This window comes from Lathyrus oleraceus, chromosome 7, assembly GCF_024323335.1.
Source record: "Lathyrus oleraceus cultivar Zhongwan6 chromosome 7, CAAS_Psat_ZW6_1.0, whole genome shotgun sequence".
Classification (NCBI taxonomy): domain Eukaryota; kingdom Viridiplantae; phylum Streptophyta; class Magnoliopsida; order Fabales; family Fabaceae; genus Lathyrus; species Lathyrus oleraceus.
In genome coordinates this window covers 111,642,573-111,786,751 of record NC_066585.1, presented here as the reverse complement: position 1 = coordinate 111,786,751, position 144,179 = coordinate 111,642,573, and the positions used below count along the sequence as shown (strand labels likewise).

The window sequence follows — 144,179 nt, the reverse complement described above, 5'->3', positions numbered from 1 at the left end:
TGCATTGTGAAAGGAGAAAAGGAGTATCTTTGAATCTAGTATTTCTCTTGGATCAATGATTTCCATTTGATAGCCGTAGTAACCAACTGGAGTATCATGCATTGTCATACCTTTTATTGCAGGTTCTTTGGTGACGTCCGTCCATATCTTCTGGTCCAAACTGTATCATGCCTTTTCGTACCTCTTATGGCCATTTTGTTGCCTCCAATGTACATACATTCAACGCATATGGACTGCAGGTTTGGATATTATGATATCATTTGAATTAGTGTTCCTATCAACACAAGTATGATGTAGCTTGCTATTATGTAACATTAACTAAACTAAGAGGGGGATTGTATACTTCACATTTATTTTTTGCTTCATGCAAAGATTGCCTGCAGCTTCAAAGATTTTAGTGTAAGTCTTCCTTAAGAGAGCTCACGGAACAAAGAAATCAGTTAGTGATTAAACATCAAGACATTGCTAGTTCTGTTCAAGTGAAAACCATTTTTTATATAAAAATGATAGCTGCTTGTTATGGCAGAACAATCAAAATTATTGCAGCTTTAATTAACCAAAGTGTGAATTCTTTATTCAACGCGCAGAATAACAACTTCATTGGTAAACTATGTTATTGTGCAGGTTTGTATCTCAGTTTTGAAGGGGAGTGTTAGAGTTCTAAGTATGAGATCCATAAGACTTGTATCCCTTGTACTTACATGACTTTTTAACTATAGTCATTGCTAATGGTTAATAGTCCCATTAGTCATTGTTACTGACATTCTCTGTAATTAACCTAACCAATTTTCGTATGATCAAGTTGTTGTTACATTACATCACAACATCCACAGTGTCATCATATGGCCACAGAAAAACATACAGTCTAGATGACTAGGGAATCTGGTTGTGAAAAACTTGAATTGCTCCACTTATATGTTTATAGACCTAGGAATATAACATTCTTGGAATCATACCCTTGTAGCCAATTTTATCCTATAGATCTGCAGAAGTAAACATAACTTATTTATTGATCTATTTAAAGAAAATAAATTTGAACTAGGTTTGGTGGGGTGTGCCCGGCTATTGCAACGGTGCAACGCAAAAGCGACACTTGAGAGACCCAATAGCAAGCTATCGAAGTGGACTCTCCCCCTCAAGAAATAAATTTAATATCATGTGAACCATTAGCCCACATATCAGATATTAAACTGATAAGAACAGATACTACACTTGATCTTAGCCAAAAGGCCGAGAAAGGTATGAGTTAAAATGCATGTTAGTTGTGCATTTTATATCAGACATTTGTTACGTTTCTTACTTCATTAACCGAGGTGGGACTCTTATGCAGCATCTTCTATTTGAAACATATAAACTGTTTTGATAAGATATCTTGAAACTATCACTTGTTAAACTCGTGGAATCAGATTCAAATGTAACTCTCCTGCCTCTTTCATGCTGTTCTGTCATAAATAAATTAAAAATAACAATTTCAACATTTATCTTGATCAATTATTTTACAAGAGTTTAAGAAAATGATAACTTGGTATCGCTTTGTGATCAATACTAACATAAAGTTAATTTTTTAAGGTCACACATATTGAGGTGGCTGCCATGTCCTTGATTTTTTTGGCCTACCATGTATATTTAGTAGTGCATCATTAGTTGGAAGCCAAATTCATTTTAGCCAGCAAATTGTTTACATCTAATAGTTCCAATATAAGCTCCCACAATGCCATCTGTTTCAATTATAGTGAACTGCATGCTGACTATTTAAAAGAATGTCTTCATTCTGTTTCATAAGTTTTTCAATAAAGAACTATTGTTTTAACATTCTTGCTGATAACAAATATTAACTATCTTAAGAAAACCGGCTTGTTTATAGAATAAGGATTAGAAGAAAAAAAACATAAAGATAGTATAAGAATATATATGTACTCCAAAGTAAATATACCTTATTGAAAATACTCCAAAGTCCATAGTATCTTTACATTTAATGAGGAATTGAAGCATATGGTTCTTAACTTTGATATTAACTAGAATCATAGATGGATCTGACTATTAAGAAAAGTGATCAAGAAATTCTTCCTCAAAACTTATTTTCAGTTGATTTTGACACGCTCTCCATCATAGCTTTAAAAATAGCTAATAGTTTAGATAATAACTGTTTCATTTTTGTTTTTTTTTTGTTTCAGTTATAAACTCAATCAAAATATATGTGATGTTTGATTTTCTCCAATAAGATTCAAATGGATCATAGTCAAGGTGGTGGTTAAATTGTTCCACACAAGTCTCAAAACACTTTTCTTACATGGTGACTTAGATTCATTAATCATACAAGCAAAATATCTTCCAAATCTAGATTTATTAACTGATGTAGCGGGGTATTCGTTACCATTGGAGATATTGACTAAATCCAAGGTAAATCATACAAAGTCGAGTCGCCACCGCACTTCTATTTATCCAGAGGAATGGTTAGAAAGCGAACAAAAACCTAAAAGTTTTAACAAAAACTAGTAAAAGAAACAGAGATCTGGGTAAGGGGGTTGATTATGCAATGGGAAGGCGTTAGACACCCAAAACATCCTAGGTACTCCTAGGGAGCCTTTTTCACACTTGTTGCAAAGGTTATTGTTTTGTGAAAATTTTATTTGTGCAAACATGATTGAAGAGATGAGAAGAGAATATACAAGTTATTTACATTTTGTGTTTGGATGGATAAACCCATTGCCTACGTACCCTCTTATAAAAAGATTAGGATCAAAACCTCGTAGTTCGGGGTAAAAATCTCAAAACAAATGAGTGGATTGATTGATCCAAAAGCCTTAAGGTCTTTTGTTATCAAAGGGAGAAAACTCAACCTAAAACCACAAATCCACCATGTGAGGATAGCTTCAACATGCTAGTGAGGGGTTAACCCTATAATAAGCATGGAAGGCTCATTGTCCATCACTAAGGACAAAGGTGAGTATTACATCTACCACAAAGATAACTCAAACCTAATAGCTAAAGATTATGAAAAATTTGATTAAGAAAGTGGACATTGGAACCACAAAAAGACATTTGAATGGGTTATATTTACCAATTAGAAGTATATACAAAAGTGGTCAAGGTTGACTTAAAGATTCAATTCAAAATGAGTGTTATGAAAAGAAAGTATGAAAATCAAAAGCATAAGGCTTAGGTTTCTAATGTTGAAAACAAAGTCAAATGTTTGCACAAAAAGGGTTTTGGCTTGAGTTAGGGTGGAGAGATGAAGAAGAAGGGGTAAGTCCTAAGGGAAACAAAAAGGTGAGGGATAAGAAATGAAACCACACTAGGAGTTCCTCTCTTGAGATCATATTGATGATCCAAGTAGCTCCCATCCTTTGGAATAAGCAAGCACAAAGTATAAGCAACCAAACAAGTCTCATAAGAGATCCTCAATGTATCTTGTATCTTCCATTGGGATGAACATGGTAATGATCCTTCAATTAAGCTCAAATGGAAACTCCTAGTTAAAGAGCACACACATGGAATCCACATCACACACTATATCCATACAAGAGGCTCAAACAATGAGTCGGCTTTAGTCAAGAGGGGTCATGTCAACCTCGACAAACAAGCCAAACTGTAAAGGATAATCTGTAACTCTTAACCACTAACATTGAACGTTAGGGTGAAGCTGATCAAAATGGTAATGAGGATGAGACCTCCTGCTCTTAACCCTGACCAGGGTGAGCTCATGACAAAGAAAGCGTGGGGATCCAGAAAGTGGGATCCTTTTCCACTTGACAGACTCTGGACAAAGATCTGGGGCACATGTTCAGAAGCATCAGCATGTAGTGCGAGCATAAAGAACGACACACTGAATAACAGGGGATTGGCTACTAATCCCTTTTATCCGTCAATTGCCTCTATTCTTGGAGGTCTTATCAGATATCACATGCCTCTTCTTGGAGGTCTTTGAGCACAATTTTAAACAAACACAAACAGAGCCTCTGAAGGAGGACTTGCCAGCAAAATGCCTGCCAAAAAGGTGACAGGACTTCAGACTACATGAAGTAAGAAGCTAACTACCTGAGTGGTGTATTAACCACAATCCAATGCTCAAGCAAGAGCTAAAGCAAGCAAGCAACTAAGGTACCTGTACAAAGACTAAACAATTAGTACTTCAGCCATACAACCAGAAAACAAACAGGGAATCCCTCTAACAATTACACAATTCAGTGCATAAATGCCCTTGCACTCAAATGAGCTCATAGGTTCACCACATCAATTAAAACCCTACAAAACAATAACAAGTCAGAACTCAATTCCTTTTGTATCTCACAAAGTGAAAACAAATCCAACCATCAATGATAAGTGTCCAAACCTGAAACATAAAACCAAGTTAGTTCATGTACAAAACCCTAGTACAAAGACAAGATTCAAAACCTAACCAAATAACCAAAACAGAACCCAATCTTCTACACATTACACATTCAAACATTTCACAAAATGTCCTCAAAAGGACCAGCATCAAATCAATAAGCAAGTGTCTCAAATTGCCTATGCCATGCAATGACCAAAAGATATGCACAAAATGAACTTCCAACTTAGAAAATTCATATCAAATCAGAAATGCATGCAATGACTTTGAGATTTTTTGTATAAGTTCATCATGTCATGAATGTTCAACATGCAAAAAATCGAATCCAGAATGATGCAAATGCTACATGAACAAAAATGCACAAATCCAATGTCAAAAATGTGATACAAATTGTCACATTTATCTCTATGTGTCAAAAATGATGATAACATGTGAGAAAAAATCCAAACCAGTGACCAATAATTCATATCATGTGTGAATGTCAAGCATGCAAAAGATTGGATCAGATGGCTCAAAGATGAGGATTTCACAATGCATTGAATGCAATATATCAAATTAGCACAATATTCATTCAAAAATCCACAAATAAAAATCCAGACATCAATAATTCATGAAATCAGCATCATAAAAAAGTAGATATCCATACAAAACCATGAAAAAAAATTGGGACTCATTTGGATCATTTTTGCATTTTTTATGAATTAAATAAAATAGGCAAAATAATTGAAAAAACAAAAAGAAATGGAGGGAAACGAAATTATTTGAAACAAATCAGAAAAACAACCACCACACGATCTGGCGCGCATCAAGAATCAATGGCTCACATTCAAATGGCCAAAACGCGTCGTTTCATTAATTGACATCAGCATGCACAATCAGCATTCAACTCACGTGTGGCCTGGTCAACCTAATCTCAGCCAATCAATCGTCCAAGCAAGCGCACACATGGAACACAGTCAGCACAAACCCTAGGATACATAGACGCCGGAGCTACAGCTCCGGTCGTCTTCTCCAACGACTCACGCGGCGGCGCCGCTCAAATTTTTCCAGAAATTCATGAGGCTTATATCATTCGATTCATCTTTCAACGAGGATTCCCAATATCAATTCAATTCTTCCTAATTCTTCCTAGATTCTACAGATCGAAGAGAAACATTTTTGAGATCCAAACTTACAGTCGACATAACTTCCTCAATACTCACTCAAATTCAATTCCAAACATATGTACAAGCTCTACTCAATGAGATCTACAAGTCTGTAACCTAAAATCAACAAAAGGAGAGGATGAAAATTGCATCACCTGGAAATGCAGCTCTCTGAAATCGTGTTCTCAAGTGTTCATATGCTCCAGATCTTCTCCTTTGATCTTCCTATGAAGCTTTAAGCAAAATTGAACGGTTGAAAACACTTGAATCCACTTCAATTTCCAAAATCCATCGCCATGTTCATGCTCTTGAACTGCTTGAATTCTTGATGAATTGCAACGAATGAATGATGAATCTTGCTCAGTGAAGCACCAGGAACAAGAATATGCAAAGATCTTGGAGAATTGTGTGAAGAAAAATTCAAATCGAAGAGAGAGAAATTTTGAGAGAGTTCTTGAATTTGGTCTGAAATGGTTCTGTTATTGCAGTTATGATTAGGGTTTGGCCTTTTATACTTCATGCTAATGACCATGCTAATCCTCTTTTTCATTGGCTAACCATGATTAGTGAGTATTGAAGCAAATTGCAAAAATGCACATTAAGCTAGCATGGCCATAATGCACGTGTTCTTTCCCATGTTAAGCTTCAAATCCACTTAAAAACATCCAATGGTCATGATTTGAGGATCAATTTGCTTGCATGTCAAGCCAAAAGTGAATTGTGAAAATTTGCTTCAAAATGAACATGTGTGAAATAATGAGAATTTTGACCATGATTCCTTTGCACAATTGAGCCAAATAATGTCAATTTGAGATGCCTTGCACATGAGAAGCACTTTGTAAAAAGAATGAACCAATTTGAAGCATTGTATCAAAAGTTATGCCATTTTGAATTTCCATGTACACTTTGTGATCAAATGACCATAACTTCTCAACCATTCATCATATGGACATGAATTAGGACTTTTTGGAAAGGGGAGACAAAGATCTACAACTTTCATGTTCACCAAAAATCCATTTGAAACTTATTTTACATTGACAAGTCAAGTTGAATGTGGACCAAAAACTTGCCAAATTTGGAAACTTTGAATTATAGGTCATTTTCCATTTTTAGTAACTTTTGCCATGACCTTTGAATCTTCAAGATGGATGTTTAGAATGATGAATAGACCTTATTTGAACATGATTGAGGTGTATCAACTCATTTCCCCATCTCATAGCCCTCAGTTGACTGCATAGTTGACTTTTGATCCTCAGATGACCTTGAAATGTCTTGATTAACTTGAGCCTCTACCGCTTGGTGAAATTGCTTCAAAATGAAACCCTAGCTCATGTAATCTCCTTATAATAATCATGTGATCCTCATCCCAAGAAAATACCTCATGTCTTGCACAAAGGATCTTCTTGAAGCTCTTGACCTGGTGATTGCTTAAGCTTCAAACAAAAGATGTTAGTGACATATTTTTATGCTTTTGGTTAGTGAACAAAAATGAGAAAAGCAATGATATACAATTCAAGCATGCTTGGTGATCTCAAACCACTCACAAGAGATCCCTACCCAAAGGGAAAGGGAGCCAAAATGCTCAATGATCCTTAAGGCTATGCAATGCAATGTTATGATGCCATGAGGGATCTTAGGGACAAAATTGGGGTCTTACAGATGCCCCTATTTAAGGTCATTCTAGCCGGAGAAGTGAAGGTTAAAATCTTCATCTCGACGAGGTAGAATGGACTTAAATAATAACAAAGAGACAAATTTTGGTCCCTAAGAGACCTCATAATGCAAATGTATGTATGCAAAACAAACAAACTCTGTGGGGATATGTGTCCACAAAGAAGAAAAGACATCGGGAGAAATTGACAATCCATAGGAGTAATACACTCACTAGGGATAGAGACTCTACCGGGGACTCTTATGGGGATAGAAAAGGAGATAAATTGCGCGAGCAGGTCACGACTCAAAGCCGAGGAAAAGAGTTTCCAAAGGGAATAAATCCGTTGGAAAGACTCGAGCTGGCTCAAAGATGCATGTATTGGGGAATATGCCAATACAGCAAAACTAATCCGCAATGGATACTTCGGATAAAAAATCCGAACAAAAACAATCCACTAAGGTACTTCACTGGGGATGTCTTAAAAAGACTCTCCTGGGGAAGCAGCGGGATGAGGTGTTACCGGTTATTGGGTAACAAGCTCAATGAGACATGTGATATGATCACCGGTATAAGGGTGAGAGAACAACAAGCTCGGGAAGAATGAATATCCAAGACCGATATAAGGGTGAGAGATATCAATCAATCAAATCATCTGAGGAAGACCTAAAAGGTATATCTCAACTCAGAAAAATCTGACTCCACAGGGGACCAAAGTCATAATAGGGAGCAGAAGGAAGGAACACCAGGGATACCGGTTACTGGGCATATAATAGGTGACCAACCAAAATGTGAATTGGGGAATATTCCCAAAACACTCATCATCCAAAAAGAGGGCAGAACGTAAACTCGATTATGGGATGGACATTCGATTCCAAAACAGGGATACGAATCTTACTCAACTGGGGAAGAACAAAAGGCTTCGACCAAAGAGTGCATGAGATATATTATCTATTACCGTCAGAACATAGATAATATACTCGCATGGAAGATTATCCATAACCGATTATTGGGTTAATAAAGGATAAATCGACCGACAGAGAAAGGCATCGGGATACCAAAACTAGGTATATAACGATGACCAATCAAGGGGAGCCACAAACATCACCGGCAAACGGTAAATGAAAGAAGACCCGTTGGGGATAAAATTGCTTAATCAGAGCAATTATCCAAAAGAAAGAGGGAATATCAATACCGAATACTGGATAATGATAACCGTCAAAGAGGGGATTACATCTACCGGATACTGGGTAGAAAACCACGGAAGAGTAATTGTCATCAACTAGAATGAACAACAATGGTTAACTCTGCAAAGGGGGAATGAATCTTACTCAACTGGGGAAGAACAAAAGGCTTCGACCGAAGAGTGCATGAGATATACTATCTATTACCGTCAGAACGTAGATAGTATACTCGCATGGAAGATTATCCACAACCGGTTACTGGGTTAATAAAGGATAAATCGACCGAAAGAGAAAGGCATCGGGATACCAAAACGAGGTATATAATGATAACCAATTCAGGAGAGAAACAATCGTTACCAACAACAACAGGGTAGACGAAAGATGACTCGCTGAGGATAAATTGCGAGCGCAAGGCAATTATCCAGGAAAAAGAGGGAATATCAACATCGAATACTGGATGAAGATAACCATCAAGGAGGGGATTACACCTACCGGTTACTAGGTAGGAAACCACAAACTCTGTTGAGGATAAGGTGAATAATTATCAATTACTGAGCAATTATTCATTTACCACAGGGAAACACCAGAGACAGTCACAAGAGGCCAATTCAGGATCAAACCAAAAAGGCAAACTGAATCGATACTCATCCTAATGAGGATATAACTCAATAGGGGAACCCATCCCAATATATGTGTTGGGAGGAAGCAAAAACAACCGTCGTCCACGAGGATATAACTCAGTGGGGAATATGGCAGGAAAGATAAATACTTTCTGCTAAAAGGGGTTGACTCTATATTGAGAGATCAGACACACACATCTGCTTGGGGAAATATATATCACCAAATAGCAGGAGACAACAAACAACGATATATGGCAAAGAATGCAACATGAATATCTGAATGTTATAATTATGCATGTATATGCATGGTTTATGTATGATGAATGCTGCCAAACAGACATATCTAACACACACAGGTCTAGGAATCAACCACCCGGTACTACATCTCAAGAGAAGAAGCCAGGATCACCGGAGAATATCCAATCTGTCGGGGATCAGAGATATCAATATCTCTGCAGGGATGAATCATCAGTCTCAGCTGGGGAAAGGAGTTCAGTGCACAGGCAGAAACTGCCACAAAAGCAACTCTACTGGGGAATCCATTTGAGGGAGATAAGGGGAATCTGGTGATCCAACACCAAGTACCGAACTCACCAAGGAAATCACACCTGCTGAGGAGAAAAAAAAAATCGCTCTTCCGCTGAAGGGGAGAGTGGTGAACATCATCACAGATAAAACCCACCACACCAACAACTCTACTGGGGATCTATCTGAGGAAATGAAGGAATTCTGGGGATCAACCACCAAATACCGAACATTCCAAAGAGGACACTTGTGCTGAGGAGGGAAGATCACTACTCTGCTAAAAGGAGGGGATGTGAATAACCTCAACAAGCACTCCACTCAGTGGAATAAACCACAACACAATTCTGGAAGAAGAGGATACAGTCATGCCAGGAACATGAACAAATGTCTTACCCTGTTGGAAATCGTGCCACCCTTGGGAGAGCACTGAGGATTCCTTAAGTATCCTTTCATCATTTTGAATGTTCACTTTGTTTAAAAACAATTTGTGAAAAATTTGTTTGTTTATGACAATGATATTTTCTCAATTAAAACATGCAAAACATTTGTTGAATAGAAATAAATAAGAGTGCAAATAATTGGATAAAGGCTCAAATTTATTTGATGGAATGGTAACCTGCAAATGGCAAGACTCCATAGATCTTTACAAATTTGAAATTGGTGATATATATTGGAAAAGGTATACATTGAACATAATGACCATTTCTCCACCAATTCTGAGTTCGATGTATTCGAAGCTTTGGTTGACGACGAATGAACAAGAATCTCTGATGGATGACAGTTATAGAACACAGTCTTGTCAGGATGCAATTACTTGCCAAATCCCTAATTTTTGCCTAGATTGCCCCAGGATGAGGTACTCGATCTAGCGGGATGCATATATTCATTTCTTTTCATGTCTATAACTTTTGCCTGGATCGCCCTTTCGGGTTTTCAATCCACCGAGACGCTCATTTTTGCCTAAGCCGCTCTTTCGGGTTTTCAACTTAGCGAGGCATTCTGTTTTTATTTTTAGGCGAAGTATTTCTTGACTGCATCTGAATTCACAGGACGAGTGAAATCCTCCCCATCCATAGTTGTAAGTATCAAAGCACCGCCTGAAAAGGCTCTCTTAACAACATATGGACCTTCATAGTTTGGAGTCCACTTGCCCCTAGAATCGGGCACGAAAGACAAGACTTTCTTGAGCACAAGGTCACCTTCTCGGAACACACGAAGCTTGACCTTCTTATCAAAAGCCTTCTTCATTCTCTGCTGATACAACAGACCATGGCACATGGCAGTCAATCTCTTCTCTTCTATCAAATTCAGTTGGTCATAACGACTCTGAACCCATTCAGCATCAGTCAACTTGGCTTCCATCAAAACTCTCATTGATGGGATCTCCACCTCTATTGGGAGTATACCCTCCATGCCATAAACAAGAGAGAAAGGGGTTGCCCCTGTTGAAGTGCGGACAAATGTACGATATCCATGCAAAGCAAATGGCAGCATCTCATGCCAATCTTTGTACGTAACAACCATCTTTTGAATAATCTTCTTGATATTCTTATTAGCAGCTTCAACAGCCCCATTCATCTTGGGTCTATAAGGAGAAGAATTATGGTGTGCAATCTTGAACTCACTACACAACTCTTTCATCATCTTGTTATTCAAGTTAGATCCATTATCAGTAATGATCTTATCTGGCACACCATAACGGCATATGAGTTGATTCTTGATAAACTTCACGACCACCTGCCTAGTCACATTTGCATATGACGCCGCTTTAACCCACTTAGTGAAGTAATCAATTGCTACGAGAATAAACCTGTGTCCATTGGACGATTTCGGCTCAATCATGCTAATCATGTCAATTCCCCACATAGAGAAAGCCCATGGTGATGAAATTACATTCAGAAGTGTCAGGGGAATATGAATCTTATCCGCATAAATCTGACACTTATGGCATTTCTTCACATATTTGCAGCAGTCAGACTCCATTGTCCGCCAATAGTAGCTTGCTCTCAACATCTTTCTAGCCATGGCATGTCCATTGGAATGGGTACCAAATGAACCTTCATGGACCTCAGTCATCAACAAGTCTGCTTTGTGTCTATCCACGCATCTGAGCAGAACCATGTCAAAATTTCTCTTATAAAGCACTTCGCCATTGAGGTAGAAACTGCCTGACAATCTTCTCAAAGTCTTCATATCTTTCACAGATGCCCCAGGCGGATAAACCTGGTTCTGGAGGAAACATTTGATGTCAAAATACCATGGCTTATCATCTTTCACTTCTTCAACTGCAAACACATGAGCTGGTTTATCGAAGCGCATCACGGTGATATTGGGAACTTCATTCCACAGTTTAACCACAATCATCAAAGCAAGTGTAGCAAGAGCATCTGCCATCCGATTATCATCTCGAGGAATATGATAGAAGTCAACCTCAGTAAAGAATGTTGAAATCCTCCTCGCGTAATCCCTATATGGAATAAGACCAGGCTGATTCATCTCCCATTCACCCTTGATCTGATTGACAACGAGGGTCGAATCACCATAAACATCAAAATGCTTGATCCTTAAATCAATGCATTCTTCCAATCCCATAATACAGGCCTCGTACTCAGCCATATTATTCGTGCATTTGAAAGTTAGCCTTGCTGTAAAAGGAATATGTGTGCCCTGAGGAGTAATGATTACTGCCCCAATACCATTTCCATACTGATTTACAGCACCATCAAATACCATACTCCATCTGGAACCAGGCTCTGGCCCTTCATCGAGTGTAGGCTCATCATAATCTTTCATTTTCAAATACAAAATATCCTCATTTGGGAAATCATACTGAACAGACTGATAATCCTCAATAGGCTGATGTGCCAAGTGGTCAGCCAAGATACTACCTTTAATAGCCTTCTGAGCTCGATACTCAATGTCATACTCAGATAACAACATCTGCCAACGGGCAATCCTCCCGGTTAAAGCAGGCTTCTCAAATATATACTTGATTGGATCCGTTCTGGATATCAACCAAGTTGTATGATTTATCATATACTGGCGTAAACGCTTAGCAGCCCAAGCCAAAACACAACATGTCTTCTCAAGCATTGAGTATCGAGACTCACAATCAGTGAACTTCTTACTCAGGTAGTAAATAACATACTCTTTCTTTCCTGATTCGTCTTGCTGACCAAGTACACAACCCATCGAGTCTTCAAGAACTGTCAGATACATGATCAAAGGTCTTCCTTCTACAGGCGGAGACAGGATTGGAGGTTCAGATAGATACTCTTTGATACTATCGAAAGCTTTCTGGAAATCCTCGGTCCAATCATGAGACTGATCTTTCTGGAGGAGCATGAATATCGGCGCACACGTGGCAGTCATGTGGGATATGAATCTGGAAATATAATTCAAGCGGCCAAGAAAACCTCGGACTTGCTTCTCAGTTTTGGGCACAGGCATCTCTTGTATTGCTTTGACCTTTGCAGGATCAACCTCAATACCTCTTTCGCTGACAATAAAGCCCAATAACTTGATAGAACGGACTCCAAATGTACACTTGTTGGGATTCAGACGAAGCTTCTACTTCCTTAAACGCTGAAAAAGCTTCAACAGGTGCTCTACATGTTCAACTTCCGTTCTCGACTTAGCAATCATATCATCAACATATACCTCAATCTCCTTGTGCATCATATCATGAAACAAGGTGGTCATAGCTCGTTGATACATGGCTCCGGCGTTCTTCAAACCGAAGGGCATCACTCAATAACAGAATGTTCCCCAAGGTGTGATGAATGTTGTCTTCTCCATATCCTCGGGTGCCATCTTAATCTGATTATATCCGGAAAATCCATCCATAAATGAGAAAACATTGAATTTAGTTGTATTGTCTACAAACATATCAATATGTGGTCGAGGGAAATCATCTTTCAGACTAGCTTTATTCAAATCTCTATAATCCACACACATCCGGACTTTTCCGTCTTTCTTAGGTACGGGCACAATATTGGCCACCCATTGAGGATACGTAGAAGTCACCAGAAACCCCGCATCAATTTGCTTCTGAACTTCCTCTTTGATCTTTACTGCCATATTAGGATGAGTTCTTCTGAGCTTCTGCTTCGCAGGCACACACTCAGGCTTCAAAGGTAGGTAATGTTGCACAATATTTGTATCTAGACCCGACATGTCTTCATACGACCAAGCGAAGATATCGACATATTCTCGTAGCAATTCAATCAACCCCTTCTTAACAGATTCTTCCAGGAGTGCCCCAATCTTCACTTTTCGCACACAATCCTTAGACCCCAAGTTGACTATTTCCAGATTCTCAAGATGCGGCTGAATGATCTTATTTTCATGCTCAAGTAGACGGGTAATCTCATCAGGAATCTCTTCAATATCATCTTCCTCTGCCTTAAATACATGGATTTCAAATTTGGGAGATGGTGTCGGATCATTATGTTCAATGGGTTTGATCAACCTGCATAATGATTTTTGATATGAAAAGCTTTTAGAAATCAAACAAGGCAAATCATTATGCAGATGAAAAGATTGATTTTATTCTATTTTTAGGGTTTTATATGATCACCAATTTCGTGCAAAAAGCAAAAAGGGAAAATAATTGGAAAAACAAACATTTAATATGAATTTATTGAATGAAAATATCATTGTATTTATGTTGCCAACAATGTCATCACTCCTCCTTTTGGCATGGGAGAAGGGTTTTTAAACAAAGTGATCATTACGTTGACTTGTGGACAACTGTAGGAATATCCACAGCGACCCAATTGTTGCAGATCCCTCCAGGGATAATGAAATTGTCAGAATCCTCTACATCCTCTTCCAAGACAGCAGCAGCTTCCTCATCCTGACCGGTGTGGATGAAACCTCCACTATTGAACAGTCCTTTCTCATTGAAAACCCCAGAAGAAAAGCCTATGCCAGCCCGAGACTTATTGTCTTCCAGCTCAATCATTTTTCCTAGACCAGCAATTGCACCACACTCAATGGCCAATTTTGCATCTTTATAGGAAGCAAATGAAGGAATTCTCTTCTCAACAGGCTCAGCTATAGATAAAGCTTGGAAAGGAGTTCCAACTTCATCTTCATCATCTATGTATGAGAAGGAAGACAAGTGGCTAACCAGGAGAGCCTTTTCTCCCCCTACCACTACCAGTTTCTTATTCTTTATAAATTTCAGCTTCTGGTGTAGGGTGGATGTCACGGCGCCTGCCTCATGAATCCATGGTCTGCCTAGGAGACAGCTGTACGATGGGTGGATATCCATAACCTGGAAGGTAATTTGGAAATCACTTGGTCCAATCTTTATTGGGAGATCAACTTCCCCAATCACAGTCTTACGAGACCCATCGAAAGCTTTCACAACAACCCCACTCTGCCTCATGGGAGGCCCTTGATAAGACAGTTTTGAGAGAGTGGTTTTTGGCAATACATTCAGGGATGACCCAGTGTCCACCAGCACATTGGACATGGCGTCGTCTTTACAATTCATGGATATGTGTAAAGCCAAGTTGTGGTCTCTTCCCTCCTCAGGGAGATCAGAGTCACATAAACTCAAATTGTTACAAGCAGTAATGTTTGCAACAATGCTATCGAACTGTTCTATTGTGACATCATGATCTACATATGCCACATCCAAAACTTTCTGCAGAGCCTCTCTATGTGGTTCTGAATTCAGGAGTAATGATAACACAGATATCTTGGATGGCGTTTGTAGAAGCTGGTCTACAACATTGTACTCACTCTTCTTGATGAGCTTCAGCATCTCATCACAGTCTTCATTCACATTGCCATTAGGGCCACCAGAAGTAGGAGTTTTTAGTACAGATGAGAGCTTAACAACAGGTGCCGGATTCGGGGTGCATACAACATTCCCAATCGGGCGTTCAACAAAATCAGCATTAACCTGGGGCTTCGGTGGTACTGAAAACACACGACCGCTGCGGGTCAAACCACTTACGTCAACAATATTCACAACAGAGGAGGATGGCAAAGTCACCTCTTTCCCATCTTCTACAACAACATCATTGTAACGAAAGGGAATTTCCTTTTCAGAAGAGTACGACACAGGACCGGCAGACTTAATAATCAGGGTAGGAGAAACCTTCTACTTGCTACCATCATACTTATTAATAACAAGCTCGGGTATCCGAAATACTGGGGAAATCACGTTGACCTCAGGCTCATCTTCGTCAACATTCCTATTCTGAAGGATCTCGATAACTCCTTCGTCCAGCATTTCTTGAAGATCTTTGCGCACCTGGCGACAACCCAATCGGTTAACAGGGCAGATTCGGCATTTATCATGGTCGTATTCATAATGACTGTACTCGCATAGCAAACGATGCAACTCGACCAACGATTGCCGAATATGACTGACATATTTGACTTTGTACTTGCCAAGGAAACCCTGGACCATGTTAACAGATTTCCCATGCTCGGGCAATGGGTTCTTCTTCACATTAGGACCTACGTCCTCAAAACACAGGATGCCACACCTCACAAGGTCTTGAACCTTGGTCTTCAAAGGGTAGCAATTCTCCACGTCGTGGCCGGGAGCACCAGAGTGATAAACACAATGCAATTCAGGCTTATACCACCACTGAGGGTTAGCAGGTATAGCCGGTGGGTCTCTCGGAGGAATCAACTTCCTCTCTATCAAAGAGGGAAATAGTTCTGTATATGTCATCGGAATCAGATCAAAAGTGACCTTTTTCCTCTCGTAACTCGTGCTGGTTTGATTACTGTTTCGAGGCTGATAGGCCTGCTGTTGCGGACGGTGTTGTTGTTGTTGATATTGCTGAGGTGATTGTTGATTATTGCTATGTTGCTGACACTATTGATTGTCTCTGAAAACAGGGACTATGTGAGCCACCTGGTGCTGGTTACCAGAGGGACGCACAGTCTTCCTCCTCACAGAGGGTCTTCTAGGTTTCACATGGGAGGTCACAACATGTGCCCCCCATCTTTCTTCTTTGCAAACGTCCCATAACGTTTGGCAGAAGAGCCTTCTTCCTTGGTTAGACGTCCTTCTCTAACCCCTTCTTCTAGACGCATCCCCATGTTCACCATCTCGGTGAAGTCAGAAGGAGCGCTAGCGATCATCCGCTCATAATAGAATGAACTCAAGGTCTTCAGAAAGATCTTGGTCATTTCCTTCTCTTCTAGCGGAGGCTCGATCTGTGCTGCCAACTCTCGCCACCTCTGGGCGTACTCTTTGAATGCTTATTTGTCCTTCTGGGACATGGCCCTTAGCTGATCCCTATCGGGAGCCATATCCATATTATACTTGTACTGCTTGACGAAGGCCTCGCCAAGGTCGTTGAAGGATCAGATGTTTGCACTGTCCAGCCCCATATACTAGCGCAGAGCGGCACCGGACAAACTGTCCTGAAAGTAGTGGATGAGCAATTGGTCATTATCAGTCTGAGTTGACATCTTCCTGGCATACATGACCAGGTGGCTGAGAGGACAGGTGTTCCCCTTGTATTTTTCAAAGTCAGGGACCTTGAATTTCACAGGAATCTTCACATTGGGAACCAAGCATAATTCGACAGCAAACTTGCCAAAGAGATCCTTTCCTCTAAGAGTCTTCAATTCCTTGCGAAGCTCAAGAAATTGGTCGTTCATAGCGTCCATCTTCTCATGGACATCTGGACCCTCAGATGGCTCAGAATGATAGATGGTGTCGTTTACCCTAGGCATGGTATGCACGACAGGCGGAGGAATAGCAAGGACCGGGCTAGAGGCCGGCATAGAAGCAAAAGTCGGAGCAGGACCCTCAGGCATGAAATTAGGAGGCATCCCCCACGGAAACCTAGTTGGCATGGCTGCTGGAGAAAAATGCGCACTGGATGCAGGCACAGTTGAGGAAACAATCTCAGAGATGACTGTCCTCTGGGGAGGAGTTGAAGGTGTTGGAGAAGACTGGCTCTGGGCAGCCAGGAATGATTCCATCAAAGCACTCAGTCTGGTGACTTCTTCTTTGAGTTCACGGTTCTCTTGCTCTAGATGATCCATCAGTCTTGCAGAGTTGACTCTAGTGTAATACCGGTGAGTCATCTTATCTTCAAAATAAATGAAGAACACAGAGTTAGACCACAAGACCAGAAGCCAGGAACAAAACCTGCTTATGCATATGATGCATGCAATGCTTGTGCATATGATTTGTTTTTATTTCAAAGGAACTCTAGGGTTTTATTTGCAAATTTTGGAAATATTAACCGTTTATCACATATGGAAATATCTCATCAAATAATATCAGAGAAAAGAAGTACAACATTTGTCAATCATATACAAGAGGAAAGGAAAATAATCATCCTATGGATCTCTAGGAACAATCATCTAAAGCTCGGGACACAGGAAGAAAAGATGCACGAAGCCTCTTCACTTCCCTCTCATAAGTTGCCTCCATATCTACCTTTTCCTTGGCGAGTCGTTCATACTTCCTCTTCCAAAACTTGGACGACTGAGGAAGTAGAGAAGTCCATGCATCATTAGGATCATCAATAACTTGATGCTCGAGGAACTCTATCAAAGCATCTTTCTCCTTAATCTGCTGAAGCAACTCTTCCATTTCACGGATCCAGGCACGTGATAAGTCTTCGTCTCTCAACTCCTCTACTCCTTGGTTAGGGAGGGTTGAAGGTCCACCCACAACCAAAGGTGTAGGTCTTGGATATTCTTAAGGCATGAGATACTCAGATGCTCTCTTCCTTACCCAAGCAGTGTAAAGCTCCATAGCAACACAATTCTTAGGACCCAACTCCTTCCTTCCTTTTTTATGAACCTTGCGCCAAGCGCGAACCTTTCTGCCCTTCAAGCCTTGGGGATCTTTACACTCCTGAAAGAACACACCCTATAACAAAATGTTATTAAGTTTATCCTTTAGGGGGAACCCAAGCTGACGACGTGCTAAAACAGGGTTGTAGTTAATCCCACCACATGTACCAAGAAAAGGCGCATTGGAGAATTCACCACAAGAGTCAATAATCTGCACACCATCATACACACGGTTATACCAAGAGATATCATCATTAGTGAGAGACATGAGTCTCGTGGACCACCGTAGACATCCTTTGTTCTCCTTGAAAGTGACCGTCTGAGGTAAGTGAGAAATAAACCACTTATACAACAGAGGCAAACATCACACAATAGCGCCACCACCTTTTGCATTCCTCATATGCAAAGAGAAATAGGTATCACCCAACAGAGTCGGAACGGGATTAAGAGTAGAGAAGATCCTAATAGCGTTCACATCCACAAACTTGTCGATGTTGGGGAACAATACCAACCCATAGATGAGAAGTACAAATATGGCTTCAAAGGCATCCTCACTCATGGCCTTTCCATAAACAGTAGCTTGAGAAATGAGGAACTCAGAAGGGAGACCTTGAATTCCACCTTTGGTAGTCATATGAGCACCAAAAAGAGATTCATCTATGTGCAACATGTCAGCTATCTCTCGAGAAGTCGGAATACTCTCTAAGCTACTGAACGGCAACTGATCCAGGATAGGTATACCCACAAGATAAGCATACTCCTCAAGGGTAGGCAAAAGCTGGAAGTCCGGAAACGTGAAGCAACGGTACAATGGATCATAAAACTGCACCAATACACTCATCAGACCTTCATCCACCTGAGTAGTCAAAAGAGGAAGAAGCTTCCCAAAACGAGCTTTGAAACCCAAGGGATCTAGTACATAGGATGTCAGATTCCTTAACTCTTTCAGATTTGGTTGTCTGAAGCTGTACTTCTTTGTATTCCTTCTTTGTCTTTCCATGTATGAAAATTTTGCAAATAAACCCCTTAAGTTCCTTGAAAATTTCCTTTATTATTGATGATATGGATGCAAATGAGTGCATGAATGCATGAATGCAACAATCACACTCAAGGATCACGCAAAGCACACCAAACAAAGGTCATGGGATGGATCATATTATCCTTAATATCAATCATCCATATTGGTGGATTATGGTTTACACCTTATTAACACCCAAGTTCCATTGATATTAAGGATGTATGAACGGATCAACCATGAATCAAGGGTTTGTTGCAAATCACGAGCATGGAGTCTCGGTTAAGAACCACCCAAAGGGAATGTACTAGGGTTTAAACCTGCCAAACATGTTCTACAAGAGGTTCCCATAGTCATCATCCCATCTTTCGGATATTATCGGAGAAACGACTACTCGTATTCCAACAATATTCTCAAGAGAGACTCTTATGAGTGTAGTATCGCGTAACAATCGTATCAAATCTTACATTTGAACGACTTTCGCACTACATCCTAAAAATAGGCCAAGATGGGTTTGGTAAACTAAGGTCCTTGGCTTCTAAGGTCTATATGGGAAAGAGTAATGTCTAACCACAACTCACTTGTGTGACATTATTGATCCCAACATGACCTCCACCAAGTGAATGGACTTGCAAGTCAACTTGCTAAGGAATAACTCCACACAAGTCAACAAGACTATGCCATTCTCCTATCCTAAGTGCACTCGAGTCCGGGTATAGAACTCATCTCACAAAGATCACCAAGCATACAAGGAATTAATATTAAGCAAATCAATCATTACATACAATACAGTAATCCCAAATTGCACAAAAATATGTCACAAAACAGTATAATACAACAAGCATGAAAAGTTGGCAAAACCCACTAGGAATTCCTCCCCAGCAGAGTCGCCGCTTTTCTGTAGCGGGGTATTCGTTACCATTGGAGATATTGACTAAATCCAAGGTAAATCATACAAAGTCGAGTCGCCACCGCACTTCTATTTACCCAGAGGAATGGTTAGAAAGCGAACAAAAACCTAAAAGTTTTAACAAAAACTAGTAAAAGAAACAGAGATCTGGGTAAGGGGGTTGGTTATGCAATGGGAAGGCGTTAGGCACCCAAAACATCCTAGGTACTCCTAGGGAGCCTTTTTCACACTTGTTGCAAAGGTTATTGTTTTGTGAAAATTTTATTTGTGAAAACATGATTGAAGAGATGAGAAGAGAATATACAAGTTATTTACATTTTGTGTTTGGATGGATAAACCCATTGCCTACGTACCCTCTTATAAAAAGATTAGGATCAAAACCTCGTAGTTCGGGGTAAAAATCTCAAAACAAATGAGTGGATTGATTGATCCAAAAGCCTTAAGGTCTTTTGTTATCAAAGGTAGAGAACTCAACCTAAAACCACAAATCCACCATGTGAGGATAGCTTCAACATGCTAGTGAGGGGTTAACCCTATAATAAGAATGGAAGGCTCATTGTCCATCACTAAGGACAAAGGTGAGTATTACATCTACCACAAAGATAACTCAAACCTAATACCTAAAGGTTATGAAAAATTTGATTAAGAAAGTGGACATTGGAACCACAAAAAGACATTTGAATGGGTTATATTTACCAATTAGAAGTATATACAAAAGTGGTCAAGGTTGACTTAAAGATTCAATTCAAAATGAGTGATATGAAAAGAAAGTTTGAAAATCAAAAGCATAAGGCTTAGGTTTCTAATGTTGAAAAAAAAGTCAAATGTTTTCACAAAAAGGGTTTTGGCTTAGGTTAGGGTGGTGAGATGAAGAAGAAGGGGTAAGTCCTAAGGGAAACAAAAAGGTGAGGGATAAGAAATGAAACCACACTAGGAGTTCCTCTCTTGAGATCATATTGATGATCCAAGTAGGTCCCATCCTTTGGAATAAGCAAGCACAAAGTATAAGCAATCAAACAAGTCTCATAAGAGATCCTCAATGTATCTTGTATCTTCCATTGGGATGAACATGGTAATGATCCTTCAATTAAGCTCAAATGGAAACTCCTAGTTCAAGAGCACACACATGGAATCCACATCACACACTATATCCATACAAGAGGCTCAAACAATGGGTCGGCTTTAGTCAAGAGGGGTCATGTCAACCTCGACAAACAAGCCAAACTGTAAAGGATAATCTGTAACTCTTAACCACTAACATTGAATGTTAGGGTGAAGCTGATCAAAATGGTAATGAGGATGAGACCTCCTGCTCTTAACCCTGGCCAGGGTGAGCTCATGACAAAGAAAGCATGGGGATCCAGAAAGTGGGATCCTTTTCCACTTGACAGGCTTTGGACAAAGATCTGGGGCACATGTTCAGAAGCATCAGCATGTAGTGCGAGCATAAAGAACGACACACTGAATAACGGGGGATTGGCTACTAATCCCTTTTATCCGTCAATTGCCTATACTCTTGGAGGTCTTATCAGATATCACATGCCTCTTCTTGGAGGTCTTTGAGCACAATTTTAAACAAACACAAACAGAGCCTCTGAAGGAGGACTTGCCAGCAAAATGCCTGCCAAAAAGGTGATAGGACTTCAGACTACATGAAGTAAGAAGCTAACTACCTGAGTGGTGTATTAACCACAATCCAATGCTCAAGCAAGAGCTAAAGCAAGCAAGCAACTAAGGTACCTGTACAAAGACTAAACAATTAGTACTTCAACCATACAACCAGAAAACAAACAGGGAATCCCTCTAACAATTACACAATTTAGTGCATAAATGCCCTTGCACTCAAATGAGCTCATAGGTTCACCATATCAATTAAAACCCTACAAAACAATAACAAGTCAGAACTAAATTCCTTTTGTATCTCACAAAGTGAGAACAAATCCAACCATCAATGATAAGTGTCCAAACCTGAAACACAAAACCAAGTTAGTTCATGTACAAAACCCTAGTACAAAGACAAGATCCAAAACCTAACTGTAAGACCCCAATTTTGTCCCTAAGATCCCTCATGGCATCATATCATATCATATCATTGCCTCAAGGATCATTGTGCACCTTGCCTTCTTTCCTGTTGGTGGGTTGTATTTTGAGAGTGGTTCTTGATCACCAAGCATGTCTTGCATATGTATATCATTGCTTTTCATTTGTTTACTAACCCAAAAGTACAAAAATATTGTCATCTAACCTTGTTACTTGCAGATGAAGCAACACTAGGTCAAGACAGTCAAAGGCAGCCATTGAACCATAAATGGTGGCCATTCTGAAGAATTTGGGAACCATGATCATTCACAAGAGTTCATATGAACCATGATATCATTTTGAATCAAGATCTCAAGTGGTAGAGGCTTGGATTTCATCTGAGCATAGTTAGGGCAGCGGAAACCCTAGAAAAGTCAACACAAGTCAACTGTGCATTCAATCATGGATTTGATGGTGGGAGATGGTTAGAGAGGCCTCATTCATGTCCATACAAGTCTCATTTGACATGTCAAACATCAACAATGGAAAATTTGAGGTCAGATGAAAAGTTTCCAAAAATAGTAAGTGACCTGTAATTTCAAACTGCCAAAAATGGAAAGGTCTTCTCCTCAAGTTTACATCATCATACAAGTTTCAAATGGATTTTTGTCCAATATGAAAGTTGAATATCTTTCTCTCACCTTTCCAAAAAGTCCAAGAACATGCATTTCTCATTTGTGGTTGAGGAATTATGATCAAATCATTGCCAAGAAATTTTGAACTTCAAGCTTGCATAACTTTTGAACCAAAAGGCCAATTGGAGTGGTTCTTTTTGGAGCATTTCTCTCTTGATCTCTACTATCATAATCATGCATCACATATCATCAATTCTCATTGCAAAATTTTTGAACTTTTCACTTGAACTTTATTTGAATTTTGGAGGGGAAAGTAACAATTTGAAAATTATGCTTTGTTTCCACTTCCAATCAAATGCCTTTGCCTCAAAACAAGATTTGCAAGTGAATTGGCACAAAAATCGTGCACTGTAGCATGCCATGCACATGTAAGGGTGATTTTGGCAATTTGCATAAACATTTTCATCTCACTTAATCTAAGGGTTTTGCTTAATTGTGATTAGTGAACATGATTAACAGAGGGTATATATTCCTAATCATAACATAAATTCGGGGGAACAACTTCACAATTTCAGATCTGAAAAAATTTCACTTCATTGTTCTCTCAACTTTTTTTTCGAATTTCTTCATAAGCATTGGCTGGTTCTTGGTTTATTCATCCTCTCCAAGCACAATTGAATATTGTTGGAGCAAGATCTTGAAGAATTCAAGCTGAATCGTGGACTGTTGAAGCACATGAACATCCATGGCAGTTGAGATTTCTGGACCAATCGAGCATTGCTGAGCTGTTCTTCATCATCCTTTCATCTCTCTAAACATTGTGGAGCATCTGTTTTAACTTGCCAGGACCTGAGAAGCACGATTTCACTTCTGCATCTTCATTAAGGTTAGGTTTCGATGCTCATGATTCTTGAAATTGTTGGATGCATCTTGTAGATCTTTGAACATAGGTTATGCTGAGCTTTAGAATCGTGAATTTTCATTGAGTATTGAGGTAGTTATGATGATTACAAGTCTGATATGTGAAACTTCCATTGCTCGATTCGCTGAACATGTTTAGAATTAGGTTAAATTGATGCTGGATTATTGATGTGTGATGCAAGATGAATCGGTTGATATACGTTTTGTGAATTTCTGTGCACATTGGATCTTGATGATGATGAACATGATGAATGCGCATGAAGGTCTAGGGTTTTGCATTTCCAGATTTCATTTGATCTTCATGGCGCGCTGTGTGCATGTGTTTTGGTGTTTTTCGCCATGTATTGGTCCAAGTGTTGGCTGCTGATTGGCCAGCGTTTCAATTAAATGAAACGCGGCGTTTAAGCCTAGCGCCACTTTCAAATTCCTACGTGGTTCGAGTCTGGCCTCCAGCATTTCATATTTGGCTTGTTGCATTTTAGTTCACATGTTATCCATATTCATGTTACTTCATTCATTCTTTTTTTTTCAATTTTTCTCTCCATTCAAAAAATCATAAATCCAAAAATACTTATCCAATTGATGTGAGATTTTTTGCACAATGATCTTCATGATGTCTTCTATTTTCTGGATATTTTTACAGAATTTGTGCACGGTTGTGCCTAGGGTTTATGTTTGCATGTCATACCTTGCACCTTGCTTGCCTTTTCCTTTGTGAAATGATGATGGTTAATCCAATGCTTCTGAAAATTTACATGCTTAATCTAGACACTTTGATTGATCTTTTGGCTTTGAGTTTGTATTTTTAACATGCTTGGTTGTTGAGATATGATGTGATTAATATAGGTGTGACAATGTGTGTCACACCATTTCTTGTCCAACTTGCTGATTTTATTTACCTTGCCAAATAAATTCCAAATGATTTGAAATTTTGCATGTTACTTCTTCTGGATGTTAGGATTGATCATGAATTTTTGTAGAATTTTTGGATTCATTTCCAATTTGTTTGAGATTTTCTTTGCTGGTTGGTCATAATTGGACTTTTGATGAGTGTTGAACTTCCATGATTTGTGAAATTCTTGTGCCTTATCATATGAGCTTAAAATTTTGCACATGTTTTCTAGACACATTGAAGGGTGTCTTGGCTTTGGTTTGAGTCATTTATCTTATGTCATCTCTGTTTTAGGATTGCCTTAAGTTGATGTACCAATTTGTGCTTCCTTTGAGCATGTTTATGCTTACCTTGACTTAGTGAATTTAATTGCCATGCTTATACTTATCCAAATGCCATGATTTTTGGTATGCTGATCATTTGATGTGTGCTGTTTAGCCATGATTTTTCTTGAGATTTATTGAGCCATTTTGGAATTAATATGGCTTTGATCATTCTGTTGCTTCAATGAGGTTTCAACTTGCCTATCTTGACATGTTTTGATTATGAAATTCTTTTGGTAGTTGATATTGACATGAGACCTTTTGGAATAGTTTCTTATTTGATTGAACTTGATTCTTGTCAATTTTCATGTTCTGTTTTGAATTATTTCTCTCCCTTTGACCCTAGGCTTTGTCCTAGTGGTTTGCTTCTCATGTTTGGAGATTTGTTTCAGGTTGCACATGCAAGTTACACAATTGATGATGCCTCATCTTGAGAGCATTTGATATTTGCTTTTGATTACTAATGTGTGTTTTGTAGGTTGATGTTGATTCAATTGGGATTGACTTGTGGCTTATGCCTTTGCCTATATTGGTTGTCTGTTGCATTAACTATTGGTTGTTTATCTGAGTTGTATACTGATTTGTTTGATGTTTCCACAGGTACATTAGTTGCTTAAGTTCATTTTGAACTTGCTTGGTTGCTTAACCAATTAGGTATAACCTCTCTTCTTCATGTAGTCTGGAAGACCTGGCTTGTTATGTGGCCAGGCACCTGTCTGAAGTCCTCCTTAAGAGGCAATGTTTGTGATTGTTTATCTTTGTCCCCAAGCAGGAAAAGTCCTTTTGATAAGGCAATTGGTAGATAAAAGAGATGTGTAGTCCATCTCCTACTATTCTGCGTGTCATCCCTTTGCTCACATTACATGTTGTAGCATTGTGGATCTTAACCCAAGATCTATAGAGTCATTAACTTGTGGAGAGAGTTCCAACTTTCTGAACTCCCATACCTTCTGATATTCAAAGCTCTCCCTGACCAGGGATAAGAGCAATGAGGCACACCCCTCATATCCTTTCATCTGCTTCACCTTAACTCTCAATGTTAAGGTTAAGAGTACCACTTACCCCATTCCAGTTGACTTTAAAGTCTAACCCTTGCTTGAGCCTAATTGCTTGTATATAGTGGGTGCTAATTGACTTTGTTTGATTGATTGCTTGATTCATTTGTGCATGCTTGCTTGTTTTCCTTTGTGCATTTATCATCATTAATTGTTCATTATTGCATGATCATCATTTCATATCTTTGTGACTTGTTTGAGTTTGCCCATTGAGGAACCAACTGTAAGTCCATTCATTGGCCATTGTTCCTATGATTTGGAAGGGATTGAGTGTAAGACCATTTCATTGGCCACTTATGTCCTCTTTGCTTAGTGCTTCTTGTTTGTTTGTTGTATGTGAGGATTCAATTATAAGTCCATGTTGTTGGCATTTGTATTCCTATGATCATCCTTTGGAGGTTGGTATAAGCCCAGATAGATTGGCATCTGACATCCATGTTTTGTTTTGCTTTAGGAGATTGGAATAAGTCCATTTATTGGCATCTAATATCCTTGTTTGTTTTAGGAGATTGGTGTAAATCCATTGATTGGTATCCGGTATCCGTGTTTGTTTTGTGAGATTGGTATAAGTCCATTTATTGGCATCCAGTATCATTGTTTTGTTTTAGGAGATTGGTGTAAATCCATTGATTGGTATCCGGTATCCGCCTTTGTTTGTGAGATTGGTATAAGTCCATTGATTGGCATCCGGTATCACCTTGCTTTTTGTTTGCTTGCTTGCATTGTTGCCTTATCCCAAAGGACACACTTGAATCATCTTCTATATGATTTCAAGAGGTGAACTTCTAGGAAGTTTTACACTCCTTCATCCACACCCTTTTTGTTTCAAAACCCCTTTTCACTTGTTGACTTTTGAAACTTGTAAATACATAGTGTGCAAACATTTTCATGTCTTTTCAAATTAGAAACCTGGACCTTAAGTCCTTGACTTTTCAAACTCCATTTCATAATACTTCTTTGAATTGAATTCTAATCATACTTTGACCATCCTTTTGTGAATACTCATAATCAATTAACTTTACCCATTCAATTGTTTTGTGGCTTTGTCCATTGTTGATATGTTTTCATACATTAGCCATAGGTTTCAATTCTCATAGTGGTTGATGTAAATCTCACCACATCCTTAGTGAGTTGATTGTAAGTCTTCCATACTTATTATTGAAATTCTAGTTATCAGACTTTGGATGTCACACTGGTTGTTATGACATCGAATTCTGCATAGACAGGGATTATGCAGAACTTAACAGTAAGTGCAGTAAATAACTCAAGTAATTGTTCACCCAGTTTAGTCCAACATGACCTACATCTGGGGGCTACCAAGTGTAACACCTCAAAATTTGCCCTCCTCTCTTGGGACTAGCATTACCATATTGCATATCATTTTTTAGGTCATTAGGCATTGCATATTGCATATCATGTGGTTACATAGTGCAAGTCATCTTCCAAGTCTTGATCAGTAGATGAGGAAGTCAAAGTGCAAGCTAGGGTTTCATTGGACTGGTCATTAATCATCTGAGGATGTGGAAGCTCAAATTAGGGTTTTGTGATTCTCAAAGGAGATTGGTCTTCATCTTGTTTGAAATGATGCAACATCATCATCATCATGGTCTTGATATCATCAAATGTGGGAGTATATTCTTTGAGATTAGGGTTTTGACCACTGGTCAACCCTAATCAGTTGCATTGGGCCAATCAGGGCATGATCAGGAGATGGGGTCTATGATGGATATGGGGATCATCACATGATTGTATTGAGCTTATTGAGGCTAGGGTTTCATCCTTGAGCCATGTCATCAGAGGATTGGGGCTCAGATTGATCTATGCATGGCCAAATTCATCTATCAGTTGAAAAAGTCAACTGTGGTCAACTGTGCTTGATTTTATGGATTGGGAGGTGAAAGTGAGTTGGATACACTTCATTCATGTTGGAACAAGTGTTATTTGACATTTCAAAACTTAAGAATGGAGAAAATCAAGTCAGAACAAAAACTGCCAAAAATAGAAAGTGACTTGTAATGGAAGTTTCCAAAAATGGAAAGTTTTTGACCTCAGAATTACATGTCCAAGGAAGCTTCAAATGAAAATTTGTTCAACATGAAAGTTGTAGATCTTGTTCTCACCTTTCCAAAAAGTCCAAGAACTTGAAATTCCCATGTATGGTTGGCAAGTTATGGTCCATTCAATTTCAAAAATGACCCATAATCAGAAGGGCATAACTTCCACATGGAGTGTCCAAATTGAATGATCTTTTTATGCACAAACTCCATTTGACATGTACTTTCATGGTGCATAATTGGATTTCATCAAAAATGGTCAATGCAAAAAGTCAAATTTCAAGTGTACAGTTAAAGATCCAGGGGCAAAATTGTCCAACTTGTGAAATAATGGGAATTTTTGAATGGGGATTTTTGCAACACCTCACAAATGATATTTGGAAATGGTTTGAATGCTCATAACATGTCAAGGCCTCATGGTTTGAGAACTCACTTTTGAAATGGACTTGAAAATGCATAAAAGTGCCATGACATGTGGAAAATGAGAAATACACATCCAATGAAGATGAGACAAGTTGCAACAGCTCATGACAGATATTTTGAGAGTGTATGAGTTGTCAATGAGCTGTCATTGGCTTGTGTGTGAAAGTACCATTTTGCCCTTGCCTTGAAAATGACATTTTGCTAAACACATTCTATTTTGTTAATTAAGGTGATTAAGTGTGGATTAAGCTGGGATATATATTCCTAATCATAACAAACTTCTAACAGAATTCACATTTCCCAAAATCACAATCTCTTTTCCCTCCAATTTCTGAAAATCTCTCAAGAACACATCAAAGAAAATTTCATCAATCTCTTCCAATTCTTGATCATTTTGCAAATTTCTTTTTGATTTGATCTCCATTCTTCTCATCCTTGCACTGTTTTGGTAATTCAACATCAAATAAGCACCAAATCGTGACTGTCCTATGTGATGCATCAATGGTGAATTGAGGAATTCGTGCACTAGAAGCAATTGCAGCTGAACCTAACACCTCCAGGCACCTCACGTATCATCATTCTTCATCTGTTTTGGTAGTACAAGCGCGAAGAACATCAAATCCATCACTGCCATCTCCAGGTACTTGAATTTCGAATTTCATGATTGGATGAATGCTTATATGCGTTTTGAAGTATGTTTTATGTAGAATCCAATGCTACCTTTGGTTTTAGGAATGGTGAAACATAGAGAAAGTTATGTTGATTCAAAACTTCGATGCCAAAACCTAATCCCTTCGATTCGTAAAATATAGGAAGAGTTAGGTGAAATTAAGGACATATTTGAGATCCTGAGACTTAGACCGTTCCAACGCATATTCATTTATGAGTTTTGGTTGAAGTTTGAGCGAAATCATTGTTGGACATGGAGGTTGAGCCACGCGAGGAAGACGATGCGAATTCTGGAAATTTTTCCAGTTTGATCCGCTACAGTGCAAGGCAATTTTCAAATCGTGTTTGCCGCGCGGAAACCAGCCAATCGCGTGCCTCCACCGCATTAGTTAAACGACCGTGTTTTGGTCTGGGAAGGGATAATTACCACTTTGCCATTGAATCCATTTAATTATTAAAACTCTTAAATAATTATTTAAAAATCATATAAATCTTAAAAAATTCATAAAAAATATTTTATTAATCAGAAAAGTATGAGGATTTTTTCTATAGTTCCCATTTTCTCTCTAGAATTTTATGGACATAATTTTAGAAATTGTGCTTGGTGAAAAATTGGTTTGACCTAGGGTTGTTTGACTTGTATGCAATTTTGACATGTTCTACCATTTCCATTGTGAAATTCTCATGCCTTAAAAGAAATGTTTGAAATTTTTTGTGGTGATTCTAGACATGTTGCTGGTGATTTACATATAAAGTTTGTGAATTTTTGATACCTGTGGAGTGAGATATGAATTTTTGAACTTAGGTGTGACAATTTGTGTCACACCTAATTAGGTCATCTTCATGAAATTATTTGCCTAGCCTATGCTTGTTAGAATGGATTGAAATTTTGCATGTATGATCATTGATATGTTGAGATGCTATGTGAATTTTTCTGGATTTTTATGTGGCATTTTCAATTTGATTGATATTTTTCATCTCTGTTAGTCAATTATGCAAGTTCATGTGACACATGTTTGTAAATTTAATGTGAAATGCTCACATGGTTTTGGATAAACATGAGATTTGGTATGATGATTGTAGACACATTGTAGGACATCCCTGTTTTGGTCCCATTCATTTCTTAACTGTTTTCATTGACTTGTGAATTTTTGAAGTGAATGCATGTGTTGATGTTATGGTTTGGCTCATATATTTGTGTCTGTTTTTCTTGATTTTCATTGACATAGTTCATTTTGTCCAATTGAGCTGAAAATTGACATGCTGTACCTTGAATATGTCCTGTTTAGGTGTGAATTATTTGAGGATTTTTGGAATTGTTTTGATATGGATTTGGTTAAAGTCATTCTGTTTGGATGTTTGGTGTTATGTTTAACCTAGTTTGACTTGTTTTGGTCATGAAATGAATATGGTGAATGATATAAGCATGGGACCAATTGCATTTGCTTTTGTTTGGCTTTAATTTGATTTTGGTTGAAGATTGCTTGCTGTTTAGATTTTTTTCTCACTTTTGGGACCCTAGGCTTGGCCTAGTGGTCCAGTTTCTCACATTTGCTTGATTTTTCAGGATGAAATGCATAATGCATAAAGGGATTGAGCCAAGTTGATTAAATTGGATGTGTTTGATGTTGAGGACTAACATAACTTTGTTTTGTAGGTTGTGAAGCTTGAGATTGAGCTTGTAGCTTGCATTTATGTGCTTGTGTTGTTTGTATAGTCTGACTGATTAACATTTGCTGTTTATTGTTGTTTGTCTGAGTACTGATGATACTTGATTGATTTCAGGTACATTTAGTCGCTTACAGTTCTTTAAGAACTTGCTTGCTGCTGCTTGGTTTTAAACCACTTGAGGTAGGACTTCTAATCTTCATGTAGTCTGGAGACCCGGTCTGTTATTTGGCTGGGCAAAATGTCTGAAGTCCTCCTTAAGAGGCGATGATTGTGATTGTTTAATATTGTGCCTAAGCAGGTGAAGTCTTCTATGAGGCAATTGGTGGAAGCCAAGGGATATGCAATCTATCCCCCACTATTCCGTGAGTCGTCCCTCTGCTCACACGGCTGTGTGTTGATGCATTGGGACACAAACCCAAGATCTCGTGCTGTTGCACAATCGAGTCAGGGTCTTTAAGCGTAGAAGGGTCCCTCCATTCTGGACCCACGCTCCTTTGTCTAAAAGCTCTCCCTGGTCAGGGATAAGAGCTGTGAGGTCTCATCCTCACTTCACCTTTTCATCTGCTTCACCTTAGCCTCGTAATGGCAAGGTTAAGAGCGAATAATACCCATGTACAAATGACTTGCTTCGGCAGTCAAACCCATTGTTTGAGCCTCACTTGATTGGTTATAGTGTGTGCTTTGTGAATATTTGTTTGACATGTTTGCTTGAAATGCTTGTTTTGTTTGTATGCTTGTATGCTTGCTTCTTTCCTGGATAGGATTAGCTTGCAGTTGTGCAAGTAGGTAGAAACCTGAACGTAGGGTAACGATGCATGACAACACTAGGCTCGAGTACAGCTCCCTGGTAGTGTGTCTTCCCTCGGTTTCTGGCTAGTTTTTCTTTCCCTTGAGGGGGAACTACATCGCCCTGATCCTTGTTCCAGACGAGGTATGTAGGCAGGTGGTCGTGCGAGACCACTCCGGGCACTTTTTTTCTTTTTTTGCGTGTGTTTACTTGTTATCTGATTGTGTTTTGGTTCGGATGCCGACGTAAGCCCAGTGATTGGCAGTCGGGCTCCACGTTTGCCCTTTTGTGCTTGTTTTGGTTCGGATGCTGACGTAATTCCATCGAGTGGTTGTCGGGCTCCATGTTTGCCATCTGTTTGTGCGTTTGGTGTTGTTTGGCGTGCGTAAGCCGAACTACAGTGGCTCTGATTCTCGTTCCATACGAGATATGTAGGCATAGGATGCGATGTCCTATCGAGCTCCCTTCTCTTAACCCCACCTGCGTTCCCTGTGTGTGTGTGTGATGTTTTAGCAACCTTTTCTTTTCTTAGAACGTGGATCCCGTCGAGTACGACGGATGTGAGGGGTGCTAATACCTTCCCCTTGCGTAACCGACTCCCTTACCCTTTCTCTTTGGTCGCGAGACCATTTCCTTTCCAGGTTTCTCTGAGCGTTTCCTTTCCCTATCCTGGGATAAATAACGCGCAGTGGCGGCTCTGTGTTGTGTTTTTATTTGAGTCCCGCCGGTTGTTTTTTCGCGGATGCGACAGCTGGCGACTCTGCTGGGGACGGCTGATGTAGACCTGTTCTGGTCCATCGTCCCTAAGCGAGTCCTTCCTAGCGTTCTAGGATAGTTTAGGTTGCTTGTTTTGCTTTATTTATTGCACTTATTATTCTAACCAGTGTATATATTTGCATAACTATTTGCATGCATCATACTATCATGTTGTTGCCGTCCTCTGTGCAGGTGGTTCCTCTGTTTTGGGGTGGGTGTTCTAAGTGGGGCTAAAACCCAGGCCCGAGTATACACCTAGGATTAGCGTGGTCTCGTGTCGCTCACATGTCGGTTGGGCATGATGTTGCGATGTGACATACCACAAGTCGGAAGAGGTTCATCTGAGAAGTGCTCTTCCAGTGGGGTTTTCCACTTTGGTTGGGTTATCTCTTTTGAGCTATTGACTCTGGTGACCGATCATTTCCCGGATCTTTGGTTTAGACGGTCTTAGGAGAGCTACAATGGCACACCCGGAAGGGCAAACCCATTGAGTATCTCTGCCCGATTGTTGAGACTATTATCCGCCTTAGGGTGACCTGATTAGAATTTACCTGTGAGGGGAGGGTGATTCTTTCAGATGCATTGCTCAGATGGTGACTTTTGTTCCGTGGATCAGAGTTCTATTTATAAGTCGGAATTATGGCCATTTATTGCCGAGACGCCGGAGTGCTGTCCGTGATTTATCAGTGGGGATCCGTTTATTTCAGGATTCCCCGGACCGAGTTATTTATAAGTGGGGATCCGTTTATTTCAGGATTCCCTGGGCCGATTCAGAAGGTTGTGGGTATCTGCTCAGAGATGGTTTGGTGATGGTGATGATGATGATGTATCTGCCTTCCGTTTATTTCGGAACCCTAAGTCGGATTTATGGTTACATTTTCCCTCAGATGGTTATGATCAGTTCAGAGATCAGGCTTCAGAGCAACAGATGATCAGAGGACTTGGAGGATGGCCCAGTGCATTGCATACATCTGCATCATTCTCATTTTGCATTCATCTGCATCAAACCTACGTCTAGTCATATGGGGAGTATTATTGATTGAGAATCTGGTTGAGAGACATCTTGAATTTCAGAATGTGGATGTCAAAATATTATCTGTCTCGATGAAACCAGGATCAAAAGACAGAATCTTCCTCGTATGGATAGACGTTGCATTCATGCATATTAACCTGTTTGCTGTTTTGCAGGAATCATTGCTCGCGCTCGTAGAGTTGTACCTTTGCACTCAACTCGTCCTCACAGATACTTCACCAGACGCAATACTCCCAGATTGATGGATCTCCCAAACACAGATATCCTCGAGCTGAAAGACAAAATGAATGAGCTGATCAACATTATGCAGGGTTTTGCAGTTGGTCAGAAAGCTTTGGCTGATAAAGTTGAAAAGCTCGAGCGGGCTTCAGCTGCTAACAGTGTTGTTAACCTGGATGGTGTCTCCAACCAAGGGCTGGATGGATCCAGAGACGGTGAAAAAAGAGAAACCGTAGGTATGGTGAACAACAATGCTGCTGATTTTGGTGCTGGTGGTCAACCTGGGCCCGGTCTGGGGCAGAATATGAAGGACGGTCTGTTGCCTCCATTCTATGGGTTTGACGATGACAGGGAGGAGGACCGAGAAGCTGATCAGTTCTCGATGCACAATGAACCATTTGGTCCGTACAATGCTCCGCCACAGAACAAAGAAATTCAGTTGCTGGCAGAGAAGGTAAGGGCTCTGGAAAGCCATGCTACTCCGGGGTTTGTCAACATGTCCAACATGGGGCTGGTTGAGGGGATTGTGATCCCACAGAAATTCAAAGCGCCTGCATTTGACAAATACAATGGGAGTTCCTGTCCAGAAACTCACCTCCAAGCTTTCGTCCGCAAGATCTCTGCATACACAACAGATCAGAAGCTCTGGATGTACTTCTTCCAAGACAGTCTGTCTGGAGGATCCTTGGAATGGTATACCAAGCTGAAATCTTCTGATATCAAGAGCTGGCAGGATCTGGGAGATGCATTCTTTAAACAGTATCAGTTCAACGCTGATATGGCTCCGAGTCGTACCCAGCTGCAGGGTATGTCTCAGAAAAACAATGAGGGGTTTAAAGAATATGCTCAGAGGTGGAGGGAGTTGGCTGCCAGAGTGCAACCTCCTCTAGTGGACAGAGAGATGTCTGATCTCTTCATGGGTACCCTGCAAGGGGTTTTTGCTGAAAGGATGGTTGGTTGTCCGGTAACCAACTTTGCTGACATTGTGGTGGCAGGGGAGAGAATCGAAAGTTGGCTGAAAATGGGGAAGATACAAGGTAATGCTTCGTCATCAGCATCGAAGAAGCCATTCGGGAACGGTCAGCGCAAGAATGAGGGTAATACCAGTGTGGTCTACGCTCAGAGAGGACCCAGTAGGGATTGTTACTTCCAGCACACCGCTGCGGTAACTATTCCTGCTGACAATCAGCCTGCACAACAGCAACAACAGCGTCAGCCATTTCAGCAGAGGTCTCAGAGGGTAGGATATCCAGTCAGGAGGAGGATGAGTGATCGGCATTTTGACAGGCCGCCTGTGACATATTCTTTCCTATTGAAAAAGTTGAAAGATATGGGGCTGGTACAGTTGAGGACTTTGGCACCTATGGGACCTGATCAAAGGCCAACCAATTTTGATGAAAATGTCAAATGTGAATTCCATTCGGGTGCTCCCGGGCACAGTGTAGAGGACTGCAAAGCTTTTAAGCACGTAGTCCAAGACCTGGTGGATTCAAAAGCAATCAACTTTGCTCCATCACCCAATGTTAATGCTAATCCCATGTCGGCGCATGGTCAGGCGATGGTAAGTGCAATTGCTGAAGATTCAGATCACGTCTGTGTGATGGGTGAAGAGAATGACAGTAACTGCAAGTTCAATAGTTGGATAAAGCCGTGCGTACCAGGAAGCTGGAAGGCTTAAGAGATCAGCACTGTCACTCATTCGGAAGAGTAATGATTTCTGTTTTGATTTTATCTGCATGAAAGCCATACGTGTTGCCCGACACGTAATGGTCCATTGTAAGGGCCACCTCATGTTCATAATTTGCACATTCTGCATCATTAATAAAAGGATGTTTTTCAGTCAAAAAGCGGTGTTCCCTGTTTTTCATTTATTTTTGCAGTTTAAAAACAAATAAAAATGGCAATGTTTATTTTCATTTTTCTTTTTTGATTTGTCTCGTTCCAAAGTCGAAAAATAATTCTCCGGATCTCTTTGATAACAATTTGGTTACACCTCATATGACTTCGACAAACCGATCTATCTTGCTGAAGAAGAATGCGAAGAAGATTGTGATCTGCTGGAATTAGCCAGGTTGTAAAAACAAGAGGGGAAGGTGATTCAGCCGCATGCGGAGCGGATCGAGATTGTTATTCCAAGCACCGCCGAGGTCAGGAAGGAAGAAATTGGGGCCGCTTCAGAGGCAAGTCGAGAGCAGAATGGTAGCCTTGTTGAAGGAGTATGTGGATACTTTCACCTGGTCGTGTCAGGATATGCCAGGTCGAACACCGATGTCGTTGTACACAAGCTACCATGGAGAGAAGACCGTCCTCTAAAGAAGCAGGACGCCAGTGCCTGTATCAGAGAGCCATGGTGACTTTGTTTCATGATATGATTCGTCATGAAATCGAATGCTATGCTATGACATGATAGCAAAGTCCCAAACAGGAGAGGGGCATCTGGCAGACCGGGGCAAGTCGTTTGACCGGTTGAGACAATTCAAACTGAGGTTGAATTCAAGTGAGTGCACTATCAGAGTGCGGTCCGGTAAGATGTTGGGGTTCATTGTAAGGGAGGAATCGAGGTTCATCCTGCAAAAAAAACAAAAAAACAAAAAAAACAAAAAAAAAAAAAAAAAAAAAAAAAAAAACAAAAAAAAAAACAAAAAAAGAACAATAAGAGAAACGCCTGAACCGAGAACATAAAGGAGGGGTTCGTGGTTTCATAGATAGATTGAACTACCTGTCATGGTTCACATCTCATCTAACAGCCACGTGCGAACCTATATTCAAGATGTTGAAAAAAAAAAGATCAAACGGTCAGGTGAAATAATGATTGCCAAGGGGCATTGGAAAAATGAAAGAATAAGTTGCAGGAACCTCTGATTCTGATACTTCCTATGGAAAGAGACTGTTAATCTGTACTTGACAGACTTCGAGGGGTCTACGAGGTGTATTGGGTCAGCATGACGCGTCTTGTCGAAAAGAGCATGCAATTTACCTTAGCAAAAAGTTTACCGACTGTGAAACAATACATTCACTGTTCGAGAAAACTTGTTGTACTTTGGCATAGGCTGCTCGCCGACTGAGACAGTTTATGCTGGTTCATACCACTTTGTGGATTTCCAAGATGGATCCGATCGAGTATGGGTTTGAGAATCCAGCATTGACCGGATGGGTTGTGAGAGAGCAAAAGAATGTTGACTGATTTGTGATGCTCTCAGAAAGCAATCAAGGGGAAGGTGTTGTCTGATTACATCGGTCAGCAACCCGTGGAGGATTATCAACCGATGAAGTTTGAGTTCCCTGATGAGGACATCTCGAGGTGCTCTAATCGAAAGATTGAGAGTAACCGATCCCGGAGGAGGGGCCTGACCCTGAATCCGAACGGATTCTGATGTCTGATGGGGAGGTTAAGGTGAATGAGCTTTCGTTGCCCGGATAACGTTTGAATGCACCGACGATGCGATTGTGTAGAAAATGGTGGTAACCTACAGAGACTGGCATGAGATGTCGCCGTTTGCATTGCATGGGTGTCGAACGTCAGTGTGCACATTTACTGGGGCAACGCCTTTCTCATTGGCATATGGAATGGAGGCTGTATCACCTGTTGAGGTTCAGATTCCCTCTTTAAGAGTCCTGATGGACGTAAAATTGCAAGAGGCTGAATGGGTAAGGACCCGGTATGAAGAGTTGAGCCTGATTGAAGAAAAGAGGCTAGCAGCCATCTGTCATGGGCAGTTGTACCAACAGCGGATGAAGCGTGCTTTTGACAAAAAGGTGCGACCTCGGGTATATCACGTAGGTGATATGGTGCTGAAAAGGATCCTTCCTCCTCAAAACGATCGAAGGGGCAAATGGACACCGAATTATGAAGGTCCATTCGTGGTCAAGAAGGTTTTCTCTGGCGGAGCCTTGTTGCTAACGACCATGGATGGCGAGGATTTTCCATCCCCTGTGAATGCGGACGCAGTTAAAAAATACTTCGTGTAAAGAGACCCGCTGGACGAAAAGAATAAAATAGTCCAGGCAAAAAATGGGCATCCCGGCGAACCAAAAAACAGAAAGAAAGGTTCGGGCAAAAGTTAGGGATAAAAATGAAAAAAAACTGTACACCCGGCAAGTCGAAAACCTGAAAAGGCGACTTGGGCAAAAAAGGGTTCCCGATGGACTGAAAACCCGAAAGGGCGGTCCAGGCAAAAGAGGGATTGAAACGAACAACTGCGTTTGGCATGATCGTCTGCGCTTTGGTTAAAGCATCATGGATAATACCCGGTAGGGATCAATCAGAAACGTCTTGTTCAGAAGGCAGAAAGCACGGAGAGTCTGAGGACATGTGGGGTGTAACCGAGTTGGAACTCGATGAGATCATGAGTTTCACATTGCCATTAGGATAGATTTTTCCTTTTGTGCGCAATTACCTCTTTTCAGGAATTGCTTCCTTTGTATTGCTCAATTTGAGCCACATTTTTCCAATCAATAAAATGCATATTCAGTCAAATAATTTTGTTTTTGTTTTTCATTACCGCTTTGATTGCAAAAACATCCAGATATTTTTGATAAAGAATCTTGCATTTTAAGACATACAGGTCCCTTCCAATGCATGTTTATAAGATTGAAAGCTTGAAATCTTATTCGGAAGGTTGAGTGACCCAAGTGTTGAAATCTTGACACGCCTGGGGCACAGTTTTATCTGACGGTCTGTTTTGCAGGTACTGTTAGATATTCTTCACTCACTTGCAGGTTGTGATGTGGAAACTTTGTAACAAATCCCCAGAGAGTTTGCTCAGGGACGAGTGCACGAAAGAACGACGAGAAGACGTCGAGACGTACGACGATCCTTGATTTTAATCAAGAAGACTCTTCAAAATCGGAAGATTGGAAAGTCTATGGAAATTCCCCGTAGAGTCCGATCAGGGACAGTCGAGATGAAGAAAGGACGGAGAGACGACGAGACGTCCGACGACCTTTGGAATTAATCAAGAAGACTCTTCAAAGTCGGATAATTGAAAAGTATGTATAAATCCCAGGAGTACGTTTCTCGTCGAGCGCGGGGCGATTGGGAATACAAGATGATGGAGCAGAAAAGGTCCAGACAAGTCTGGGAATTCTCAAAAGTGGAAAGCTGATACGAGATTGGGAGGTGGATACCATGGTTCGACGAGTGTTCTGTACCAACTTTTCTCATTTCCCCAGCTAGGTCCCCAAGCAGAGTTAGAGGACTAGATCCCTAGCAGATCCGAGGTCTATGGCTCCCTCAGCCGAGTCAGGATGGTTATCCTCGGCAGGTAAAAGGTGTTTCCTCAGCAGCCAGGCCAGAAGGTTGCTAATCCCCGAGTGGAGCGGGTTTCAATGAAATATATCTCCAGCAGTGTTCATCCTACCAGTGGATTGGACAAATTTCCGTAGCAGGCCGATATCTGCATCCCCAGCTGAGTATCCTAGGTGTGGATTGGATGGATTCCCCAGCGGAGTAGCATTCGTTTCCCTTAGCAGGGTCAGGATGGTTATCCCCAGCAGGTGATAGATTGATGCTTCCCCAGTCAATGGGCCTGGAGGTGGCTGTTTCCCGGCAGAGTATCTGTGAGCATTTCCCCAGTGAAGTCGTCAGGTATCTGTGAGGTTTCCCCAAAGCGAGTTGGGATTGATATCCCCAGCAAGTCAAAGACTGTTGTATCCCCACAGAGCGTTGGTGGTTCTTATCCCCAGCAGTTTCTCGAGCGGATGGGGTGCAAAGGAAGTTCTTCCCCAGCAAGGGCTACCTTTTCCCAGCAGCAACGCTATTCCCCAGCAGGGTGGAATCGGAGTATTGACGAGTTCCTCAGCAGAGTGTCTCGTGCTCCTCAGAAGAGTCCCTTGAGGGGGATGCTTTTTATGCATTCATCATGTAAAAATAGCATAGCATGTTGCATAGAAAAATAATAAATCGCGTAGCATTCCCATAATTATGGAGCATTACGCAGAAAAAGATCATGCATCATTGTTGCAAGCATAGAGCTAGTCTCAAGCCGTGGTTACTGTTTGAGAGGTGGTTGTGCCAGAAAGCGAAGATATTACTCCGAGGAGTTTAGCATCACGACGTCAGATCAGCAATGTTCCCCAGTAGTGCGATATTGGAGGAAATGTTTCCGTCGGACAGAGATGGAAATAATATCAGAAGACGTTACGCGATCAGCGCGATTTCGGGGTCCAAAAAGAAAAACAAGAAAGAAGATAATCCCCAGCTAAACGCGAAGTGTTTGTCTGCCAGGGTTGAATAGAGAGCAGTCGGCTCAGGGCTTGTCATCCTCAGCATGGGTCGTTGTGGCACTCCGGCCAGTTTCCGATTTCCAGATCGAGGAGGTTCTCAACAGTCAAGACGAAGAACTTGTGGCATTCCGGCCAGTTTCCGATTTCCAGATCGAAGAGGTTCTCAACAGTCAGGACGAAGAACTTGTGGCACTCCGGCCAGTTTCCGATTTCCAGATCGAAGAGGTTCTCAACAGTCAGGACGAAGAACTTGTGGCACTCCGGCCAGTTTCTGATTTCCAGATCGAAGAGGTTCTCAACAGTCAGGACGAAGAACTTGTGGCATTCCGGCCAGTTTCCGATTTCCAGATCGAAGAGGTTCTCAACAGTCAGGACGAAGAACTTGTGGCACTCCGGCCAGTTTCCGATTTCCAGATCGAAGAGGTTCTCAACAGTCAGGACGGAGAACTTGTGGCACTCCGGCCAGTTTCGATTTCCAGATCGAAGAAGCTCACGATGATTAGATCGATGCAGCTTGCGGCAATCCGGCCAGTTTCCCGGTATCCAGACCGAAGTGGTATCCAGACCGAAGTGGTATCCAGACCGAAGAGGTGTTCAGACCAAAGTGGTGTTCAGGCCAAGAAAATGAAAAAAGAAGAGAAAATTTTGGGGTTCAAGAAAAGCATGAAAAAAAAGAAGAGAAAGAAATAATAATCCCGGGCTGAGTGGTGTTCAGGCCATGGTTATCCCTGTGTTACCATTTATTTTGGTATCCAGGTCGACGTTGCTGTTTCGGTGATTAGGCCGACTTTCTCCGTACCAGACGGATTTGTTCTTTCAAGACTGTTTCTTCGCCGATGCTGACGGGCGTTGTTAATTATCTTCCCATCAGAGTGCAAATTGTTCGTCTGTTCTTGGTATTCAATCACTCTTCATCCTGATCATCTGAAAGCCGAGGCTGTTCATATCGACAGGTTCACAGTGGATTGAATAGGGGCAGCTGTAACACCTCAAAATTTGCCCTCCTCTCTTGGGACTAGCATTACCATATTGCATATCATTTTTTAGGTCATTAGGCATTGCATATTGCATATCATGTGGTTACATTGTGCAAGTCATCTTCCAATTCTTGATCATTTTGCAAATTTCTTTTTGATTTGATCTCCATTCTTCTCATCCTTGCACTGTTTTGGTAATTCAACATCAAATAAGCACCAAATCGTGACTGTCCTATGTGATGCATCAATGGTGAATTGAGGAATTCGTGCACTAGAAGCAATTGCAGCTGAACCTAACACCTCCAGGCACCTCACGTATCATCATTCTTCATCTGTTTTGGTAGTACATGCGCGAAGAACATCAAATCCATCACTGCCATCTCCAGGTACTTGAATTTCGAATTTCATGATTGGATGAATGCTTATATGCGTTTTGAAGTATGTTTTATGTAGAATCTAATGCTACCTTTGGTTTTAGGAATGGTGAAACATAGAGAAAGTTATGTTGATTCAAAACTTCGATGCCAAAACCTAATCCCTTCGATTCATAAAATATAGGAAGAGTTAGGTGAAATTAAGGACATATTTGAGATTCTGAGACTTAGACCGTTCCAACGCATATTCATTTGTGAGTTTTGGTTGAAGTTTGAGCGAAATCATTGTTGGACATGGAGGTTGAGCCACGCGAGGAAGACGATGAGAATTCTGGAAATTTTTCCAGTTTGATCCGCTACAGTGCAAGGCAATTTTCAAATCGTGTTTGCCGCGCGGAAACCAGCCAATCGCGTGCCTCCACCGCATTAGTTAAACGACCGTGTTTTGGTCTGGGAAGGGATAATTACCACTTTGCCATTGAATCCATTTAATTATTAAAACTCTTAAATAATTATTTAAAAATCATATAAATCTTAAAAAATTCATAAAAAATATTTTATTAATCAGAAAAGTATGAGGATTTTTTCTATAGTTCCCATTTTCTCTCTAGAATTTTATGGACATAATTTTAGAAATTGTGCTTGGTGAAAAATTGGTTTGACCTAGGGTTGTTTGACTTGTATGCAATTTTGACATGTTCTACCATTTCCATTGTGAAATTCTCATGCCTTAAAAGAAATGTTTGAAATTTTTTGTGGTGATTCTAGACATGTTACTGGTGATTTACATATAAAGTTTGTGAATTTTTGATACCTGTGGAGTGAGATATGAATTTTTGAACTTAGGTGTGACAATTTGTGTCACACCTAATTAGGTCATCTTCATGAAATTATTTGCCTAGCCTATGCTTGTTAGAATGGATTGAAATTTTACATGTATAATCATTGATATGTTGAGATGCTATGTGAATTTTTCTGGATTTTTATGTGGCATTTTCAATTTGATTGATATTTTTCATCTCTGTTGGTCAATTATGCAAGTTCATGTGACACATGTTTGTAAATTTAATGTGAAATGCTCATATGGTTTTGGATAAACATGAAATTTGGTATGATGATTGTAGACACATTGTAGGACATCCCTGTTTTGGTCCCATTCATTTCTTAACTGTTTTCATTGACTTGTGAATTTTTGAAGTGAATGCATGTGTTGATGTTATGGTTTGGCTCATATATTTGTGTCTGTTTTTCTTGATTTTCATTGACATAGTTCCTTTTGTCCAATTGAGCTGAAAATTGACATGCTGTACCTTGAATATGTCCTGTTTAGGTGTGAATTATTTGAGGATTTTTGGAATTGTTTTGATATGGATTTGGTTAAAGTCATTCTGTTTGGATGTTTGGTGTTATGTTTAACCTAGTTTGACTTGTTTTGGTCATGAAATGAATATGGTGAATGATATAAGCATGGGACCAATTGCATTTGCTTTTGTTTGGCTTTAATTTGATTTTGGTTGAAGATTGCTTGCTGTTTAGATTTTTTTCTCACTTTTGGGACCCTAGGCTTGGCCTAGTGGTCCAGTTTCTCACATTTGCTTGATTTTTCAGGATGAAATGCATAATGCATAAAGGGATTGAGCCAAGTTGATTAAATTGGATGTGTTTGATGTTGAGGACTAACATAACTTTGTTTTGTAGGTTGTGAAGCTTGAGCTTGAGCTTGTAGCTTGCATTTATGTGCTTGTGTTGTTTGTATAGTCTGACTGATTAACATTTGCTGTTTATTGTTGTTTGTCTGAGTACTGATGATACTTGATTGATTTCAGGTACATTTAGTCGCTTACAGTTCTTTAAGAACTTGCTTGCTGCTGCTTGGTTTTAAACCACTTGAGGTAGGACTTCTAATCTTCATGTAGTCTGGAGACCCAGTCTGTTATTTGGCCGGGCAAAATGTCTGAAGTCCTCCTTAAGAGGCGATGATTGTGATTGTTTAATATTGTGCCTAAGCAGGTGAAGTCCTCTATGAGGCAATTGGTGGAAGCCAAGGGATATGCAATCTATCCCCCACTATTCCGTGAGTCGTCCCTCTGCTCACACGGCTGTGTGTTGATGCATTGGGACACAAACCCAAGATCTCGTGCTGTTGCACAATCGAGTCAGGGTCTTTGAGCGTAGAAGGGTCCCTCCATTCTGGACCCACGCTCCTTTGTCTAAAAGCTCTCCCTGGTCAGGGATAAGAGCTGTGAGGTCTCATCCTCACTTCACCTTTTCATCTGCTTCACCTTAGCCTCGTAATGGCAAGGTTAAGAGCGAATAATACCCATGTACAGATGACTTGCTTCGGCAGTCAAACCCATTGTTTGAGCCTCACTTGATTGGTTATAGTGTGTGCTTTGTGAATATTTGTTTGACATGTTTGCTTGAAATGCTTGTTTTGTTTGTATGCTTGTATGCTTGCTTCTTTCCTGGATAAGATTAGCTTGCAGTTGTGCAAGTAGGTAGAAACCTGAACGTAGGGTAACGATGCATGACAACACTAGGCTCGAGTACAGCTCCCTGGTAGTGTGTCTTCCCTCGGTTTCTGGCTAGTTTTTCTTTCCCTTGAGGGGGAACTACATCGCCCTGATCCTTGTTCCAGACGAGGTATGTAGGCAGGTGGTCGTGCGAGACCACTCCGGGCACTTTTTTTTCTTTTTTTGCGTGTGTTTACTTGTTATCTGATTGTGTTTTGGTTCGGATGCCGACGTAAGCCCAGTGATTGGCAGTCGGGCTCCACGTTTGCCCTTTTGTGCTTGTTTTGGTTCGGATGCTGACGTAATTCCATCGAATGGTTGTCGGGCTCCATGTTTGCCATCTGTTTGTGCGTTTGGTGTTGTTTGGCGTGCGTAAGCCGAACTACAGTGGCTCTGATTCTCGTTCCAGACGAGATATGTAGGCATAGGATGCGATGTCCTATCGAGCTCCCTTCTCTTAACCCCACCTGCGTTCCCTGTGTGTGTGTGTGATGTTTTAGCAACCTTTTCTTTTCTTAGAACGTGGATCCCGTCGAGTACGACGGACGTGAGGGGTGCTAATACCTTCCCCTTGCGTAACCGACTCCCTTACCCTTTCTCTTTGGTCGCGAGACCATTTCCTTTCCAGGTTTCTCTGAGCGTTTCCTTTCCCTATCCTGGGATAAATAACGCGCAGTGGCGGCTCTGTGTTGTGTTTTTATTTGAGTCCCGCCGGTTGTTTTTTCGCGGATGCGACACCAAGCCAGGGAGGAAATCCACTATTAGTAGTATCAATTCAAAGCTAAACTCACCCGTTTACAACTTATCACTTAATCCCTACCCAATGCAATTTCAATCTTAATCTAAGATCAGAGTTCCTACTCACTCCCCCTCAATCACCTCAGTGATTACTATCTTTAAACAATATTAAAGACACGTTGAAGTCACACTTCAAACAACTCTTGATTGTGCTTCACAGCTTTAATCAAGATACACAGCACTCACGCTTAAAAGCTTTGAGTGACACAACACTTACAACTCAATGAACACCCTATGCCAAAGCTATCATCTACTTGATAATGACTTGGCTTACAAGATACGTCTAATACAAGACTCACAAAATACAGCAGTGAAGTATGATGGACACACAAAATCTTCACGCCTCAAAATCCCTGAAACTGAATAAAGGAACGCCTTCCTTTTTATATTGCAGTACCCTGGGCTTTTGCACCTGTATTCTCCTGAATTTAAGGTCACGCGAGTTCCCATAAATTCAACATTTAGGTTACTAACAAATAGGCTATTTGTTAGGTTCATTGAATGTAGCTTGGTTGTTGATTTCCTGGTTTTTCTCTAAGCTGTTGACTTCCTGAAGAATAGCCTGGGAAAAAGCTGAAACAGAAAACTGAACAACCTACAATTTAGCATATGCTGTCAGGCATGAATGTCACGACATTCAGCTTGACATCAAGGTCCATATGCTGAGTCTGTTTTTCCAGAAAACAGACTGTACAATTTTGCTGACCTGTACATGATCAAAATGACCATACTACAGTGACAGCTTACATTAATAAATGTCAAAGTGTCCAACTTAACATTTACACAATTGGCCTTAAGTTAGTTCTGTTATTCTTTTGAAGAACAAACTAAGTTACATGCTGAAGTATAGCAGAACACCACTCTGTCTAATCTTCAGCAGCTGCTGTCAATGATGAATGTCATAACATCTAGTTTGACATTCAGTCAGTAGGCCTTATGCCAGGTCTGGTCTTTCCTTGATAACCAGAATGGAGATAAATACTAAGTTCTGACAGAACACCTGCTGTTCTATTCCTTAGTATCTGTTGACAGGTATGAATGTCACAACATCCAGTTTGACATTCAATAAATCCTGTGTTAGCTAGTCCTGCAGTAACTACAATGTGGTCACACATACATGTCATGACATCAGTCAGGACATTAGTAACCATCTAGTGTTTTACCATATAATGCAGCCAATTAAACACATACAAACTCCCCCTTTGGCAAATTTTTGGCTAAAACACTTTGATCCTCATAACAGAGTGCAGCGGAAACACACACCTAGCAGGAAATAATACTAGCTAATACACTCAGAGTGGCAGCACACTCACACATATGGAAGTTAAATAAAAACTTCACACAGCATTGCTGCAGGGGAGGAATCTGTCGTCCTGAGAGTCTGTTGTAGAGACCCCATGAGTGCCTGTTGTAGAGACACCCACTCTGTTTGTTCAGGGGTTACTCCCCCTTTTTGTCAAAAATGTTGCCAAAGTCAACAACATAACCAGAGAATAACGACAGAGTTACAGACTTGGTTTTACTTCACAGTTTCAACCAAGTTACCATCCACTTGATCTTGCTTCACAGCTTCGATCAAGTAATCACCCACTTTTGCTTTACAGTAGGTACCACCATATCAGATGCCATGATGTTGTTTCTGACATCCAGAACCACTCCTGCATGAACAACATCCTTGAACTCCTGCAGGTACATTGGCCTTCTCACAGTAGGGTGTCTCCTTACCCTCTTGTATCCACCCTTGTTGCAGGTAGCATAGCTATGATCTGGTGACCAATCATAGCCTAGTACAAATTGTTTAATAGGCAGAGATATTAAACAATTTATCCCAAGCATTAGTGGTTGCTATAAGGTCTCAGAGAGACATATTCCCAGTTTGCTCCTTAAGTTTTCAAACTGAGTAGCATCCAGAGCCTTTGTAAATATGTCAGCCAGTTGAAGATCCGTGGCTACATGTTCCAAAGTGATCACCTTGTCTTCCACCAGATCTCTGATGAAGTGGTGCCTAATGTCAATATGCTTGGTCCTGCTGTGTTTGATGGGATTCTTGGAGATATTGATGGCACTGAGATTATCACAGAACAATGTCATGACATTTTGAGTGACATTGTACTCAGTGAGCATCTGTTTCATCCAAACCAGTTGGGAACAACTGCTTCCAGCAGCTATGTATTCAGCCTCTGCAGTGGACAGAGAAACACAATTCTGCTTCTTGCTGAACCAAGATATTAGGTTGTCTCCTAAGAAGAAGCATCCACCTGATGTGCTTTTTCTGTCATCAGCACTCCCAGCCCAGTCAGCATCACAGTACCCAGATAGGACAGGCTCAGACCCATGTGAATACAACATCCCATAGTCACAGGTCCCATTGATGTACTTGAGAATCCGTTTGACTTGATTCAAGTGGCTCACCTTAGGCTCTGCTTGATATCTGGCACACACTCCAACTGCATAAGAAATGTCAGGTCTACTTGCAGTTAGGTACAGCAGACTACCTATCATGCTTCTATACAAGCATTGATCAACACTAGGCCCTCCATCATCTTTGGTCAACTTTAGATGAGTGGGAGCAGGAGTCCTCTTGTGCCTAGCATTATCCATACCAAACTTCTTAACTATGTTCTTGGCATACTTGCTTTGGGAGAGAAACATAGAGTCCTCCATTTGGTTTACTTGCATTCCAAGGAAATAGGTCAGTTCTCCCACTAGACTCATTTCAAACTCAGACTGCATCTGGTGAACAAATTTTTGAACCATTTGTTCTGACATTCCACCAAAGACTATATCATCAACATAGATTTGAGCTATCATGATTTTGCCTTCTTCGTCCTTCACAAACAAGGTTTTATCTATGCCACCCTTTTTGTATCCATTTGAGGTCAGAAATTCGGTTAACCTTTCATACCATGCTCTAGGAGCTTGTTTCAACCCATACAAGGCTTTCCTCAACTTGTATACATGCTCAGGTTGGTTAGGATCATAGAACCCTTTAGGTTGTTCCACATAGACTTCCTCATTCAGGTAGCCATTCAAGAATGCACTCTTCACATCCATTTGGAATAGCTTAAACTTCAGGATTCATGCTACCCCCAACAGCAATCTGATGGACTTAAGCCTAGCCACAGGAGCAAATGTCTCATCAAAATCTACCCCTTCAACTTGAGTGTATCCTTGAGCTACTAGTCTTGCTTTATTCCTAGTAATTACTCCTTTCTCATCAGATTTGTTTTTGTAGATCCACTTGGTACCAATGATGTTGGTCCCTTCAGGTCTTGGAACTAGTTCCCAAACTTCATTCCTTTTGAACTGCTCAAGTTCCTCTTGCATGGCAGTGATCCAGTATTCATCAGTCAGGGCTTCTTTCACATTCTTTGGTTCAACCTTGGATACAAAGCAGGAATTTGAGTTTATTCCTCTTGACCTGGTAGTTACACCACTGGTGGGATCCCCTATGATAAGATCCTTAGGGTGGTCTTTCTGAATTCTGATAGATGGCACTTTGGTGGTTACATCTACTTCACATTCAGGAGGAGGTTCCTGTACTTCTTCAGACTTGACTGGACTGTCAGTTGAACTGTCAAGGAATGTTTCAACATCCTCCATGACATCGGTTCCTTCCTCTTTGTCGTCCACAATGACATTTATGGATTCCATCAGGACATTGGTCCTGTAGTTGAACACTCTATAGGCTCTGCTGTTAGTGGAGTATCCCAGAAATATACCTTTATCACTTTTGGGATCTAGCTTCCTTCTCTGTTCACGATCTGTGAGAATGTAGCATTTACTTCCAAAGATATGAAAGTACTTCACAGTGGGTTTTCTGCCTTTCCATATTTCATATAGAGTGGAGGAGGTTCCTTTTCTCAAGGTGACTCTGTTGTGAACATAGCATGCGGTATTCATTGCTTCCGCCCAGAAGTGCATGGGGAGCTTCTTTGCATGAATCATTGCTCTGGCAGATTCTTGAATAGTTCTATTTTTTCTTTCAACTATTCCATTCTGCTGAGGAGTTATAGGGGAGGAGAACTCATGACTTATTCCTTCAGACGAGCAAAACTCATCAAACTTGGAATTCTTGAACTCCGTACCATGATCACTTCTAATCCGGACCACACAACTGTCCTTTTCCCTTTGAAGTCTTATGCACAGGTCTTTGAAGACATCAAATGTATCTGACTTCTCTCTGATGAAGCTTATCCACGTGTATCTGGAATGGTCATCCACCACCACGTATGCATATTTCTTCCCACCAAGGCTTTCAACCTGCATAGGTCCCATTAGGTCCATGTGCAATAGTTCCAGAACTCTGGAGGTTGTGGGATGTCCCAGCTTCGGATGTGACATCTTGGTTTGCTTGCCCACCTGGCATTCTCCACAGACTCTTCCTTCATCAATCAGAAGCTTTGGAATTCCTCTGACCGCTTCCTTGGATATAATCTTCTTCATTCCCCGTAAGTGAAGATGTCCAAGACGTCTATGCCACAGCTTCACATCCTGTTCTTCCTTGGCTGAGGAGCATGTTGTGGAAAAGTTAGAGACTTCAGGTTCCCACAGGTAGCAGTTATCTTTGGACCTGGTTCCTCTCATAACTTCCTGATTGTCACAATTTGTCACAATGCATAGCTCCTTAGTAAACTGAACATGAAACCCTTGATCACACAGCTGACTTATGCTGATGAGGTTTGCAGTTAGTCCTCTTACCAACAGCACATTATTCAGTTTTGGCACTCCAGAACAGTCCAGTTTGCCCACACCTTTTATTTTTCCTTTGGCACCATCACCAAAGGTCACATAGCTGGTAGTGTGAGGTTGAATGTCTACCAGTAGATTTTCCATACCAGTCATATGTCTTGAGCATCCACTGTCAAAGTACCAGTCTTCTCTGGTAGAAGCCCTTAGAGCAGTGTGTGCTATCCTAGCATACCATTGTTGCTTCTTAATGGGAACATAGCGCTTATGTGTTTTATGCTTAGGCTTAACATGCAAGGCTTGGTTAGGGAAACCATGAATCCAGTAGCAGATGGCTTTTATATGCCCAAGCCTACCACAGTGGTGACACCTCCACTCCTGGTATTTCCTCTTCTGATGATCATTCATCCTAGTTCCTCGATGTTGAGACATTGGCTTTGACTTCTGCTTGAACTTCTGAACTTTAGCCTTTGGGCGTTTGTGTTCAGTTGAGGATCTTTTCCCAAATCCAAGGCCAGATTTGGTTCCAGACTGTTGTCCCACCTTTAGAATCTCTTCCAAGGTGTCAGTTCCCTTATTCATCATTCTGATGGATTTAGTCATCTGATTCAGCTTGGAGGTCAGCAGGGTTATCTCACAATTGAGACCCTCTATGACAGACAGTTGCTTCTGTCTCTCATCTTCCAGTTCCTTGATGAGTTTCTTTTGCTTTTCTCCTTGTGCACGTACTTCTGCACTGGTGGAACACAACTTCTTATAGGCTGCTGCAAGTTCATCAAAGGTCAGTTCATCTGCACTTGAGTCATCTTCAGAGGCACAAACACTGGTTAGTGCAGTGACATGTTTGGCAGATTCTCCTTCAGATTCACTTTCAGAGTCTCCTTCAGACCATGTGATAGCTAACCCCTTATTTTGCAATTTGAGGTAAGTAGGGCATTCAGCTCTGACGTGTCCATACCCTTCACAACCATGACACTGGATTCCCTTGCCGTGATTGAACTTCTCATCAGAAGTTGATCTTTTCTTAATGTCAGACGGGATGTTCTTGATATTGGGTCTACCTCTTTGATCAATCTTCTTCACGAACTTGTTGAACTGTCTCCCAAGCATGGCTAAGGCTTCTGAGATACTTTCATCACCTCCAGTATATCCTGCTTCTGACTCCTCTTCAGCATTAGATGCAAAAGCTATGCTTTTGTTCTTCTTCTCAGCATACTCACCCAAGCCCATTTCAAAGGTTTGGAGGGAACCAATGAGCTCATCCACCTTCATGTTGCAGATGTCCTGCGCCTCCTCTATGGCTGTGACCTTCATAGCAAATCTCTTAGGCAAGGACCTGAGAATCTTTCTTACAAGTTTCTCTTCAGGCATTTTCTCACCTAGTCCACCAGAGGTGTTTGCAATTTCAAGAATATTCATGTGAAAGTCATGAATAGTCTCATCCTCTTTCATCCTCAGAGTTTCAAACTTGGTGGTCAGCATCTGAAGTTTGGACATCTTCACCTTGGAAGTACCTTCATGAGTTACCTTGAGGGTATCCCAAACTTCCTTAGCTAGTTCACAGTGGTGTACCAGCCTGAAGATGTTCTTGCTGATTCCATTGAACAATGCATTCAAGGCCTTGGAATTTCCAAGAGCTAATGCCTCTTGCTCCTTGTCCCACTCTTCTTCAGGAATCTGCACACTGACTCCATCTTCACCTGTCCTTATTGGATGTTCCCATCCTTTGTTGACAGCTCTCCAGACTTTGCTGTCTAGAGACCTTAAGAAGGCTATCATACGAGGCTTCCAGTCATCATAGTTAGAGCCATCCAACATGGGTGGTCTGTTTGAGTGTCTTAAATCCTTGCCCATGGTACTAGAAAGTAACTTCCCTAGATCTCACCCAGAAATTCACAGGCAGGGTGCCTGCTCTGATACCAATTGAAATTCTAGTTATCAGACTTTGGATGTCACACTGGTTGTTATGACATCCAATTCTGCATAGACAGGGATTATGCAGAACTTAACAGTAAGTGCAGTAAATAACTCAAGTAATTGTTCACCCAATTCAGTCCAACATGACCTACATCTGGGGGCTACCAAGCCAGGGAGGAAATCCACTATTAGTAGTATCAATCCAAAGCTAAACTCACCCGTTTACAACTTATCACTTAATCCCTACCCAATGCAATTTCAATCTTAATCTAAGATCAGAGTTCCTACTCATTCCCCCTCAATCACCTCAGTGATTACTATCTTTAAACAATATTAAAGACACGTTGAAGTCACACTTCAAACAACTCTTGATTGTGCTTCACAGCTTTAATCAAGATACACAGCACTCACGCTTAAAAGCTTTGAGTGACACAACACTTACAACTCAATGAACACCCTATGCCAAAGCTATCATCTACTTGATAATGACTTGGCTTACAAGATACGTCTAATACAAGACTCACAAAATACAGCAGTGAAGTATGATGGACACACAAAATCTTCACGCCTCAAAATCTCTGAAACTGAATGAAGGAACGCCTTCCTTTTTATATTGCAGTACCCTGGGCTTTTGCACCTGTATTCTCCTGAATTTAAGGTCACGCGAGTTCCCATAAATTCAACATTTAGGTTACTAACAAATAGGCTATTTGTTAGGTTCATTGAATGTAGCTTGGTTGTTGATTTCCTGGTTTTTCTCTAAGCTGTTGACTTCCTGAAGAATAGCCTGAGAAAAAGCTGAAACAGAAAACTGAACAACCTACAATTTAGCATATGCTGTCAGGCATGAATGTCACGACATTCAGCTTGACATCAAGGTCCATATGCTGAGTCTGTTTTTCCAGAAAACAGACTGTACAATTTTGCTGACCTGTACATGATCAAAATGACCATACTACAGTGACAGCTTACATTAATAAATGTCATAGTGTCCAACTTAACATTTACACAATTGGCCTTAAGTTAGTTCTGTTATTCTTTTGAAGAACAAACTAAGTTACATGCTGAAGTATAGCAGAACACCACTCTGTCTAATCTTCAGCAGCTGCTGTCAATGATGGATGTCATAACATCTAGTTTGACATTCAGTCAATAGGCCCTATGCCAGGTCTGGTCTTTCCTTGATAACCAGACTGGAGATAAATACTAAGTTCTGACAGAACACCTGCTGTTCTATTCCTTAGTATCTGTTGACAGGTATGAATGTCACAACATCCAGTTTGACATTCAATAAATCCTGTGTTAGCTAGTCCTGCAGTAACTACAATGTGGTCACACATACATGTCATGACATCAGTCAGGACATTAGTAACCATCTAGTGTTTTACCATATAATGCAGCCAATTAAACACCTATAATTATAGGGTTAACCCCTCACTAGTATGTTGAAGCTATCCTCGCATGGTGGATTGTTGGTCTTGGTTGAGTTTTCTCCCGTTGATAATGAAAAGCCTTAGTGCTCTTGTTTTAAAATGAACCCACTCATATTTTGGAAATCTTTTAGCCGAACTACGGCGTTTTGATCCTTACCTTTCATGGAAGGTACGTAGGCAACGGGTTCATCCGTTCAAACACAAAAATAATAAAATTGTATATTCTTTTCTCATCTTCCCAATCATGTTTGCATAATATGTCATAAACAAATAAACTTTTTATACAACAAGTGTGAAAAGGGCTCCCTAGGAGTACCTAGGACGTTTTGGGTGCCTAACACCTTCCCATTGCGTAATTAACCCCTTACCCAGATTCTCTGATCTTTTCATTAGTTTTCTATGTGTAAAACTTCTTAGGCTTTTGTTCGCTTTTTAGCCAATCCTTTGGATAAATAAAAGTGCGGTGGCGACTCGATTTCTTTGTATGCTTTGCTTTTGGTTTAATCAATAAATCATAAAGTGATGAATACACCGCTACACTAACCAAATAACCAAAACAGAACCCAATCTTCTACACATTACACATTCAAACATTTCACAAAATGTCCTCAAAAGGACCAACATCAAATCAATAAGCAAGTGTCTCAAATTGCCTATGCCATGCAATGACCAAAAAATATGCACAAAATGAACTTCCAACTTAGAAAATTCATATCAAATCAGAAATGCATGCAATGACTTTGAGATTTTTTGTATAAGTTCATCATGTCATGAATGTTCAACATGCAAAAAATCAAATCCAGAATGATGCAAATGCTACATGAACAAAAATGCACCAATCCAATGTCAAAAATGTGTCACAAATTGTCACATTTATCTCTATGTGTCAAAAATGATGATAACATGTGAGAAAAAAAATCCAAACCAGTGACCAATAATTCATATCATGTGTGAATGTCAAGCATGCAAAAGATTGGATCAGATGGCTCAAAGATGAGGATTTCATAATGCATTGAATGCAATATATCAAATTAGCACAATATTCATTCAAAAATCCACAAATAAAATCCAAACATCAACAATTCATGAAATCAGCATCATAAAAAAGTAGATATCCATACAAAACCATGAAAAAAAATTGGGACTCATTTGGATCATTTTTGCATTTTTTATGAATTAAACAAAATAGGCAAAATAATTGAAAAAACAAAAAGAAATGGAGGGAAACGAAATTATTTGAAACAAATCAGAAAAACAACCACCACACGATCTGGCGCGCATCAAGAATCAATGGCTCACATTCAAATGGCCAAAACGCGTCGTTTCATTAATTGACATCAGCATGCACAATCAGCATTCAACTCACGCGTGGCCTGGTCAACCTAATCTCAGCCAATCAATCGTCCAAGCAAGCGCACGCATGGAAGACAGTCATCACAAACCCTAGGATACACAGACGCCGGAGCTACAGCTCCGGTCGTCTTCTCCGACGACTCATGCGGCGGCGCCGCTCAATTTTTTTCCAGAAATTCATGAGGCTTATATCATTCGATTCATCTTTCAACGAGGATTCCCAATATCAATTCAATTCTTCCTAATTCTTCCTAGATTCTATAGATCGAAGAGAAACATTTTTGAGATCCAAACTTACAGTCGACATAACTTCCTCAATACTCACTCAAATTCAATTCCAAACATATGTACAAGCTCTACTCAATGAGATCTACAAGTCTGTAACCTAAAATCAACAAAAGGAGAGGATGAAAATTGCATCACCTGGAAATGCAGCTCTCTGAAGTCGTGTTCTCAAGTGTTCATATGCTCAAGATCTTCTCCTTTGATCTTCCTATGAAGCTTTAAGCAAAATTGAACGGTTGAAAACACTTGAATCCACTTCAATTTCCAAAATCCATCGCCATGTTCATGCTCTTGAACTGCTTGAATTCTTGATAAATTGCAACGAATGAATGATGAATCTTGCTCAGTGAAGCACCAGGAACAAGAATATGCAAAGATCTTGGAGAATTGTGTGAAGAAAAATGCAAATCAAAGAGAGAGAAATTTTGAGAGAGTTCTTGAATTGATCTGAAATGGTTTTGTTATTGCAGTTATGATTAGGGTTTGGCCTTTTATACTTCATGCTAATGACCATGCTAATCCTCTTTTTCATTGGCTAACCATGATTAGTGAGTATTGAAGCAAATTGCAAAAATGCACATTAAGCTAGCATGGCCATAATGCACGTGTTCTTTCCCATGTTAAGCTCCAAATCCACTTAAAAACATCCAACAGTCATGATTTGAGGATCAATTTGCTTGCATGTCAAGCCAAAAATGAATTGTGAAAATTTGCTTCAAAATGAACATGTGTGAAATAATGAGAATTTTGACCATGATTCCTTTGCACAATTGAGCAAAATAATGTCAATTTGAGATGCCTTGCACATGAGAAGCACTTTGCAAAAAGAATGAACTAATTTGAAGCATTGTATCAAAAGTTATGCCATTTTGAATTTCCATGTACACTTTGTGATCAAATGACCATAACTTCTCAACCATTCATCATATGGACATGAATTATGACTTTTTGGAAAAGGGAGACAAAGATCTACAACTTTCATGTTCACCAAAAATCCATTTGAAACTTATTTGACATTGACAAGTCAAGTTGAATGTGGACCAAAAACTTGCCAAATTTGGAAACTTTGAATTATAGGTCATTTTCCATTTTTAGTAACTTTTGCCATGACCTTTGAATCTTCAAGATGTATGTTTAGAATGATGAATAGATCTTATTTGAACATGATTGAGGTGTATCAACTCATTTCCCCATATCATAGCCCTCAGTTGACTGCACAATTGACTTTTGGTCCTCAGATGACCTTGAAATGTCTTGATTAACTTGAGCCTCTACCACTTGGTGAAATTGCTTCAAAATGAAACCCTAGCTCATGTAAGCTCCTTATAATAATCATGTGATCCTCATCCCAAGAAAATACCTCATCTCTTGCACAAAGGATCTTCTTGAAGCTCTTGACCTGGTGATTGCTTAAGCTTCAAACAAAAGATGTTAGTGACATATTTTTGTGCTTTTGGTTAGTGAATAAAAATGAGAAAAGCAATGATATACAATTCAAGCATGCTTGGTGATCTCAAAACACTCACAAGAGATCCCTACCCAAAGGGAAAGGGAGCCAAGATGCTTAATGATCCTTGAGGCTATGCAATGCAATGTTATGATGCCATGAGGGATCTTAGGGACAAAATTGGGATCTTACAACTGATGCAATTAAAAAATGTCTCATTATGGGAAATAGTTGCACACCACCTTTTGTAAAAGTCCTCAAAACACATTCAGGAAAAGATAAGATCATAACAAATTATCCTTATCTATATATTTTTTTAGCTGGTGCAACTATAGCTCAAACAAGAGTTATTCAGAAATGTGAAAACCTTTTAGGGATGAACATTTTGTTGTTCCTTGTGCTGAACTTGTTGGAGTTGTGGAAAGGCGGGAAAGTCACTCTTTATCAAGATTGCACTGATATTCAACTCCTTAAGAAAGTTGAAATTATTTTAAGCGTATTTACAACCAGAACAATGCAACAAAGCGTTTTAAATTTGAAATAGAGATAGCCAATTACAAACAAGTTAATTTATATATTCAAGAATATTATTCTAGTTTTTTTAATTTGTGGATAAAACACGCTGCTTTTTTTCATGCTAATGTTCTTAAGTGTGTTCTCGCGACTGTCCAAGAGATTTTCAATATAAGTAACCGATATAAATTTATAATGAAACTTAGCCCAAAATTTTAAGTTGTCGAGGTGTTTTTCTAAATGTAAAGCTGGTTCCTTCTTTAGATACATATGTTTGAGAACTTCTAAGGTAGGAACAACATATCATTACTCAAGGAGTCATGTCTCACGTGTTGCATATACTGCTCAGAGTCGAGGTAAATGTCATGATATGAGACATGTTCAATGTTTTTCTTTGCAAATAATTTTGACATATTTCTCGGAGTTGTAGTAAAAAGTTCTCTAATTTTTGCAAGCAACAAGGTCATATTATATCTGCTTGACCCACACGTCCTCCATGACCAATGCAATGTTTGATCCAAGCATTTCATACAACTACACTCGTTTGTGTTGATCTCCCTTTTTTTGAATATCCGTCTGTATTAATTTCCAGCACTCGTCCGTGTTGACCCCTGTTTTCGATACTCATTTGTATTGATTTCCAACACTCGTCCGTGTTGATCTCTTTTTTTTCAATACTCGTTTATATTGATTTCCAACACTCGTTTGCATTGATATATTTTTTCAATATTCGTTCGTATTAATTTCCATCACTCGTTTGTGTTGATCCCTATTTCCAATACCCGTCTGTATTGATTTCCAAGACTCGCCTGTGTTTATCCCTTTTTTCAATACTTGTTTGTATTGATTTCCAACAATCGTCAGTGTTGGTCCATTTTTTAAAAAATCGTCCATATTGATTTTCAACACTCGTTTATGTTTATCCTTTTTTCAATACTAGTTCGTATTGATTTTCAACACTCGTTGGTGTTGATCCATTTTTTCAATACTCGTCTGTATTAATTTTCAACAATTGTTCGAGTTGATCCCTTCTTTCAATACTCGTTTGTATTGATTTTCAACACACGTCTGCGTTGACACTTTATTCAATACTCGTCTATATTGATTTTCAACATTTTTCCATATTGATCCTTTTTTCAAAACTCGTTTGTGTTGACTTCTAACACATGTCCGTGTTGATCCATTTTTTCAATACTCGTCCATATTGATTTCCAACACTCGTCCGTGTTAATCTCCCTTTTTTTAATACTCGTCTGTATTGATTTCTAACACTCATCCGTGTTGATCTCATTTTTTTCAATACTCGTCTGTATTGATTTCCAACACCCGCCCGTGTTGATCCCTTTTTTCAATACTCGTCTGTATTGATTTCCAACATTTATCCGTGTTGACCCCTTTCTTCAAAACTCGTATGTATTGATTTCGAACACTCGTCTGTGTTGATCCCTTTTTTAATACTCGTTTGTATTGATTTCCAACACTCATCCATGTTAATCTTCCTATTTTTAATACCCGTCCGTATTGATTTGCAACACTCGTCCGTGTTGATCTCCTTATTTTTCAATTCTCGTCCGTATTAATTTCCAACACTCATATGTGTTGATCCCTTTTACGATACTCACTTGTATTAATTTCCAACACTCGTTTGTGTTGATCTCCTTTTTTTTTCAATACTCGTCTATATTGATATCCAAGCATTTGAGAAGAGGAATTGAAAACTCAAGACCATCTCTCTTTTCGTATAGTTTTGATTGAGAATGATCTGACTTACGATATGAATTGGTGTAAAATGACAATTGTTCGACTGACCGAGTAAGAGAACTTGTATTCAAACAATTGAGGAGTGAAGTTGAAAACTCAAAGTCAACTCCCTTTTCATTTAGCTTATTGTGAAAATATTTCGATTTAATCGGAGTTTGGAAGTTGGTATAGGAATGACAATTATTTGACTAACCAAGTAAGAGAACTTGTATTCAAATAGTCGAGGAGAAAAATTGAAGACTCAAAGTTATCTCCCTTTCGGTTTCTTGTTATAAAAGGATTTGATTTGTTTGTACTTAAATGATTTAGAAATGACGACCATTTGACTAACCGAGTAAGAAAACTCGTATTCAAATAATCGGGGAGAGGAGTTGAAAACTCAAAACCACACCCTTTTCATTTTCAAATGAAGTGTTGTTTAGATGTGATTAAGTATTTTAATTTAACTTTCGATGTCGGATCGAGGTTTTAAAATTTGCATTCTTGTGAATGAATTGATATTATTTAGTGAATAATCCATCTAATCGATTAATTAAAACCGAATAGGTCTCATTGTAAGAAGGCCCAAGAGTAAGTCATGTGAGGTTGATGGTGATGCTTTTACAAGCGATCGACTTACATAGGTGTTTTGAAAATGGGCTCGACTTTGAATCGAGAAGTATGTGATTTATTTTGAAATCGGCTCGGATTATTTTAAAATCGATGAAAGCGACGTGATTTTGTCACAATTATAACATATCATTTCGTGTACACTCAAGGTTCAATATAAACAAATAGATAAAGAATAATCATGCACATACACTCCTTAAGATAAATAAACATCTAAATTATGAAGGTCAGATTCTATAATCAATTAATTACCTGAATGTTTAACGAATTATTTTATTTTAGTTAAATAATAAGTAGTAATAAAAAAATGAATATAACCAAATAATTAAATATTAATAATGATAACGACCATATAATTGTGTATTTACTTTTAAAAATTAATAATAATAATAATAGTAATATAATTACATATTTACTATATATATATATATATATATATATATATATATATATATATAAAATAATATTAACAATAGTGTAATTATAATTTCGAAAATAAAATAATATTAACAATAGTATAATTATAATTTCGAAAATAAAATAAAATAATATTAACAATAGTATAATTATAATTTCGAAAATAAAATAAAATAATATTAACAATGGTATAATTATAATTTCGAAAATAAAATAAAATAATACTAACAATCAAAGCATTTGTTCTATTCTAAACTGTAGGGGTGTTATCAGTAAGACGAATATGGGCCTAAAGAAAAAAGAAAGGTCCAGGAAGAGTCTGGTCAAACGTTGACCCAGAAAACTCATCCTTTGAACGGTGACAAGTGTCCATGTTGATCCCTATTTTTAATACCCGTCTATATTGATTTCTAACACTCGTATGTGTTGATCCTTTTATTCAATACTCATCTGTATTGATTTCCAGCACTTGTTTGTGATGATCCCTTTTTTCAATATTTGTTTGTATTGATTTCCAACAATCGCCCATGTTGATCCCTTTTTTCAATACTCGTCCGTATTGATTTCCTGCACATGTCCGTGTTGATCTCATCTTTTCAATAGTCGTCCGTATTAATTTCCATCACTAGTCGGTGTTGATCACCTTTTTTTTTCAATAATCGTATGTATTGATTCTCAACACTCGTCCATTTTGATATCACTTTTTTTCGATACTCGTCTGTATTGATTTCCAACACTTGTTCGTGTTGATCTTTTTTTTCAATACTCGTCCTTATTGATTTCTAACACTCGTCAGTGTTGATCTCTCCTTTTTTCAATTATCTCTATATTGATTTCCAACACTCGTCCGTGTTGATCCCTTTATAGGATACTCGTCTGTATTGATTTCCATCACTCGTATGTGTTGATCTCCCATTTTTCAATACGCATATGTATTAATTTCCAACACTCGTCTGTGTTGATCTCCCTTTTTCAATACTCGTCCGTATTGATTTCCAACACTCATTTGTGTTGATCCCTTTTTTCAATACTCGCTTGTGTTAAGTGTCGAGCAAGTAACCATTGTTGACGATTAATTTTTACTTGTATATAAATCGAATTTATGCATTGTGATTAGGGTCGCAAGTGTCATTAAGTTCTCTATAAAATCCAATATTCAAGTCACAATGATTCAGAGATTCAATGGTAAATGTATGATTATGCACACCATTTTATGTTAATGCAAACATTTTACTTTCAACTTGTTTTGTTATTTTCTTTGTTTTGATTACAATCTAATTGCTTTTGCTTCAAAATCTTCATATTTTTTTGCACATTTCTATTTTCTTCACACTATTCTTGAGTTCTCACGAACTCAGATAAAACCACTCTTTTAAACACATAAGAGTTTCTCAAAACATTCATGCACAAATCTGTATTTGAGATTTTTCGAGTTTAATCTCTTAAGTGAACCAAACACGTGATTGTTTACTAAAAATATCAGTAAACACACACGTGAAAGAAATAAAATGAAATAAATATTCACATTAAGGGTATTTAAATCCAAACTTATCCAAATTTAAATCGTAAGCCGATCAAAAAAATTGTAAACCGCACAAAATCAACTATTATTAGATGTACTTTGATATAATTTATGTGAAAACCACTTAGATCAAATTAAATTTTAAATTGATTTTTAAAACCGAATAAAATTGAATCAAACTACACTAAAAATGCCCTTAATTCACATTAGTTTAGAAGGATCTTTCTATACACTATTTGAAAGACGAATAATCCTTCTAAACAATATCAATATTACCAAAATAGAAAAAAATTGTATTAGCAGAATATGATATAGAAATATACTATTTGTAATTTAAAAATTTGATGAAGTTGGAAAATAAATTGCCTTTGTGATCAAATCAATAATTGAATAAAAAAAGTTGTGAGGATTTAAGAAAATTCAAAATATAGTATTGAATATGTTTAAAAATCTAATCACGCACGCACACACCTAGACTTTTGAGAAGTCTTTGAGAAAAAAATGATAGAAAAATCCCTTCCATCTCTTTGATTTAAATTTTATTTAAGTTAGCTCTAATTTGTTCAAGTAATACATCTTTAATTATTTGTAAAATACATCTTTGATTGATTAATACAAAAATGTCTCAACAAATAATGGTTGGTAAAAAGGAATAACTTATAACTAAGTTATCTTATCTTCTATTCTTGTAGTAATACAATAACTTATTAATATTCTCGTAATTTAAACAAAAAGCATTAATGTAGTAACACATTCCTATGTCTAAATTATTACTCCCTACAATAAGTGAGTGATTTAATTGATCATTTTATATATATTAAAAAAAATTAATAAAAAAGAGAAAATGATATTTTTACTAAAGTATCTTTATCATGTATTGAGAATGATGAAAATAATATTAATTTGAAGGTAAAATTTGAAAAAATATCTTAAAAATTAAAATGCATCATTCAATTTGGGACACTCTTTTATTTCAAATGGATCCATGAGTATCAAATAAAAATTTAATCAATTACCACAACACTAGTTAGACAATACTACAAATCATAAAATAGTTAACTTATAAATAAATGATATAAATGATTTTTAAATTAATTAAAAAATTGTAAAAATATAAAAAAATTATGCGTAAAGGGAGTAGAAAATTCATAGAGCTCTCATTCGTTCTTATTTCCTTCCCACCGCCAAGTTGTTTTTTCCAAGAAACCCTTTTGATTGTAGTTTCTGAAATACCCATTTGTCAAAATCGTTCCTTTTCGTGGTTAAAGCTCCATCTGATGTTGGGTCAGAAGCACCCAAAGAAGAAGGAGAAGAGATTGACCAACCTTATGAACTCAAATTTGTGAAAGGAAGAGATGGTGGAACTTACATTAATGTTATTGCTCCTGGCGAGTTCAGCTGATAAGGCTGGAATGTTCAATGTTAGTGATCAAGCATTCACCACCAGGTTTCTACTCTTCGTTTTATTTTCAGACAACTAGATATAATAAGTGCTTTAACCACCATGCTCATTTGTTTTGATTGCTTATATTAATATATCATGTTGTGGTTCTGCAACAAAGGTACCTTCACGGGCTGAGTTAACCAATGAATCCTATAAAACATGATAAGACATACATTATTAATTACCAAAGCAAATTTAAATAACACTAAATATATGCACATCAAGTCTTACTTACAATTCTTTCGGTTACTAATCTGGAGGCATCTGAAACATAGTATCCATTTGGTCTTAGTCGAGCCTGTAAGATAATGGAAATTGTGTCCTTCTCATTGATCTGAATAGAATCTATATACATCAATATGTAACATTTGGTCAACTATCTTATTATGATACAACATAATTATAGGAAACTAACTATGACTAATTATAACAAAATATTATATTCTATCACACCCCCGCAGTCGAAGCGGGAGGTTCACGGACGCTTAGACTGGTCCGAAAATCATCAAAGAGAATGCGAGGAAGTCTTTTGGTGAAGATGTATGTGATCTGATGTATTGAGGGAACATGAAGGACGCGAGCCTGACCACAAGCTATCTTTTTCCGAACAAAATGAATGTTCATCTCAATATGCTTAGTGCGTTGATGCTGCACAGGATTACCAGATAGATAGATGACACTAACATTGTCACAATACACCAAAGTGGTATGCGGAATAGGAAAATGGAGTTCCAGGAGAAGATTGCGAATCCAACACGATTCAGAGGCAACATTGGCAACCCCCCTATATTCGACTTCAGCACTGGAACGGGAGAGAGTTGACTGCCTTTTGGAAGACCAAGAAATAAGGTTGTCACCTAGAAAAACACAGTACCCAGATGTTGAACGTCTGGTGTCAGGACATCCACCCCAATCAGCGTCAGTGTAGGAGATAAGATTTGTAATGTAAGATGGGGATAAGTGTAGTCCAAAATGTAAGGTGCCCTGAACATGGCGCAAAATGCGCTTAAGAGCGAGCATGTGTTCCGTGCAAGGGGCATGCATGTGAAGACAAACTTGTTGAACATCATATGATATATCAGTGAAGGTGAGATACTGTAGGGGCCCTACAAGACTCCGGTACAAGGAGGGATCCTCATAAGAAGTGTCAGAGGAGGTGCTGAGTTTCTGCTTGGTGTCAACAGGAGTGGCTGATGGTTTACAAGACGATATGCCAGCACGTTCAATGATCTCTGATGCATAAGTGCTTTGACTGAGAAATATACCATCAGGATGACGAGATACTGCAATACCCGGAAAGTAATTCAGAGGTCCCAAATCCTTCATTGCAAAATCAGATGCTAAGAGTGAGATAATTGATTGGCGGAGGACCTGAGTGGAGGTGATAACGATGATGTCATATACATACAGCAGAACGTAGGCCATGTCTAAACCTTGTCGATATATGAAGAGAGAGTGGTCTGATGTGCTATGGCGAAAGCCAATGGTGGCAATATAGTCAGCAAAATGTTGGTACCATGCCCTAGGCGCTTGCTTGAGACCATACAATGACTTCTTCAACCGACATACATAATCTGGATGATGGAGGTCACGAAAACCCAATGGTTGATGCATGTAAACAATCTCATGAAGATCACCATGTAAAAATGAATTATGGACATCCAGTTGATGAATGGGCCAGGATTTGGAGAGAGCAATGGTAAGCACTATTCGAATGGTAGCGGGTTTCACCACGAGGCTAAAAGTCTCATCACAATCCACACCTGCAACCTGTGACCTGCCATCACCTACAAGACGAGCCTTATAACGCTCAAAGGAGCCATCAGAAATTTTCTTATGCCTAAAAATCCACATACATCGAATAAGATTAGCATCACAAGGACGAGGAACTAAATCCCACATCTTATTTCGAATAAGCACATCAAATTCAGATTGCATTGCGAATTTCCAATTCGGGTTTGATAAGGCTAGTTTGGAGTTTTTAGGTATGGGAGAGATGCTGTGGTAAGACTGAGAGATTGATAAGTTAAATATTGCGCGGGGTTTGACAATGCCTTTCATGCTTCGGGTGGTGATGGTTCGTGTAGGTGGAGGTGGATGCAGTTGAATTGATGGTGGTGATTGAGAGTTTATTGTAATGGGTGTGTTGATCGAAGAGGTAGGAGATAATGATTGTTGGTTTATTGAGGGTAATGGTTGGTCAATTGGGATTGTGGGTGTTGGTTGGTTATGTGCAACAGGTGGTGAAATTTGATTTTGCCACTGATGTATAAGGTAGGGGTGAAGGTCATCATCTAGGAATTGATAAGAGTGAGGTGAAGGGGAGTGTATCTTGGTGAAGGGAAATTGAGTTTCATCAAAGATAACATGCCTCGAAATTATTAATTTTCTATTAGACAAATCAAAACACTTATAACCTCTATGATTCGGAGGATAACCCAAGAAGACACATGGAGTAAAGCGGGGTTGTAACTTATGAATGGTAGATGACGGGAATAATGGATAACATAGACAACCAAAGACTTTGAGATGTGTGTAGGTGGGATCACGATGATACATGAGTTGTGTTTGTGACTAATTATGAAGTGTTTTACAGGGAATAATATTTAACAGGTGAGTTGCCATGTGGAGAGTGTGATGCCAATACGAGGGGGGAACAAAAGAATGAGTTAGCATAGTGTGTATCATATTATTAATAGTTCTTATTTTGCGTTCCGCTTTCCCATTTTGTGAGGATGTGTGGAGACAAGAGAAATGAAAAACTAGACCATGATCAATGCAATATTTTTGAAAAAGCTCACTATTATATTCACCGCCATTGTCACATTGAAATGTTTTGACTTTTTGCAAAAATTGAGTTTGAATGAGTTAAGTAAGTGACTTGAACGTTTCAAACACATGAGATTTTATGCTAATAGGAAAAGTCCACAAGAATTTTGTAAAATCATCTAAGAATAAGACATAATATTTATGACCAACAAAACTTAAAATTGGAGACGTACATAAATCACTATGTAAAATGTCAAAAGGCATCAAAGTCGTAGTTTGAGAATCAAAAAATGACAATTTAACATGTTTGCCTAAAACACAATAGTCACAAACGACAGAATAATTAAAAGGTTCACAACATATGAACATATTTTTGCGAAGGGAATTCAAAACAAACATGCCAGGATGACCAAGACGACTATGCCAAAGACTGGATGTGAGACCGACAAAACTGAGAGGAGTGGTAACAGGATAAAGATCTCCACGACTGTCACATCTGAGAAGGGTGATCCCCGTCTGAAAATCAGAGACAGTAAAACCAAAAAGATCAAAGGAAACATAAACATTGTTGTCAGTGGTGAGTCGTATCAAAAAGTAACTCAGAGAACCCAACTCCACTGCAATGGAAGCATGGAATCGCTTGGAAGATAATTTTCTAGGACAACGTCCTCAGGTGTATGCAACCTACTGAAGACACCTCTCAGCGTGCCAAGTCCGCCGCTCTGATACCATGTAAGATAATGGAAATCATGTCCTTCTCATTGATCTGAATAGAATATATATACATCAATATGTAACATTTGGCCAACTATCTAATTATGATACAACATAATTATAGGAAATTAATTATGACTAATTATAACAAAATACTCTATTCTATTAGAGCCCTCTTCCACTTCTCATGTTGTGATGATGAAGATGGTTTCCGATCACGACTCATGGAGTCCCCAATAGCTAAACCGAAGGCTAGTCAAGAACGAAGAACACAATATCGACCCTCTCCTCGACGGTATGAAAGTAGAGTCGTTAGTTGAAAATATTATTGTTTCTTCAGGTTTGAAGATGGTGTTGAACGTTTCGTTAGGGTTGAAACTAGTTTTGTGTCGTTGAGGTTAAATGGTGAAGTATGTTTCGTTAGGATTGAAATCACGTTGTTTCGTCAGAGGTTGTTTCTTGATGAAAATGAAAATATGCAACTGAAGAAACAAGTTAGATAGATTTGTATAAATTGATTAAATGATACCACCACGGTTGTTTTTCAAAATCGTTGTGATATATGATGAAATTTATAAAAAAATGCCATGTCTTAAGCAAATAAAATTTAAAAATAAAATAAAAAATATATCACAACAATGTTTTTAGTTAACCGTCGTGATATCATATTTATATTAATTATATTTTATAAAAAAAAACGGCAGGTCTTAAGCAAATAATTTTAAAAAAAAATAATAAAAAAATATATCACAACGGTGTTTTTAGTCAACCGTGGTGATATCATTTTGGTAGTTTATAAAAAAAGCGTCAGGTTTTAAGGTATTAAAATTAAAAAAAGAAGAAGAAAAAAACACCACAACGGTTTGTTTAAATAACTGTAGTGATATATCTTTCTTTGTTTAAATACAAATTAATGGTGGTGCTAAATTCGAAAGAAAATCACGAATTAGCAGACCTGAGAGTCGAACTCATGAAACGTCAATTGATATCACCATTATTGTTTTAAAAAACCGTAGTAATAAATTATCATTTAATTAAAAAATAAAAAATTATATACGCATCTGAATTTAGAGATATCACCACAGTTCTTTGAAGGATCATGATAATGGTGCCATGGTTGTATCTACTTTTTGTAATCGTGATCCCTTACAGTCTTCTTTCTTTTCTCTATAACTTGATCCTCTGAAGCCACTGCTTTTTCCTGAGAATCTTTTGTTCTTTTTTGTTTGATACCAAAATCTTTTGATAATAAATGCCATTTCTTCATCATCAAAATCTTCTTCAGAAGTTCATGCATGAGTTGCATCTTCAAAATCCCAAATTTTAGAAGACTTGGCATGTTTAGTAACACATTTTAAAGCAAGAGACATTGATTTCTTGGTAGGTTCATCTCCATTGTACTCCATCTCCTGACTTTGGAGATTTCTTATTTGGCTTTCAGGACTTATTGTGTTTACATCTTTGGCTTCCTGAATGGTTGTCACATTTGGTATGTTTCTAACAGGAAGACTCCTAAGAATCTTCTTGATATGATCAGAAGTTGTATATCTCTTGTTCAGAACTTGAAGACCAGATACTATAACTTAAAACCTTGAAAACATGGCTTCAATATCTTTATCTTCTTTCATTTTGAACATTTGATACTATTGGACCAAGAGGTTAGCATTTGCCTCTTTTACTTGTTGGTTTCCTTCATATGTAGCATATAAGGATTCAAATATGGTTTTAGAAATAGATTTGTCAAAAACCTTGATGTATTTATAGTGGGGTAGAACATTTACCAAAACGCCTCTAACTTTGTGATGTTTCCTATAAGTCTTCTTTTAAGCATGTGTGAGACTTTTTATGTCAGTTACCATTCCTATTCCATTAACTGGAATATAAGTGTCATCTTTAAGAATGTCCTACAACTAATCATCAAGACCTATGATGTAAGTGTACATCTTACTTTTCCATCATTCAAACTCTGTAGAGTCTCCACTGAAAGTTCGAGGTCTAGTTGTATAGTTATTCTTTTTAGAAGCATTATTATCATAGTTTACAATAACAGTGTTTTTGGAACCAAAGGTTTCAGACATATCAATCATGTTTTTCTCTCAGGATCTTTTCTATATCACGATTAAGTATTTAAAGTACATACCATGCTCTGATGCCAACTGGATGTGAGAAAAACACAAGAAAGGGTGATGGTTAAATTGTGTTAGGTTTTCTTTCTTTTCTAAAAATCTCTTATTAGATTCTGAGCATACAATATAGAATCTGAATCAGAGTTAAGTGTTTAGTAGTGGATTAAAAAAATTCAAAGGTAGAAAGGATATATATATATATATATATATAATATATATATATAATATATATATATTATATATATAATATTATATATATATATATAATATATATATATATATATATATATATATATATTATATATAGATCTATAGAGAGAGAGGAGAGGAGAGAAGAGAGAGAGAGAGAGAGAGAGAAAAGCAATTATCTTGGTTCTTCCTACAACCGAAAGTAGTTATGTCCCCTTGCAACTCTAAGAGATTTCACTATAATCAAAATTGATTACAATTGCTCAAGCACAAAACCAGAGACTTCCAATGCTCAGACACATAAGTAAGAGACTTCTAATGCTCAAACACACAAGCAAGAGACTTCAGATGCTCAAGCACTCAAGCAAGAGACTCCAAATTCTCAAGCACAGAGGCAAAAAACTTCTTACAATCTAACTTATAAAGAAAATATTGTCTGTTTCTTACACTTGATATACAATAAAGAGGTATAAACAAAATACAACACACTAATACTCTTTTAGACTTGGGAATTTCTAGAGTATACAAGTGTTAAGAAATTATAAGTTAAACTTGTGCTTTTTGTTTGACAGGGTAATAACTCTTTTATTGTCAAATAGGTATGTATTTTTCTACAAAAGGAATTATATGTTGCATCCCAGTGTCTTCTGTAGATTTTTTCTTAAGTCTTCATGTGATCAAAAGAAGGCAAAATGTCCCTAGAGTCTGATAGTGGCCTATTAGAATCTCATCGATCCTTGCGTTGACTGGATCTTTAGAGTTTGAATCTCCAGAGTCTGGATCTTAAGAGGCTGAGTCTTTAGAGTTTGGATTTTTAGAGGCTGACTTCATTCAGAGTCAGAGTCAGAGTCTTAAGATTTTGGTCTTCAGCTTCAGATCTTTCAGAATCTGGATCTTTTGCTTCTCTTTAAATATCTATTCTTAGTACCATTACTAAGTTCTCTTCAGAAATTTTAGTCCATTGTTCTTTAAATATTTCTTATCATCAAAACCTTAAAGATATGCTACAAATCAATTTTATTTCAATAATATACCTTAGTGTCTTTATCCGTTTTATGAGCCTTTAAGCACAAATTTGAAAATTCATCATCTGAGCTCGAACTAGAAGATGAAAAGGATCTCTCGTCTTCGTCTTCTAAAGTGATATAAGCCTATGACCTTTGGTATGATTATCATTTGTCTCGTAGGAGGCTTTATCCTTCGTTTTGTTGCACTTGTTAAGACTGAGACATGTAGTGAGGTAATAACCTGAGTTTCCACATTCATAACATGTAACACTTTCTTCCTTTTACTTTTCTTCTTTCTCACGTGGATGGGATTTCTTAAAGTTGATTAAATTCATGTAAGAGTGCTTAAATTGGTGTTTCTTTATGTATTGATTATAACGCTTGACAGATAACCCCATTTATTTCTCTTTTGAAGAATCTTCGTCATAACTTTCATCATTTTCCTCTATTTTCCTTGCCTTGGAAACGAGGCTTTCAAGGAGATGCCCAACTTCTCTTATTTCATTTCTATTTCTTTTTGGTATTTACTTCAATGTCACAAACCTTCTTAATTCATTTTCATGTTCAATCAATTTTCTAAATAAGATTGAAACACCCAAATTATTTAGATCATTTGATTCATTAATGATTGTAACCTTAATGTGTCATTCCCTAGACACTTATCTCAAAAATTTTGTTAGCACATTCTTTATTAGAAATGTATGCATCCAAATTTTCTAACTCGTGGATTAAGTGGAGAAAACAAGTATGCATGGATTACACAACTTCACCAAGTTCCATACGAAATAGTTCATACTTCTCTGTCAACATTTTAATTCTAGATTCCTTAACATTTGTATCCTCATGGAGCATTTGAAGAGCATTCCACATTGATTGTGTAGTTTTATGATGTGAAATTGAGTAATGCACTTTTGCACTTAACATGGAAATATGTTCTCTGCCTTCAAATCATAAGATGTTTTTTGAGTTTCTTCATCCGACCATTAGATTGATTAAAAAATATTACTTTCGAAAATCAGAATTTGAAAATAGTTTTACACAATAGGAGATTTATACAAAATTTTATATGATTTTTGGACATAATGATTGAATGATTAAATAAAAGAAAAAAAATACGATAGATAAAAGAATACTATCATAATCAATACATCAATTAATCAAAACCATTCTATACTTATACCTCTAACTAATAATTTATCCTAAATTATTATTTAAACAAAAGAATTAATGCTGTAACACACTCTTATGCCTAAATTATTATAAAATTAAAATTTAATCAATTAGCATCGTATTAGTAAGATATATACAAATCATAAAATAATTAGGTTATAAACAAATGATTTATAGATTAGTTATAAAATTGCAAAAATGACGTTAAAAATATAAAAATTTCCCGGGTAAAGCTCTTGAAGAAACCCTTCTTCTTATTGTTGTTTCTGAAATACCCATTTGTCAAAACCGTTCCTTTTCGTGGTTAAAGCTTCATCTGATGTTGGGTCAGAAGCATCCAAAGAGGTAGAAATTGACCAACCTTATGGACTCAAATTTATGAAAGGAAGAGATTAGCTGACAAGGCTTAGGGTTTGTTTCTTGAAGCTTATACATAGCTTAAAAAATACCTAGTAGTTTAGATAATAACTGTTTCATTTTAGTTTATTTTTTTGTTAGGGAGAATAGCTTATACATAAGCATTTTATGGTATGGTAAGCGCTTATACATAAGCATTTTCACAAGTTGTTTTCAGCTGATTTTGACACGCGCCCCATGATAGCTTAAAAATAGCCAATAGTTTAGATAACAACAGTTTCATTTTAGTTTATTTTTTGTTATGGAAAATAGCTTATACATAAGCATTTTATGATAAGCGCTTATTTAAGTTGTTTATCCAAACATGATCTTATTCGGTCAAGATTGAGCTTATGACTGTGGAGTTTCATATTGCATTAATATTTTTTAGACTTTAATACTTTGAGATTAGTGATATCATATCATGCTCAAAGCGGGTAACTGGAGTGTTTGAGATATGGCTGAATCAAAATGTTCAACATTTGCAGTGCTGTTTTTGAGACCGAAATTTGGCCAGCCGCGGAATATGGAAGAACAATGTACACAATTCGCCAAAGAATAGGCCCGCTACTCATGAGAATGCAGAAAAGATATGGTAAGTTTATTGTGTATGCATTTTTGCAATGTTTCCCTGATTGTGAACTTAGCACATGGATCCGTGAACCATGCTTTCCGTTTCTTCACAGGAAAGATAGAAACGGGTGGTGAGTTCACCGAGAAGGAGATCATCAGAGCTGAAAGGAACTCTGGTGTAGTCAGTAGCAAAGTCAGGGAAATTCAAGTAAGTTTCTTTAAATTTAAACTACAAAATTGTATTTCTTAAATTTTCAAACCCTTTTTTTTATATAAGATATTTTATTTTCTATTGAAATATGTCACTACTGTATCTCCATGTGGGGTTACAACCGTTTTCATTCCTCAATCTTGTAAAAATTCCAGATGCAAAACTACCTAAGGAAAAAGGAACTGAAAGAGCGCCGGGAAAATGATTTGAGAGAAGGCTTACGACTATACAAGTAAGACTCCGTCGACTCAGAAAATCGTTTTCTTTCTGTTCTTATTACGTTTTTTAACAGTTTTCCTTCATTTCAAAATGGAATTATAATGTTCAATCTGCTATAGAGATTAAGTGCAGTTCCTTGTCTAGAAGTGTCATTTCGCTCATGTCATTATTGGGCATTTTATGAAATTTTGGTTTTTAACATATAATCATGCATATATACAAAAATCATGACGGTGAGCTGGATTTAGTAAATATTTCCCTTTATTACTTAATTGCTTATTAAAATAAGGAATGAAGGACTGGTGACTTTGTTCTTGTAAAGACAAGGTGTACATGACAGGTATATATGTCATATATTAATTATTCTAAGCTGATTAGTGTTATAACATGTCACAAGTAATCCATCTATATATGTACATTAAATCCCTCAATCACATCTTTTCATTGATTAGTGTTATAACATGTCACAAGTAGTTGGGGAGTGCCGAGTACAAAGGAAGCCATTTAAGAAAGCATGTTCCATTCCAACTTAATACTACACCATTTTGGACTCATTTAAGTCCCACATTGGCTAGAACATCACACAAGCAAGTGTTTATAAATGTCTTACATGCTAGTTGGATCGCCGAGCTGAGTAGCGCCAGCTTGTGACCCATGTGGGGGCATCAAGGTGATGGAACATGGCTAAGGCTCAACAAGTTGGTCTTGTGGTTGCACCATGCTGGCTTGCCCACTCCAAGTTGTGAGTTAACCCATGGGACTTGTGCGAAGGCATGGGCCTTGTTGGTCTTAGACAGGAGGGTATAGCGTTGGTTCATACTAGAAAAGAAATTTGACAATGGGAGTTCAGAAAATATGAATCACACAATGAAACACTGTCTGTTTCATCTGTTTTTATTTTTTTACAAAAGATCCTCCCCACATTCTATGTATTTAAACCTAAACAATAATACATTTTTAAAACAGATTCAAGCGGCACTTTCTACACTTGAAGAAGCTCTAAAATCTGGTTTTGAAGACTTTAAGGTGATAGCTATAACTCTACAAGTTATAATATCATATTTGTTGCTAAATAAGCTGCCTAATGCTGTTGTTGTTTAACAGAGAATCAGAACTGATCCTGACCTTGCAAATGCAAGGGCATCCCCGGAATTCGACCCATTATTGAAAAGATTTGATGAATCATTTATCAACGAGAACGCCATCAATGCCATCAAATCAATTTTTGGAATATTTAATAAGAAATAACCCCTCTGCGTAGACACAAGAAAACAATCGGTTTAGCTCTAAGGAATTGATTGAGCAATATGATTCCATCACATTTGATTTCGCCATGTATATTTTGTAGTTAATTATAGGTCTCAATTTTTTTGTTGCCACCTTTGCAGGATCATGTTTTATGTACTGGTATGATATATAAGAAACTTATGATCAATAAAATTGTCCATTTCCATCAATACTTTTAATAACACCAATATCACAGCTCAATAGCTTGTTATATGTTGCTTCTTTCATTCACTCTGACCCCAAGACATGTATGAGAGGCTTGAAATTCAAGCCTCTTATCTGGTCCATCCAATTTGCCACTAGTAGTTGGAATAGAAAAGAGTGTGCATGGTAATGTTACTTGGACATGGTTTGAGCATGTTAGATTCTTTTCCTTGTATTATTTTTTGTATATGTGATACTTATTTATGTAATGCCACGGAGCTGTAATTTCTTATTCTCTCTTTGAGCTTATGATTGTGGAGTTTGATATTAGCATTAATATTTTTTTATAAGAATAACCTCTGAATATATATGACTTTGGTACTTTGAGATTAGTGATATCATATCATGCTCAAATCTCAAATAATGCATTATAAGCTTTTAAAATAATCCATTTAGCTACTTTTAATGATGCATTATAAGCTTTTCAAAGAATCCATTTAGCTATTTAAATGACTTTTCACCTATAGTCACGACTAATGGTCAATAATCACATTCATTATAATGATGATTAATCTCAACATTTTGAACATGACTTTGGTACACTTTAAGATTAGTGATATCATATAGGTAATTGGAGGCCTAATTTAGTGAAGATTGTATGATCAAGTAATTGTACATTACATGAGGTGTCATTTTGTATTTATGAACTTCAAAATTCTTTATTGAAAATTAAAACAATATACTTTATGTTTGATCCATAATGTTTGAGATTGGACTGAATCAAAATGTTCAATATCCACATTGTTGTTTTTGTTGGTGGAGAGAAAGCTTTGTTTGGAAACAAAGGTTTATGTGTTGAGAAAATTCCAAAAACTTCAATAAATTATGTTTTTAAGATTTATGATGAAGATCATGATCATAGAAGAATTCTCTTTGGTTATAAACATGTAACGCTCTTGGTCATTGTTGTTATCTTCATCGCCGTGGTTTGATCTGTAGGAACGTCATGATTTGAAGAGCAAAAAAGTTACAGAAATGTCAAAAGGAAGCAATTAAAAAAAGGAAATTATCATATTTTCACCAAGTGGATATTGATGCTGATGAATAGTCATTTGGATGAAGATAATTTAATCAGCCATGGTGGTACCAGAAAGGTTTATCGAGTCGCGTTAAAGAAAAATGGGACGGTAGTGGTTGTGAAGCAACTAGAGGAAGGCGATGGAATGAGGATTTTAGGGAAAATCAGGCATAGAAATATACTTAAACTCTATGCTGGTTTTTTAAAGGAGGAACCAACCTTTTAGTTTTTGAGTATATGCCAAATGGTAATCTTTTTGAAGCTCTTCGTAGAAATATGTAAGACGAGAAAGTTGCTTGGGATTGGAATCACAGGTATAAATTGCATTGGGAGGTGCAAAAAGGATTTTCTATTTGCACCATGATTGTTCTCCACTTGTTATTCATAGCAGCATCTTGGTGTTGCAAGGTTTGCTGAGAAATCTCAGATGGGTTATAGCTTTTTTACTGGTACACATGGTTATATCACTCCTGGTATGTTTTGATAATGCTTTCCACAAGAAATTTCAATATACTATTGTTAGTTTTAAAAGTATCTCATGCTTTATTTGCACAATCATTATTCGTGACATTTTATTATAAGCATTTGTGGATTCAAACCCATGTAGTCAGGAAACCCCTCATTTGCCGCAATCATACGATCTATATTGTCAAATTAATTAAGACCAGCTGGTCTGCATTTAGACTTCGTAATCGAATCTATTATACAAGGTTGGATGTGAGACATCGGATTGATCAGATGGTAAAAAATGCATGACTTTGTCAATTATGTGATTTCATAATTGCAAGAAATACATATCCATAATATATATTAAGCGTGATTTTATATTGCAGCATAATTGCAAGGAACTATAGATGCAGCATAAATGTATTCTGAGGTATCCGCAACATCGCATTGGCCGTAATTTCCTGCCATATAAAAGTTTGCAGCATAACCGCAACTGCAACCACGATTTAAAGTATGCTAGTAAGCCAACTATAACAAACAAACAGTGAATATGGAAGATGCCGATGAGATGCTAAATATTAGGAAGCATTAGAGAAAAGCCAGAAAATGAAGCAGCAACACTCAAAAGTTATAATGTTGATTGTTGATACTCTAAGCTAAACCAGGTATGCATTTCACTACATTGGTTTTGAATCATTTTGTTGAGTGTATTTAGTTTGCGTATAACTTTCTGAATAGATTTAATCCTTCTATATATGTTGTGACTAATTCAGTCCTATATATGTATTATAACATCAACCACAACATTTAAGAAAGCATGTTCTGACTTAATACTACACCATTCTAGATTCATTAAGTCCCGCGTTGGCTAGAACATCACACAAGTAAGTGTTTATAAATGTCTGATATGCTAGTTAGTTCGCCGAGCTGAGTAGCGCCGGCTTGTGACCCATGTGGGGGCAATAAGGTGATGGAACATGGCTAAGGCTTAACAGGTTGGTCTGGTGGTTGCACCATGCTGGCCTGCCCGCTCCAAGTTGTGAGTTGACCCATGAGACTTGTGCGAAGGCACCTGTCTTGTGTGTCTTAGACAGGAGGGTATAGCGTGAGGCTGGTTTCACAGAGCAGCGAACACTTCCTACTCTTGACAGTGGAAGGATCACGGGCCGCTGTACCTCCAGTCCATAACACCTGGTGAGCCTAGTCCCTTGAACCCTCTCTTTTTGGTGGGAGGTGGGGTTCATACATTTTGGGGTGCCATGTCCTTAAAAAGTAATGAATGCTTAAATTTCCATGATTTACAAACACCATGATGCACCCCTCTTGGATCCTTTCTCATATAATCCTTATTTTTACTTACAGTTTGTATTTGTATATTAGGATAAGTTCGTTCTTCTTGTGGCACCAACCATTGAGTTTCACCAAATTTCTATGCCTCAATTGACTTCTGCTGAGTTTTGCTTTATACCCTGTCATGAATCTGTATCTAGTGATAGCAACATTTAGATTATTATATTTGGAATAGTATTCAATGCTACAATTGTAAACTATCCTTTTTCGAGGATGAAGCATTTTGTCGTGGAAGATCCTAATATTTAAAAATTTCAGACATTAAGTTTCATTACTACAGACTTGCTATTATATTAGAATACAAGTTGAAGAACTTTACACTCTCATTTCGTTTCTCTTAATTTTAAATATTTTCACTTAGTGATTAAACATCAACACATTACTCACATTTGACAGCAAAAACTACTTTGTAAATTAGCTTGCTTGCTGGCTTATAATATTTTCTATACTTGTGCTCCTAATTGGTAGATTGGTTGAAGTGAACACCATTATTATGTTCATGTGTTTATCGTTTATTCAAACAAAATCATTTGTAACAATCTCTAGAGGCTAGTGATTTTTTTGTGATTTTTCTGTCTAACATGCTGTCTGCCGCGATGATTGGTGAAGTTTTCATATAATGATGAATAATCTCAAAATTTTGAAAATGACTTTGGTACACTTTGAGGTTGTATGATAAAGGTATTGTCTTTGAACATTACATGAGGAATTTTGTATATATGAACTTCAAAACCTTTTTTTAAAAAGTAAAATAGTGTACTTTTGTTTGATCCATACTGATTAAGTCAAAATGTTCAACATCATGATGCACCCCTCTTGGATCCTTTCTCATATAATCCTTATTTTTACTTACAGGTTGGTCTGGTGGTTGCACCATGCTGGCCTGCCCGCTCCAAGTTGTGAGTTGACCCATGAGACTTGTGCGAAGGCACCTGTCTTGTGTGTCTTAGACAGGAGGGTATAGCGTGAGGCTGGTTTCACAGAGCAGCGAACACTTCCTACTCTTGACAGTGGAAGGATCACGGGCCGCTGTACCTCCAGTCCATAACACCTGGTGAGCCTAGTCCCTTGAACCCTCTCTTTTTGGTGGGAGGTGGGGTTCATACATTTTGGGGTGCCATGTCCTTAAAAAGTAATGAATGCTTAAATTTCCATGATTTACAAACACCATGATGCACCCCTCTTGGATCCTTTCTCATATAATCCTTATTTTTACTTACAGTTTGTATTTGTATATTAGGATAAGTTCGTTCTTCTTGTGGCACCAACCATTGAGTTTCACCAAATTTCTATGCCTCAATTGACTTCTGCTGAGTTTTGCTTTATACCCTGTCATGAATCTGTATCTAGTGATAGCAACATTTAGATTATTATATTTGGAATAGTATTCAATGCTACAATTGTAAACTATCCTTTTTCGAGGATGAAGCATTTTGTCGTGGAAGATCCTAATATTTAAAAATTTCAGACATTAAGTTTCATTACTACAGACTTGCTATTATATTAGAATACAAGTTGAAGAACTTTACACTCTCATTTCGTTTCTCTTAATTTTAAATATTTTCACTTAGTGATTAAACATCAACACATTACTCACATTTGACAGCAAAAACTACTTTGTAAATTAGCTTGCTTGCTGGCTTATAATATTTTCTATACTTGTGCTCCTAATTGGTAGATTGGTTGAAGTGAACACCATTATTATGTTCATGTGTTTATCGTTTATTCAAACAAAATCATTTGTAACAATCTCTAGAGGCTAGTGATTTTTTTGTGATTTTTCTGTCTAACATGCTGTCTGCCGCGATGATTGGTGAAGTTTTCATATAATGATGAATAATCTCAAAATTTTGAAAATGACTTTGGTACACTTTGAGGTTGTATGATAAAGGTATTGTCTTTGAACATTACATGAGGAATTTTGTATATATGAACTTCAAAACCTTTTTTTAAAAAGTAAAATAGTGTACTTTTGTTTGATCCATACTGATTAAGTCAAAATGTTCAACATCAACAATGTACACCACATTTTGGGACTGAATCACAATGCTTGAGATATGATAAAAATTTCAGATGCAAAGTTGTCTAAGGAAAAAAGAATTGACAGAGCATCGGCCTACAATTATACAAGTAAAACTACCAGACTCAATTGTTTTCTGTGTCCCTTTTCCCACTTTTTTCCACTTGAAACCGACCAACTTAATGGAGTTTTTAGTAGATCTTCCATATGTTTAACATAAAGGATTTATACATTTTACTGTTTTACTGTTTGTTTAGATACTTAGTATCATTTGTCTGTTATTCATGTTTTGGAATTTTCGGTTGAACAGTGTATGTGATTTTTTAAAGTTGCTTATTTTGGAACAACATTTCCACACATTTTCTTGATAACGTATAGACAACTGAAGGTAGCTCTGTTCTAAGAGTTGCTGCTTGGATCTCATTTGACTCTTCATTGTATAACTCCTTCCAGCATTCACTTACAGCTTCAATGAAGTGCTTAGGTACTTAACGTCACTTTTTAATGTCTTACTACAAACTGTATTTGGCAAGTTTTCTATCTCTCTGACTACATATCTCCTGCCATTTTTATATTGCTTTATAAGAACAGATACTACACTTGATCAATAACTCATTCTCATCACTTCAATTTACCTACATGACAACATCACAGGTAATGCATATATAGATTGCAAAACAATATTTACCTCATCCCTTATATTTGCTTCACATTAATTTCTCATAATTCTTAAAAATATGTTACCTCCTCTCTTATCCTGAAACACAAAAGTTGGAAGCATATTCATTCTAGGCAGCAAATTGTTTACATCTATTTGTTCCAATATAAGCTCCAACAATGCTCTTTTGTCCGTAATTATTCCATTCATTTATAAATATCATGTTTCGATATTAGTGAAACTATTTTAAGAATGAATGTTAACTATTTTAAAGAATGTCTTCATTCTGTTTCATAAGTTTTTCAATAAATAACTATAAATTTCTTCTCTGTTGTCCTCTTAATCTGTTTTGCCTAGCATTTCATAATAATGATAATCATATTTTGCCACCATTTGGTTGTTTATAAATAGAATGATATCATTTGGTTGTTTATTTGCTATGAAAGACAAAACACTTTAAGCCTCTGCTTATGGATCTTAAGACAGTACAAGGGAAATACTTCATGTTAAGAAAACATGCTTGTTTATAGATGTATTGTTAACAGAATAAGAGTAGAAAAAATTCTCAAATTTTGATATTAGAATAAGAGGGGGCCGCGCGAACGCAGGCCCCCACAGCAACAAATTATGATGTAGGTTCCACCACTTGGGTAGACCTTAGGATAGCACCCCTCCTAAGTGCAATGGAGGTCACTCCCCTAGGCCATGGTCCTTCATGATCAACCATTGACCCCATCCAGGTAAGTACCTTACAATGAAGGTATTCAAGTTCTTTTATAATCTTGCTTATTCCAATACCTTTCACTTTCTCTCAATGTGGGAGTCAACTATCAGTAAGATTGATCGATAAAAGGGTGCATGCTGGTACTGATTGTTGGTGGTGTATCTTGGAGCCGGAGACAGTAGAACATATGTTGCTGCAGTGTAATAAGAGCATTCAGACTATTGCTAAATAGGATCATTGGAGAGAATTGTTATCATATATTAAATGCCCTGAGAAAAGGAGTATCTTTGAATCTAGTATTTCCCTTGGGTCAATGAAATGATTTCCATTCGATAGCAGTAGTAACCATGAAACAACCGAGTATCATGCATTGCCATGCCTTTTATTGCAGGTTGATTGGCGACGTCCGTCCATATCTTCTGGTCCAAACTGTATCATGCGTTGTCATACCTCTTGTGGCCATTTTATTGCTTCCAATGTACACACATTCAACGTATTGGCTATGGGATGCAGGTTTGTACTGTTACAATCATTCTGCACCATATAGCATTGTGATTTTGCTTTTCATTATCAGTATTTGTTTTTGAGCACTTTCTTGGAGGTGCTTGTAATGTCATTTCTATAATTTGTTTCATTGTTTTTACCGCTCTGGATATTATGATATCATTTGAATTAGTGTTCCTATCAACACGCCTATGATGTAGCTTGCTGTTATGTAACATTAATTAAACTAAGAGGGAGATTGTATAGTTCACATTTATTTTCTGTTCAAAGTGATTTCATTCATGCAAAGATGAGTAGTGTCTTTCATTTTCTACAGATTGCCTGCAGCATCAAAATTAAATAAGTAACAACTCTTGGCATTTCACCACATGAACCTTCGTTCTCAATAAGGATTATTGAGATTGTGCGGCGGTCCATGATGACGGTCACCACTAATAGCAGCGCCGCATTAAGGATCCTTTCCAACTTCCCGCTATCTCGGAACCCTAGCACAAGACTCTCTTTCTTCGATTTCCTTTTTGCTGTTTGAGAATTCGAGAAACCTTATGCTGAATGTTTCTTGTTTAACTTTAATTGAGGACTTAAACCCCTAAGTTGTGATGTTGATGTGTTGAAACTCACTGAAGATCCCAGTGGATTCGACTTGGTTGATCTGTATGTGGAGCACGAGGTTGATAACCCTGACATAATAGACGAGGCAGAGGCATTTCAGGGAGTTGATGTTGTTGATGATCTTAAAGTTAACAATGATAAGAATGATAATGTTGTAGTTGATGATGATGGTGAAGTTAACAATGATAAGGAGAATAATGTTGTAGTTAACGATGATGTTGAATGGTGGCCTGCCCGCTCCAAGTTGCGAGTTGGCCCATGGGACTTGTGCGAAGGCACCTGTCTTATGGGTCTTAGACAAGAGGGTATAGCGTGAGGCTGGTTTCACAGAGCAACGAACACTTCCTACTCTTGACAGTGGAAGGATCACAGGCCGTTGTACCTCCAGTCCACAACACCTGGTGAGCCTAGCCCCTTGAACCATCTCTTTTTGGGAGGTGGGGTTCATACATTTTGGGGTGCCATGTCCTTAAAAAGTTATGAATGCTTAAATTTCCATGATTTACAAACACCATGATGCACCCCTCTTGGATCCTTTCTCATATAATACTTATTTTTACTTACAGTTTATATTTGTATATTAGGATAAGTTCGTTCTTCTTGTGGCACCAACCATTGAGTTTCACCAAATTTCTATGCTTCAATTGACTTCTGCTGAGTATTGCTTTATACCCTGTCATGAATCTGCTGATATCCTCTTCATAGCGGCAACTGAGTTTGAACCTTTAAAATATCCCTTGTAAACACCACCTTGGCCAAGCTTTTGTGTCTCTTCAAAGTTGTTTGTTGCATTCAACAGCTCATAATAACTCATCTTCTTAGTCCAACACTCATTTGGAATTCATCATCCATATCCAGATCAGATAAGGTCGTCTTCTTCTCTTCCACAATAAAATGATTAACATTGCTATTAAACTCAAACTCAAAAATACAAAACCTACTCTCTGTCCCTCCAATAATTTAGTTTTGATTAAGTTTATTTTCTTCTCAGAATATCTTCATAAAAATCATAATCTGGTTGGCTTGTACTAAAAGACCACGACATCAGCATATGTTCCTCATCTACAGTTCCTGTTGAAGCTGATATGCCAACAATAACATATTCTGGTAAGTGCTCTCTTAGATCAATGATGTGTGAAAAGTTTTGTGGCTCTTGCCCTTCATTCAATATGTATCTAGTGCTCTCTTACTTTACACCTGGTTGTATCCAGATTGTCGAATTAATTAAGATCAGATGAGCAGTGGCTTTCATTTTCTACAGTTTATATGACTAAGGAATCGGTTATGAAAAAATTGAATTGGAATCTTATACTTGTAGCCAATTTTATCCTATCAATCTGCAGTTGATCTAGTTAAAGGAAACAAATTTGAACTAGGTTTGGTGGGGTGTGCCCGGCTATTGCAATAGTGCAACGCAAAAGCGACACTTATGACTAAGGAATCGGTTATGAAAAAATTGAATTGGAATCTTATACTTGTAGCCAATTTTATCCTATCAATCTGCAGTTGATCTAGTTAAAGGAAACAAATTTGAACTAGGTTTGGTGGGGTGTGCCCGGCTATTGCAATAGTGCAACGCAAAAGCGACACTTGAGAGACCCAATAGCAAGCTATTGAAGTGGACTCTCCCCCTCAAGAAATAAATTTAATATCGTGTGAACCATTGGCTCACATATCAGATATTAAACTGATAAGAACAGATACTACACTTGATCTTAGCCAAAAGGCCGAGAAAGGTATGAGTTGAAATACATGCTTGTTGTGTTTTTTATAATTGACATCTGTTATGTTTCTTACTTCACTAACCGAGGTGGGACTCTTATGCAGCAAATTAGAACATTAGGTTTCGTAACTGCAAACTTGCTATTATATCATAATACAAGTTGAAGATCTCTACACTCTCATTTCCTTCCTCTTGATTCCAAATATTTTCACTTAGTGAGTAAACATCAGGACCTTACTCACATTTGACAGCAAAATCTACTTTGCAAATTAGCTTGTTTGCCTATAATATTTTCTATACTAGTGCTCCTAATTGGTAGTTTGGTTGAAGTGAACACCATTTTTATGCCCACGTGTTTATCATTTATTTAAGCAAAATCATTTCTAACAATCACTGCCTTAGCCAATTGTAGAATATGGAAGAACGACGTATACACCATATTTTGTGACTGAATCAAAATGTTTGACATACGATAAAATCTTCAGATGCAAATTGACAATGCGGCGGGAATATGATTTGAGGGAAGGCTTACTATTATACAAGTAAAACTACCAAAATCAAAAAATTGTTTTATCTATCTTTTTTCGTTTTTATTTACAGTTTATCTTCTTTTATCTTGCCCTTGACATTTCTGAGTGGCATTATATTTTTCAACATGCAATAGAAATTAAGTACAATTTCTTCTCTAGAATTATTGTTTCACATATGTTATTGTTGTGCATTTTATGAAATTTAGTTTGCATTTGCAACATATAATCCCACCGTCCATTATTTTCCTGGATTTTTCAATATGCAATAGAAATTAAATGCAATTTCTTCTCTTAGAATTGTTATATTGTTATTTCACATATGCTAAACCCGGTATATATGTTTGTTCACTTTAATAATTCTATGTGCTGCATTCCACTACAATGATTAAATGTAGCTATTCAATTTGTTTTATACTCCATTTCTCAATACCTTACACTTTCTTTTTCGATGTGTAACTCAACTACCAGGAGGCAATGTATTTCTCACCCTCTACCCGCCTTTTGAAAGTGTTTACCAATTTGGGTAAGAATAATAGACAAAAGGCTTCAAACTGGGATGGATTGTTGATGGTGTAGAGTGGAGTCGGAGACAGCAGAGCACGTGCTGCTGTTGCTGTGTAATAAGAGCAATCAAACTTGTCAAAGTCTGGACACGTGGAGACACAGAGCATGCACTGCTGCTAAATAGGAACATTAATTTCTATCATAATTACATCAATTACTCATTCTCATCATTGACAACTAGTACTGCATATATCAATGGAAAACAATATTTACCTTATTCCTTCTTTTTGCTTCGCATGAATTTTTTAATAATTATACGAAATTAATGTGAAGCAAAATTCATCCTATATGTCAGCTATACTGCATCATTAGTTGGAAGTCATATTCATACTGATTAAGTCAAAATGTTCAACATCAACAATGTACACCATATTCATAAAGAAGAGAGTGAAATGGTTTCTTAGGCCTCTATTACACAGAGCCTTTGGACCACCTCTCCACCCTTCTTTCGCTCAACTGCTGGTAGGAAATGTATTTCCCAACTTCTGTAAGATTGATCAACAAAAGGGTGCACGCTGGTACTGATTGTTGGTGGTGTATCTTGGAGCCGGAGACAGTAGAACATGTGCTGCTGTAGTGTAATAAGAGCTTTTAGACTGTTGCTAAATAGGAACATTGGATAGAAAATCTATCATATATTAAATGCATTGTGAAAGGAGAAAAGGAGTATCTTTGAATCTAGTATTTCTCTTGGATCAATGATTTCCATTTGATAGCCGTAGTAACCAACTGGAGTATCATGCATTGTCATACCTTTTATTGCAGGTTCTTTGGTGACGTCCGTCCATATCTTCTGGTCCAAACTGTATCATGCCTTTTCGTACCTCTTATGGCCATTTTGTTGCCTCCAATGTACATACATTCCACGCATATGGACTGCAGGTTTGGATATTATGATATCATTTGAATTAGTGTTCCTATCAACACAAGTATGATGTAGCTTGCTATTATGTAACATTAACTAAACTAAGAGGGGGATTGTATACTTCACATTTATTTTTTGCTTCATGCAAAGATTGTCCGTAGCTTCAAAGATTTTAGTGTAAGTCTTTCTTAAGAGAGCTCATGGAACACAAAAGCGACACTTGAGAGACCCAATAGCAAGCTATTGAAGTGGACTCTCCCCCTCAAGAAATAAATTTAATATCGTGTGAACCATTGGCCCACATATCAGATATTAAACTGATAAGAACAGATACTACACTTGATCTTAGCCAAAAGGCCGAGAAAGGTATGAGTTGAAATGCATGCTAGTTGTGCATTTTATATCAGACATTTGTTACGTTTCTTACTTCATTAACCGAGGTGGGACTCTTATGCAGCATCTTCTATTTGAAACATATAAACTGTTTTGATAAGATATCTTGAAACGATCACTTGTTGAACTCGTGGAATCAGATTCAAATGTAACTCTCCTGCCTCTTTCATGCTGTTCTGTCATAAATAAATTAAAAATAACAATTTCAACATTTATCTTGATCAATTATTTTACAAGAGTTTAAGAAAATGACAACTTGGTATCGCTTTGTGATCAATACTAACATAAAGTTAATTTTTTAAGGTCACACATACTGAGGTGGCTGCCATGTCCTTGATTTTTTTGGCCTACCATGTATATTTAGTTGGAAGCCAAATTCATTTTAGTCAGCAAATTGTTTACATCTAATAGTTCCAATATAAGCTCCCACGATGCTATCAGTTTCAATTGCATGCTAACTATTTAAAAGAATGTCTTCATTCTGTTTCATAAGTTTTTCAATAAAGAACTATTGTTTTAACATTCTTGCTGATAACAAATATTAACTATCTTAAGAAAATCGGCTTGTTTATAGAATAAGGATCAGAAGAAAAAAAACATAAAGATAGTATAAGAATATATAAGTACTCCAAAGTAAATATACCTTATTGAAAATACTCCAAAGTCCATAGTATCTTTACATTTAACGAGGAATTGAAGTATATGGTTCTTAACTTTGATATTAACTAGAATCATAGATGAATCTGACTATTAAGAAAAGTGATCAAGAAATCAAGAAATTCTTCCTCAAAACTTATTTTCAGTTGATTTTGACACGCTCTCCATCATAGCTTTAAAAATAGCTAATGGTTTAGATAATAACTATTTCATTTTTGTTTCAGTTATAAACTCAATCAAAATATATGTGATGTTTGATTTTCTCCAATAAGGTTCAAATGGATCATAGTCAAGGTGGTGGTTAAATTGTTCCACACAAGTCTCAAAATAGTTTTCTTACATGGTGACTTAGATTCATTAATCATACAAGCAAAATATCTTCCAAATCTAGATTTATTAACTGATGCAATTAGAAAATGTCTCATTATGGGAAATAGTTGCACACCACCTTTTGTAAAAGTCCTCAAAACACATTCAGGAAAAGATAAGATCATAACAAGTTATCCTTATCTATATATTTGTTTAGCTGATGCAACTATAACTCAAACAAGAGTTATTATGAAATGTGAAAACCTTTTAGGGATGAACATTTTGTTGTTCCTTGTGCTGAACTTGTTGGAGTTGTGGAAAGGCGGGAAAGTCACTCTTTATCAAAATTGCACTGATATTCAACTCCTTAAGAAAGTTGAAATTATTTTAAGCGTATTTACAACCAGAACAATGCAACAAAGCGTTTTAAATTTGAACTAGAGATAGTCAATTACAAACAAGTTAATTTATATATTCAAGAATATTATTCTAGTTTTTTTAATTTGTGGATAAAACACGTTGCTTTTTTCATGCTAATGTTCTTAAGTGTGTTCTCGCGACTGTCCAAGAGATTTTCAATATAAGTAACCGATATAAATTTATAATGAAACTTAGCCCAAAATTTAAAGTTGTCGAGGTGTTTTTCTAAATGTAAAGCTGGTTCCTTCTTTAGATACATGTGTTTGAGAACTTCTAAGGTAGAAACAACATGTCATTACTCAAGGAGTCATGTCTCACGTGTTGCATATACTGCTCAGAGTCGAGGTAAATGTCATGATATGAGACATGTTCAATGTTTTTCTTTGCAAATAATTTGGACATATTTCTCAGAGTTTTAGTAAAAAGTTCTCTAATTTTTGCAAGCAACAAGGTCATATTATATCTGCTTAACCCACACGTCCTCCATGACCAATGCAATGTTTGATCCAAGCATTTCAGCCAAGCACAATGAATTGATTTGGACGTGTAATTTGCCTTGCAATAGCTTGCATTTCAAGATTCAATGTGAATTCTCCATTTGTACCTAAATAATCATCTCTTCGAAAGTGCCATTTAGAAAATCCAAGCATATGCATATGGGTAATGGTTGGAAAGGTCTTTGTATGAGGAACAAATGTTATGTTGGTCAAAAGTCCATTTGGAATGTGGAAATTTATGAAATTTGAGTTTAAAGTGTGATGTGCAAAACATGTCAAGGCAAGGTTTCTAAAATTGGCCAACTTTCAAGCCCTTCTGTTTTGATGATGCAAGCTTCAAATGAAAAAACCTCAAACACCAAAGTTGTATATATTTTCAATACAATCAAAATGGACTTGAGTTTTGCATCATTTGGATTTTTGATGAAAGAGTTATGGGCACTTGAAGTTGGATTTTTTTGACTTTTAATGCCTTTAACCCAAAAGGACCTATAATGTCTTGCATTATCACATGTATTTCCTTTGAGATTTTGAGATTTTGTTCAACATAACATTTGAATTAGACATCTTAGGCTTTCCAATGCATTTGATCCCACCTTAAAATCATGAAAAATGAGTGAGTTATGTCCTTTGGAAGTTGACCTAAAATTAGGGTTTCAGTCAAAATGACCTATAATGTATTGGAATGTAAGATGGTTTTCCAAGCTTTAAATCAAATTTTGATGAACATTAAAGTTGTTCATATTGTCCGTAAGAACATTTTTGATTTTGGAACCATCTCCATTTGACCAACACATAAAAAGTTAGGTCTCAGTGTATTTCAAAACAGTCAGATGAATTGACTGATCAACTTCTCAAGTCCATGACTCATATCTTGATGAATTGATGATTGAGGAAATTCAAATAAGTTCAAGTATGTATGAAATGATGAATAAAAGAACTTCCCTTGATTTTATTTAACCATGGGCTGAGGTTGCTTCATGAGAAATGCATTGTGGTGCACAGATGAATTAGGGTTTCCTTGAGAAACAAACCTCCAACCCTTTGACTTGCTTTGATCAAAATGATGAATTAAGATGATAGGGAGGAATATTTGATGGATGAGAGCTTTGGGAACCATTACCATGCTTGTTTTCATCTCCTCTTGACCATGTCTTTGTACCAATGACCTTCTAGAAGCTTTTGACCTTGTGATTGCTCAAGCTACAAACAAAAGATGTTAGTGACATATTTTGTGCTTTTGGTTAGTAAACAAAATGAGAAAAGCAATGATATACAATTCAAACATGCTTGGTGATCTCAAACCACTCACAAGGAGTCCCACCCAAAGGCAAGGGGAACCAAGATGCTTATGATCCTTGAGACTTTGCAAATGAAATGTTATGATGCCATGAGGGATCTTAGGGCCAAAATTGGGGTCTTACAATTTCTAACACTCATCCGTGTTGATCTCCTTTTTTTCAATACTCGTCTATATTGATTTCCAACACTCGCCCGTGTTGATCCCTTTTTTCAATAATCGTCTGTATTGATTTCTGTTGAAATGTATATTTCGTGTTGGGTTTTTATAATCGTATCCACAGAGATTGTAAGATATCACTGCCGTTCAATGGTTGAATTAATCTTAACTTAATGTAACAATAGGGTTTTGGTTTTAATCAAGTTATCTTGCATACAAAGTAATTAATTGCGGTAAAAGTTATGTTTTGATTAAATGAGAAATATTGTCAAAGTTAGGTTTCAATGATCACTTTGCATGTATTAGCTCGGTCAACAATCTTATAAACTCCTTTAGATGATAAATAATTTCACAAGGTCCTCTCAATGCGTTTCTCTCGAACACCCATTGTGAGTTTTGCCATTTTGATCCATTGTTTCTCTCGAACACAATCTATCAAAATGACAACCTTTTGGTTCAACCTTATGGTGAACAAAATCATTCGTTACTATCTCTAGCTAACAAACAAGTTTGGATGAAAACTTAGGTCAAGAATCGGTAAACATCTCTCGATCATAAACCAACACAAAGAGTTTTACATAGAAACAAAGTTTTCATCATATATTTACCGTTAAAGAGTTTACATATGAGGATCCTTACATTTACACACAAAGCTAGAAATCACCTACATCTAACCTTGACAAATGGATGACTTAGCTACTCATTTTCATGGTAGCTTGGTCGGCAAGTAAGGAAAGAAGGTTGATCAACATCCAAGTCGGATAATCGAAGTTGGATGGGAATCCACCTTCTTTTTGTGGAAGATGGTTGCTAGATGAAGAGAAAAGAAAAACTAGGGCATAAGAGCTCCCAAAACAATGCTGCAAAAATATCTAGAAAAAGTACAGAAATGGAAAAGTTGGTAAAAATGAGGTATGGTGCTCAAAAGTGGCACCTGCTACTTATAGACCTCAGCTGGTCTGTCAAGTTCGCTAGGCGAGCAGAATGGCTCGCCTAGCGAGGGTCTAAAATGGGCACAAAAGGCCCCTGCGCCCAGAGAAAACAGGGCTTGCTGAACTGTGATATTCGCCTAGCGAACATACCTTCGCCTAGCGAAGGACAAGCCTCAACCTTCGCCCCAGCGAGGTTGAGAGGTTTTGCTACTGGAATGCTCGCTGGGGACTCGCTAGAGCTTCGCCTAGCGAGTGAGTGCTGACTGCGTTTTTCACCAAAACAGAATGAACTCGCTACCACATTCGCCTTGAGCTCGCCTAGCGAATTAATTTGCTAATTTACTGGAGCTTTTCGCCAGGAGCTCGCCTAGCGAACCAAAAGCTTCGCCACAGCCTCGCCTAGCGAGCAGGCAGATGAAATGCTTGTATTCTTTGGTTCCTTTGCCAATTCTCTTGTGTCTTTATTATCAATTAATTCATGCCTTTCCTGCACAATAACACACACATCAAAGGCACCAAGCTTGTTTATCAATGTAATGCATTCCATGTAAAATAAATGTGGTTTTGACCATTTTAGCAAGGAAAAAGAGTGAAAGATGCCCACATATGATAGCTCTAATAAGCACTTTTGGGCATCTAACAACTCTCCCCAACTAGATTCTTGCTTGTCCTCAAGCAAAGTATGCCTCTTGAAGGACAAGAGGATTTGCTTTAAGAAACGGTTTCTCCGAAGTTGGATAAACGGCTCAAACACAAGCGAAATCAGCATATACAAGTTTCCAACGGTTCGAATCAAATAATACATAAGAACTAAAACTTAAATAGCAATGCAAAATATTTATCTATCTACAACAATACTATTCTGAATGAATCATCCTATCTCTCCTCTTCGAATAAGGAATGAAGATTTTGCGCGTTTGCAACCGCGGGACTAATCTCACTCACTAACAAATAATGAAGATATCAAATAGATTCATACAATGTCTAACAATTAAAAATGGTACTGTGGAAGCATAAAGATCACTAAGGGCTTTTCGGTTGAAGCTTGGTTAGGTTAACAAACAAGGGTCATTTCTAAGGCCATTGAAACGAAAGTGCCGATGCAAAAGAGACATTCACAGTATTATTCACACTACTCGACTTTGTTTCATTTGTTTCTTATTTGTAACCTTCACAACACATATTCCACAACTCAATTTTTATTTTTCACTATTTTTCTTCCGAGCAAGCATTTTTTCATTCTTTCTATTTTTGTTCTTTTCTTTCACCTCAAATATACAAAACAGATGTTTCTTTTCTATATTTTTTATACATATATTTTTCTATGCTTGCTCGGTTTTTCTTATCTTTATCAAGAGTTGTGGTACTTACCAATTCTTTTTCGTTCTCCCCAACTTATTTCTTCCACACCCTAAGTGAATGCTCTTAACTTTTTACGGCAAAAGAACAATAATCAAGATTTTCCGGGTTGTAAAAAAAAGATTTTTGAGATCTCGCTTTATTTCAAGCCGAGATTCAACTGTTTAGGCTCAAAGGGGTTAACGAATACTCTCTCTGCTCACAGGTAAGTTGTTTTTGGATGTAGTTGTGCTCAAAAGAAAACAAGTGCCTTGATCATTTCTAATTGCTTCCACAATTTCACAATAATAAAAGACAAAGAATGAATCACATGAATCAACAAAACTTATTAGAATCCAGCATTTAAATGTACAATGGAGGTTTCCTCATAATTTGTGGTTTTAAGTTCTAGATGAAGCATTCATTCAATTATGTTGCAAAAAGACAATATTCAATTTACCAAAAAGAGTAAAGTTCCTAATGCATTCTAAAATTCTAGCCGACGGTAACCATGTACCTTAGCTTCATTCACTTGTTTATTCTTATCATTGCCATCCAAGCTCGGATGCACCTTCATTGGGTACTTCTTGAGGAGCAACCAATCTAGAAGGGTTTGCCACTCAATCAACCAAAAATTTATTAAGCACACAAAATTAAAAACAAAAATAAATAACATTAACTGAAAATATAAATTTGTTCGTGGGGGACAAAACACCCCAATAGTACAACACCATGGTCAAAATACAAAATCCGAAGATACAAATAGAAATAACATAAAAACTGAAAACACACAAAAACTTAACCCACAAAGGGCTCAGGACTCCTCTTCGCTACCGGCCTCAGAACCGGTAGCCTCATCATCAACATCATCATCATCAGCAGCCTCAGCGTCCACCCCCTCACCATAGACTGGCCTGTCCACAGGCCAATTAGCGTTAAGCATAAACTGCTCACGCGCTAACAATGCTCGAGCACCGGAGGGGTCATTACCTTGCAGCTCCAACCTCTGCATACTGTTGTGCATATCAATCATAGCTCGTTGGGATGCTGCCATCCACTCAAAACTGTAGTCACACACAGCCCGCAGGTACGGATCAAGTCCGGGAGAAGAAGCACTAGGACCATCAGCAGCCCGAGTACTTCCTGAGGCTGCACTGCCACCGGTAGACTTAGCTCTACAGTATTTAGCCACATACCTATCATCGATAGGTGTCGGGATCCTAACCTGCCCACGAGACGGAAGTCTCACCCTAGCCTGAACACATAAGCTCATAATCAAACACGGGAAAGCCAAGGGACAATTAACACGAGCCCCTGACTTAAGCCCGCTCTCGACGACGGTCTTCAGCTCATTGGCGATTATCCTCGCCACATCTATCTCGACATTTGTGAGGATGGAATGGACTAAATGTGCCACTGGGATCGGCACAATAGAGGTGTGTGATTTGGGCTGGATGTTGGTCAAAACCAAGAGCAGAATCAGCTGAGCCATAGGAGTCATGTCCTCCCGGTGATACCTCACAGGAACCCCAGATGGGTTCGGCTCAACCGATTTCCCAGGTAAAAGCAGGTCGGCGGTAATGGCAGGGACATCTCTGTGAAGTCTGAGGTCGGTGTGGTACTGGTCTCTCTGGTCAGCTCCCAGCTGGAGCGGTTCCCCTAGGATTTGGTTGATAGCATCCCGGTCAAATGGAATTGCACGCCCGGCAACTCTAGAAACCCAAGTGAAGGGCTCGTCGTCGTCGGGCAGTGCGTTAGCATAAAACTCCCGCACTGTAGCAATGTCGTAATGCTCTAAGGGACTTATCAACCTATCCCACTTCTTGGCGTCTATCAACCCGGCGAAAGTTCTGTAAGTGCCTTGTGGGTTGATCAGAAAACGCTTCTCAGGAAGTATTTTTCGCTTCTCCAGAGCGATGTATCTGGCGGCCTGTTTAGGGCCGACAAACTTGTCTTGGTCGAATTGAATAGGAACCGTTCGAGATGTAGACGATGGTCCCTTTCTTTTCTTACCAGCTCCAGATCTAGACTCCATCTGCAAAAGATACAAAGAAACAACACACACCAAACAACAGGTTAGTCATCAAAGCATAATTTTAAAATACTGCCATGTTCGCTGCTGCTTCGCCTAGCGAACTTGCAGCGAACGCTCGCCCCAGGTTCGCCTAGCGAGTGCTAGCGAACCTTACGGGTTTTGGGATTTTCTGCATATTCAAAGAATTTTCCCCCAATTTCCATACACAAATGGTTCCCACATCAGAACCTAATGATTTCTTAAACAAATAATCGTTCTATGCTATTGGGGATTGGCTAGTTTCATGCAAAACCTAAAATAAATGAAATCCCCAATTGAAAACCTAAGTATCCAAACATTGCAAACTCCACAACATCACATGCAACCTCAATTTCCCATACTACACTTATCCTATTTGCAATTCATATTTGGAATTTAAGAGTACACAAAAAGAAAATGAAGTAGGGCAAACCTTAATTACACGGATTCGGAAATGTAAAATGAAGAGAGTTTGCAATCGATAGGAAGGAGCGAGGGTTGGTGATAGCGATGCGAATGCGAGAGTTTGAGAAGCTTCGCAAAATTTTCTCAGCAGAGCCGTTCAGAATGTTTTTAAGGGTTTGGGGCAAAATGCCCTGCTGAGAAATTTATAGAAAACAGTACTGATGCGCTCGCTACTGCCTCGCCTAGCAAGCAGCCAGCGAGCGCGCTCGCTGCAGACTCGCCTAGCGAGCTGCAAGCGAGCATGACAGCAAGTGCATTTGCAAATGCAGCACTTGCAAGTCATCCAGCCTGATTTAGCACACTGTAACAGAATTCAACATGATACATAAAACAATAAATACTTACAATGTTGGGGTGCCTCCCAACTAGCGCTTGTTTAACGTCGGCTAAGCTCGACGATGCGATGCTCACAGAGGAGCATCGAGCGGCTGAGCACAACTCTCGCGATCCACATGATCGCCGAGATACACTTTCAATCGTTGGCCATTCACGGTCCAACTATCTTTCTTGTCCATGTCTTCAATGACAATGGCCCCGTACTCTTTCACTTCTTTCACCCGAAATGGCCCGGACCATTTTGATTTCAACTTCCCGGGAAACAACTTCAACCGGGAGTTGAACAATAAGACCAATTGTCCGGGCACAAATTCTTTGTTACGGATCTTCTTGTCGTGATACTTCTTTGCTTTTTCCTTGTACAACCAACTTGAGTGGTATGCGGCATTGCGCATCTCCTCCACTCAAGTAGTTGTACTTTCCTTTTGTTACCGGCCAACTCATGTTCAAAATTTAAAAACTTTAGGGCCCACAAGGCCTTGTGCTCCAATTCAACCGGCAAATGGCAAGTTTTACCAAATACCAATTGAAAGGGAGTTAGGCCAATTGGAGCTTTAAAGGCCGTACGGTAGGGCCATAATGCTTCGTCCAATTTTTGGGACCACTCTTTTTTAGAATTAGACACGGTTTTTTCTAGGATTCTCTTAATCTCTCGATTAGAGACCTCCGCTTGCCCGTTAGCCTGAGGGTGGTACGGAGTTGTCACCCTATGCGACACACCATAATGTTTTAGAATTGTTTCCAAAGGTGCATTGCAAAAGTGTGACCCTCCGTCACTTATCAACACTCGGGGGGTTCTAAAACGGGAAAAGATGTTTTTCTTTAAAAAATTTATCACCGTTTTGGCATCCGCCCGAGGTGAGGCAATCGCCTCAACCCACTTGGAGACATAATCAACAGCTACAAGCATGTACTCATTCCCGTAAGAGGGTGGGAAAGGTCCTACGAAATCGATGCCCCAACAATCGAACACTTCCACTTCTTGGATATTTTGGAGAGGCATCTCATCTCTCTTACCTATCCCACCGCTTCTTTGGCAGCTATCACAACTTTGCGCATGGATATGTGCGTCTTTGAAAATAGTTGGCCAATAAAATCCCGATTGAAGAATTTTAGTGGCCGTTCTAACCCCATTATAATGTCCGCCATAAGGCGAGTTGTGACAATGCCAAAGGATGCTCTGGGCTTCATCACCAGTTACGCATCTCCTTAACAGGTTATCGCTACCCAACTTAAACAAGTATGGGTCATCCCAAACATAATACTTCGCATCCGAAAGGAACTTCCTCTTTTGGTTCGAAGTTAGGTCGGCAGGCACGAAACCACTAGCCTTGTGGTTTGCAAAGTCTGCAAACCACGGCCTAACTTGAACCTTAAACAATTTTTCATCAGGAAATTCTTCCCGGATTTCCTTTTCAGATGCGGTAACCTCGACATTCACTAAGCGGGATAAATGATCCGCTACCAAGTTTTCCGACCCCTTCTTGTCTTTGATTTCGACATCGAATTCTTGTAACAAGAGGATCCAACGGATGAGCCTTTGCTTCGAATCCGGCTTGGTTAGCAGATATTTAATCGCCGCGTGGTCGGTATATACAACGACTTTAGACCCTATAAGATAGGACCTAAACTTTTCTAGCGCATACACTATTGCGAGTAGTTCTTTTTCCGTTGTGGCATAATTTATTTGAGCCTCGTTAAGAACCTTACTCGCATAATGTATAGCATGAAAAGTTTTGTCTTTTCTTTGGCCAAGTACCGCTCCAACAGCATAGTCACTCGCGTCACACATTAGTTCAAAATTTTCATTCCAATCGGGAGCGACTATTATTGGAGCGGTAACCAATTTTTCTTTTAAAACCTCAAAAGCTTGCAAACAATCTTCGGTGAAGAGAAATACCTGATCTTTGGCGAGCAAATTGCTCAAAGGCTTAGCCACCTTTGAGAAGTCCTTGATGAAGCGCCGGTAAAACCCCGCGTGCCCCAAAAAGCTACGGATGCCTTTCACATTCACCGGAGGGGGTAATTTTTCAATTACTTCAACCTTAGCTCTATCCACTTCAAGCCCCCTTTTAGAGACTTTGTGGCCTAGCACGATCCCCTCGGTCACCATGAAGTGACACTTTTCCCAATTTAGCACCAAATTAGTCTTCACACACCTTTCCAACACCGTCTTCAAATTTGCCAAGCATAGACTAAACGTCCCACCAAATACCGAGAAGTCATCCATGAAGACTTCCATTGTTTTCTCTATTAGATCGGCAAAAATGGCTTGGACGCATCGTTGGAAGGTCGCTGGTGCATTGCACAGCCCAAAGGGCATTTTTCTGTATGCGAACACTCCAAACGGACACGTGAAAGCCGTCTTCTCATGATCAACCGGGTCAACCGCAATTTGGTTGTACCCGGAGTAGCCGTCCAAAAAACAATAGTATTGTTGGCCCGATAGTCTTTCAAGCATTTGATCCATAAATGGGAGTGGAAAATGGTCCTTTCGAGTCGCGGTATTCAACCGTCTATAATCTATACACATTCTCCACCCCGTTGCAACTTTAGTCGGGATCAATTCGTCTTTGTCATTACGGATTACGGTCATTCCACCCTTCTTCGGAACCACGTGCACGGGACTAACCCACGGACTATCCGAGATCGGGTAAATCATTCCCGCATCCAATAGCTTCACCACTTCCTTCCTTACAACCTCTTTCATGGTAGGATTTAAGCGGCGTTGTGGTTGAGCTACCGGCTTGAAATCCTCCTCCATCAAAATCTTGTGCATACAATAGGATGGACTAATTCCTTTTAGATCGGAAAGAGTCCAACCCATAGCTTCTTGATTGGTTTTTAGCACAATGATTAGACGGGCTTCTTCTTCTTTGGTCAAAAGGTTGCTTATGATGACCGGCTTTGCCTCGGTCTCATCTAAAAACACATATTTCAAAGTCGAAGGTAACTCTTTTAATTCAATTGGCGCTTTCTCGTCAATGACCTCCTTCTTCAAGTTTTCTTCCTCTACTTCCCACGGTTGTAGGTCTTCCAAACTATCAAGTTCCTTTAAGCATTCCTCAAGAGCTAGCTCCTCTTCAACAGTGAAAACCTCCAATGAGTCGTCGAGAGCTAACTCCATAGGAGATATCTCATGAATATGCTTTGAAACTTCCATAATAGCGTCTTCAATCACATCGATGCGAAAGCTATCATTTCTATCCTTGGAATGCTTCATCGCCTCGAATAGATCAAATGTGACCTCCTCATTTTGAACCCGCACCTTCATTAAACCGTCATCAACATCTATCATCATTCTTGCGGTCTTCATGAATGGTCGGCCCAATATGAGCGGAGCATCATCATCTTCCTCCATATCAATTCACTACGCCAAATAAGGGAAAAGAGGGCGCTTATTTTGGCCTATAACAGCGCTTTTAAGCGCCCTCTAATCTGGCGCTGGCATAGGTAAAGACAGCGCTTTGTTTTCCTAGAGAAAGCGCTGTCTAAAGGCCCACATTATAGTGCGCTTTATGAAAAAAGCGCCCTCTGGAGTGGTCCATAAAGGGACACCTTAGAGGGCGCTTTCTGGAAAAAGCGCCCTCTAAAGTTGTCAACGTAAAGTGTTTAGAGGGCGCTTTCTGGAAAAAGCGCCCTCTAAAGTTGTCAATGTAAAGTGTTTAGAGGGCGCTTATTTTTTTAAAATAACTAACACTTTAGAGGGCGCTTTCTGCAGAAAGCGCCCTCTAAAGTTGTCAATGTAAAGTGTTTTGAGGGCGCTTTCTGGACAAAGCGCCCTCTAAAGTTCTCAATGTAAAGTGTTTAGAGGGCGCTTCCTACAGAAAGCGCCCTCTAAAGTGTTAGTTATTTTAAAAAAATTTGTTTGAAAAACAGTGGATATTTAATTGGTAACCTGTTCGCATGCTGCAAAAGTGTAAAATTCATATTGATTTCATCCTTTAATCCAATGTTATACACCATCAATCCATTGATATATACAACATGAATCCATTTATATACAACATTAATCCTCCATATATACAACATTAATATATGATTCTTTGATCAACAATATACAACAACAATATACAACATATATACAACAACACCATACAACAACAACATTCCATACATATATGTACAACAATATACAACCTAGCTATATGATTCTTTGATCAACAATGAATTGACACAATTCATCCTTGATTTCATCCAAATTTGCTCTTGAGTAGGTTTTGTATTCCTCAAAGTACTACAATTAAGAGAATAAAACATATTCATGATTTAGTAACAAATTAGATGAAATATTCGATAATATTAAAATAAACCCTAAGTTATTATTCCATACCATTTTTGGGATGTCTATACGATTCAACGCAATGATGTCTCTCATAAATCTCAATACAAAAAATCCGCAATCGACCGAATTATTTTGCTGAGGACACTACACAGAAAAACAAACAATATATATATAGTTAATTTCTTACAAACACTATTATAAGCAAAAAAACAAACACTATTATAAGCAAAAATAAGATACTTAATATATACCTGAACTCTAACCCAGGTAATGTCCTTCCTAATGCGGTAATTCTTTTTCGATCTAAATTTTAGTATTGCCCTAACAAAATAAAAACGTATATTGAGATCAATCTGACAGACATAATTAAATATAGAAATACACACGAATATTTAGAGGAATTTCACTTACGTGTCAACCGTCTTCTTCAAACCCGGATATTTACTCCAATCACCCGATAACGAATCAAGATAATACACTATTAGTCTCGAAAGATCCATAGCAACCAACACCCAGTGGCCACTGTAAAATAAAACAAAAATTTAGATGAATGAAAATTTCTACGTAAAAGATATACATAGATTAGAATGAAATTATTAGAAAGAAAATCTAACCCGTTGCCAGAATTAAACGGTAAAAAAAACAAACTGCGTGTAGTATTATCGCCGGCCGCCATGAATCTTTCGACTAGATCATTCTTTACGGATGTTGGATTTTTCGATATTAACGTTGCGTTGACACGGGAAGCAGCAATAAAATTGAAACGGTTACACAATTCAGTTCCCCGCATCAATTTGTCATACATATACCTTAAATAGAAACATAATAAATATTAGACTACTCATTGAAATGTGTAAATAAATTGTTCAACTAAGTAAATTATAGATTGATCGGAGTACCATATGTATGTATGAATGATACCGATGCCCAATTCGTCGTGCTCAAAAAGTTGTTGCATGTCCTCCTTTCCAATTATTTCGAAATGAGCTTTTCCGAAAACACCTTCATCAAAATCTATACTACGAATGGACCCGTCCATAATATCGGACTCTTCCACCATTTTCTCAAGACGCATCATAATTTGAGATTTTGTCCCGGCCGTCGTTGGAATATCCTTCGTTGGAATATCCTTCGTTGGAATATCCTTCGTTGGAATATCCTTACCATCGCTTTTCAACTTTCGACCGGGAACCTAAAAATTCATATAAAATAAATCATTACTTTTTGTGATGCAAAAGAATCGTTGTGTATATAATTCAATGGGTATATATATTTGTACCTCTTTTTGAGATGCAACCGACTCGATGCGTCTTGAAATCCCTTTACCAGCTTTAGGGGTGGGTCTTGTAGGAGTCTAACATTACCATGTAATAAGGATTGATTAAATATCATAATTGTAGCTGAATTGAAATGTGAATTCTAAATATTCATAATCATTTAGAACATATATACCTCGGCATCAGGGAAAATTAGATCTGACGGCCAACCAACAAAGGATCCGACTGCTTCTCGCATCAACGTTGTCTCTGAAACAACGTCGGGTAATGGTAGACGGGCGTCCGTATCTAATACGAGGTCAACCGAAACTTTCATAAATCCCACCGGGAGGGGATTATGGTGAAGTAATTCACCCGAAGTATTGTGCACTTTTCCCTTGCCAACCATGCGATAAGTTGGTGACGATAGATACAGCTGACAAGGTGAAATGCCCTAAACCAATAATAAATGTTATTGTTAACTTGTATATGTGTCAAGTAAAAAAGTGCTATTTTAATTTCATAATAACATATATAATTACCTCGGGAAATTTCGGTTGATGATTGATACTAGCTCGGTCACTAGTATCTTTTGCCTCGGAAGCGCACCTTTCCTCTCTATACCTTGCATTCTCGTTTTGCAGTTGGAGTACTTGTGCCCTTAACTCCGCCAAGGTCTCCATCACCTCTTTGTTGGTAGGATTTTTTGTTTTTGTTTTTTTTATAAATGACGACGGAGTCACACCAAAACCCTTACCCCTCACACGACCGGAATACTCAGGAACATTTAGTACTCGACTAAGTACGCTCCTGCAATCCTGGACCTCGGTTGAAGGGGTTTGGGATAAAGTCTCCTGAAATATTATTAGAGGAGATTAAAAATGAATTATATGTCTAACAAAATTTTCGATATAATTAAAGAAATAATGTTACATATACTTACACATTCGTCATAAACATTTTGGACCGCTTCAACGACAGCCCCATCCTTCCCAACCCGAGCAGCCTTCCATAATACGTGGTCCGGAAGAGATGTTGCGTCACTTTTCTCCTCGGCTAGCTACACATTGAATTAGATTATAAGATCATCAATTATAACATATTGTGACAATGTATAAGCTCATAGCATTTGAATATACTCACAATTCTTTGTTGTAACCGTGCATAACCCGTACGCCCTATTTTGTACGGATACGCGGGTTTTGATGCCCTTTTCCTATTTATGTCGCTTATTTCCTGGATAAAAAAGTTTAAGGCATATTAGAACCAAGTAACTTAACAATTGTATAATACCATAATTAATAGACATTACATGGAATTTTTCGTTTCTTCGTTTGGCGACAAAGTTATCCCATTCATCGGCTGAAATAATCTCGGCATACTTCATTGGCCGTTCTCCTTCAACAAATTTTCCTTCCTCATCCTTGAGAAATTTGTTGCACAAAAAGGATCGAAATCCTCGGAGTCTTTTTCCGGCCAATTGAATACAATATTTTTGCCGGCTTTCATCGATGTGAAAGGATCTCTAAAAAACATACAAATGGAGTGTGTTATTATAAAGTAATATTATAACAATATATGGTTAACAAATAGTCAACAAAAAAACATATAACAATATATGGTAAGTACCTGTATCTCCGACCATATTTTTTCCTTGCCAACCTTCAAGTCCGGACTTCTCCAATTATCACATGTAATCGGAATATGTTGGCGAACAAGGAAACCAATGTAACTTGCCAACATTGAACCGTTAGGCTCAATTAGTTGGTCTTCAGCACTCCAATGCACTTCAAATTTTACACCCTTGTCTCTTGCACGAATGATTGACTTCATAACAGTCAATCCTCGTTTGATTTCTTTTTCAACATTATTACGTGATTCATTCGCGGCATGGGTATCGTCTTGGTTAGCCATTTTATCTGTAATATAGAAATGATTCAATAAGACCCAAGTAAGACAATGATTCAATACGTCAACACATTCATATATCTTCCATTTCTCATGCAAAAGACCTACTGCATGCAAAAGACTAATGCAAACCCACACACACCTACTGCATGCAAAAGACCAATGCAAATTTATGGTGTTTGGAACATGAACAAACTTGCATCCATAATCATCAAACTTCCAAGCACAAGCTCAAACACACTTCAAATGATATCAGTTTTCAATCAGAAATAAAAAACTTAGTTTGCCCTAAACAACATTAATCAACATAATGCACAAAATGTAAAACTAAGTTTAGAAAATGCCCTAATCAAACACATGAAGAAAGTGAACGGTAAAGATGGAGAAGAGAAATACCTTCAAGGTGACGGTAACGATGGAGAAGAAAGTGAACAGTGACGGTGGACGTGAACGTGAACGCAGCAGCAGAAAAGGCGACGGCGACGACGATGGTGAGGGAGGGAGAACGAACGGAGGACGAGAGTAATCGCAGTAGACGGTGGACGCAGTAGAGAGAAAACCCAGTTACGTTGCTTATAGAGAGGGAAAATAAAGAGACATGCAGTATATGTTATAATTTTAATGTTTACTAAAGGGGACCTTAGAGGGCGCTTTTTTAAAAAAGCGCCCTCTAAAGGGGGCCTAAGAGGGCGCTTCTGAAAGCGCTCTCTAAGGCTTTCCAAAAGCGCCTTCTAAATTGGAAATGTACATGGACTTAGAGAGCGCTTTTTCAAAAGCGCCCTCTAAGGGTAACCTTAGAGGGCACTTTCACAAAAGCGCCCTCTATTGTTGTCCCTCCATTTTTTTTTTGGCTTCACTTTAGAGGGCGCTTAGTTACAAAAGCGCCCTCTAAAGGGGGCCTAAGAGGGCGCTTCTAAAAGCGCTCTCTAAGGCTTTCCAAAAGCGCCTTATAAACTGGAAATGTACATGGACATAGAGAGCGCTTTTTTAGAAGCGCCCTCTAAGGTTACCCTTAGAGGGCGCTTTCAATAAAGCGTCCTCTATTGGTGTCCCTTCATTTCCTCATTATTTTTCCGCTTCACTTTAGAGGGCGCTTTGTTACAAAAGCGCCCTCTAAAGTGCGTTGTCTATTCAAGTTGTTCGCTCCTTATTTTTCTCTTCACTTTAGAGTGCGCTTTTGTAATAAAGCGCCCTCTAAGGGGCGCTGTCTATTCCAGTTTTTGGCGTAGTGATTACAATAAAATCCACCGGGAAAAAGAATTTGTCGACCTTCACCAACACATCTTGGGCTACGCCATGAGGATGGGTCGTCGACTTATCCGCCAATTGCAATGTCATTCGGATGGACTTAATCTCGATGTTGCCAAGCCTCTTGATAATTGACAAAGGTATAAGATTTATACTCGACCCCAAGTCAATAAGTCCCTTTCCGACATACACGTCACCAATTTTAACCGGCAATGTAACTCTTCCCGGATCAACCTCTTTCTTAGGAAGCGTCCTTTGAATAATGGCACTACAGCTCGCATCAAGGACGATGGTCTCCGGTTCCGTATACCTCCGCTTTTTGGTTAGTATGTCCTTCATGAATTTGGCATACTTTGGCATTTGTTCCAAGGCTTCGGCAAACGGGATATTGATTTGCAACTGTTTAAAAATATCCATGAACCGGGCGTAATGCCGTTCATTTTCCCTTTTGGAGGGAGCATGAGGGTAAGGAAGATTTTGGACCGGAGTAGCGCTCACTACCTCCTTTCCCTTTGCAATTCTAGCACTTTTCCATCTAGGCTTCTTCACTACCTCCCTTATTACCTCATCACTTTTATTTTCCTCAATCTCCACACCTTTTTCTTTTTCAACTTCACCATTATTTTTATTCTTTTCAACTACTTCCTCATCACCCCACACTCCTATTTCACCATCAACATTTTCCTCCACTATTTCCTCCTCAATCTCCTTCTCTTTCTCTCTTTGTTCACTCTCAACTCTTTTTTCATTCTCACTACCCAACTCCCTCCCACTTCTCGTCATAATCGCCTTACAATGCTCCTTAGGATTTGTTTGCGTATTAGCCGAAAAAGAAGGACCGGTTTGTTGTTCAGCGAGTTGCTTGGCAAGTTGCCCAACTTGAGTTTCAAGATTTTTTATGGCCGCGTCATTACTCTTTTGATTGGCCATTGACATTTGCATGAATTGCGTCAATGTCTCTTCCAATTTAGAATTGACGACCGGCGGTTGTTGAGATTGATACGGATTTTGGGGAGGGTTTTGACGGCTAGAAGAACCACCTCCATAACCTTGGTTATGATAATAGTTGCTTCTAGGTTGGAACCCTTGGTTCCCTTGGAATTGTTGTTGTTGTTGTTGTTGAGGGTGCGGTTGATAAGGTTGTTGTTGTCTCGGTTGATAGTCCCGTTGATTGGCCATGTAGTTTACTTCGTCAAAACCGGGAGGTGGACAAAATCCGGTGTCATGTTCACCTTTACAAAGTTCACAACAAGCTATTTGTTTAGCTTTTGACGGTTCTCTTAACTCTTTGATTTGTTGCGTTAAGAGTTCCACTTGCTGTGAGATGAGCTTGTTTTGGGCTAGGATGGCATCATTCGTCCCTAACTCAAGCACTCACGCCTTCTTCAAAGAATTTCCACGACTTTGACTCTGAAGATCATTCAAAGCCATTCGATTGATAATGTTGGTGGCTTCTTCGGCACTTTTTGACATCAACGAGCCACCCGAGGTGGCATCCAACAACGTTTTGCAGTTTGGTTGAAGTCCATTTCTGAAGATATGGATTTGAGTTAATTCATCAAATCCATGCCCTTTACATTTCCTAAGCATGGACTTGAATCTCTCCCACGCTTCATTCAAAGATTCACTGGTTCCTTGAGAAAACACCGAGATGGCCGTCTTTGATTCCATGAATCGGTTATGGGAGAAAAATCTTTCAATGAATTTCTCCTCTAACACGTTCCAGTCTGTCATTACGGCAGGTGTTTGATCGAGATACCAATCCTTTGCTTTACCGAGCAAAGCGTGGGGAAATAATCGTCTGAACAACGGAAGCTCCTGAGCCTGATCCACTCCGGCAGCCAATGCTATCTCATAAAATTTTGTGAGAAAAGCAAATGGGTCTTCATGGTCCATTCCGGTGAATGGACTCCCATATAATAAATTCAGAGTTCCCGTCTTCATCTCAGCTTGCCTTCCTGTTTGGTTGGCAAACTGAGCGGTGTATATTTCGTGTCGGGTTTTTGTTATCGTATCCACAGAGATTGTAAGATATCATTGCCGTTCAATGGTTGAATTAATCTTAACTTAATGTAACAATAGGGTTTTGGTTTTAATCAAGTTATCTTGCATACAAAGTAATTAATTGCGGTAAAAGTTATGTTTTGATTAAATGAGAAATATTGTCAAAGTTAGGTTTCAATGATCACTTTGCATGTATTAGCTCGGTCAACAATCTTATAAACTCCTTTAGATGATAAATAATTTCACAAGGTCCTCTCAATGCGTTTCTCTCGAACACCCATTGTGAGTTTTGCCATTTTGATCCATTGTTTCTCTCGAACACAATCTATCAAAATGACAACCTTTTGGTTCAACCTTATGGTGAACAAAATCATTCGTTACTATCTCTAGCTAACAAACAAGTTTGGATGAAAACTTAGGTCAAGAATCGGTAAACATCTCTCGATCATAAACCAACACAAAGAGTTTTACATAGAAACAAAGTTTTCATCATATATTTACCGTTAAAGAGTTTACATATGAGGATCCTTACATTTACACACAAAGCTAGAAATCACCTACATCTAACCTTGACAAATGGATGACTTAGCTACTCATTTTCATGGTAGCTTGGTCGGCAAGTAAGGAAAGAAGGTTGATCAACATCCAAGTCGGATAATCGAAGTTGGATGGGAATCCACCTTCTTTTTGTGGAAGATGGTTGCTAGATGAAGAGAAAAGAAAAACTAGGGCATAAGAGCTCCCAAAACAATGCTGCAAAAATATCTAGAAAAAGTACAGAAATGGAAAAGTTGGTAAAAATGAGGTATGGTGCTCAAAAGTGGCACCTGCTACTTATAGACCTCAGCTGGTCTGTCAAGTTCGCTAGGCGAGCAGAATGGCTCGCCTAGCGAGGGTCTAAAATGGGCACAAAAGGCCCCTGCGCCCAGAGAAAACAGGGCTTGCTGAACTGTGATGTTCGCCTAGCGAACATACCTTCGCCTAGCGAAGGACACGCCTCAACCTTCGCCCCAGCGAGGTTGAGAGGTTTTGCTACTGGAATGCTCGCTGGGGACTCGCTAGAGCTTCGCCTAGCGAGTGAGTGCTGGCTGCGTTTTTCACCAAAACAGAATGAACTCGCTACCACATTCGCCTTGAGCTCGCCTAGCGAATTAATTTGCTAATTTACTGGAGCTTTTCGCCAGGAGCTCGCCTAGCGAACCAAAAGCTTCGCCACAGCCTCGCCTAGCGAGCAGGCAGATGAAATGCTTGTATTCTTTGGTTCCTTTGCCAATTCTCTTGTGTCTTTATTATCAATTAATTCATGCCTTTCCTGCACAATAACACACACATCAAAGGCACCAAGCTTGTTTATCAATGTAATGCATTCCATGTAAAACAAATGTGGTTTTGACCATTTTAGCAAGGAAAAAGAGTGAAAGATGCCCACATATGATAGCTCTAATAAGCACTTTTGGGCATCTAACAATTTCCAACACTTATCTGTGTTGACCCCTTTCTTCAAAACTCGTATGTATTGATTTCCAACACTCGTCTGTGTTAATCCCTTTTTTAATACTCGTTTGTATTGATTTCCAACACTCATCCATGTTAATCTTCCTATTTTTAATACCCGTCCGTATTGATTTGCAACACTCGTCCATGTTGATCTCCTTATTTTTCAATTCTCGTCCGTATTAATTTCCAACACTCATATGTGTTGATCCCTTTTACGATACTCGCTTGTATTAATTTCCAACACTCGTTTGTGTTGATCTCCCTTTTTTTCAATACTCGTCTATATTGATATCCAAGCATTTGAGAAGAGGAATTGAAAACTCAAGACCATCTCTCTTTTTGTATAGTTTTGATTGAGAATGATCTGACTTACAGTATGAATTGGTGAAAAATGACAATTGTTCGACTGACCGAGTAAGAGAACTCGTATTCAAACAATTGAGGAGTGAAGTTGAAAACTCAAAGTTAACTCCCTTTTCATTTAGCTTATTGTGAAAATATTTCGATTTAATCGGAGTTTGGAAGTTGGTATAGGAATGACAATCATTTGGCTAACCAAGTAAGAGAACTTGTATTCAAATAGTCGAGGAGAAAAATTGAAGACTCAAAGTTATCTCCCTTTCGGTTTCTTGTTATAAAAGGATTTGATTTATTTGTACTTAAATGATTTAGAAATGACGACCATTTGACTAACCGAGTAAGAAAACTCGTATTCAAATAATCGAGGAGAGGAGTTGAAAACTCAAAACCACCCCCCTTTTCATTTTTAAATGAAGTGTTGTTTAGATGTGATTAAGTATTTTAATTTAACTTTCGATGTCGGATCGAGGTTTTAAAATTTGCATTCTTGTGAATGAATTGAATTTATTTAGTGAATAATCCATCTAATCGATTAATTAAAACCGAATAGGTCCCATTGTAAGAAGGCCCAAGAGTAAGCCATGTGAGGTTGATGGTGATGCTTTTACAAGCGATCGACTTACATAGGTGTTTTAAAAATGGGCTCGACTTTGAATCGAGAAGTATGTGATTTATTTTGAAATCGACTCGGATTATTTTAAAATCGATGAAAGCGACGTGATTTTGTCACAATTATAACATATCATTTTGTGTACACTCAAGGTTCAATATAAACAAATAGATAAAGAATAATCATGCACATACACTCCTTAAGATAAATAAACATCTAAATTATGAAGGTCATTTGTGATTCTATAATCAATTAATTACCTAAATCATACGATCTATATTGTCAAATTAATTAAGACCAGCTGGTCTGCATTTAGACTTCGTAATCGAATCTATTATACAAGGTTGGATGTGAGACATCAGATTGATCAGATGGTAAAAAATGCATGACTTTGTCAATTATGTGATTTCATAATTGCAAGAAATACATATCCATAATATATATTAAGCGTGATTTTATATTGCAGCATAATTGCAAGGAACTATAGATGCAGCATAAATGTATTCTGAGGTATCCGCAACATCGCATTGGCCGTAATTTCCTGCCATATAAAAGTTTGCAGCATAACCGCAACTGCAACCACGATTTAAAGTATGTTAGTAAGCCAACTATAACAAACAAACAGTGAATATGGAAGATGCCGATGAGATGCTAAATATTAGGAAGCATTAGAGAAAAGCCAGAAAATGAAGCAGCAACACTCAAAAGTTATAATGTTGATTGTTGATACTCTAAGCTAAACCAGGTATGCATTTCACTACATTGGTTTTGAATCATTTTTTTGAGTGTATTTAGTTTGCGTATAACTTTCTGAATAGATTTAATCCTTCTATATATGTTGTGACTAATTCAGTCCTATATATGTATTATAACATCAACCACAACATTTAAGAAAGCATGTTCTAACTTAATACTACACCATTCTAGATTCATTAAGTCCCGCGTTGGCTAGAACATCACACAAGTAAGTGTTTATAAATGTCTGATATGCTAGTTAGTTTGCCGAGCTGAGTAGCGCCGGCTTGTGACCCATGTGGGGGCAATAAGGTGATGGAACATGGCTAAGGCTTAACAGGTTGGTCTGGTGGTTGCACCATGCTGGCCTGCCCGCTCCAAGTTGTGAGTTGACCCATGATACTTGTGCGAAGGCACCTGTCTTGTGTGTCTTAGACAGGAGGGTATAGCGTGAGGCTGGTTTCACAGAGCAGCGAACACTTCCTACTCTTGACAGTGGAAGGATCACGGGCCGCTGTACCTCCAGTCCATAACACCTGGTGAGCCTAGTCCCTTGAACCCTCTCTTTTTGGGAGGTGGGGTTCATACATTTTGGGGTGCCATGTCCTTAAAAAGTAATGAATGCTTAAATACTTGTGCGAAGGCACCTGTCTTGTGTGTCTTAGACAGGAGGGTATAGCGTGAGGCTGGTTTCACAGAGCAGCGAACACTTCCTACTCTTGACAGTGGAAGGATCATGGGCCGCTGTACCTCCAGTCCATAACACCTGGTGAGCCTAGTCCCTTGAACCCTCTCTTTTTGGGAGGTGGGGTTCATACATTTTGGGGTGCCATGTCCTTAAAAAGTAATGAATGCTTAAATTTCCATGATTTACAAACACCATGATGCACCCCTCTTGGATCCTTTCTCATATAATCCTTATTTTTACTTACAGTTTGTATTTGTATATTAGGATAAGTTCGTTCTTCTTGTGGCACCAACCATTGAGTTTCACCAAATTTCTATGCCTCAATTGACTTCTGCTGAGTATTGCTTTATACCCTGTCATGAATCTGTATCTAGTGATAGCAACATTTAGATTATTATATTTGGAATAGTATTCAATGCTACAATTGTAAACTATCCTTTTTCGAGGATGAAGCATTTTGTCGTGGAAGATCCTAATATTTAAAAATTTCAGACATTAAGTTTCATTTCTACAGACTTGCTATTATATTAGAATACAAGTTGAAGATCTTTACACTCTCATTTCGTTTCTCTTAATTTTAAATATTTTCACTTAGTGATTAAACATCAACACATTACTCACATTTGACAGCAAAAACTACTTTGTAAATTAGCTTGCTTGCTGGCTTATAATATTTTCTATACTTGTGCTTCTAATTGGTAGATTGGTTGAAGTGAACACCATTATTATGTTCATGTGTTTATCGTTTATTCAAACAAAATCATTTCTAACAATCTCTAGAGGCTAGTGGTTTTTTTGGTGATTTTTCTGTCTAACATGCTGTCTGCCGCGATGATTGGTGAAGTTTTCATATAATGATGAATATTCTCAAAATTTTGAAAATGACTTTGGTACACTTTGAGGTTGTATGATCAAGGTATTGTCTTTGAACATTACATGAGGAATTTTGTATATATGAACTTCAAAACCTTTTTTTAAAAGTAAAATAGTGTACTTTTGTTTGATCCATACTGATTAAGTCAAAATGTTCAACATCAACAATGTACACCACATTTTGGGACTGAATCACAATGCTTGAGATATGATAAAAATTTCAGATGCAAAGTTGTCTAAGGAAAAAAGAATTGACAGAGCATCGGGAAAATGATTTGAGAGAAGGCCTACAATTATACAAGTAAAACTACCAGACTCAATTGTTTTTTGTGTCCCTTTTCCCACTTTTTTCCACTTGAAACCGACCAACTTAATGGAGTTTTTAGTAGATCTTCCATGTGTTTAACATAAAGGATTTATACATTTTACTGTTTTACTGTTTGTTTAGATACTTAGTATCATTTGTCTGTTATTCATGTTTTGGAATTTTCGGTTGAACAGTGTATGTGATTTTTTTAAAGTTGCTTATTTTGGAACAACATTTCCACACATTTTCTTGATAACGTATAGACAACTGAAGGTAGCTCTGTTCTAAGAGTTGCTGCTTGGATCTCATTTGACTCTTCATTGTATAACTCCTTCCAGCATTCACTTACAGCTTCAATGAAGTGCTTAGGTACTTAACGTCACTTTTTAATGTCTTACTACAAACTGTATTTGGCAAGTTTTCTATCTCTCTGACTACATATCTCCTGCCATTTTTATATTGCTTTATAAGAACAGATACTACACTTGATCAATAACTCATTCTCATCACTTCAATTTACCTACATGACAACATCACAGGTAATGCATATATAGATTGCAAAACAATATTTACCTCATCCCTTATATTTGCTTCACATTAATTTCTCATAATTCTTAAAAATATGTTACCTCCTCTCTCATCCTGAAACACATAAGTTGGAAGCATATTCATTCTAGGCAGCAAATTGTTTACATCTATTTATTCCAATATAAGCTCCAACAATGTTCTTTTGTCCATAATTATTCCATTCATTTATAAATATCAGGTTTCGATATTAGTGAACTATTTTTAAGAATGTCTTCATTCTGTTTCATAAGTTTTTCAATAAATAACTATAAATTTCTTCTCTGTTGTCCTCTTAATCTGTTTTAATGATAATCATATTTTGCCACCATTTGGTTGTTTATAAATAGAATGATATCATTTGGTTGTTCATTTGCTATGGAAGACAAAACACTTTAAGCCTCTGCTTATGGATCTTAAGAAAGTACAAGGGAAATACTTCATGTTAAGAAAACATGCTTGTTTATAGATGTATTGTTAACGGAATAAGAGTAGAAAAAATTCTCGTTAAGAAAACATGCTTGTTTATAGATGTATTGTTAACGGAATAAGAGTAGAAAAAATTCTCAAAATTTGATATTAGAATAAGAGGGGCCGCGCGCGAACGCAGGCCCCCACAGCAACAAATTATGATGTAGGTTCCACCACTTGGGTAGACCTTAGGATAGCACCCCTCCTAAGTGCAATGGAGGTCACTCCCCTAGGCCATGGTCCTTCATGATCAACCATTGACCCCATCCAGGTAAGTACCTTACAATGAAGGTATTCAAGTTCTTTTATACTCTTGCTTATTCCAATACCTTTCACCTTCTCTCAATGTGGGAGTCAACTATCAGTAGGCAATATATTTCCCAACTTATGTAAGATTGATCGATAAAAGGGTGCATGCTGGTACTGATTGTTGGTGGTGTATCTTGGAGCCGGAGACAGTAGAACATATGTTGCTGCAGTGTAATAAGAGCATTCAGACTATTGCTAAATAGGATCATTGGAGAGAATTGTTATCATATATTAAATGCCCTGAGAAAAGGAGTATCTTTGAATCTAGTATTTCCCTTGGGTCAATGAAATGATTTCCATTCGATAGCAGTAGTAACCATGAAACAACCGAGTATCATGCATTGCCATGCCTTTTATTGCAGGTTGATTGGCGACGTCCGTCCATATCTTCTGGTCCAAACTGTATCATGCGTTGTCATACCTCTTGTGGCCATTTTATTGCTTCCAATGTACACACATTCAACGTATTGGCTATGGGATGCAGGTTTGTACTGTTACAATCATTCTGCACCATATAGCATTGTGATTTTGCTTTTCATTATCAGTATTTGTTTTTGAGCACTTTCTTGGAGGTGCTTGTAATGTCATTTCTATAATTTGTTTCATTGTTTTTACCGCTCTGGATATTATGATATCATTTGAATTAGTGTTCCTATCAACACGCCTATGATGTAGCTTGCTGTTATGTAACATTAATTAAACTAAGAGGGAGATTGTATAGTTCACATTTATTTTCTGTTCAAAGTGATTTCATTCATGCAAAGATGAGTAGTGTCTTTCATTTTCTACAGATTGCCTGCAGCATCAAAATTAAATAAGTAACAACTCTTGGCATTTCACCACATGAACCTTCGTTCTCAATAAGGATTATTGAGATTGTGCGGCGGTCCATGATGACGGTCACCACTAATAGCAGCGCCGCATTAAGGATCCTTTCCAACTTCCCGCTATCTCGGAACCCTAGCACAAGACTCTCTTTCTTCGATTTCCTTTTTGCTGTTTGAGAATTCGAGAAACCTTATGCTGAATGTTTCTTGTTTAACTTTAATTGAGGACTTAAACCCCTAAGTTGTGATGTTGATGTGTTGAAACTCACTGAAGATCCCAGTGGATTCGACTTGGTTGATCTGTATGTGGAGCACGAGGTTGATAACCCTGACATAATAGACGAGGCAGAGGCATTTCAGGGAGTTGATGTTGTTGATGATCTTAAAGTTAACAATGATAAGAATGATAATGTTGTAGTTGATGATGATGGTGAAGTTAACAATGATAAGGAGAATAATGTTGTAGTTAATGATGATGTTGAATGGTGGCCTGCCCGCTCCAAGTTGCGAGTTGGCCCATGGGACTTGTGCGAAGGTACCTGTCTTATGGGTCTTAGACAGGAGGGTATAGCGTGAGGCTGGTTTCACAGAGCAGCGAACACTTCCTACTCTTGACAGTGGAAGGATCACAGGCCGTTGTACCTCCAGTCCACAACACCTGGTGAGCCTAGCCCCTTGAACCATCTCTTTTTGGGAGGTGGGGTTCATACATTTTGGGGTGCCATGTCCTTAAAAAGTTATGAATGCTTAAATTTCCATGATTTACAAACACCATGATGCACCCCTCTTGGATCCTTTCTCATATAATCCTTATTTTTACTTACAGTTTGTATTTGTATATTAGGATAAGTTCGTTCTTCTTGTGGCACCGACCATTGAGTTTCACCAAATTTCTATGCCTCAATTGACTTCTGCTGAGTATTGCTTTATACCCTGTCATGAATCTGCTGATATCCTCTTTATAGCGGCAACTGAGTTTGAACCTTTAAAATATCCCTTGTAAACACCACCTTGGCCAAGCTTTTGTGTCTCTTCAAAGTTGTTTGTTGCATTCAACAGCTCATAATAACTCATCTTCTTAGTCCAACACTCATTTGGAATTCATCATCCATATCCAGATCAGATAAGGTCTTCTTCTTCTCTTCCACAATAAAATGATTAACATTGCTATTAAACTCAAACTCAAAAATACAAAACCTACTCTCTGTCCCTCCAATAATTTAGTTTTGATTAAGTTTATTCTCTTCTCAGAATATCTTCATAAAAATCATAATCTGGTTGGCTTGTACTAAAAGACCATGACATCAGCATATGTTCCTCATCTACAGTTCCTGTTGAAGCTGATATGCCAACAATAACATATTCTGGTAAGTGCTCTCTCAGATCAGTGATGTGTGAAAAGTTTTGTGGCTCTTGCCCTTCATTGAATATGTATCTAGTGCTCTCTTTCTTTACACCTGGTGTATCCAGTTTGTCGAATTAATTAAGATCAGATGAGCAGTGGCTTTCATTTTCTACAGTTTAGATGACTAAGGAATCGGTTATGAAAAAATTGAATTGGAATCTTACACTTGTAGCCAATTTTAGAGTAATTTCCTGCCTTGCCCCACATTTGAAAAAATTGTCCCAATATACTCCATTTTGAAAAAAAAAATCCCAATCTACCCCATTTTTAGTGGGGCCTCGCCATTCCATTTGACGAGGGACTGCAGAATTTTTTCTTGCTTGTAAGCTCGTCACTTGAAGTGACGAGGCATTAAAGCAATTCGTTTTTTTAATCGTTTTTTTAATTGAATGATAAATTTCCATTTTTATTCTTCTTTTATTCTTCTTTTATTCTTCTTTTATTCTTCCATTTGAATGATAAATTTCCATTTTTAAATCTATTAACAATTATTAGTATTTAATAGATTTAGTATTCTATTTACACTTCCTATTAATTAATTATTATTAATATTAATTAAATACTATTTAAAATAAAAACAAAACAAAAAAGTATGCCTGCACCTACTCGTCACTTCAAGTGACGAGCCATTGAGGTAAAAAAATTTCTTCCACGCCCTCGTCATTCCATTTGCCGAGCTCATGAGGCAAAATATCTTTCAGCACCCCCTCGTCAGATCAAGTGACGTGGCCTAACTACAAAAGGGGATAGACTGGGATTTTTTTTTCAAAAGGGGGTATATTGGGATTAAATTTTGAAAAATAGGGCATTTCAAGCAAAAACTCCCAATTTTATCCTATCAATCTGCAGTTGATCTAGTTAAAGGAAACAAATTTGAACTAGGTTTGGTGGGGTGTGCCCGGCTATTGCAATAGTGCAACGCAAAAGCGACACTTGAGAGACCCAATAGCAAGCTATTGAAGTGGACTCTCCCCCTCAAGAAATAAATTTAATATCGTGTGAACCATTGGCCCACATATCAGATATTAAACTGATAAGAACAGATACTACACTTGATCTTAGCCAAAAGGCCGAGAAAGGTATGAGTTAAAATGCATGCTAGTTGTGCATTTTATATCAGACATTTGTTACGTTTCTTACTTCATTAACCGAGGTGGGACTCTTATGCAGCATCTTCTATTTGAAACATATAAACTGTTTTGATAAGATATCTTGAAACCATCACTTGTTGAACTCGTGGAATCAGATTCAAATGTAACTTCCTGCCTCTTTCATGCTGTTCTGTCATAAATAAATTAAAAATAATAATTTCAACATTTATCTTGATCAATTATTTTACAAGAGTTTAAGAAAATGACAACTTGGTATCGCTTTGTGATCAATACTAACATAAAGTTAATTTTTTAAGGTCACACATACTGAGGTGGCTGCCATGTCCTTGATTTTTTTGGCCTACCATGTATATTTAGTTGGAAGCCAAATTCATTTTAGTCAGCAAATTGTTTACATCTAATAGTTCCAATATAAGCTCCCACGATGCTATCAGTTTCAATTGCATGCTAACTATTTAAAAGAATGTCTTCATTCTGTTTCATAAGTTTTTCAATAAAGAACTATTGTTTTAACATTCTTGCTGATAACAAATATTAACTATCTTAAGAAAACCGGCTTGTTTATAGAATAAGGATCAGAAGAAAAAAAACATAAAGATAGTATAAGAATATATAAGTACTCCAAAGTAAATATACCTTATTGAAAATACTCCAAAGTCCATAGTATCTTTACATTTAACGAGGAATTGAAGTATATGGTTCTTAACTTTGATATTAACTAGAATCATAGATGAATCTGACTATTAAGAAAAGTGATCAAGAAATCAAGAAATTCTTCCTCAAAACTTATTTTCAGTTGATTTTGACACGCTCTCCATCATAGCTTTAAAAATAGCTAATGGTTTAGATAATAACTATTTCATTTTTGTTTATTTTTTTTGTTTCAGTTATAAACTCAATCAAAATATATGTGATGTTTGATTTTCTCCAATAAGGTTCAAATGGATCATAGTCAAGGTGGTGGTTAAATTGTTCCACACAAGTCTCAAAATAGTTTTCTTACGTGGTGACTTAGATTCATTAATCATACAAGCAAAATATCTTCCGAATCTAGATTTATTAACTGATGCAATTAGAAAATGTCTCATTATGGGAAATAGTTGCACACCACCTTTTGTAAAAGTCCTCAAAACATATTCAGGAAAAGATAAGATCATAACAAGTTATCCTTATCTATATATTTGTTTAGCTGATGCAACTATAACTCAAACAAGAGTTATTATGAAATGTGAAAACCTTTTAGGGATGAACATTTTGTTGTTCCTTGTGCTGAACTTGTTGGAGTTGTGGAAAGGCGGGAAAGTCACTCTTTATCAAAATTGCACTGATATTCAACTCCTTAAGAAAGTTGAAATTATTTTAAGCGTATTTACAACCAGAACAATGCAACAAAGCGTTTTAAATTTGAACTAGAGATAGTCAATTACAAACAAGTTAATTTATATATTCAAGAATATTATTCTAGTTTTTTTAATTTGTGGATAAAACACGTTGCTTTTTTTCATGCTAATGTTCTTAAGTGTGTTCTCGCGACTGTCCAAGAGATTTTCAATATAAGTAACCGATATAAATTTATAATGAAACTTAGCCCAAAATTTAAAGTTGTCGAGGTGTTTTTCTAAATGTAAAGCTGGTTCCTTCTTTAGATACATGTGTTTGAGAACTTCTAAGGTAGGAACAACATGTCATTACTCAAGGAGTCATGTCTCACGTGTTGCATATACTGCTCAGAGTCGAGGTAAATGTCATGATATGAGACATGTTCAATGTTTTTCTTTGCAAATAATTTGGACATATTTCTCAGAGTTTTAGTAAAAAGTTCTCTAATTTTTGCAAGCAACAAGGTCATATTATATCTGCTTAACCCACACGTCCTCCATGACCAATGCAATGTTTGATCCAAGCATTTCATACAACTACACTCGTTTGTGTTGATCTCCCTTTTTTTGAATACCCGTCTGTATTAATTTCCAGCACTCGTATGTGTTGATCTCTCTTTTTTCAATACTCGTTTGTATTGATTTCCAACACTCGTTTGTGTTGATATATTTTTTCAATATTCGTTCATATTAATTTACAACACTCGTCTGTGTTGATCCTTATTTCCAATGCTAGTGAGGGGGTTAACCCTATAATAAGCATGGAAGACTCATTGTCCATCACTAAGGATATAGGTGAGTATTACATCTACCACAAGGATAACTCAAACCTAATAGCTAAAGGTTATGGAAAATTTGATTAAAGAAGTGGCCATTGGAACCACGAAAAAGAAGTTTGAATGGGTTATATTTACCAATTGGAAGTGAATACAAAAGTGGTCAAATTTGACTTAAAGATTCAATTCAAAATAAGTGTTATGAAAAGAAAATTTAAAAATCAAAAGCATAAGGCTTAAGTTTCTAATGTTGAAAACAAAGGTTAAATGTTTGCACAAAAGGTTTTGGCTTGGGTTAGAGTGGAGAGAAGAAGAAGAATGGCTTGATCCTAAGGAAAATAAAAAGGTGAGGGATAAGAAATGAAACCACACTAGGAGTCCCTCTCTTGAGATCATATTGATGATCCAAGTAGCTCCCATCCTTTGGAATAAACAACCACAAAGCATAAGCAATCAAACAAGTCTCATAAGAGATCCTCAATGTATCTTGTATCTTCCACTTGGATGAACATGACAATGATCCTCCAATTAAGCTCAAATGGGAACTCCTAGCACAAAAGCACACACATCAAAAGTTTCATGAAGTAAAACAAGAATGGACAAGAGTGAGTTTAGAGATTTGGTCCTTCTAATCCATCATCATTAAGATCCTTTTTACTCCAATTTTGCATAAGGAAGGTCCTAGAATCTAAGTCCAATTCTCCATTTCTTTGCATAGGGAAAGTCCTAGAAACTAAGTCCATTTCTTTGCATTTGGTCCACAACAATCAAAATAAAACACAAGCACAATAATATATACACAATTATGTGCTCAAGTGAGCAAAAGACAAATGGCATTAACATAAACATGTGCTCAAGTGAGCAAAGAGAAAAGTAAATGAATAATATGTGCAAGAATAGTAAATTGCATTAGAGTAAATTGCATAAAAGTAAATATTAGTTGTCAATAGTTAGTGTTAGTAGTTAGTGTGCCATAAGGCAAATTTAGTGTTATGTTAAGCAATCGTAATTGGACTTATGTAGAAGTCACAACTATCTGAGGCCGGTCAATAACAATGTAGGCAACAAACACAAGTTAGGAGTCTTGATTAGTGAACCAAGTCCCAACAACTTGCCATGCCAAAAGGAAAATGAAAATTGATCTTGTATTGGTTTAAGCTTTTTGCATGATTTAAAAGACAACATATCCTTAATGCAAAACCATTCACTTGATCAATTGATCAAGATGAATTAGATTTGAATCAAGGAATGTTAAATCTCCCTAATCAATGCTAACTTATCAACCTTCAACTCATTGATCAAAAAGAAGGAGAAGAAGAAGAAGAAGGAGATGAATATGAGAAAAGGAAAATGACAAAATAAAATGCATTAAATGGAATAAAATGTACCAATCCTCTTATGTTAACCAATAACATTGAAAGTCAAGGTCAAACAATCAAAACAGAAGTGAGATGAAGATTTGAAGTCAAGAAAAGAATAACATATTTTTGGCATTTTTTAATATTAAAATAAACTTGAATTAAAATATTAAAGAAAGGTCAAACTTCAAAATCACTTCAAATCAACCTTGAAAGGTCCAAGTGATTTATCCCAAGTTCAACAAGGTCAAGCAAAGTTTGACAAAAAATTTCAGCATTTTTAAAAGTCAGAAACTATTTTTAATCAATTAAAAATGAATAAAAATAACCTAATTGAACTAAAATCTCAAATAAATCTCAAATCAATTCAAAATTTGATGAGAATATTTTTCATAGATCCATCATCATTCAAAGAGGTTAGGAAAATATTTTTGCATTTTTTGAATATCAAGAACTATTTAAAATGAATTAAAAATAACCAGAAAAGAGAAAATTCACAAAAAATACCAAATGATGAAATAAAAAATATTAAAAATCAGAAATAGAAACTAGAATTTATTTGGGAAATAATGCAATTGGTCCCATAATTTTTGGATTAAAAATGAGAGAGATGTGAATTTTTGAAACAAAATGGAATTTAAGAAAATGAAAACAGAAATTAAAAATTAGAAAAAAACCAGGAGCGTCTGATGGAACTCATTAATTGACGTGGCAACATCTAATGGTCCAGGAGCGTGTTCCCACGGTAGGCCTTAGTCCACGCGTGACATAATGAATTAATGAAAGTAAACACAATGCATGGCTGAGATTAAAACGTGGGATGTACATCCAACGGTCAGCATTCAAACTGGAGAGAGGCGGCCACCGGAGCCACCTTCTTCTCCGGTGAGCCTGCAAATTCCGGCCAAACTTGCAGGTTTTTAAACCTCCCTGAAAATACACGATCCTTATACCAAAATGAAGCTGGGGTGATGTACATCACCTCTGTAACCTTGAATCATACTCAAGATCTCTATAAATGGAGAAATCTGAGGTGGAAGATTCAGGTATGAAAAATGCAGATCAAGGAAAAGTAAAATTGAAGTTACCACTAGCTTGCCTCTCAAGTGAGGACTTCAGAAAATATTAGATCCGAGCAAAAAGGTCCATGGATGAAGAGAATCGAAGAAATTACCAGTTGGAGTGCAAGCTTGAGTTCTGGTGATTTGAGCATGATGCCTTGCTTGCCTTGCTAAAACAGAAGTTCTATGGGATAAAAGATGAAGGTTTAGAAGCACTAGATCTGAGAATTCAACCAGATGAAGTTGAATTTCAAATCCGAAAAAAATGAGAAAAGTGAGCTTGCTTCTCTAGTGATGGTTAGGGAAATATTTCTGCAGCATTTCAGGTTGAATTGGCGTGGCAAATGAGTGAGCATGGCAAGGTATTTATAGCTGGAGATGATGCCAAATGAGAAGAAACTCGTGTGCATGAAACTTTGGGTCCTCCATGCATGGGCCTGTACAGGCGCATGTGAGGCCCAAAAGCTGATGGATTTGTAAGCTGATAGCATAATGAATTGATTTAGACGTGTAATTTGCCTTGCAATAGCTTGCATTTCAAGATTCAATGTGAATTCTCCATTTGTACCTAAATAATCATCTCTTCGAAAGTGCCATTTAGAAAATCCAAGCATAGGCATATGGGTAATGGTTGGAAAGGTCTTTGTATGAGGAACAAATGTTATGTTGGTCAAAAGTCCATTTGGAATGTGGAAATTTATGAAATTTGAGTTTAAAGTGTGATGTGCAAAACATGTAAAGGCAATGTTTCTAAAATTGGCCAACTTTCAAGCCCTTATGTTTTGATGATGCAGGCTTCAAATGAAAAAACCTAAAACATCAAAGTTGTAGATATTTTCAAGATAATCAAAATGGACTTAAGTTTTGCATCATTTGGAATTTTTATGAAAGAGTTATGGGCACTTGAAGTTGGACTTTTTTGACTTTAAATGCCCTTGACCCAAAAGGACCTATAATGTCTTGCATTATCATATGTATTTCCTTTGAGATTTTGAAATTTTGTTCAACATAACATTTTAAGTAGACATCTTAGGATTTCCAATGCATTTGATCCCACCTCAAAATCATGAAAAATGAGTGAGTTATGTCCTTCGGAAGTTGACCTAAAATTAGGGTTTCAATCAAAATGACCTATAATGTATTGGAATGGAAGATGGTTTTCCAAGCTTCAAATAAAATTTTGATGAACATGAAAGTTGTTCATAATTTCCTTAAGAACATTGTTTCTTTTGGAACAATTTCCATTTCACCAACACATAAAAAGTTAGGTCTTAGTGTATTTCAAAATAGTCAGATGAATTGACTGATCAACTTCTCAAGTCCATGACTCATATCTTGATGAATTGATGATTGAGGACATTCAAATAAGTTCAAGTATGCATGAAATGATGAATAAAAGAACTTCCCTTGATTGTATTTGACCATGGGCTGAGGTTGCTTCATGAGCAAGGCATTGTGGTGCACAGATGAATTAGGGTTTCCTTGAGAAACAAACCTCCAACCCTTTGACTTGATTTGATCAAAATGATGAATTAAGATGCTAGGGAGGTATATTTGATGGACGAGAGCTTTGGGAACCATTACCATGCTTGTTTTCATCTCCTCTTGACCATGTCTTTGTACCAATGACCTTCTAGAAGCTTTTGACCTTGTGATTGCTCAAGCTACAAACAAAAAATGTTAGTGACATATTTTTGTGCTTTTGGTTAGTAAACAAAATGAGAGAAGCAACGATATACAATTCAAACATGCTTGGTGATCTCAAACCACTCACAAGGAGTCCCACCCAAAGGCAAGGGGAACCAAGATGCTTGTGATCCTTGAGACTTTGCAAATGAAATGTTATGATGCCATGAGGGATCTTAGGGCCAAAATCGGGGTCTTACAGATGCCCCTATTTAAGGTCATTCTAGCCGGAGAAGGGAAGGTTAAAATCTTCGCCTCGACGAGGTAGAATGAGCTTAAATAAAAATAAAGAGACGAATTTTGGTCCCTAAGAGACCTCATGATGCAAATGTATGTATGCGAAAGGATAATATTTTGTGGGGATATGTGTCCACAAAGGAGTAAAGACAATCAGGAGACACTGACAATCCATATGAGTGATACATTCCATGGGACACAAACCTGGGGACTCTTATGGGGATAAGAAAGAAATGCGTGAGCAGGGCACGACCCAAAGTTGGGGAGCAGAATTCCAAAGGGAAAAGACAAATGGAAAGACTTAAGCTGACTCAAAGATGCATGTATTAGGGAATATGCCAATACAGCGAAACTATCCACAACGGATACTTCGGATAAAAATCCGGACGAAAACAATCCACTAAGGGACCTCGCTGGGGATGTTTAAAAAGACTCTCCTGGGGGGAGCAGCGAGATGAGGTGTTACCGGTTACTGGGTAATAAGCTCAACGAGATATGTGATCTGAACACCGGTATAAGGGTGAGAGATACAACATGCCCAGGAAGAAATGAATATCTAAGACCGGTATAAGGGTGAGAGATATCAAAACTTCAAAACATCTGAGGATGACCTAAAAGGTATATTTCAACTCAGGGAAATCTGACTCCACAGGGGACAAAAGTCATGATAGGGAGCAGAAAAGGAGGAACACCAGGGATACCGGTTACTGGGCATATAATAGGTGACCAACCAAGGCGTGAATTGGGGAATATTCCCAAGACACTCATCATCCAAAAGAGAGCTAAAAGCAAACTCGATTACAGGATGGATATTCGACTCCACAAAGGGGATACGAATCTTGCTCGACTGGGGGAAGCACAAAAGACTTCGACCAAAGAGTGCATGAGATATATTATCTATTACCGTCGGAACGTAGATAATATACTCGCATGGAAGATTATCCACAACCGGTTACTGGGTTAATAAAGGATAAATCAACCGAAAAGAAAAAGGCATCGGGATACCGAAATGAGGTATATAATGATGACCAATTCAGGAGAGAAACAATCGTTACCAACAACAACAGGGTAGACGAGAGATGACTCGCTGGGGATAAATTGCGTAAACAGGGCAATTATCCAGGCAAAAAAAGGGGGGAATATCAACATCGAATATTGGATGAAGATAACCGCCAAGGAGGGGATTACACCTACAGGATATTGGGTAGGAAACCACGAAAAAATAACCGTCATCGATTATGATGAACCAAAGGTTAACTCTGCAAAGGGGAGGGAATAGAGTTTACAACTACCGGTATCAGGGTAGGAAACCACAGATTCCGCCGGGGATATGATGAATGATTACTAATTACTGAGCAATTATTCATTTATACCGCAGGGAAACAAAGGAAACAGCTTCGAGGGGCCAATTTAGGATCAAACCAAAAAGGCAAACTAAATCAAGACTTGTCCTAATGAGGATATAACTCAATAAGGAAACCCATCCCAATATATGTGTTTTGGGGAGGGGGGAACAGAAACAACCACCATCCACGAGGATATAGCTCGGTGGGGAATATGGAAGAAAGGATAGGCGCTTTCTGCCTATGGAGCTGACTCTATATGGAGATATCAGACACACACCTCTGCTAGGGGAGATATGTATCACCAAATAGCAGAAAACAACAATATATGGCAAAGAATGCAACATGAATATCTGAATGTTATAATTATGCATGTATATGTGTGGTTTATGTATGATGAATGCCGACAAACAGACATATCTAACACAAACAGGCCCAGGAATCAACCACCCGGTACTACATCTCAAGAGAGAGAGCCAGGATCACCGGAGAATGTCTAGTCTGTCGGGGATCAGAGACAACAATATCTCTGCAAGGGATGAATCATCAGTCTCGGCTGGGGAAAAGAACTTAATGCACAAGTAGCATCTGCCTCACAAGCCACTCTACTGGGGAATCTGTCTGAGGGACAAAGGGATTCTAGGGACCAACCAACAAAAATCGAATCTTCCATAAAGGACACATCTGCTGAGGAGGAAAGAAACAACTGCTCTGCTGATGGGAAGAGAGGTAAATAACCTCAACAAGCACTCCACTCGGTGGGATAAACCACAACAATGTTCTGGAGGAAGAGGATACAGTCCTGCCGGGGATATGAACAAATGTCTTTCCCTGTTGGAGATCATGCCACCCTTGGGAGAGCACTGAGGATCCCTTAAGTATCCTTTCGTCTTTGTGAATGTTCACTTTGTTTTAAAACAATTTATGAAGAAAATTTATTTGTTTAAAACAATGATATTCTCTCAACTAAATTATGCAAGACATTTGTTGAATAGAAACAAATAAGATTGCAAATAGTTGGATAAAGGCTCAAATTTATTTGATGGAATGGTAGTCCGCAAATGGCAAGACTCCATATATCTTTACAAGTTTGAAATTGGTGATATATATTGGAAAAGGGCTACATTGAACATAATGACCATTTCTCCACCAATTCTGAATTCGATGTATTCGAAGCTTCGGTTGAGGACGAATGAATGAGAATCTCTGACGGATGATAATTGTAGAACAAAGTCTTGTCAGGATGTAGTTACTTGCCAAAATCCCTATTTTTTGCCTAGATTTCCACAGGGTGAGGTACTTAATCTAGCGGGATACAAATATTCATTTTTTTTCATGTCTCTAACTTTTGCCTGGACCGCCCTTTCGGGTTTTCAATCCACCGAGACGCTCATTTTTGCCTAAGCCGCCCTTTCGGGTTTTCAACTTAGCGAGCTATTCTGTTTTTATTTTTAGGCGAAGTATTTCTTGACTGCATCTGAATTCACAGGACGAGTGAAATCCTCCCCATCCATAGTTGTAAGTATCAAGGCACCACCTGAAAAGGCTTTCTTAACAACATATGGACCTTCATAGTTTAGAGTCCACTTGCCCCTGGAATCGGGCGCGAAAGACAAGACTTTCTTGAGCACAAGGTCACCTTCTCGGAACACACGAGGCTTGACCTTCTTATCAAAAGCTTTCTTCATTCTCTACTGATATAACTGACCATGGCACATGGTAGTCAATCTCTTCTCTTCAATTAAATTCAACTGGTCATAACGACTCTGAACCCATTCAGCATCAGTCAACTTGGCTTCCATCAAGACTCTCATTGACGGGATCTCCACCTCTACCGGGAGTACGACTTCCATGCCATAAACAAGAGAGAAAGGGGTTGCCCCTGTCGAAGTGAGGACATATGTATGATATCCATGTAAAGCAAATGGCAGCATCTCATGCCAATCTTTGTACGTAACAACCATCTTCTGGATAATCTTCTTGATGTTCTTGTTAGCAGCTTCAACAACCCCATTCATCTTTGGTCTGTAAGGAGAAGAATTGTGATGCGCTATCTTGAACTCACTACACAACTCTTTCATCATCTTGTTATTCAAGTTAGATCCATTATCAGTAATGATCTTATCTGGCACACCACAGCGTCATATGAGTTGATTCTTGATAAACTTTACGACCACCTGCCTGGTCACATTTGCATACGATGCTGCTTCAACCCACTTGGTAAAGTAATCAATTGCTACGAGAATAAATTTGTGTCCATTGGACGCTTTTGGCTCTATCATGCCAATCATGTCAATTCCCCACATGGAGAAGGGCCATGGTGATGAGATCATATTCAGCAGTGTCGGGGGAATATGAATCTTATTCGCATAAATCTGACACTTGTGGCATTTCTTCACATATTTGCAGCAGTCAGACTCCATTGTCAGCCAATAGTAGCCTGCTCTCAACATCTTCCTAGCCATGGCATGTCCATTGGAATGAGTACCAAATGAACCTTCATGAACTTCAGTCATTAACAGGCTTGCTTCGTGTCTATCCACGCATCTGAGCAGAACCATGTCAAAATTTCTCTTATAAAGCACATCACCATTGAGGTAGAAACTGCCTGACAATCTCCTCAAAGTCTTCCTATCTTTCACAGAGGCCCCAGGCGGGTAAACCTGGTTCTGAAGAAAACACTTGATGTCATAATACCATGGCTTATCATCTTTCGCTTCTTCTACTGCAAATACATGAGCTGGTCTGTCCAAGCGCATCACAGTGATATTGGGGACTTCATTCCAAAGTTTTACCACAATCATCGAAGCAAGTGTAGCAAGAGCATCTGCCATCCGATTCTCGTCTCGAGGAATATGATGGAAGTCAACTTCAGTAAAGAACGTCAAAATCCTCCTCGCATAATCTCTATATGGAATGAGACCAGGCTGATTCGTTTTCCATTCACCCTTAATCTGATTAACAACGAGGGTCGAATCTCCATATACATCAAGATGCTTGATCCTTAGATCAATACACTCTTTTAAACCCATAATAGGCCTCATACTCAGCCATATTATTCGTGCGTTTGAAAGTTAGCTTTGTTGTAAAAGGAATATGTGTGCCCTGAGGAGTAATAATCACTGCCCCAATACCATTTCCATACTGATTTACAACGCCATAAAACACCATACTCCATCGGGAACCAGGCTCTGGCCCTTCATCGAGTGTAGGCTCATCACAATCTTTCACTTTTAAATACAAAATCTCCTCATCTGGAAAGTCATACCGAACTGACTGATAATCTTCGATCGGCTGGTGTGCCAAATGGTCAGCCAAGATACTACCTTTAATAGCCTTTTGAGCTCGATACTCAATATCATACTCAGATAACAACATTTGCCAACGGGCAATCCTCCCAGTTAAAGCAGGCTTCTCAAATAAATACTTGATTGGATCCATTATGGATATCAACCAAGTCGTATGATTTAACATATATTGGCGCAAGCGCTTAGCTGCCCAAGCCAGAGCACAACATGTCTTCTCAAGCATTAAGTATCGAGACTCACAATCAGTGAGCTTCTTACTCAAGTAGCAGATGGCGTACTCTTTCTTCCCTGATTCATCTTGCTGACCAAGGACACAACCCATTGAATCTTCAAGAACAGTCAGATACATGATCAATGGTCTTCCTTCTACAGGCGGAGACAGGATCAGAGGCTTAGACAGGTACTCTTTAATACTGTCAAAGGATTTTTGGCAATCCTCGGTCCAATCATGAGACTGATCTTTCCGCAGGAGCTTGAATATTGGCGCACATGTGGCAGTCATGTGGGATATGAATCTGGAAATGTAATTCAAGCGGCCAAGAAAACCTCGGACTTGTTTCTCAGTTTTGGGCGCAGACATCTCTTGTATTGCTTTGACCTTTGTAGGATCAACCTCAATACCTCTTTCACTGACGATAAAGCCCAATAACTTGCCAGAACGGACTCCAAATGTACACTTGTTGGGATTCAGACGAAGCTTATACTTCCTCAAACGCTGGAAAAGCTTCAACAGATGCTCTACATGTTCAACTTTCGTTCTTGACTTAGCAACCATATCATCAACATATACCTCAATCTCTTTGTGCATCATATCATGGAACAAGGTAGTCATAGCTCGTTGATACGTGGCTCCGGCGTTCTTCAAACCGAAGGGCATCACTCGATAGCAGAATGTTTCCCAAGGTGTGATGAATGTTGTCTTCTCCATATCCTTGGGTGCCATCTTAATCTGATTATATCCGGAAAATCCATCCATAAATGAGAAGACTTTGAATTTAGCTGTATTGTCTACCAACATATCGATATGTGGTAGAGGGAAATCATCTTTTGGACTAGCTTTATTCAAATCCCTATAATCCACACACATCCGGACTTTTCCATCTTTCTTAGGCACGGGCACAATATTGGCCACCCATTGAGGATATGTAGAAGTCACCAGAAACCCCACATCAATTTGCTTATGTACTTCTTCTTTGATCTTCACTGCCATATCAGGATGAGTTCTTCTGAGCTTCTGCTTTACAGGCACGCACTCAGGCTTTAGAGGCAGGAAATGTTGCACAATATCAGTATCTAGACCAGGCATGTCTTCTTATGACCAGGCGAAGACATCGACGTATTCTCGTAGCAATTCAATCAACCCCTTCTTAACAGATTCTTCCAGGAGTGCCCCAATCTTCACCTCTCGCACACAATCTTCAGACCCCACGTTGACTGTTTCCAGATTCTCAAGATGTGGTTGAATGATTTTCTCTTCGTGCTCAAGCAGATGGGTGATCTCATCAGGAATCTCTTCAACACCATCTTCCTCTGCCTCAAATACAGGGAACTCAAAATTGGGAGATGGCGTTGGGTCATTATGTTCAATGGGTCTAGAAATCAACCTGCATAACGATTTTGGATATGAAAAGCTTCAGAATTCGAACAAGGCAAATCATTATGCAGATGAAAAGATTGATTTTATTCTTTTTTAGGGTTTTATGTGATCACCGATTTCATGCAAAAAAGCAAAAAGGGAAAATAATTTGGAAAAACAAACATTTAACATGAATTTATTGAATGAAAATATCATTGTATTTATATGCCAACAATGTCATCACTCCTCCTTTTGGCATGGGAGAAGCGTTTTTAAACATAATGATCATTACGTTGACTTGTGGACAACTGTAGGAATATCCACAGCGACCCAATTGTTGCAGATCCCTCCAGGGATAATGAAATTGTCAGAATCCTCTGCATCCTCTTCCAAGACAGCAACAGCTTCCTCATCCTGACTGGTGTGGATAAAACCTTCACTCTTGAATAGCCCTTTCTCGTTGAAAACCCCAGAAGAAAAGCCAATGCCAGCCCGGGACTTGTTGTCTTCCAACTCAATCATTTTTCCCAAACTAGCAGTTGCACCACACTCAATGGCCAACTTCGCATCTCTATAGGAAGTAAATGAAGGAGTTCTCTTCTCAACGGGCTCAGCTATAGATAAATCTTGGAAAGGAGTTCCAACTTCATCCTCAGCATCTATGTACGAGAAGGAAGACAAGTGGCTAACCAGGAGAGCCTTTCTCCCCCTACCACTACCAGTTTCTTATTCTTCACAAATTTCAGCTTCTGGTGTAGGGTGGATGTCACAGCGTCAACCTCATGAATCCATGGTCTGCCTAAGAGACAGCTGTACGATGGGTGGATGTCCATGACCTGGAAGGTGATCTGGAAATCACTTGGTCCAATCTTGATTGGGAGATCAACTTCCCCAATCACAGTTTTTCGAGACCCATCGAAAGCTTTCACAACAACTCCACTCTGCCTCATGGGAGGCCCTTGATATGATAGTCTTGAAAGAGTGAACTTTGGCAATACGTTCAGGGATGACCCAGTGTCCACCAACACATTGGACATGGCGTCGTCTTTGCAATTCATGGAGATGTGTAATGCTAAGTTGTGGTCTCTTCCCTCCTCAGGGAGATCAGAGTCACAGAAAATCAAATTGTTACAAGCGGTAATGTTTGCAACAATGCTATCGAATTGCTCTATTGTGACATCATGATCTACATATGCCACATCCAAAACTTTCTGCAGAGCCTCTCTATGTGGTTCTGAATTCAGAAGTAATGATAACACGGATATCTTGGATGGCCTTTGTAGAAGCTGGTCTACAACGTTGTACTGACTCTTCTTGATGAGCCTTAGCATCTCATCACAGTCTTCTTTTCCATTGCCACTAGGGCCAACAGAAGTAGGAGTTTTCAGTACAGAGGAGGGTTTAACAGCAAGTGTCGGATTCGGAGAATTCACCGCATTCCCGATCGGGCGTTCAACAAAATCAGCATTAGCTTGAGGCTTCGGTGGTGCTGAAAATACACGACCGCTGCGGGTCAAACCACTTACATCAGCGATGTTCACAACAGATGAGGATGGCAAAGTCACCTCTTTCCCATCTTCTACAGCAACAACGTTGTAACGAAAGGGAATCACCCTTTTAGAAGAATAGGGTACTGGACCGGCATGCTTAATGATAAGGACAGGAGAAACCTTCTGCTTGCTACCATCATACTTAATGGTAACGGGTTCGGGCATCCGGAATACTGGGGAAATCACGTTGACCTCAGGTTCATCTTCATCAACATTCCTATTCTGAAGAATCTCAATGACTCCTTCATCCAGCATTTCCTGAAGATCTTTGCGCACCTGGCGACAATCCAATCGGTTAACAGGGAAGATTCGGCATCTATCATGGTCGTGCTCATAGTGACTGTAATCACACAGCAAACGGTGCAACTCGACCAGAGACTGTCGAATATGACTGACATATTTGACCTTGTATTTGCCAGGACAACCCTGGACCATGTTAACAGATTTCCCATGCTCGGGCAATGGGTTCTTCTTTACGTTAGGACCTACGTCCTCAAAACACAGAATGCCACACCTCACAAGGTCTTGAACCTTGGTCTTCAAAGGATAGCAATTCTCCACGTCGTGGCCGAGAGCACCAGAATGGTATACACAATGCCATTTGGGCTTATACCACCACTGAGGGTTAACAGGTATAGCCGGTGGGTCTCTTGGAGTAATCAACTTCCTCTCTATCAAAGAGGGATACAGTTCTGTGTACGTCATTGGAATAGGATCAAAAGTGACCTTTTTCCTCTCGTAACTCGTGCTGGTTTGATTACTGTTTCGAGGCTGGTAGGCCTGCTGTTGCGGACGGTGCTGTTGTTGCTGATATTGCTGAGGTGGTTGCTGATTATTGCTATGTTGGTGATACTGTTGATTGTCTCTGAAAATAGGTGCTATATGAGCCATCTGGTGCTGGTTACCGGCGGGACGCACAGTCTTCCTTCTCACAGAGGGTCTTCTTGGTTTCACATGGGAGGTCACATCATATGCCTCTCCATCTTTCTTCTTTGCAAATGCCCCACAACGTTTGGCAGAAGAGCCTTCCTCTCTGGTCAGACATCCTTCTCTAACCCCTTCTTCTAACCGCATCGCCATATTCACCATCTCGGTGAAGTCAGAAGGAGCGCTAGCGATCATCCGCTCATAATAGAATGAACTCAAGGTCTTCAGAAAGATCTTGGTCATTTCTTTCTCTTCTAGCGGAGGCACGATCTGTGCTGCCACCTCTCGCCACCTCTGGGCATACTCCTTAAATGTTTCTTTGTCCTTCTGGGACATGGCCCTCAATTGATCCCTATCGGGAGCCATATCCATATTATATTTGTACTGCTTGACGAAGGCCTCGCCAAGATCGTTGAAGGATCGGATGTTCGCACTGTCTAACCCCATGTACCATCTAAAGGCAGCACCGGACAAACTGTCCTGGAAGTAGTGGATGAGCAACTGGTCGTTATCAGTCTGAGTAAACATCTTCCTGGCATACATGACCAGGTGGCTGAGAGGACAAGTGTTTCCTTTGTACTTTTCAAAGTCAGGGACCTTGAACTTCACAGAAATCTTCATGTTGGGAACTAAGCACAGATCGGCAGCAGACTTGCCGAAGAGATCCTTTCCTCTAAGAGTCTTCAATTCCTTACGAAGCTCAAGAAATTGATCATTCATAGCGTCCATCTTCTCATAGACATATGGGCCCTCAGACGACTCAGAATGATAGATGGTGTCGTCTACCCTAGGCATGGTATACACGACAGGAGGAGGAACAGCAAGGACCGGGCTAGATGCCGGCATAGAAGCAAAAGTTGGAGCAGGACCCTCAGGCATGAAATTAGGAGGCATCCCCCACGGAAACCCGGTTGGCATGGCTATAGGAGAAAAGTGTGCACTGACTGCAGGCACAGTTGAGGAGACAATCTCTGAGATGACTGTCCTCTAGGGAGGAGTTGAAGGCGTCGGAGAAGACTGGCTCTGGGCAGCCAAGAATGATTCCATCAAAGCACTCAGTCTGGCCACTTCCTCTTTGAGTTCACGATTCCATCAAAAGTTGATCCATCAGTTTTGAAATGTTGGCTCTAGTGTAGTACCGGCGAGTCAGCTTGTCTTCAAAATAAATGAAGAGCATAGAGTTAGACCACAGGACAAGAGACCGGAAACCAAAACCTACTTATGCACATGATGCATGCAATGCTTGTGCACATGATTTGTTTTTATATTTCAAAAGAACTTTAGGGTTTTACTTGCGAATTTTAGAAACATTAAGCATTCATCGCATATAGAAATATCTCATAAAATAATATCAGGGAAAAGAAGTACATCATTGTCAATCATGTACAAGAGGAAAGGAAAATAATCATCCTATGGATCCCTAGAAACAATCATCTAATGCTCGGGACACAGGAAGATAAGATGCACGAAGCCTCTTCACCTCTCTCTCATAAGTTGCCTCCATATCTGCCTTCTCCTTGGCGAGTCGGTCGTACCTCCTCTTCCAAAACTTGGAACACTGAGGAAGTATAGAAGTCCATGCATCATTAGGATCATCAACAACTTGATGCTCAAGGAACTCAATCAAAGCATCATTCTCCTTAATCTGCTGAAGCACTTCTTCACGCTCACGGATCCAGGCACGTGATAGGTCTTCGTCTCTCAACTCCTCTACTCCTGGATTAGGGAGGGTTGAAGGCCCAGCCATAATCATAGGTGTAGGTCTCGGATACTCGTAAGGCATGAGATACTCAGAAGCTCTCCTCCTTACCCAAGCAGTATAAGGCTCCAAAGCGATGCAATTCTTAGGGCCCAACTCCTTCCTTCCTTTCTTATGAATCTTGCGCCAAGCGCGGACCATCCTAGCTTCCAAGCCTTGGGGATCTTTACCCTCCTGAAAGAACACACCCTCTAGCAAAATGTTATTGGGTTTATCCTTTAGGGGGAACCCAAGCTGACGACGGGCCAAAACAAGGTTGTAGTTAATCCCACCACATGTACCAAGAAGAGGCACATTGGAGAATTCACCACAAGAGTCGATAATCTGCACACCATCATACACACGGTTATACCAAGAGATATCATCATTAGTGAGAGACATGAGTCTCGTGGACCACCGTAGACATCCCTTGTTCTCCTTGAAGGCGACCGTCTGCGGTAAGTGAGAAATAAACCACTTATACAACAGAGGCAAACAACACACAATAGCGCCACCACCCTTTGTATTCCTCATATGCAAAGAGAAATAAGCATCACCCAACAGAGTCGGAACGGGATTAAGAGCAGAGAAGATCCTAATAGCGTTCACATCTACAAACTTGTCGATGTTGGGGAATAAAACCAACCCATAGATGAGAAGTACAAATATGGCTTCAAAAGCATCCTCACTTATGGCCTTCCCATATATAGTAGCTTGAGCAATGAGGAACTCAGAAGGGAGACCTTGAATTCCACCTTTGGTAGTCATATGAGCACCAACCAGAGATTCATCTATGTGCAACATGTCTGCTATCTCTCGAGAAGTAGGAATACTCTCCAAGCCACTGAACGGCACTTGATCCAAAATAGGTATCCCTACAAGATAAGCATACTCCTCAAGGGTAGGCAAAAGCTGAAAGTCCGGAAAAGTGAAGCAACGGTACAAGGGATCATAAAAATGCACCAACACGCTCATCAATCCATCATCCACCTGAGTAGTCAGAAAAGGGAGAAGCTTCCCAAAACGAGCTTTGAAACCCAAGGGATCTAGTACATAGGATGTCAGATTCCTTAACTCTTTCAAGTCTGGTTGTCTGAAGCTGTACTTCTTTGTATTCCTTCTTTGTCTTTCCATGTCTGAAAATTTTGCAAATAAACCCCTTAAGTTCCTTGAGATTTTTCTTCATTATAGATGATATGGATGCAAATGGGTGCATGAATGCATGAATGCAACAATCACACTTAAGGATCAAGCAAAGCACACCAAACAAAGGTCATGGGATGGATCATATCATCCTTAATATCAATTGTCATACCCCAAAATTTGCCCATTAATATTTTAAGACATTTTTCAGGGCACTCCGACTCATTTTTATGACACTGATCTTAAAGGAACAAAGGCCCAGCTCACGAATGGCCCAATCCAGAAAATGGCCCAAACTGGCCTGCTCGCTAGGCGAAGGATTTGCTCGCCTAGCGAACGTTCGCTACACGCTCGCCTAGCGAACGTTCGCTACACGCTCGCCTAGCGAACGTTCGCTACACGCTCGCCTAGCGAAGCTGGCAGATAACAGAAAATTCTGGGCTTCACTCTGAGCCCATTAGGTCACAAAAAAGAGCATTATAAATACCAGCACTTCAGTAATGAAGAGAGGAGGAAAAAGGACGAAAGGAGAACCCTAGCAAGCAAACCCTAGCGCTCACAGACGGAAAACCCTGGAGGCTAACCCTGAGAATTCCGAGTAACCCTAAAGGAAACCCTGAAGGAAAAGCCGGCGGCAGCAAGGTCACTTCCGCTCAATTCGATCCGATCGGCCAATTCAAGGTTACAATTCGATTACAAACAGGTTGGCATTGCTATTACTACCTTATGTTCTTAATTTGCACATGGTATCATGATTGAATTTATGAAACTATCTTAAGTTTTACATAGGAATTTAAGTATGCATGAACATCTGAATGTCTAACCACATAATCTCTGTAATGAATGCTATAAGGTGTGAAGCTTGCTGCCATTATATCGTTATTAAAATCGGAATCCGCAGCCGCTCGCTAGCACATCGCTAAGCGAGCATGCAACGAGTGTTCGCTAAGACTTCGCTAGGCGAAGCAGGAGCGAACGCGACAGCAGCCGACTTTTCTGTTCTGACTTTTGCCCACCTGTCATGTTTTTATCATAGCCATGCATTGTTTATCTGACCCTACTGCTGTTCTGGTTTCTTTTGTGGTGTAATTTTCGATTGCACCCTGATTTGGTATTCTGACATGTTTGCTGAGTTTTGCAAAGGTTCACACATCGCCGGGAAAGCTAGCTAGATAGGTATTCCGCTTTATTTGTGGGATGCCCTTTGTGGAGTTTCACCCTAAATTACCTAATTAATTTTAATGTGGAGATCCACCCTCAATTACTTAGCTGATTTTAATGTATTGATTTTAATGTGGAGATTCATCCTAATTGCCTAATTGATCGTAAAATACGGCCTTTAAATATGTGATCTTGGACCTCTCTTTGCTGCCCTACGGTATTACGGTATAACGGTCGTGTCCCGCGAATGTAGGGATACACTTAGCAAAGACCCTTCGGTTAAATCATCATAAAATAAATCCTGGTCCCTCGGATGTTGCCTTCGAAAATACGATTTTGTCCCTCGATGACCCTTCGGTGTAGCCTACGGTTAAATGATGATCGTCCTTTCGAATGCTAAGGTATCCTTACAACTGTTGCCTTCAATGACCTATCGATGACCCTACAATGACCCTTTTACATCCAAAGGATAAAACTACTTACTTCTCAATAGTAAGGACAGTTTTACCCTCATAAGGATAGGAAATGCCCATAACGACCTTAGGAAGGTATAACTCTCAATTACTGGATCATAACCTAAAACATTTTCCACCCCTCACACTTTGCAAATCCTAGAAAATCACCACTTGGTATACATTCATACTAGAATCATTACCAAGTCATATTTTTCTAAACTGTTTTTCAAAATCAAACGAGATAAATACTTTGTATACATTCATACAAGAATCATTACAAAGTTAAACTCTCTTTTCGAAACATTTTTAAACAATTCACCAACACTTTTCAGACAAAAATATAAGTGATCCAGCAATTAAGAGCCCATGGATAACCATGGATACAAAGGGTGCTAATACCTTCCCTTTGTATAATGTACCTCCCGAACCCAAAATCTATTGAGGTCTTTCCTGTTCTTTTCCACCTTTCCTTATTGGATAAAAGAAAAGTCGGTGGCGACTCTTGCTATCCGCGACATTGCGATAAAAAGCAAAATACCCCAAGTCAGTTCACCGTATGACAGAACTGGCGACTCTGCTGGGGACGATTACAAGAGAGGTTACCTTAAAAAAACAAGATCACTTATTTAAATTTGTCTGATTTACTTTTAAGGGATTGCTTGGGTATTTTTGAATGAAAGATCCTACACCCGGATCTAGTGTACCTTAGGTAAGTAGCAATAGATCATCGCGACTATCCGGCGTATACTGGAATGGTTAAAATGATGGCTACGGTTAATGTGACACTTTGGATGTCCTGATGTTCCTCATGTTTACTTGAGGAAAAATTTGGCTTCCGCGTGGTGTCATCAAAGCATTAACCAGACCTTTAGAACCCTAATTGACTCATCCTAGCCATTAGAAAGTAGTGAGATAACTGACTTCAGTTCCGACTGGGGTTGGTTGAGACTCGATACTACACTCTTTGAGATTGGACTTTAGGGAAGCTTCGGTCAGCCACTTGGTGTTGCACTGAAGTGGACTTAAGGAAAGGTCAATGATTTGAGATCCTTCTAGAAACCGGTTACTATTCTAGGACAGGTTGAACCAACCAAACTTCAGTGGGGAGGGTACTTACCTATGGAACTCATGCAAGCCTTAAAACCTAGGAATGATGGTTGTGTGACTTGCTTGTGCTTGTTATTTATTTAACCTCATAACATCATAACATCTTAACATCATAACATCATGACATCATAACAGTGTACTAACCATTTCAAGGACTTAGGGATTTAACTTTGCTCTGTTTTGTAAGGCTATGGCTCCCAGGAAGACCATCCGGATTAATCTTGTAGCAATCTCTCCTCAACTCAAGAACTTAGTGTCAGAACTTTCCGATCAGGCGCAGTTCATCAAGAGACATGGTTCTCTTCTCAATTTAGTTACCACTGGGTTCAAAGAAGATATGATGAGAGTTTTATTCCAGTTCTTCGACCCTAAACATCATTGCTTCACATTCCCAGATTATCAGTTGGTACCCACATTGAAGAATTCTCCAGACTGCTTGGGATACCTATCCTTGATCAACTACCGTTCAGTGGTTTAGAAAAGGTTCTGAAGTCTGAAGAAGTTGCCGCAGCTTTACACATGACGAAGTCCGACATTGAAGCTAATTGGGTAACAAGGAGTGGAGTTAAGGGTTTACTTGCCAAATTCCTGACAAATAAGGCCCGAGAATTCTTAAAAGTTATGAATGTCCGTGCTTTCGAAGACATCCTGGCATTGCTAATCTATGGCTTGGTGTTATTCCCTAATCCAGACCAATTCATAGACATGAATGCTATTAAGACATTTCTCACTCATAACCCTGTACCTACCTTGCTGGGAGACATTTTGCATTCCCTCCACACTCGTACCATGAAGAAGCAAGGGACTCTCATGTGCTGCATACCTTTGTTGTCTAGGTGGTTTATTTCGCACCTTCCTCAATCGGTCTTGAAGAACGAGCAGAATTTGAAATGGTCTCAAAGGATAATGTCGCTCTCCCACCCAGACATCTGTTGGTGTCCTCAGTTCAAGGAAAATGTTACCATCATTGACCGTTGTGGCGAGTTCCCTAATGTACCACTCCTAGGAATAAGAGGAGGTATTACTTATAATCCTGCTTTAGCTCTGCGACAGTTTGGTTGTGCTCGAAGAGATGGTCCACATGAAATGATCATCGAAGGCATTGTGTTCGACTATGACAACGATTCCCAAGGCCTCCGTCAAAGATTTGTACGAGCTTGGGGCATGGTGAAGAGAGGTACGTTAGGACAGAAAAATTCTATTCCTATGGAACCTTATCTCAGATGGGTACGCGCCAGAGCTCGTGAACTTGTCATGCCATATCTTGCAATCGGACCTCAGATTGTCGAACCTGAAGCTGAAGGAGGTGCTCCTCAGATCATTCCTTATCCAGATATGCCTACCAATGTTGAGGAACTAAAGAGATCCTGGATCCAGTTGAGAGAAGAAAGGGATACTTTCGAGACTCAGTTCGTCGCAGAAAGGAAGAAAGTGTTAGAACTTACCAGTCAGCTTAATGAGGAACGAAGACTCAATGCGTATCTTCGCCCAAAAAGAAGTCGCCCCTGGGAGACTTGAGCTTTCATTGTATTTTTATTATTATTCCTTTTGTAATGAACATTGATCAAAGAAATTAGCAATAAACATTTCTCTCTCGTTGGTGATTTACGCAAAGTTAAATTCCAAAAGTCCTTGAAAACATTTCATGCATTGCATAACATAACATAACACTGCATAACAGGTATTCTACAAGTTCAATGTTCTCACGGTCTTCATTGCAAACAGAAAAATGGATCTCGAACAAACTGTCAAAGATCTCCAGACTCAGAATGCTCAATTCAAGGAGATGATGCTAAGCTTATCCAAGGGGCAGGAGGAACTGAAGGCTCTTTTGCTCGAAAAGAAGAAAGACAAGAAAGCTGTGAGTTTCATTAACCCGGGAAGAAGGCGTAAAGGACAGGCCGCAGGAGTCAAGTTTGGGATCCCGAATGGTCCAGAAGAGGAGACAGAGAATGATTCAGAAGAGGAGAATGTCGATCTCTTCAACCTTGAGGACGACGATGAAGATTATGAAAATGAACAGTACTCTCCAAGAGATGATAAGTACAAGTTGCTGGAAGAACGTATGCTAGCTATGGAGGGTCAGAAGGCGCCCGGTCTGGATTTCGAAAGTTTGGGTCTGGTCTCCGATGTGACCATTCCTCGCAAATTCAAAATCCCCACTTTCACTAAGTACGATGGTGCGTCCTGTCCTCAGATGCATCTGAGAGCTTATGTGAGAAAGATTCAGCCGCATACCACTGACAGGAAGCTATGGATCCATTTCTTCCAAGAGAGCCTGTCTGGCACACAGTTGGAATGGTATTATCAGCTCGAGAGCTCTGACATCCGCACCTGGACTGATTTAGCAACAGCTTTCTATAAACAGTACCAGTATAACTCTGAACTAGCGCCTACCCGGCTACAGCTGCAGAATATGACTATGGGATCTAAAGAAAGCTTTAAAGAATATGCTCAAAAGTGGAGAGATTTGGCTGGCAGAGTCAAACCCCCTATGACTGACAGAGAATTGGTGGATATGTTCATGGGCACACTGACCGGCCCATTCTACAGCCATCTACTGGGAAGTTCTTCATCAGGTTTCACTGAACTTATATTGACAGGTGAACGTGTTGAAAGCGGCATCCGAAGTGGAAAGATACAGGCGGCTGCCTCTGCAAGCACCAAAAGGTCCTATCAGGGGAGGAATGAATCAAATGTTGTGTACGGTCAAAAGGGTCGTAACAAGAAAAACCGTGACCATGACATCGGAGCAGTTACAATTGCAACACCACCATCTCAAAACTTCCAGCCCAAACATGACAGGCCAAGAAGGTAGTTTACCAGGATCAATATGACCTTGGCACAGGCACTGCAGGGAATGCTAAAGGAAAATTTGATCACCCTCAGAGATCCTCCTACGAATCCCAACACTACTTCTTCTCGTTATAACCCTAATGCCAGGTGTGCATATCACTCCGATAGCCCCGGGCATGATACAAACGATTGCTGGTCATTGAAGAATAAGATTCAGGATATGATCGAAGCTGGAGAAATTGAGTTTGAGCCTCCGGAGACCCCTAATGTCATCACTGCTCCTATGCCTAATCATGACAAGACGGTTAATGCCGTGGATGACGACGATCACGTTTCCAATGTGGCGGACTTAACATCTCCTCTCCCGATCATAAAGAGGAATTTATTGCAAGCTGGTTTATTTCCAGGTTGTGCTGAAGATTGCAATCTCTGTATATTCCAACCAGATGATTGTTGGGAATTGAAGAATGGTATTCAACGGCTGATGGATGATCGTACAGTTCTCTTCGAAAAGATTCCTAAGGCGGAAAACCCTATTGAAGAAATATCTGTGATTGCTAGGTCCAAAGTTCCAGTGAAGATTACCGCTACTAGGGCGCCTGTGAAGATTACTGTTGAGCCCAGGGTAGCTCCCCTAATCATTACTGCACCTGGCCCGATCCCGTATTCCTCAAGCAAAGCTATTCCGTGGAATTATGGCGGTGATGTTTACGTCCATGGCGTAAAGCAAATTGACAATTCTACTAATCCTAATGGCATCGTTGGGACTAGTAAAATTACTCGAAGTGGAAGGATCTTCTCTCCAGAAATCTCACCTTCTGTCCTTGAAACTCGAGGAAAGGAACCAGTCAATCCTTCTCAGTCAGAGACACCGGTCGAAGTTACTCCCGAAGATGTTGCCAAACAGGAAATGGAAGAAGTGCTGAAAATCATCCGCAAGAGTGATTTCGATGTGGTAGAACAGTTGGGGCATACCCCGTCTAAGATCTCGATGTTATCCTTGCTGTTATCTTCTGAATCTCATGCCAATGCATTGATAAAATTCTTGAAGACTGCTCATGTGCCTCAGGAAACATCTGTCGATCAGTTCGAAAATTATGTTGCTCACTTGGTTGTTGACAATGGCCTAGGCTTTTCCGACGCTGACCTGACACCAGCGGGAAAGAATCACAATAAAGCCCTGCATATCTCCATTGAGTGTAGGGGAATCACTTTGTCTCATGTGTTGATCGATAATGGCTCTTCCTTGAATGTGCTGCCAACAGCTGTGCTGGATAAGCTGGACTGTAAAAGCATCGAACTGAAACCTAGTGACATTGTGGTACGTGCTTACGATGGTGCGAAGAGTGTTGTCCATGGCGAAGTAGTCCTCCCTATCAAGATAGGACCTCAAGTCTTCAACACTACCTTCCATGTAATGAACATTCGTCCTGCCTATTCCTGCTTACTGGGACGCCCTTGGATTCATGGGGCAGGCGTTGTAGCCTCGTCTCTCCATCAAAAGTTGAGGTATCCCACAAAGGGCAAAATTGTCACCGTGTGTGGAGAAGAAGAGTACATTGTCAGTAGTGTGCATACCTTCAGATACGTCGAGATGGATGGTGAATTCATTGAGACTCCTTGTCAGTCATTTGAAGTAGTTCCTCCGACCAATCCTGTCCTTAAGCCAACTTCCTGTGTACCCAAGGTTATTCGTGCTCCTCCTGCTATGATTTCTCTGAAGGACGCTCAAGCCGTGGTTGAAGATGGTGGTCGTACTGGCTGGGGTCAATTGATCACGTACCGTACAAGTCTGACAAATTTGGCCTGGGGTTCAGCTCTGACAAGAGTCAAATTAATGCTGTAGAAGATGCTGACAGCGATTGCGACCTGGATAGCTGGATTTTCCCAACAATTGGTGACGGACTCAATAATTGGAAGGCTGAAGACACTATCCCGATTTCCTTTAGTCAGGAGTAATTGTTATTGTCTATTTTAGTGTTGCAAATTTTTGTTTTTTTTACAATTGAACTTCTCCAAGCGTTGTGTCTATGCCCGGGGCACAATAGCTAATTTGTTAAGGGTTTTGTCATCTTCATAAGCATATTCATATTCAATAAATCAATGGACTTTTTGCATTCAAATATTGCGCTCTTTATCTTTTCTGTCATCTTCCAAACGAGCTATGTTTTCTTACACACACTCACGTAACGAATTGCAGATCCATACCCACTCTGGATCCTGTTGACAATAGTTCTACTACTGTTCATTATGACTTTGAAAATCCGATCTACCAAGCCGAGGATGGAAGTGAGGAAGATTGTGAAGTACCTGGAGAACTTGCCAGACTGTTACTGCAGGAAGAAAGGACTATACAGCCACACGAGGAGTCAGTTGAGACTGTAAATCTGGGTACTGAAGTAAACAAGAAAGAAGTCAAAATAGGAGCAGGCTTGGAAAACAGTGTCAAGAGAAGGTTGATTCAGATGTTACATGACTATGTAGAGATTTTTGCTTGGTTTTATGACGACATGCCAGGACTGGATACTGATATAGTAGTACATCGGCTGCCAACGAGGGAAGATTGTCGTCCTGTTAAGCAAAAGGTTCGTCGCATGCGTCCTGAAATGTCTGAGAAAATCAAAGCCGAGGTTATGAAACAATTTGATGCAGGTTTTCTGGCTGTTACTTCTTATCCTCAATGGGTTGCTAATGTGGTACCAGTGCCGAAGAAGGATGGCAAGGTGCGAATGTGTGTAGACTACAGAGATTTGAATAAAGCGAGTCCCAAAGACGACTTTCCACTTCCGCACATTGATGTTCTGGTAGATAACACCGCTCAACACAAGGTATTCTCATTCATGGATGGATTCTCAGGTTATAACCAGATTAAGATGGCGCCTGAGGACATGGAGAAAACTACGTTTGTAACGCAATGGGGCACGTTCTGTTATAAAGTAATGCCATTTGGTTTAAAGAATGCAGGGGCAACGTACCAGCGTGCTATGGTGGTTTTGTTCCATGATATGATCCATCATGAAATAGAAGTGTATGTGGATGACATGATAGCCAGATCTCATACTGAGGGAGAGCATCTCGATCATTTATACAAACTGTTCGAGAGGTTGAAGAAATACAAGTTGAGGTTGAACCCGAACAAATGCACCTTTGGAGTAAGATCCGGCAAACTCTTGGGCTTTATTGTCAGTGGTAAAGGGATTGAGGTTGACCCGGCCAAGGTGAGAGCTATTCAAGAAATGCCAGTTCCCAGTACAGATAAAGAAGTCAGAGGTTTCTTGGGACGCTTGAATTACATTGCCCGATTTATCTCCCATTTGACCGCCACCTGCAAACCCCTCTTCAAGCTACTGAGGAAAAATCAAGAGATGATATGGAATGAGGAATGTCAAGAAGCTTTTGACAAAATCAAGAAGTATCTTCAAGAACCTCCAATTCTGATGCCACCAGTTGAAGGAAGACCTCTAATCATGTATTTAACCGTGTTAGAAAATTCAATGGGGTGCGTGTTGGGACAACATGACGAGTCTGGTCGAAAAGAGCATGCCATATACTACCTTAGCAAAAAGTTTACCGACTGTGAAACAAGATACTCACTGCTCGAGAAAACTTGTTGTGCTTTGGCCTGGGCTGCTCGCCGACTGAGACAGTATATGTTGAATCACACCACTTTATTGATTGCTAAGATGGATCCTATCAAATACATATTTGAGAAACCCGCTCTCTCCGGAAGAATAGCAAGATGGCAGATGATTTTAACAGAGTATGACATCCAGTATACTACTCAGAAAGCAATCAAAGGAAGCGTGCTAGCTGATCATTTGGCTCATCAAGCGGTGGATGATTACCAATCTATGAATTTTGAGTTTCCAGATGAAGATGTCATTGTTACCAATCATGAAGAACATGGACCGGATGAAGGACCCGCACCGGGATCCCGATGGACTATGGTTTTTGATGGATCTTCTAATGCATTGGGCAACGGTGTTGGTGTCGTAATTATTTCTCCCAGGGGTTGCCATACGCCTTTACTGCCAGACTATGCTTTGATTGCACCAACAATATGGCTGAGTATGAAGCATGTATTTTGGGACTTAAGGCTGCTATAGACCTGAGAATCAAGTTTTTGAGGGTGTATGGAGACTCGGCCCTAGTAGTCAGTCAGATCAAAGGAGAATGGGACACTAAACATCCGAATCTCATCCCTTATCGAGAGCGGGTGTTAACATTAATCCCATACTTCGAAGAGATTACATTCGAACACATTCCACGAGAAGAGAATCAGTTGGCAGACGCATTGGCTACCATGTCATCTATGTTCAGAGTCAGATGGGGCAGCGAAGCTCCCATGATCACCATTGAACGGTTAGATGAACCAGCGTATTGTTATGAACTTAACGCTGATGGAGTAGAGGAGAAACCTTGGTTCCACGAAGTAAAAAGATATTTGGAAACTCAGGAATACCCTGAAGAGGCATCTATCAATGACAGAAAATTTCTGAGGAAGTTCTCCGCTAAATTCTTTTTGAGTAATGGATTATTATACAAACATAATCATGATTCGACTTTGCTTCGCTGTGTGGATAAAAAGGAAGCAGAAAAGATTATGGAAGACATGCATGATGGTATTTTTGGGACTCATTCTAGTGGGCATACGATGGCCAAGAAGATTCTGAGATCAGGGTATTATTGGTCTACCATGGAAGCTGATTGCCACCATCACTCCAGAACCTGTCACAAGTGCCAGATATATGCGGATAAAGTACATGCACCTCCTGCTCCATTGAACGTGTTGACCGCACCTTGGCCCTTTGCCATGTGGGGCATTGATATGATTGGGGAGATTAAACCTACTGCTTCTAATGGACATCGCTTCATCCTTGTCGCTATTGATTACTTTACAAAGTGGGTAGAGGCCGCCTCATTCGCTTCTGTCACCAAGAATGTGGTGGCACGATTCATCAAGAATAATCTCATTTGTCGATATGGCATCCCTGAAAGAATTATTACTGACAATGGTACTAATTTGAACAACAAGATGATTACTGAACTCTGCACGCAGTTCAACGTAAAGCACCATAACTCTTCTCCGTACCGACCAAAGATGAATGGCGTTGTAGAAGCTGCTAATAAGAATATCAAGAAGATCATACAAAAGATGACGGTGACGTACAAAGACTGGCATGAGATGTTACCGTTTGCTCTTCACGGTTATCGCACTTCAGTACGCACTTCGACAGGAGCAACTCCTTTCTCTTTAGTCTACGGAATGGAAGCCGTTTTACCAGTGGAAGTCCAGATTCCCTCTCTAAGAATCATAAAAGAGGCGGGCTTAGATGAAGATGAATGGATTCAGACTCGACTCGACCAGATAAACTTGATCGATGAGAAGAGACTTGCGGCTGTTTGTCATGGACAGATATATCAGAAGCGCATGACCCAGGCATTTAACAAAAGAGTCAAGAGACAGGTGTATCAAATTGGCAACTTGGTGGTAAAGCGCATCACTCTACCACAAGGTGATCCCAGAGGCAAATGGATTCCCGCGTACGAAGGGCCGTTTGTAGTTAAGAAGGTATTCTCTGGTGGAGCCATGATACTAGCTACAACGGACGGCGAAGACTTCCCGCATCCCGTGAACGCAGACATAGTAAAAAATACTACGCATAAAAGAGACCTGCTAGGTCGACGTACCTAGGCAAAAGTAAGGGCATCCCGGCGAACCAAAAGGGTTCGGGCAAAAATTAGGGATAAACATAAAAAAATGTGCACCCGGCAAGTCGAAAACCTGAAAAGGCGGCTTGGGCAAAAAGGGGTATCCTGGTGGATTGAAAACCTGAAAAGGCGGTCCAGGCAAAAATTAGGGATCAAAGCGTATGACTATGTCCCGTTCTCAGACAGCTTCATCCAAGTTCAAAGGACTGAACAAGCTAATCACTTCTATCCGACAGCAGGAGATGAGAGGCTTGAAGACATAATGGCAGTAGGGGAATTAAAGTCAATAGGACGTTTTCGGCATAGCTTTCTCTTTGTTTTCTTGACAATTTCCTCTTACTAGGATTTCTGTCTCCTTGTACACAAATTGCCTATTTATAGGCCCTCTTTCGAAATCAATATAATTTTAGTTTCAAAAAAAATGCTTTTGTTTTACTTTCTCTGTTTTGTTTGCATAAGCGTCCATTGATTTAATTCGAATTAATATATGCATTTGGATATGATCGATGTTTACCAAAAATGCGTGCATAAAATAGAAATAGCGATTACTACTAGACTTCAGGATCGAGGAGGAGGTCTAATCATGCTTTCCAATGAATCTGTTGCTAATCCTATCCCCCAGCCAGGCTTCTGTTGAACATTTCTACCATCAGACAGAAATCAAGCATCCCCGGCTAAGAAAGGGTCATCGATACCAGTATCTCCCAACCAGAAGATTGAGATTTGTTTTCCCCAGTAGAGTCCTCTGGAAGAACTTTTCAGATGCATAATTCATTCATTACATCATTTCACAGCATACGCATGCATACATCGTTCGCAGTTATTTTCGAAAGCATAAAACATCTCATGCATCATGACATGGCATGAAGCTAACTTTATTTTTCAGGTTAATTATTCCCCTGATACAGTCAAAACAAAGGTCCATTCAGACGAACATCCTCATCAATTACGTTCAGGATTCAACTACATCTTTCAGATATACTCCATGTCAACATTCATTCTGACATCCTCCTAACGATGGCATCTATAAGCCCATCCCAGACATTTATTGCAAATACAACATATACAAATACTATCAGATATAGCCTAGCGTACGGTTCATTCTGATTCAGCTCAACATATGACTCTTTCAACTCAGATGCGATCTAACGTACGATCCATTCCGACCTTCAACAACTCCAATACGGTCTAGCATACGACCCATTTGGACCTTCAAGGCCTCAAATGCTACCTAGCGTACGGTACATTCTGAAGTGTAGTCTGGCGTATGACTACCCCCTTCATCATCAGGTACAGCCTAACGGACGGCTCAGTCTACAACTCAGATACGATCTAGCATACGATCCATTCTGATCCTTCACCCCCAGTAACGATACAGCCTAACGGACGGCTCGTTCCACAACTCAGATACGATCTAGCGTACGATCCATTCTGATCCTTTATCCCCAGCAGTGCATGACTCATTCGGATTCTTATCTCATTTTGATTCGGCACAACATATTACTCCTCCAACAATACGGTCTAGCGTACGACCCATTCGGATCTTCATTCCTCAGATACTACCTAGCGTACGGTACATCCCGAGGTGTAGTCTAGCGTACGACTACTTTTCGTCAGATACAGCCTAACAGACGGCCCATTCTGCAACTCAGATACGATCTAGCGTATGATCCATTCTGATCTGTTATCCCCAGCGACGTATGACCCATTCTAACTCCCCAGTGAAGTCGACGGCCTAATGAATGACTCACTATACGGTCT

The 144,179-nt window shown here is 38.9% G+C and overlaps 4 long non-coding RNA genes, 6 other non-coding genes and 1 pseudogene across 10 annotated transcripts in view; 5 read left to right on the top strand and 6 right to left on the bottom strand.

Moving 5' to 3' along the window:
• The window catches only part of LOC127105034 (uncharacterized), a 7,006-nt gene extending 6,388 nt beyond the window's left edge, over window positions 1-618 (top strand). The window contains exon 7 of the long non-coding RNA XR_007794884.1: window positions 1-618. This exon is cut by the window's left edge and continues 1,159 nt beyond it. This is a non-coding gene — a long non-coding RNA (uncharacterized LOC127105034).
• A 429-nt stretch (window positions 619-1,047) lies between these two features.
• Window positions 1,048-1,243, bottom strand: LOC127109712 (U2 spliceosomal RNA). Its single transcript, XR_007796980.1, has one exon. It is a non-coding gene; the product is annotated as a U2 spliceosomal RNA (small nuclear RNA).
• Window positions 1,244-33,934: 32,691 nt separating this feature from the next.
• LOC127102294 (protein MET1, chloroplastic-like) lies at window positions 33,935-72,738 on the top strand (annotated as a pseudogene).
• A 1,799-nt stretch (window positions 72,739-74,537) lies between these two features.
• On the top strand, window positions 74,538-80,478 carry LOC127105036 (uncharacterized). Its single transcript, XR_007794885.1, has 5 exons — window positions 74,538-74,902; window positions 77,986-78,091; window positions 78,199-78,261; window positions 79,381-79,502; window positions 79,810-80,478. It is a non-coding gene; the product is annotated as an uncharacterized LOC127105036 (long non-coding RNA).
• Window positions 78,853-79,013, bottom strand: LOC127108906 (U1 spliceosomal RNA). Its single transcript, XR_007796404.1, has one exon. It is a non-coding gene; the product is annotated as a U1 spliceosomal RNA (small nuclear RNA).
• A 333-nt stretch (window positions 80,479-80,811) lies between the features above and the next one.
• Window positions 80,812-83,139, top strand: LOC127105041 (uncharacterized). The gene is made up of 2 exons (XR_007794890.1): window positions 80,812-80,973; window positions 81,097-83,139. It is a non-coding gene; the product is annotated as an uncharacterized LOC127105041 (long non-coding RNA).
• On the bottom strand, window positions 81,650-81,845 carry LOC127109550 (U2 spliceosomal RNA). Its single transcript, XR_007796825.1, has one exon. It is a non-coding gene; the product is annotated as a U2 spliceosomal RNA (small nuclear RNA).
• Window positions 83,140-83,959: 820 nt separating the features above from the next.
• On the bottom strand, window positions 83,960-84,157 carry LOC127109737 (U2 spliceosomal RNA). Its single transcript, XR_007797004.1, has one exon. It is a non-coding gene; the product is annotated as a U2 spliceosomal RNA (small nuclear RNA).
• Window positions 84,158-106,417: 22,260 nt separating this feature from the next.
• On the top strand, window positions 106,418-111,706 carry LOC127105037 (uncharacterized). The gene is made up of 5 exons (XR_007794886.1): window positions 106,418-106,559; window positions 108,681-108,786; window positions 108,894-108,956; window positions 110,124-110,245; window positions 110,553-111,706. It is a non-coding gene; the product is annotated as an uncharacterized LOC127105037 (long non-coding RNA).
• Window positions 109,570-109,731, bottom strand: LOC127109184 (U1 spliceosomal RNA). Its single transcript, XR_007796543.1, has one exon. It is a non-coding gene; the product is annotated as a U1 spliceosomal RNA (small nuclear RNA).
• A 1,174-nt stretch (window positions 111,707-112,880) lies between the features above and the next one.
• On the bottom strand, window positions 112,881-113,076 carry LOC127109631 (U2 spliceosomal RNA). Its single transcript, XR_007796902.1, has one exon. It is a non-coding gene; the product is annotated as a U2 spliceosomal RNA (small nuclear RNA).
• Window positions 113,077-144,179: the final 31,103 nt, after the last annotated feature.